Below are 144,179 nucleotides of genomic sequence, written 5' to 3' on the forward strand. Positions count from 1 at the left end.
CTTTGAGGTAGCAGTGCTAACCACTGTGCCACTGCGCCACCCTAATCAATTGATTAAGTTCTTATTTATAGAATCATAGAATAATAGAATCTCTACAGAACCAAAGGAGGCCATTCGGCTCATCTGTACCAAACCACAATTCCACCCAGGCCCTATTCCCATAACCCTCATTCACCCTGCTATTGCCCCTGATACTAAAGTCAATTTAGCAAGGCCAATCAACCCAACCCTGCACATTTTTGGACTGTGGGATTGCATAATAGTCTTCACACACCTGAAAGCAGCAGATATAGATCACATCCGCCTCCACAATATTCCCCCTCTGCAGCCCTGCCTCTGACCGGATTTGCCCCAATTCCTTGTAGATGCTACCATTATCCATGTTAGTTACCAACTATTTAATTGGGCTCATATTCAGTCTAGAACTCCTTGAATGTGCATTAGACAGGTATGGCAATAGATGCTACCAGGCGGGAAGATCAAGAATTAGAGTCAGTCAGAGAACAAAGAAAAGAACAAATGAAAGATGAAATTAAGATGGCTGTAGATATAGTTCCAGTCCCACAGTAGGAAGGAAAGTCACAGATTGGTAGGTAATGTTGCAGATGTCTGGAACTTTTAGTTAGGCCACATTTGGAATATTGTGTACATTTTTACCAGAAGGATGTGGAGGTATTGGAGAGGGTACAGAAAAGGTTTACCAGGATGTTACCTGGTTTGGAGGCTATTAGCTATGAGGGGAGGTTGGACAAACTTGGTTTGTTTTCACTTGAATGTCAGAGGCTGAGGGGTGACTTGATAGAAGTTTACAAAATTAGGAGTGGCATGGATAGAATGGAGAGTCTTTTCCCCAGGGTAGAGATGTCAGTTACTGTGGGACATAGGTTTAAGGTAAAAGAGGGAAAGTTTAAGGGCGATATGAGAGGCAGTTTTTTTTTATAAAGAGGATGGTGAATGCTTAGAGTGCGCTGCCAAAGGAGGCAGTGGTAACAGATACAATAGCAATGTTTAAGAAGCACCTTGATAGACACATGAATAGGTGGGGAACAGAAGGACATGGACCATGTAAAGGCAACAGGTCCTTAGGTTAGAGAGGTGTCGTGTGTCAGCACAAGCTTAGTGGGCCAAAGAGCCTGTTCCTGTTCTTTGTTCTTAGCATTCACAACTTACTGCCACCAATGATACTGCTGTAATCTTGGAAGTTTCTAGATCACATTACCTTCCACAAAATAGTTACTCAAATATCCTGTGTTAGATTTTGAGGCCATGCTGAGATGAATTACATTCAGAAACTATGATAGAATTCACTATATATTTAAATAAATCTCATTGATAAAAATCCATTCAACACATTTAAATCCATTTGACTACTTAAGTCCTTATGAAACAAACAATTACTTTCATAGCTCTGTATCAAGGCATCTGATCACTTTATAACTGCTTGGAGCTGTCAATCAAATTGTGAGCTTACAATCCCCTCGCTATAATAATGATAGGTTGTGGAAAGAGTCATGCAGAAATAATACCATAATGATAAGCACTCAGGCTTATGTCAATAATTATTGATTGAAATTCAACACTTTCATTTTGTTTTCAACTGTAGGCTAACTGTTTTCTAATTTAAAGGGCAGGTAATTTAAATGACTTGGCAGATTGACAGATCCGCTGACCTTATCAATCTTATGTCTACATTCATGCCTACTCTAACATCTCTAAAAGGATACCTGAACTCTCTAAAAGAGTAGCTATTTCTCCAAAAGCTAACATGACATCTCCAAAAGGGTGGCCTCTCTGTAATGTTATCTAACCTCTCAAAAAGGCTGAATCACACTTGACCTTCTGAAAATGTACCTGATCTCTTGAAAACGGTATATGACCTTTCCAAAGCGTATGTGCTCTCTCAAAAAGGGTACATTACCTCTCCAAAATGGTACCTGTTCTCCCCACAAGGGTGTACGACACCTCTAAAGCTCCAGTTTCCTCCCACAGTCCAAAGGTGTGCGGGTTAGGTGGATTGGTTATGCAAAGTTGACCCTAGCGTCAGGGGGATTAGCAGGATAAATGAGGGTTACGGGGATAGAGTTTGGGTGAGATTGTTATCAGAGCAGACTCAATGGGTCAAATGGTTTCCTTCTGCATTATAGGGATTCTATTCTATTCTATGAAGAGATAGCCAGGCAGAAAGCTAATGAAAACACCTAGGGAAGGGAGAAGAAAGAAGTTATTTTCAAATTTCTTGTCAAGTGATGATATTTTTGTTAAAGACATACTGGCATTAAGAAAAATCTTCCTTCCTTTCACATGTAGATTAATCTGCTTGTATCAATAATATGTTTCATTAGAATTAAACTAAAAACAAGTGTGCAATCCAAACTGGTCTTTTTTGTTTATTCGTTTTGTGGGACACGGGTGTTGCTGGCTGGCCAGCATTTATTGTCCATTCCTCGTTGCCCGAGGGCAGTTGAGAGTCAATCACATTACAGTGGCTCTGGAACCATGTGTAGGCCAGACCAGGTAAGGATAGCAGATTTCCTTCCTAAAGGACGTTAGTGAGCCAGATGGGTTTTTAACAACAATTGACCATGGTTTCATGGTCATCATTTGACTTTTAATTCTAATTTTTTTAATTGAATTCAGATTTCCCCATTTGCTGAGGTGGGGTCCGAACCCAGGTCTCCAGGGCATTATCCTGGGCCTTTGGATCAAACAGTTGAGTGACAATACCACTACACTACTATCTCCCCTGCTGAAGGGCCATCCAGGCTCAAAGTGTTGACTCTATTCTCTCTCCACAGAAGCTGCCAGACCTGTTGAGATTTTCCAGCATTCTCTGTTTTTGTTTCAGGTTCCAGCAATTTGCCTTTATCTTGGTGTTAAATATCATGTATTGTTGATATTGGGTTAGTCATGATATACGTATACTATGTTTCATCTTCATGTGTACATTGTTTTTTTAAGTGGGGAGGGATTGTAGTATATTATAAGAACTGCCCTATATGTTCTGTTGGGGAGGTTCCTGTAGTTGGGTGTGTGTTAGTCTTAGTGCAGTACACTAAATGGAAGTATCAAACACAAGGAATTGCTTCATAGAATCCCTATAATGCAAAAGGAGGCCATTTGGCCCATCACAACTGCACTGACTACAATCCCACCCAGGCCCTATCCCTGTAACTCCACACATTTACCAAAGCTAGTCCCCCCTGACACTAAGGGGCAATTTAAGGGACATCAATCCACCTAACCCACCCATCTTTGGGCTGTAGGAGGAAACCCACGCAAGGTACATGGAGAACGTGCAAACTCCACACAGACAGTGACACAAGCCAGGAATCGAACCTGGGTCCCTGGCACTGAGAGACAGCAGTGCTAACCACTGTGCCAACCTTCAGTTACCCAATATCAACAGTATCATAAAACACGTGTTAAATAAAGCACAAGGAAAATCCAAAGACAATAAGATAATGGCAGTGAACATGAAACCCTTTTATTAATTACTGATGACCTAATCCATATATGATCCCTAACTGTGTCATTACAACTGCACAGATCACGTTTAAAAAAGTTTATATCTTACAAGTACAAAAGGAATTCCGCAAAATACAAATAGATTAAAGCAGATTTTTTTTTTAATCTCACACATGGTCCGAAAAGTAACTTGTGTTGTACATTTCTTTATTTCACCCTCTAGGCCCATAGCACCAGTACAAGATTACTTTAAAGTAACTTTTATTTACATTCAAAATGGCTACTTGATGATCATAACACAGTTTGTACATTAAGAGAGAAAGTTGAATGGGTTAGGTCTCAGCAGCATCCAAAGCATTCTCCTAGAATCATTCCCTACCAGAGAACATCCACCAAGGATCCATCCCTTATCCTCATTGTACAGAAATATTAAATAATCCACCGAGTGGCACTTTGGGCAGACTTTCCTACCCGCTGTGCTAATCGAATAACCTAGCAGGGTGGAAAATATGCTCCTGATAGTGCCGGACCTGTTCTGCCAGCGTAATCAGGGGCTGGTTTAAATATTAATAAGCTAACTTTTATGTTATCAGTGAACCTGGGATGTAATAGTCCAGGGATCGGGAGTTGGGTTGCCGGTCAAGAGGCCAGTGATTCAGTGGCCGGCAATCGGGGGGATCCATGGGAGGAATGGGCAGTGGGGGTGCAGGGAATTTGACAGTTCTCTCAGTATAATGTGTACACTTGCACACAATATGCTGGGAGATCAGGGTGCATGTGCAATAGCACCCCTGGCAGCCTGCAGACAGCTTCCCACCATATATAGGCTTCCCCCTCCTCCCCACCCTTACTGGCGGGAATCAGATTACTGCCTCTGTATTGCACAGAGTGCCGTAAACCCACGTAACTTATCTCACTGGAAAAAACGGGGACGAAAACGGGAAGTTTTCTCGCCCATTCAATGCTTAGAATCTTCCTGAGAAAATTCCACCCTTTCTCTCTTCCTGCGGAGGCATTTTCAATTATGATCTTCCACAGCAAAATTCAGCAAGGCAGGGACTGTGAGGAAAAGGTCATGTGCATAGTCCACGTGCTATGCCATACTGATCATTGTACCTGTTTTATGAAGCAATGATGGCAAGCTCAGTCTAACCTTTAGTTCTAAATCATATTAACACAAGAACATTTAGGATGTGTTGTTGGACCCAACACGCCTGTTCCCCTTTCTGTAAATTAACACCAACTCACCTCCTTCACATCATATACTTTAATCCTATCTCCAGTCAGAAGGACAACCAATTGTCTTTTGACTCCCATTTATAACACGTCCAATTTTCCCTTGACCTTGTTCACATCTGTCTGTACTAACAGTCTCCCTCGGTGCCTATTCCACATCTGGACATAGACACCAGTTCATTATTGCAAATAAACAAAGCAGAAGCAATTTGTTTCTCTCAAATATTTATTTCCAATTCATTATCAACAGGAATAATTCTAGGAGAATGATCTGAACCGCACTTTGTACTGCCTCTGGGTACTGACATTTTAAACATTTGGGTGGACTATAAACAATTCAATGTTTAATGGCAAAATGTCCTTCCAACTCCCCAATTCAAAGCTTTTGAGTTCTGCAGCTAGCAAGGCACAATTAGCCTCAAGGTCACGTGGCCTGTATCTGTGAGTCATGTGACCCGCACTCAAAGGCTGCTGGAAGGCTTGAAGTGTCAACAGCCTGACAGGCAGGCAGAGGCTTGGGCTGAATCTGACAGACATTTTAGGGCAACATTTTCAACCAGCATTGTGTCGCAAGGTTGCAGTATAATGCAGATCCGCAGTAACAGTTGAGATGCTCATTTAATTATCACAGATATCAGTGCAATGCTTTCCCGTCCATGCTGTCAGTTAACCGTTGACTATAGTAGAAGCAATTGCTAGAATGAATTCACTCCAACTGTTAAGATATGCACAGAATATATTACTGAGAGAGTACGGGGCCCATGAGACCTTCCGGAGGAATAAGGCTTTCTGTGGAGTCCCCCTTCTTTCAGTTCACATTCTACAAACATTGTAACAGCAGCCAAGGATGAAATAATCTTCCTAAAAGTTGTGGCTGTGTCCAGCAAGCCTACAATGTGGTTCACGTCCACTCAACAAGGGCACAAGGATCCTTTAGAGACCGAATTGAGGCATGGGAGGAATAGTGCATGCAACTAGGAGGCTCCAAGGCCTTAGGCCAGTTAGACCTCAAGAGGCTGTTTGCCAGTGTGTAGGCCAAAGGCCTCATCAGCAGCTACCCTTGGGAAAGCACAGAAGTGGGGGTGGGATTATGACGTTGGGGGGTGGAGGTGGGATTATGGGGTTAGGGGTGGGCGGTGCTGCCAATGTTGACCAGCAAGGAATGCTGTGAATTTAGCCTTTTGCAATGGCCATTTATTAGGGTAGAGTTGTATCCGGAAAGCTGGAACCCAGCAGGCCCAGTCAAAAAGGCTCCCGTTTCTCAAGAGGGTTGTGAAACAGGCCTCAGGCCACTCGCTGGCACGTGCAGGCAGCTGGATGCCTCATTTAGTTCCCAGGTGCCAAAAATTCAGCCAACGTGGCATTTTCTAGGCCTTCAAAGTGGACTGCAAAATTGGCCTGTTTACCCCTAGAAAAGGGATGAGGCCCAGAAAGTTTAGGCCCAGAAAATGGGCATAACATTGGACTATTTCTTTCCCTGTGGTTATTTCCAAGTAATACAAAGATAGCTCCTTTGGTTACTAAGCGGAACATTCAAAGGAAACCGAGACACAACTTAGCTTCGGGGAAAATATGCCTCTGTGGCTGTGCATGGAGCAGTAATGAGAAGGAAAGGTCTACCAAATTCCCAATCAGGAGAAGTACGAAGCCTGTAAGAGTAGGAGGCATACACCTGGGTGGAAATTGAATGAAAGGGGGTCAGTGGCAGGGGTGTAGAGTTCAAGGAAGCAAATTCTCTTTGCAAAGTAAATATAAATTCTATGAAAGCAAATTCCCAAAGATAGTAACCACCTTATCAAAATGCATAAAATAGAGGAGCTTAGAGGGCTTAAGGATTTCTTCATTGTTAATTCAGCGACATTTCCTTGCTAACCGTTTGGTAAAATACACCTTTCAAAAGAGTGGGGTAGTCCTTCACTCGGAAGAGATGGCGAGCACCGTAATCGATATCATAGTCAGTGGCCCTGCCTGATACCAAAGCCCGCAGATTGTTCTCATGAACCTGATCACCCACAGCAATGACAAACATTTCGATGTTCGCTGCCTTCGCTGCTTGTGCCTGTTGCTCTATTTTAAGCACTAGATCTCCCTGGGATCTGCCATCGCTGAACAAGAGGACCTTCCTGTTGGCGTTGCGCCTGTTGTCCCGGTAGTTGGTAATCGCACGGCTCAGGGTAGCTCCAACATCTGTTGCATCGTTCATGAACTCCATTTGCTCGATCCTCTCTGCAGCCTCTGTGTAGTTATCGGAAAACGGCACCTCGAGCTTTTGGTTTTTGCTGTACTGCATCACCGCCAGGCGCACCGAGCTGCCAGCTTTGACCTTGGCGTCCAGGAAGCGCTCTGCCAGCCGCTTGACGAAGACCTTGGTGGTTTCAAAGTTCTTACTCCCTACACTGGTGGAACTGTCAACGAGGAAGGTGATGTCTGCTGACGTGTTGAAGTAGACTGCGGAGAAAACAGTGTTATTGCTCTCAGCAATGGACAGAACAATCCTGTAGTCATTCAACATCAATACTAGAAGCAGGAGGCCGCCATTCGGCCCTTCGAGCCTGCTCTGCCATTCACTTTGATCATGGCTGATCATCAAATTCAATATCCTGAACCCCCCACCCCATCCCTCCTTATCTTGATAGCAACATAGAAACTAGAAGCAGGAGACAGCCATTGGCAACTGTTGAATTTTTGGATGCCCGCGTTACTGCCTCAAGTCCTGTCAATCTGATCTACAAATCTGATGGCACCATGGTGTTCTATCTAGTTTTCTCTGTTTGTGCCAAGGCCTATTCACTCTTCACCTTGGTGCTCACTGATCTATGGTTTCAATGCCCACTCAAGGGCCTCAATTGGTTTAGTGGCAGCGCTGGTCTCTGGAAGCCACTGGTATAATTGCAGTGGGTGGAGGGATGGCGCAGGAGTGGATGACAGGCTGCCTGCTGGATTCCACCCCCCCACCTTCAAACCCTTTAGCATGGGAGCATTAAATCCAGCCCCATGTCTCCAAAGTATTTGGATGACGAGTCCAGAGTTACATTACCACTGTGTTACTGTCACTGTAAGAGATTATATAACAGAACTTTATGCCAATACTCAGGTAGAATGTCAATAACCCATTGAAGAATGGCCTCATTATATTCAAAAGTAATCACTCAACTAAACCACAGTCATTGAGGATTGTGCACTCACTGGATGAGGGGCAACTAATCAGTTCCCGAGACAGCCAGAGGGTTTCAGATCAGCAAAGTGAAGCCATTGAAATAGCTCAGGTCAATGTCTGCAATGGACAACATGGCTGAATCTGACCATCACTACAAAGGTTCCAGTGGGTTATATAGAAGTCTGCTTGCCACCTCGATTGTACCTTGTGGAAAGAGTCCCAGACAGCGACACACCCTGATTTGAATACTGAGCGGCTGGAGACATCCCCCCCAGTGTAAACCACAACAGCCATCACAAGGCAGGTCTGATCAGGTGAGGCCAAGGTAAGTTTCTTAACAAATCGACTTGTGAGAGAACTCATGGGCCAAGAGGGGCAGAAGTGTTCTCTCCACCCCCCCCCCCCCCCCCCCCCCTCAGCCAAGGCTCCATGAGGAGTTTGTGGTTGCTCCCAACTCCAGCCTCCCCCAGATTGACATGAAAATGTCAAAGTGCCTCCTCAAAACAGCCGAAAATCCCCACAATCAACACTAGATTCTTCCCTGGTTTTTCATTGATAAAATTCTCTGTGCCCACATGGGTGTTGCTGGCTAGACCAGCGTTTGTTGCCCCTCCCTAATTGCCCCTTGCAAAGGTGGTGCCGAACACTGTTCCTGAACTGCTGCAATCCAGTGGCAGTAAAGGAATGGCCGATGTATTTCCAAGTCAGGATGGTGAATGGCTTGCAGTGAAATTTATGGATGATGCCATTCCCCTGCATCTGCTGTCCCTGTCCTTCTAGATAGTAGAAGTGGTGGGTTTGCAAAGTTCTTTCAAAGGACATCCTGTAAATGGTGCACGTTGCTGTCACTGTGGGTCGGTGGTAGAGGGAGTGGATGTTCGTAAACGTGGTACCAATAAGTGGGGCTGCTTTGTCTTGGATGGTGTCAAACTTCGAGTATTCTTGCAGCTGCACTCATGCAAGTAAGTGAGCAGTACACCACCATACCCCTGACTTGTGCAATGTAGATGGTTGATAGGTTTTGGGAAGTGCGTTGCTCACTACAGAATATCCAGTGACTAATCTGCTCTTGTAGCCACAGTGTTTACAGGGCAACCCATTGCACAGGTCTCTGGCTGTGAAAAACTGGCACTCCTGCTCCAACAGGAGCTAGGCTCAGCATCGTTAATGCTTCCACGTCCCCGACTCTCTGGTTGGACTGAAATCACTCCTCACTTGAGAATCATAGCCTTTGCCCTTACTTGATAAGGATGCACATTCAAAGTATACTTACTGGGGCAAGAATAGTCTGGACACTTCTTTTCTGTAAGAACAAACACAAAATGTTAATGGAAAGACAAGATATATGTTAACAATTGCAGAAAAATGAGGCCATAAAGTCAGTTTCTTTGGGACACGCGAGGGGCCCTTGCACAACCCCACAACATACCTTTGCAGATGAACTGAGTTACATTCTCAAGGAAGACATCCTCAAGCAACTCCATGAAGTTGTCTCGCTGTAAGCTGAGCCCGGGCTTTGAAGACGACTCACAAGCAATCTGCCTGAGGCTTTCCGAAGCTGGGACGTTGCGGAAAATGTCACTCACACCAACTGAGACCACCTGGAATGCAGCAAGGGATAAATGAGTGACCTGAGCGAGAATACAAAGTGGCTTTAGGAAGGGCAGTCTACACTGGGGAGCACAGTCTGCAAAGACAGTTAAACCAGGTGGGTGGTGGGGGATTACAGCACAGGAGGCGGCCATTTGGCCCATCTTGTTCATGCCAGTCTGAGGACACCCAGGTGTCCTTTCAAATCCCACCTTCCTGTTGAGTGTAGGGTTGGAGAAGGATGCAGAAGTACAGCCAAGATAGGATTTCTACACCAAAAACAATTTCACTTGTACTTTATGTAGTAAAAACTCCCAAGGAGCTATGGGACTGAGCCACTGAGGGATAGAGTTTTGGTCTGGTTGAAGAGGCAGGACTTAAGGGGCACCTTAAAAGAGATGAGTGAGGTGGAGAAGTTTAGGCCTGGACAATTGAACACAGTCTCAAAAGAAAAGGCAAAGAGGTATAGAGTTGGGGAAGTGCAGAGATCCCTGGGGATTGTAGGACTAGATTTTAAGATCAAGGCATTGCCAGATTTGGGGCGGGGTGGGGGAGGGGGGTGAAATGGGGGTGGGGGAGGGTGATGGGGGTCTCCAGGACCTCATGCGTGTAAGGAAACAGACAGGAGCGTTTGAATGAAGGGAGGTTTATGGTGGCTGGGAGATGGCAACCCGACCGAGAGAACTTCCAAATCATGGATCTCCGAAGTAGGAGCAAAGGTACAAAGGATTGTTAAAGCAAAATATTGGGAGGCATGGAGCCCAGAGATAGAGGAGTGCATGGGGCTGGTAGCTGAGCAGGAGACAGGATTGCAGATGGCAGAGTTTTAGCTGCAGATAGGAATTCAGGAGGGTAACGAGGAGGAGCATTGGAGAGTTATGGAGGGGAAACCACATTGAGGCCAGCCTTGTTGTGCAGGTCGAGGTAAGACAGAAAATGATGGACTGGATAGAAGGGGTTTGGAAGCTCAAATAGTCATTGCCTAGAGTCAGGCAGCCTAGTGGGGGACTTGCACCTGTCTGCATCAATGGGGATGAAGTAGTAATGGCCAAGTGCTTCAAGTTTTTGTGTGTCCAGATCACCTAAAACAACCTGTCCTGGTCCCCCTGTGCTGATACTACAGTTAAAAAAGCTCACCAACGCCTTGACTTTCTCAGGAGACTAAGGAAATTTGGTATGTCAGCTCCGACACTCAGCAACTTTTACAGATGCACCATAGAAAGCATTCTTTCTGGTTGTATCACAGTTTGGTATGGCTCCTGCTCTGCCCAAGACAGCAAGGATCCACAAAAGATCATGAACGAAGCCCAGTCCGTTACTCAAACCAGCCTCCCATCCATTGACTCTGTCTACACTTCCCGCTGCCTCGGAAAAGCAGCTAGCATAATTAAGGACCCTATACACATATTCTCCTCCACCTTCTTCCATCAGGAAAATGATACAAAATTCTAAGGTCATGTACCAACCAACTCAAGAACAGCTTCTTCCCTATTACCATCATTCTTTTCAATGGACATAACTCACATTAAGTTGATCTTTCTCTACACCCTAGCTATGACTGTATCACTACACTCTACACTCTCTCCTTTCCTTCTCTACGAATGGTATGCTTTGTCTGTATAGCATGCAAGAAACAATACCTTTCACTGTATGCTAATACATGACAATAATAAACCAAATCAAAGCTCAGCTTGTGGTCAAATCACAATGTACAATTTTCTTCAAGCCCCCTGTTCTGATTGTGCAGGCTGTCTCCACGCTCTGGAGTGAGCCTTCCTCAGTTATGAGTTTAGATGGTGAGTGGGGGGGAGCTATTCAGCTGTGGAGTGCATTAAATGACTGTGGCGACATTAATGAATGGAGTGAATGGGGAAGCTGTTTGTCTGCTACTCCCTTCTCCACTAGTGTAATGGAATGGAGATACTGACATTGGATTGGGGTGGACACAGTAAAAAGTCTCACAACACCAGGTTAAAGTCCAACAGATCCAATACTCACATGATGAAGGTGCGGCACTCCAAAGGCTCATGATTCCAGATAAAGTTGTACATTAACTTGGTGTTGTGAGATTTCTTACTAGTTTGATGGAAGTTTTGTGTGATTTCTTTTAAATGGGTAGTGACTAGTTACAATAATAGATCAAATTAAACTTGGATTGGCTAGTCCAGGTCTCTCCTACTCTCTAAATGGGGGCCTTTGTTGCATGTTGAGGTCAGGTGACCAAAGGGGTTTGGCCAAAGAGGTTGCTTTTAAGGGATGTATTAGAGTCAGAGAATGGGGTGAAGGGGCAGAGAGGTTTAAGGAAGGAATTCCAGAGCTGAGAGCTTTAACAAGGCCAGTGATGAGGAAAGAGAACATTAGAAACCTCTGACACCAGAACTGTGGGCATAGTGAGATCCTGGAGCTTTGCCTGGGTGGAGGAGCTATGGATAGCTGGGGCTGGGTTATACTGGACCTCTGGAGACAGGGAGGCTGGTAGAATGGAGCAGCTAGGATTGGGATGGCATGCTCAACTTCTTCCTACTAGCAAGCTGTTTAACCAGAGGCACATGGACCACCTGCCAGGAGCCCAATCGAGCTACATCAGTGGCTAATGAATGACCTCTTCCTGTCTCTCCTGGGCATTTTGTCCTCATTTGGGGTGTGTGTGGGCGGGGGGGGGGGCTTTAACATCACATGGGGAAAACCACCTGACAGACACGTAAAGGTCTTAAGGGTGGGCTCTCCATTGTGGGCTCTGTCAAGCCAGTGAGAGGGAGTTTCCCTGCTTCTAACACACACCAAACATGAAAGAGGGAAATCTGTCCATTGTCCCTGCACCATCATTTAAAGGAGCTATCCAATTATTCCCAATTCCTTGCTCTCTCAGCTTGATACAATGAATTTCTGTTCCAAATACTTAAGCATTTGAAAGTTGGTATATATTTAAGTGGTTGCATGATTGCTTTAAGAGCTGATCTCATGATTTGATGGTGATGTCATTGGGATGTTTTGGTGTCAATTTTCCATTCTACTCCTTCAATAAATCTCTTGTTAGTTTGAATCCAAGTGTGTAAACCACATCTTTTCTTGTTTAAAACCTGCAACCTGACATGAGTTAGGACACTATAAAGGTCGAACTTGCTACTAGCACTCCTCCAGGCCATGCATTACAGCACTTTAAAACTCACCACGTTAAACAGAAATTCTCATCTCCTGCGGTTACTGGCCTTCCTCCAGTGAAAACAGTTTGCCTCTATTTATGCCATCAAAACCCTTCATGGTTTAGTACATTTATTATGAAATCTCCCCGTAACCTCCTCAGCTCCAAGGAGAACAATCTTCAACTTCTCCAGCACATACACATAATGGATATCATAGAATTCCTACATTGCAGAAAGAAGCCATCTGACCCCTCAAGTCTGCACTGACTCTCCAAAAGAACATCTTACCCAGGGCCTCTCCTTTGCCCTTTCCCCATTACCCTGCGCATTTAGCATGGCCAATCCACCCAACCTACACATCTTTGGATTCTAAGGGGGCAATTTAGCTTGGCCAATTCACCTAACCTGCACATTTTGGAGAGTGGGAGGAAACCTGAGCACCAGGAGGAAGCCCACACAGACATGGGGAAAATGTGCAAACTTCACAGACAGTGAACCAAGGCTGGATTTGAACCTGGGTCTCTTGCATGGTGAGGCAGCAATGCTATCCATATTGACAATAATATGTGGGAATGAAGGAAAGAAACCGTACATTAGCTTCATTACAGAGCGAAGACAGCGACTTGGGGTCTCTCAACAGGTCTGTCCGCCCATCGGTGAGAACCAGAACAACCCGTGCTTGGTTAAGTGATCCTCTGAAGGCTGTCTTTGACCAGTCCAGCGCCGTGCCGGTGAATGTTCCTCCAGCAATCCATTTGAGGTTCTTGATTGCACTAAGAATTAAAAAGAGATTTCCGCTTTTGTTACTACAGGCTTTCTTCAAACAATTTACACATTTACTCATCCCATGACCCGTGTCCTCCTGAAAGTCAGAGTTCACGGACACAAGCTGCCCTTCAGTGTCGTAACCAACTGGCCATTTGTTAATGCCCGAGGTTTGACATTGGTGGCTGGTATCAAACCCATTCGCAAAGGACTTTACACAACCCTGATTTCACCAAGGCCCCATTCACTCACTAACCCAGCTCAAGTCCCTGGGCAGACATTAGGCACTGGGACCATCACTAATCTACCTTCCCTTGCCCTGTCCTGTAGCCCAGGCAGACACAGAACTCAGCTTCTGAATTTTCCAAAGAGTTGGGATGGGGGCAGTGTGGTCTGCTTGTCCAGCGCCTCCTGCCCACCCACTCTGGAAGAAAAGATGGCTGGGTGCCGGCAGGCCTGGAAGTATATCGAACCCTGCAGCCATAACAAACTGCAGGAGGGCCAGAATGGACATGCCTTCCTCAGGGGCGAGGGGGGCCGGGGGGGGGGGGGGGGGGGGGGGGGAACATCCCACTCTTGGGAACTGACAGCCAATCTGATTGGTCAGCACCTCTAGTGGACTCAGCAGTGCCAGAGCTCAGTAGTGGCAGAGACTGGGACTGCAGAGAGGAGGAACAGGGAGTGTGCTGGCTGCCACAGGAGGTTAAGTCCTGGGCTTTAAGGGTGTGGAGGAATGTTTGAACCAGGAAGGGGGAGAGGGGGCTGGCAGGGCAAAAGGAAGGGAAGGCAAGGCAGGGACGTGCTCCTCATCCAGAGGGCATTCCCAAATTATGTAGCCCTTTTCCTACTCACCTTTTAACATGGAGGTCACAGGCTGCCCACTGCGAATAGCCTGACCCTATCAAACAGGTTATGGCATGGGCAGCAGGCATTGCATTTCAAAACGCTTCTCCACAAGGCAATAAGATATTAAAATAATTATTAACACATGGTAGGCAAGAGGGAAATTAGGATGAAAAACAAGGAGAGCTTGACAAGGGCAGTACGAGAGGGAGCAGGTGGGTCATGGAAGAGCCATTTTTAATCTCCCCATCATCCACCCAGGTTGAAACATGGCTGGGAGGAGACATATGAAATCCAGCCCATGGACACTGTTCCTGATGGGCACCTACACTGTGTAAATAGACACTGTCCACTATATTAACCTGTCCTGTTCAGAGAGACACTGTCCACTATATTAACCTGTCCTGTTCAGAGAGACAATGTCCAATATATTAACCTGCCCTGTTCAGAGAGACACTGTCCAATATATTAACCTGCCCTGTTCAGGGAGACACTGTCCAATATATTAACTTGTCCTGTTCAGAGAGACACTGTCCACTATATTAACCTGTCCTGTTCAGAGAGACACTGTCCACTATATTAACCTGCCCTGTTCAGAGAGACACTGTCCAATATATTAACCTGTCCTGTTCAGGGAGACAATGTCCAATATATTAACCTGCCCTGTTCAGGGAGACACTGTCCAATATATTAACCTGTCCTGTTCAGAGACACACAGTCAATATATTAACCTTTTCTCTTCAGAGATCCACTGCGCAATATATTAACCTGTCCTGTTCAGAGACACACAGTCAATATATTTTCTCTTCAGAGATCCACTGCGCAATTTATTAACTGTCCTGTGTGGAGAGACACTGTCCTATAAATGATCCTGTTCTGTGTCGAGACATACTACCCAACATATTCACCTGTCCTGTTCAGACAGACACTGTCCAATACAGTAACTTGTCCTGTGTGGAGAGACACTGCAGAATATATTAACCTGTCCTTTTTGGAGGGAAACTCTCCAATATATTAACCTGTCCTGTGTGAAGAGATGCCATCTAATATATTAACCTGTCATTTTCAGAGGGATACTCTCCCAAATATTATCCTGTCCTGCGTGGAGAGACACTGTCTAATATATGGTTCTGTTCAGAGACATTGTCCAAGATATATTCTGTCCTGTATGGCGAGACATTGAAAAATATATTAACCTGTCCTTTTCGGACAAACACCGTCGAATATATTAACTCGTACTTTTTCAGCTTTTAGTCTGGCGGTTGCATCTCTGTCGTTTTCACCACTGCAACATTACTCTCAGGCGTTGTTTGCAATGAGTATCCCTCTTGCTCACAGTCTCTGCTAAATCGTCATCTCCCTGCTGCAATATGTATATCTCTCCACATTTTAGGAATTGTATCATGCCCCCTGCAACGGGTCATGCTGCGTCTCCATTTGTAACTCATCATCTAGACTGTTGTACTTGCTATTTCCCCTGGTTCCTGAAGCCTTTCTAATGCACCTACATCTTTTGGTGGCAAAGATATAGATCACACCAACTTTAGCAAGAAGGGCAAGTTAACCAAGGAACCATCAGCTGTGAGGTGTGATACGTACACTTTGAGTTCAGGTAGAGAATTAATATTGGGATCCATCATTGAGACCAATTCTTCAGTTCCTGCATGGCTGTACTGAACCACTCCAACGTTGGACTCTTTGCCGTCAAACTACAAAGGTCAGTAAAATAGAGACCAGTGAGTACAAACATGGCAATCCACTTAAAACAGGTTTAAGATGAATAAGGTTCATACAAGATCAAGTGCAATGAGGCCAAGTGTGAGGTCCCCCACATTGAATTGAAGATGATGCTTTGAAATGATGAGGAACAAAGAACAGAATAGCACAAGAACAGGCCCTTCGGCCCTCTAAGCCAGCACTAATTACATTGTCCTGTCTAGACCAACCTCTTATATCCCTCTGTTCGCTGTTTGTTCATATGCCTATCAAGGTAAGTCTTAAATGTGACAAACGTGTCTGTCTGAACCACCTTGCTTGGCAGTGCATTCCAGGCCCCGACCACCCTACGTGTAAAAAAAACTTCCCCTAGCAAGATACTGTCGAGAAACAAAGAGGTTAGAAATCCCAGTACACAAATCATTATGGACCAGGAGATGAGTGCTAAAATCAACAGAAAGACCAATTGGCCTTTACTTAAAGGGTCTGATATACAGAGGGTAAGGTCATTTTGCTTCACTTGTATAGAGTCTTGCTTAGACCCCACCAGCCATTTTACCTTCAGTTCTGGGCATCACACCTCAGGAAAAAGAGGGAGTGCAGCACAGATTATCCCGAATGATACTGGGATAGGGAGGGTTAAATCTGAAGACAAATTTATGTCCTTTGAATAATGTAGATTCAGTGTTTAAGGACAGCACGGTGGCACAGTGGAGGGGTGGCACGATGGCACAGTGGTCAGCAATACTACCTCACAGTGCCAGAGACCCAGGTTTGATTTCCAGCTTGGATCACTGTCTGCAGTGGAGTCTGCACGTTCCCTCCAACTCTGCATGGGTTTTCTCCATGTGGTCCGGTTTCCGCCCACAGTCCGAAAGACGTGTCAGTTAGGTACATTGGCCGTGCTAAATTCTCCCTCAGTGTAACCCGAACAGGCACCTGAGTGTGGTGACTAGGGGATTTTCACAGTAACCTCACTGCTGATGTAAGCAGACTGTGACACGAATTAATAAACTTTAAACATACAAAGGCTAATGAAGACCTGGTAACACTTACCCAAGGTGGGTAAGTGTCGGTGAAGTCCAGAACAGCAAGGATCTAATTGATTCAGGTTCAAGGGACTGCTTATGTGTTCCTAATGTTACACTTATTAAAACTAAATTGGTTTGAAATAAACTCTCGCTGTGTCCAAGCTTTGGATTAACATTAGTGTGAAGTCTAGCCAAAATGCAATGGTGCATTTTCTAATTGTCAATGATGAGTTATTTCTTGACAGTAAGGGACAGCATTTCCAAACCTGAGCATTATCATTGAGGGTTTGTCTCCTATTGAAAAATATTAATAAATTACATAAAGTCAGCAAATAGTAAAAGTTTGAATTTTATTCTGCGCAGTTCTGCACTCCATGTAGCATTGCTCTGTTTTGTATTTAACCAAGGCATGTAGAAGCTTGTCAACAACCAGAGTTTAACACTCCCGGAACATCCTTACAGCAACATTACTGGTGCATTGGACATTCCAGTTACCAACTCCACCCTGTGATCAGAGTAAATCCAACTGGTGCGCTTTCATTTAACTTAAAATCATTGCTACACGTGATACAGTCCACAGAAGTATGAAAACCTGATTTAACTCGACGTTTTCTACAATTTCTAACCTAAATCTAGCCTCACTAAGGTGACCATTTTCTAGATTTCTGCTTGTTTGCCCTCACTGCTCTCGAAAACAAATTAAGTCCGAGATCGCGCTCCATAAATATTTGCCTATCTGTGGTCTGTTCTGGATGGAACATCATGCCAAAATTTTATTTTCCTTCAGTACTGGCCTAGAATCATCAAATTTCTCAGAAGACTAATGACATTTGGCAAGTCCACTATAACTCTCACCAATTTTTACAGATGTACCTTGGAAAGCACCCTTTCTGGATGTACCACAGCTTGGTCTGGCTCCTGCTCTGCCCAAGACTGCAAGAAGCAACAAAGGGTCGTGGACGTAGCCCAGTCCATCACACAAACCATCTTCCCACCCCTTGACTCTGTCTACACTTCCTGCTGCTTTGGAAAAGCAACCAGCAAATCATACTCTCTTCCACCTTCTTCCATCGGAAAAAGGATACAAAAGTCTGAAAACACGTACTAACAGACTCTTCCATATTCTTTCAGACCTTTGAACAGTCCTAGCATATATTAAGTTGACCTTTCTCTACACATCAGCTACAACTGTAACACGACACCCTCTCCCTTCCTTCTCCCCTACGTACTTTATGAACAATATGCTTTGTCCGTATAGCGCACAAGAAACAAATGTTTTTCACTATATCTCAATAAATGTGACAACAATAAATCAAATCAAATATTTGATCATTCATTTGTCTTAAATTTGATGATTTGGACAGAGAAAAGGGATGTTTACTATACCATTTGATTCTTCATCTCAGAGTGCTTGACACAACTTTAAAGTCCTTAAGCCTCATTTATGTGTGCAAAAGGAATTCATAGTCTTTTGAAACATCAAGCTGGATAGAAGACACTCTGGAATGATTTAGAAACATGAAAACTATGTGAAGCAATGCCACATCAATGATTCAGCACCGTAAGAAGTCACACAACATCAAGTTAAAGTCCAACAGGTTTATTTGCAATCGCGAGCTTTCGGAGCACTGCTCCTTTCATCACATCTCTCACCTGATGAAGGAGGAGTGCTCCAAAAGCTCGTGCTACCAAATAAGCCCGTCAGACTTTATCTGGTGTTCTGAGACTTCTTGCTGTTCCTACCCCAGTCCAATGCCGACATCTCCACCTCAGATCAAAGATCGAAACGTCGACGTTGGAATGTATGATATTGAGACTGAAGAAATGCAGTCAGTCTGTTGTGTTGGGAGGACTCAGAAGATTTGCTCTCACCCTGATTTTCTCATCCCTGCTCAGCCTTTCGATCACCGTGATTATAAACTGCTTAGCCAGAGCGAAGTTCTGGTCGCCGATACTCTCTGAGCTGTCCACTATAAACAGGAGGTCGATGGGTCCACACTTGCACTCTGCAAAGGAGAGAATCGGTCAGTTATCCTCAGTATATTCCCTCCAAGGTGACTGTCCAGCATCATCAACATTCTTACTTCTCCTTGTCCCACCTCAGTCTTGTTAATACTCTGTATTTCTTTGACGAGCTTCAGTTCAGTAGAGGGCTTTCCCTACTGCTGGGTATGCAACCAGGTAAATGGAATGAAAATACATGGCCACCATGATAAAACTGAATTTTGGGCCAAGCCAGAGGGGCTGAATGGCCGCTCCTGCCTCTGTGTTCTGATGACAATGCCAGTTGGCCCGTACATTAAGTCATGTATCCACAAAATGTCTGATTCCCTACATCCAGCACTTCTTTTAAAACCATAAATCTCCCTTCTAATATTTCCCTGATGTTGAGACGTCTGGGAGAAACAGGAAATACGCTCTTTCATGTCAGCTACATTCCTTCTTTAATTGACTCTTTCAGTCTATTATCTCCCACGTATTAGAAATGCTTTAAAAAGGATTTAGCTGTCCTGGGTCATTGACCTTACTAGGAGAGACGCTGTCTGCAGTTTGTGTTCAAATGCACTTGAAAGTGAGGGAGTAACCGTGTAAAAATGTGAAACCTTATTGACGGCAGCCTCTCCACCTCTTGTTAACAGATCCCAGAGTACTGTCTGAAACTATCAGGTTCATACTGACTGGCTCAGACTAGGATAGAGACTGATTGGGAAGGGAACATCTCAAAATTGCAACCAAAAGGAGATGAAGCACTGACTGAAGTAAGGGAACGTCTTCAAATACACATATCGAAGTCATAGAATCCCTACAGTGCCCAAGGAGGCCATTTGGCCCATCAAGCCTGCACTGACAACAATCCCACCCAGACCCTATCCCTGTAACCCCAAATATTTACCCTGTTGACCCTCCCTCACACTAACAGGCAATTTAGCACGGCCAATCCAGCTTACCTATGCATCTTTGGACTGTGGGAGGAAACTGGAGCACCCGGAAGAAACCCACACAGACACAGGGAGAATGTGTAAACTCCACACAGGCAGTGACCCCAGGCCAGAATCAAACCCGGGTCCCTTGGCACTGTGAGGCAGCAGTGCTAACCACTGTGCCACCACACCACCCTGAATTCCTGTATTAAATGATTCAGTCTACTCACCACAGCAAGCTGTGAAAAAGAAGAGGAAGGAAAATTAGTAAAATTATCTCAATAACTGTTCACTAAACTGTTAACAAGTTACACATTTTGCTTGATGCTGCATCCAGTCATTTGGTCATCTCATGTTATATCTGGCTGTTGGTCCTGCATTACTTTGTGACATCAGAGTGCAGGCCCGAGAGGGGCATCGCTGCCATTTCTGCTTATTTAACACAAAGTCTTCAAGGGCCAATTGTCTCCAACATTTGCTCTCTCGACAACCACTGTTTCCCTCGCAGGAGGGCAAGTTGGAAATTTGGGCATGGAACGCGTAGGCTTTTCCCAGGAGATCATGCATGATACGTGGCTGAATTTAAGATAAATCCTCCCACTGGACAAGGTCCATCGAGCCTGCACTGACAATAATCCCACCCAGGCCCACTAACCTCAAGTATTTACCCAGTTAACCCTCTCTTACACTAAGAGGCAATTTAGCTGCAAAATTGCCACCTTGTTTTTCTGTCTCGTGATTGTATCAGTAATGGATGTGCCATCTGTGGCATAGCTTTACCCAGTGATGCCATCCAATGAACCCAAGGTTGCCTTGCCGAGGACAGTACGGGGCGCTGACAGGCATTTCCTATACAGTGCAGTGCCAACCAGCAGGGGAATAAGGAAAGCTAAAGCAATTTTGAAAGCTACTTGGGATATCGTGCACAGTTTTAGTCACCCTGTTACAAGAAGGGCATCGATAAACTGGAAAGAGTGGGGAGAAGATTTACAAGAATGTGGCTGGGACTAGTGAGCCTGAGTTATAGGGAGAGGCTGGCCAGATTAGGCCTTTATCCCTTGGAACATAGGAGAATGAGGGGTAACCTTATTGAAGTGTTTAAAATCATGAGGGCCATAGATAAGATGAATGCACACAGTCTTTTTCCCTAGGGAAGGGGTAATTGAAAGCTAGAGGGCAAAGGTTTAACGTGAGAGGGGAAATATTTAAAATGGACTTTCTTTACGCAGAAGGTGGTGTGTGTATGGAATGAGCTGCCAGAGAAAGTGGTTGAGGCAGATACAATAGTAACATTTAAAAAGCATTTGGATAAGTACATGGATGGGAGAGGATTAGGGGGTCAGGGGTCAAACGTAGGCAATTGGGACTAGCTGGGAGGACACCATGGTTGGGCCGAAGGGCCTGTTTCCATGCTGTATTGCTCTATGACTCTATTATCGAGTTCTTACTGCAGCAGCCAATGTTTAATAGTGAACAGAAATCGGAGTCTCAGCTGATCTTCCTTGGCCCAAGAAGGTTTAGTTATGGTCTTATACGTTGGATCAACAGCCTTTACTGCTGCTCAGTTACAACCAAAGAATTCAAACCTAGGAGCTACACGATCCCAACAAGTCTAAAGTTTATTAGTGTCACAAGTCGGCCTACGTTTACACTGCAGTGAAGTTACTGTGAAATTCCCCTAATCGCCACACTTTGGCGCCATTCGGGTACTCTGAGGGAGAATTTAGCATGGCTAATGCACCTAATCTGCACTTCTTTTACCCCTTAACACTAAGGGGCAATTTAGCATGGCCAATCAAACTAACCCACGTCTTTGCACTGTGGGTGGAAACCAGAGCACAATGAACCCCACGCAGACGTGGGGAGAATGTGCAAACTCCACACAGACAGTGACGCAAGCCGGGAATCGAACCCAGGTCCCTGGTGCTGTGAGGCAGCAATGCTAACCATTGTGCTACGGTGCCACCCAGTAGTCAGTAGCACGATAGGGCCATAAACTTTCTAGCTAAGCTTTAGGATAGGAAGTTAATACCTCAGCACTTTTTACTGATTCTGTTACTGACCCAGACACCCAAATTCTTGGAGTGTAAAAGACTGTCTACTTACAGCACATACGCTTAATGATATCCAATATTTCACACTCCTGGAAAAAAGAGAGGACGATTAGGAATCTTAGGTGACACTTATTCCACTCTAACCCTTCCCTGACTTTATTCAATGATTTGAAGCTGTATTAATATATCTCTGTCTGTATTAACATGCCAAAGGAGTTCACCCAATACGTACAAAAGGTCCTGGTGGTCCTGAAGGCCCGGGAGGTCCCTGGTAATAAAGCAGAAGAAATGAGAAAGATTGTTACTACTCATTCCGTGGAGATTATTCTGTTGGTTCTGTGTTTGCACAGCTATACATAATTTTATACTTCATATAGATTTATAGAATCCCTACAGTACAGAAGGAGGCCATTCGGCCCATTGAGTCTGTACTGATCACAATCCCACCCAGGCCCTATTCTCTAACCCTCATTTACCCTGCTAATCTCCCTGACACTGAGGCACAACTTAGCATGGCCAATCAACGTAACATACATATCTTTGGAATGTGAGGGGAAACCAGAGCGCCTGGATGAAACCCACACAGACATGAGGAGTACATGCAGACTTCACACAGATAGTGATCCGAGGCCGGAATCGAACCCGGGAGGCAGTGCTAACCACTGTGCCACCAAGCTGCCCTCCCATCAAAAGGCTGGAACATCCCAACTGGGACCAAATGATGAAATAGAGTCTGCACGTCACAAAAATAAGAGTCATTACACACCACGATTCCTATTTAAGTAAAAATCCAACCAGCTGGTAAGTTGTTAACCTCCTGCCTCAGACTCCCATCCCAATGGCTGGTTATTTTCCAGGGTGCTCAGACATGCCCATTCCCCAGACTCATGGGACCTGGTTCAATGCCAAGATTGTTTACACTCGGAACTTCAATTGCATCTGATGACACTTTCACCCGTGTTATGAACACTGGGATGGCCTTGCCTCCTACCACTGCTCTTTTGCTTTGCATCTCCAGGGTGCAATGAAAGAATAAATAATGCAGTTCGACAAGAGTTCACAGCCTGAACTGAATGTCTAGATATGGAACAACATCTGGCACAAGGGGAAATCACAGAAACCCTACACTGCAGTAGCAGGTCATTTGGCCCATCGAGTCTGCACTGACTCTCCAATGGAGCATCCCACCCTTTCCCCATTTATTTACCCCATCAACCCCCCCTAACTTACACATCTTTGGACACTAATTTAGAATCGTAGAATAAAACCCCTACAGTGCAGGAAGAGGTCATTTGGCCCATTGAGTCTGCACCGACAACAATCCCACCCAGTCCCTATCTCTGTAACTCCACATGTTTACCTCACCAATCCCTCCAAGCTACACATCCTGGGACATTAAGGGGCAATTTAGCATGGCCAATATACCCAAGCCCAACATCTTGGGCCGTGGGAGGAAACCAGACCACCCGGAGGAAACCCAGGCAGACACAGGGAGAACACGCAGACTCTGCACAGACGGTGACTCAAGGCCGGAATTGAACCCAGGTCCCTCGCACTGTGAGGCAGCAGTGCTAACCACTGTGCCACTGTTTTGTCCTCTGAGCATCAATCTTAAATAGCCTTTGAAGGGGCTTAAAGTAATCAGATAGACAAGGCACCACAGAGGAATGAGTGATGCAGAATAAAATAGTTTTGCAAAATGGATTCCAAGGACAGTCTTCCTTGACACATCAATGTTGGAAAAGTACCATTCATGCCTCCCTTGTGGTGAACTTGCCTTCCTTCAAGTAATAACATTGTATCTTCAGATCTTGACACTAGAAAGTATCTTTCAATATTGGGCTTTGTTTTACATGGCAAGAGATCCCTCTAAAGAACCATGCATAGTTGGGAAGCTGAAGTGAAACCTAGCTCTAGCGATGTCCATTGGTTGAACACTTGTTTATATGACTGGATAGCTTAACCAAAGAGAGGGCAAGTGAATGAGAACTGTGTTCAAACATTACTGATGCCAACCTACAACATCTACCCTTTAAATTCTGACCTGGCTCGATCTGTACCAACTTATTCCCAGCCAATTTCATGCGCCAACACCTTGGAACACATTGTGTCCTGGCGCGTGTGCCTTTATTTATTTTCCTTGACTTCTTCCCCCAGCCTTCTTCGAGCTGTACTGATGACAGAGAGGCTCGGAAGTGGCAGTCAAGGAGGTGCCAAGGACTAACCACAGTTTGTATCAGAAGGGAACTGCAGAGTGGTGGAAAACTACCACGCAGGTGGGTCCACCTTGGGCTGCCTTATTAAAGTCGGGCCTTCCAAAGCCACACGAGCTGGTCAAAGGGCAGGAGTGGTAGACTGGCAGCAGTGAACTTGTGATAATTTTAACCAACAGCAGTCATTTTCAGGGCAAAGTAGACGTTGATGTCTAAGCCAATCTTCGAAGCTTTGAAAAATCCCACCAAAAACGGGGTTGATTTATACGCTGGGTATAAACCTGAACCATCGGTCTGGGTGGTGGCCATTTTGAAATGTTGCCAGCATCTGATACAAAGGGCGGGATGTTTTGGCTCTGCTTGTCCCAAGGTCGGAAAATCCTGCCCGAGGTCAATGGATCTTTGCATTCCCATGGCGGGCGCGATGGAAAAATTCTGCCCAAAGTCTAGGCACATCTTAAACTCCTGCACATCTTCATGACATAGTCCATACAGGCTGCTTGATCCCTTGTGACGGAAAGTAGTGTTAAGTGAAAATTGCATTTGTCGGGTGAATAATTGAGGCTGACTACTTAATGCGAGAATAACAAGTCTCTGCTGAAAGGGCGGGTTGACATCTTATATGCTGAGTATATAAAAAACACATGACTTTTGGGGCTGGGAAAATGCTGTTACCTTATACTCGAGGTTGGCGTATATGCTCCAATTTACAATACATATTTCATTCTTTCCTCCACGAGTTTATTTTTGCAAAGCTCCAGTTGGTCTCCCTCGAGTCCTTACCTAACATTCATTACCCTGTTTGTGGTCGACCCTATTGGATTCAGCTGCTTCACATTGCCAATGAGACAGATTTCCTTCAATGTTTTCTGTCTCACTTAAATTGAGGATTCAAGCCAACTCTTGGTTTGGTTGTCATTGTTGTTGGGCAGTGGGTACTGCTTGGTAAGTCTTAATGAAGTCTTTGTAGTTTTATGTAGGTTAACTGTATGGATTTATTAACTACATGTACATATCTACAATAAAAGGTTGAAGCTAGGATCTGTCTCTATGCTTGTTGTACACATGGCTTTGTCCAACACTAGGCGTCACAGTGTAGGTGATACTGTACTCAGTCTCATGTTAACCCTATATGTACCTTCCCAAGCCTCTATCCAATGTATTTCAAGATATTCTAGTTCACCCCATGTATTTACATCATTATTACCACCTCATCAGCACCCCCCCACCCCTCAAGTCTCTGGGTTCATAGTTCAGTTGGTCTGGTAGATATTTAACCCTTCCGTATCTTTTTGGGACTATTGTCGGTGGTGGTAACTTTTGTTTTTACAGGTAAACTTCTGTTCTGGCAGCTGGGTATCTTTTCATCCTCCTGAACCACTCTTTCTCAACTTGGCAATTGTAATGATGGGTGGCTGTTGTTCCATGCCATTTCCTCACTGAATCACAGAACTGTTATGGCACAGGAGGAGGCCATTCAAACCATTGTGTCTGCATCAGTTCCCCAGTGAGCAATTTGGCTTAGTGCCATTCCCCTGCCTTTTCCCCGCTAGACCCCTGCAGGTTATTTCTATTCAAATTATCTCCTAATGCTCTCTTGAATGCCTCGACTGAACCCAGCTCCCTCTGCTCCTGCACCTCATTAAGAACTTTATATTGTCTCTCCATGTCCTTCCTGCCAAAATGCATCACCTCTCTGCGTTGAAGTTCATCTACCACCTATCTGCCCAGTCCACCAACCTGTGTATATACATTTGATATTCTACACTGTCCCCTTCACAGTTTACAATGCTTCCAAGTTTTATATTTTTGCAAGTGTTGCATGCCTAGATCTAGATCATTACAATATATCAGGGAAATAAAGCATCCCAATACCAACCCCTTGGAGAACACCACTACAAATCTTCCTCTGGCCCAAAAAATACCCATTGACCATTACTCTGTTTCCTGTTATTCAGCTCGTTTTGTGTCCACATTGCTACTGCCCCTTTCTTGAGGAGTAGACAGATGTTGTACTTGTCCCCATGTAGTATAGGGACAAGTACAACATCAGTCATCAGATGGATTCTTTCATCAGGTGGATCATTGCGATATCCTGTGTGATGGAAGATGGCCATTCCTACTAAGAGGATGTGGGTTTTCAACAAGTCCACTTTTGTGATTGGCTGTGCAGTGGGCTCTCAGCTGTTGCTTGGCTCCAGTATTGGCTGGGGCCCTGACACGCTGGCTCAAAGTTGCAGACTTTGCTCAGTGGTCGCAATGTTGACTTCATCAAGAGCCCGGTGTTGAGCATCTCCTGATTGGTAGTCACTGTCTTGTCGAACCGCCACTGGTGGAATTCATGGTAACCATCTAGGGGGACGCAATGGCCGAGTGGTATCATCGCTAGACTATTAATTCAGAACCCCAGCTAATGTTCTGGGGACCTGGGTTTGAATCCCACTACGGCAGATTATGGAATTTGAATTCAGTAGAAAATACCTGGAATTAAGAATCTACTGATGACCATGAAACCATTGTCAGAAAAACCCATCTGGTTCACTAATGTCCTTCAGGGAAGGAAATCTGCTGTCCTTACCCGGTCTGGCCTATGTGTGATTCCAGAGCCACAGCAATGTGGTTGACTCTTAACTGTCCTCTGAACAAGGGTAACTGGGGATGGGCAATAAATGCTGGCCAGCCAGCAACACCCACGTACCACAAATGAATTTAAAAATAAGGTGGCTGGCTGGTCTGACCACTGAGGGCTTTCTGGAAGCTGTAATGACAATGGAAAAACAACTCTGCAAAGAGAGAAGACAGTTCAAAGCTGAAATCCAGACAGGATATTCTTACTTGTTGGAATTCTCAGGAACTTGCAGTTCTGTATTATTTACGATATTAGCTGTCATGACATTTTCTGCCATTTTGAGGAGATTCAGCACTACATCTTTGCTCAAGAGAGATAAAGACTGATTACAGATGATGAACGTCAACTCCATGATCTGTTTCTGCCATACCTTCATGGTTCTGGAATCATGCCTATGGCCAGAAGTCAGATTCCCCTGGGCCCACAGAGTGGAGTGTCAGCTGTTTGAAACCAGAGGTTTCCTGGCCACAGTTCTTTGACCGGTGGGATTGTAACACTGACTCCCATAGTCATTAACTGAAACATCTGCATTCCGGACAAAAATCCAGATCATTGACCTCACCCAAAAAGTATGGCTGTGTATCCTCTTGGATGAGCTGCCTCAAGCTCATGAATCATCTTTGGGTCTTCAATATGATTAAATGTTTTACTTTGCACAGTTTGCCAAAGTGTCCAATTCTGTCACATTGAAAGCATTGGGCTGAAAGTGCAGAACATTGTTCATGCCTGTGGGGGCGCTTTGCTCCACAGCGCTGCCGTACTCTCACTGCTAGTTGCTTAGGATATTGCTTCCCTTGGCCTGGAATGTCCTGTTTCTGTGCTGTTTAACTAAGTGCGTCGTGACATCTCCTTTGTACCACAGATTACTTTCTCTGCTGAAAATGGATGCGTGCTACACACAGAGTTCTGTCTGTTTAACAACCTGGATAGCTTTCACAAGAATTGGCTCTCGCTTTGCTCATGGCGTGATTGACAGTATGTTTCCACTGCTCACAACTATTGTATCCCTGATAGGTTCGTAACTCTGCATTCCCACTCTTTAGCCATTCTGTGAATGTCATTAATGAATGAGTTCATACAGTGCAGAAGAGGACCTTCTGCCCATCGAATCTACACCAACACATTAGAAATACCTGACCTCCCATCTAATCCCATTTGCCAGCACTTGACCCATAGCCCTGAACGTGCCAAGTGTGCATCCAGATGCTTTTTAAAGGATGTAGGGCAACCCACCACCACCCCACCCCAGGCAGTGCATTCCAGACCATCACCACCCTCTGGGTAAAAAAGTTTTTCCTCATATCCTCCCAAAACTCCCTGCCCCTCACCTTGAACTTATGTACTCTCGTGACTGACCCTTGAACTAAGGGGAATAGTTGCTCCTTATCCACCCTGCCACGTCCTTCATGATCTTGTATGCCTCGATCAGGTCACCCCCTCAGTCTTCTCTGCTCCAGAGAAAACAACCCAAGCCTATCCAACCTCTCTTCATAATTTAAATGTACCATCCCAGGCAGCACCTTGGTGAATCTCCTCTGCACCCCTTCCAGTGCAACCACATGCTTCTGATAATGTGGTGACCACTGGTTCTGGCCGGTTCTTCTGGTTGCTAGACATACTTGTTAAATATAGCACTTCTGAGGATTTTGTTACTTCTTAGGTTAGACTAAGCATCAAATCATTTTAGCGCTTCTTCAACTTCAGCAGACAATTCATTGATTCCTTGTCCAGCAATAATATAGCAATAAAGCAGCTTGCCAACTTGCTCAACCTTTGTCTTTTTACACACGTCTGCAGCAAGTCGTGTAGCTAAGGAATCCTTTTCTTCAAGGTCTCCAGTTGAGAGATTCATCTGGACCTTGGATCAGTCCAAGTTGATCTGGAAGCGTGGATTTCTGATCCATAGTTCAGTTTATTTTGAAGTGTAGGCTCAGCTTTAAGAGCTTGGAGATGAAGGTGAAGATGGAGCCATCATTCATTTGTAGACAAAGGATTTTCCCGTGCTTGTTGCTTTTTGAAGGAGCTCCCACTGCAATGTCGTGCAAACTCTGTTTCAGTGCTAAGTTTTAGGGTCACAGAAGACTTGAATCCTGCCCTTTGCTGAACTTTAGAGCTGATTCTTTAGTCATGATTCCTGCAAATTAATTAATATTTCAGATGCCGCACGTTCAGGCAGTGACTTGGGAATTTGCTTTATCCCACAGAGTTTTTAAAATGGCAATATTTGACCACTTAAACAATTTGAAAATTTCTTTGAACTTGCAATATCTTGGAATTCAAAGGCTTTAGTTTGCCCCTGCTGGGTCTGTTGACTCTGCACTCTGGAAATTGAAGTTGGACTTCCACGGGTTCTAATGGAGTTTTTCTGCTGCAGGAAGGGATTTTAAATTTCTGCCTTCAGCTTCCAAGCCTTTCTTTGGAGCTTTTCCCTGGCAATTTATCTCCGGATGAATGCTTCGAGTTTTTCTTCAGTTCAGAATGCTTCTTCAAAATTTTCTTTAGTCTTGCAGGATTTAACTTTTCCTCTGCATTTGTTGCAAGGTTCTAGGTCTTTCCATTCACTGCCACCATGTTGAAGGGAATTAGAAACTGTCTGGTAGGTCTTAATGTAGCCAAAGAGCCCAAACTACAAGCTTTCTCCATGCTCACTTGTACAACAACTCTGTTTAATAGTAGACAGATGCCTAGGTTTGGGCCATGCTGTATAACTAGGTGGGCAGTACTGTACTCAGTCCCACATTAACCCTCTATGTTCCATGCCCTTATACAACAGTGTCAGGCTGTTTGCACTGTTAATGGCACTCCCCAAGTTCTGGATCAAAAGGATTACATGAAGATTCCCGTTGGATTGTGATTGGGCTCTTAAGATTCAGAATTCCTGATAATCCCAAGTGACCTTGGAGTGATATTTTCCAAAAAAAAAGGGACACAGCCAGAAGGTGCTGACGAGACGGTTCCAGAGTTGATGGTAGCCACATCTGCTACCCTGCCATGTCCTGTTATTCCTGACACATTGATCCCATTCAGAATGAAGGTGACTGGGGGGGGGGGGGGGGGGGGGGGGGGGGGCGCGGTGGGGGAGTGAGAAGGTCAAACTTCACGTGTTGCACTTGGGACTGTTTGCTGCCCACCTTCCATGTTAAAAGTGCATTACATTGCATGTTGCTAATGCACTAAACAGGATGCAAGTCAGCACCAACCAACATTGACTTTTCAAGACAATTACTGATTGCAATAAATGCAATGCAATGTCCTGCTCAAAGAATTAAGGCATTAGAACCTGTGGGATTGCACAGTGACCACCAGTCATCCTCCAAATATTTGGATACAGGTGATCCTGTTTAAGCAAATGGGTAACAAAGAACTACCTGCAGTTTTTCAGGTTAGAAAAGAAAGGCATCTTAGTGAGATTTGGGTCAGAGTAGGTTGTAACATGAAGAGTGCGCAGGCGCTGATTTGACTTTGGCTGACTGGATACAGGGGTTTTGAGAACACCAGGAGAGAGATGCAAGTCCTGTCTGACCTGAGACTGGGGGCTCCTGATCACAGCAACCACTGCCAGTGTCATACACACCCAGAGGGGCCTCACTAGACCCTGTGGACTAGCACAGCTCTCAGCTGGTACTGGGCACAGCACATCCTGTGCAGAGTCAGCTTGCCAGCCACACTTTACATTTTCTTTCCCCTGTGTTCTGCCATGCAAGAGATTGGCATCTGCCATGGGCAACGTTCCGCTGAGTTGATGATGGTTATGGTCGCTGGGCAGAAGGGAACCTGAAATCACCAACACCCTGTCCTGGTTCCCCCATGCTGACGCGATAGTTAAGAAAGCCCAACAACGCCTCTAAGTAAATTCGGCATGCCCACTACGACGCTCACCAACTTTTACAGAGGCACCATAGAAAGCATCTTTTTCAGATGTATCACTGTTTGGTGTAGCTTCTACTCTGACAAGACTGCAAGAAACTGCAAAGGGTCATGAACATAGCCCAATCCATCATGCAAACTAGCCTCCAATCCATTGACTCTGTCTACACTACCCACTGTCTCAGAAAAGCAGTCAGCATAATTAAGGACCCCACGCACCCTGGATAATCTCTCTTCCATCTTTTTCCATCAGGAAAGAGGTACAAGAGTCTGAGATCACATACCAACTGACTCAAGAATAGCTTCTTTCCTGCTGCTATCAGATTTTTGAATGGACTTACCTTGCATTAAGTTGATCTTTCTCTATCCCTAGCTATAACTGTAACACTACATCCTGCAATCTCTCCTTTCCTCTCTGCTATGCACTCTATGAATGGTATGCTTTGTCTGCATAACACGCAAGAAGCAATGCCTTTCACTGTATGCTAATACACGTGACAATAATTAATAAATCAAATTGCAGAATTGGGCAGCAACATGGTTGCAGTTGCTCTGTCTAGAAGGGATGGGGAGGGAGTGCAGGCAGATTGGCAGAATGAGGCATTGAGCATGTGCCCTTCATGCCAGCGTGTTGGCTCCATCGCGCTCCTTTCCTGCTGGGTACGCAAGTCTGGTGCATTCCACAATGGTGAGATCTTCAAGGCTGGCTGTGACACGGGGGAGTAGAAATGGCTCTGCTCTTCATGGCCCATTCCACTTACAGGTAACACTGTGAGACCTGGCAAAGCAGGGGCTGATAGCATCAGACAACTGGGGTAAAGCAGAACATAGTTCCAAGTCAAATGGAGTGCTAAATGGGAGTGTTTTTGTGGTCCAAATTCAGACTCATGTTTTGTGCAGACAATTATCCACTAATGTTCCTCACTTTAATTCATATCGCCCTTTCGTGGGCTTCCCAGGAGCAAGCAAACCCTCCATGGTTAACAAGGTGCATAACTCCTTACCGGCTCCCCCTCGGGTCCTCTGTAACCTTTGGCCCCTTTGCGACCTTTTTCACCTGGAACATCATTCTGTGAAAGAAACAGAGAGAGGAGTTGGCTTGATCAGTAATGTATAATTCTAATATGGAAACAAAAACTACTGGAGGATCAATCCTCTCTGCCTTTTTAACCATGAGCAGCAAATCTGTCTTCAAGAGGCAAAAAGAAATTGCTTTACTCCCTCTGACTTGAATTGAGTTGAACAGTTTAGGCCGAGACTCTCTGGAATTCAGAAGAATGAGGGGAGATCAAATTGAGATAGACAAGATGATAAAAGGTATGGATAAAGTAGATGTGGAGCGGATGCTTCCTCTTGTGGGACATTCTAAGATGAGAGGTCCTAGTCTTAGGATAAGGGGCAGCAAATTTAAAACAGAGTTGAGGAGAAACTGCTTCTCCCAAAGGGTTGTGAATCTGTGGAATTCGCTGCCCCAAAGTGCGGTGGATGCTGGGACAGTGAGTACATTTAAGGAGGAGTTAGACAGATTTTTAATTGGCAATGGGTTAAAAGGTTTTGGGGAGAAGACAGGAAAGCGGGGATGAGGAACATATCAGCCATGATCGAATGGCGGAGCGGGCTCGATGGGCCAAATGGCCTAATTCTGCTTCTATATCTCATGAACTTATGTTCTCTGGTATTTAGCATAAGTATTCTATGCTTTTGATTCCTGCTGAAGGAATGCTATTGTTCTTGTGCTGTGGTTTAGTGGGTAACACACTCCCCTCTGAGTTACAATAGTGTGGGTTCAAATCCCTCTCCAAGGACTTAATCACAAAATCTATGTTAACACACCCAGAGCAATACTGAGGGAGTGCTGCACCGTCATGGGCGCTCTCGTTTGGATGAGTCATGTCTGTTTTGCCCTCTCAAGTATTGAAAAGAAAACCATTTCCCATGGCACTACGTTGAAGAAAGGAATGGGGACGAGTGGTATTGTCACTGGACTGCTCCAGCACCATACTGTAGGGACCCTAGTTCAAATCCCACCACAGCAAATGATGAAATTTGAACTCACTAAAAATCTGGAATAATAACAAGTCTAATAATAACCATGTAACAATTATAAAAAACTCCATTCACTAATGTCCTTTAGGGAAGGAAATCTGCCATCCTTACCTGGTCTGGCCTGCAAGTGACTGCAAACACACATCAACAATAGAGTCATAGATTCCCTGAAGTGCAGAAAGAGACTATTCAGTCCTTTGAGTGTGCATCCACCCAGGCCTGTAACCCCATATATTTGCCCCACTAATCACCCCACACATCTGTCAGACTGCGGGAGGAAACTAGAGCACCTGGAGGAAGCCCACCCACACAGGCACAGGGAGAACGTGCAAACCCCGCACAGGCAGTATTCTGAGGCTAGAACCAAACCTAGGTTCCTGACACTGTGCCACCGTGCAATGTGATTGGCTCTTGCTGTCTAAGGGCAATTAGGGATGGGCAACAAATGCTGGCCTTGCCGGTGATACTCCGATCCCATGAAAGAATATTAAAAAAAAAAGAGCTTTTTCCTCAGTAATATTTATTGCTCAACTAAGATCACTAAAAGCAAGCATTATCTCCTTGTTTGTGGAGACTTGCTGTGCACACAAAGGCTGCCATGATTCCTACATTACGACAAATAGGCTATAAAGTAGTGTGGGTGCTGTAGAATTGCAAGTCTTTATTGAAATTCTCTGGGGCAAAATACGACGACGCCTAAATTCTTGTCTCCTTGTGTGAGTCCTTGAACAGAGAATGCTTATTGCCTTACTGGACAGGAACATGCTGCTGAACTTCTGACCCCCATCAATATTCAGTGCTGCCAGACTAACATGTCCAAACAGGGCTTATATTGGCATTTAGTGTTCATTATGAGTGGAAGCTGTTTAAAAATGCAGGGCAGATAGTTTACAAAGTTGTCACTGGCAGCGTATGCAGTTTGATGGTATGTAATGCATAAGGAATCATTTGCAGTTTGTTGATCCGTAAGCATAGAATATGCTCAGCAGTATCACGCCTAACGTTCCAACAGAATCTCGGGCTGAATTCGCCCCTGGATTAATATCCCTTATTGTCATCAATTGGCTAGCAAATTGGAGTTAAATGGGTTCTTAAAAGCCTCAAACCATTGCTAAAAAAAAATCTGGGGCAATCAAGTAGGAAGGACAATTTGATTTAGGAATGAACACCCAGTAACCAGGATTACCAACTACAAAGATGTGCGTGTTAGGCGGATCAGCCATGCTAAGTTGACCCTTAGTGTCAGAGGGATTAGCAGGATAAATTCATGGAATTGTGGGGATAGAGTCTGGAGGGATTATTGTTGGTGCAGGCTCAATGGGCTGAATAGCCTCCTTCTGCACTGTAGGGATTCTATGATTCTATGAACTCCCCAGGATTGTTGTAGAGTTGCCAGGAGTTAAAGATTAATCTCCAGCACAATTAGTCATGGACATTGCAAGAACAAATGTATGTATTTTTTTTAAATTCATTTTTGTTCAACACTTCTGTTTGCTAATTATAAAAACATTAAAGTTGGGGAGAAAGGACAGAGTCAAGATTCACCCATGGGATAATGCAGATTGGCTGGGAAGACAGGGCATCGTGAAATTTCATACACTGCGCCATCAATGGCAGGACTGAGAAGGTGGGGCAGTTGACAGCAGGAGGTCATTAATGAGATTTCCATGAATACATCTGACCAGATTTGATAATCCAACTCGCTGATATTATTAATGGCTCCCTCTCCTAAGGTTGTGCCCACTTTCCTTCAAATCTGCCATTATTATTCTCTCCCTGCAAGAAAACATTTGACCTCTATGTCGTGGCAGACCATCATCCCAGCTGCCTATCATCTCCAATATCCTTGAACATGTTTGATGCAGATTAGGATGGATTGGCCATGCTAAATTACCCAAGTGTCCTAAGATGTGTAGGTTATGTGCATTGGGAAACATATAGTGTTACAGGGATAGGGCAGGGGAAAGAGCCTGGATAACATACTCTGTCACAGAGCCAGTACAGACTCGATGGGCCCAATGGCCTCTTCTGCATGGGAGAGATTCTTTGATTCTGTGTCGTCATTTCCTGAATCTGTGTCCGTATTTCTCACAATTCCATGTTGCTCCTCTCCAATCAGATTACCGCCCAGGCCATGCTATGGAAACAGCCTAATCAAAGTCACAAATGGCATCCTATGTGACTGCAACCATGGTAACCATTTGTCTTCTTCCTCCTCGACTTAACTCCAGCCTTTGACACTGTTGGCCTGCTGAGTGGGATTGTCATTCTCTACTTCCATTCCTGGCTGTCCAATCCTTATGAGATAATTATCTGCAATGGCTTCTCACAATGCTCTGATACGTTAGCTCAGGAGTTGCCAAGCAGTGGGGAGGCGATGGCCTAGTGGCACAGTATTATTGCTAGATCCACAAACTCAGCTAATGTTCTGGGAACCTGAGTTTGAATTCCACCATGGCAGATGGTGAAATTTGAATTCAATAAAAGATATGACCATGGAACCATTGTCGGAAAAACCTACCTAGTTTACTAATGTCCTTTAGGGAAGGAAACCTACTGTCCTTACCCAGTCTGGCCTACATGTACTTCCGGGACTTGATGGTTTCAGTTATAAGGAGAGGCTGGATAGACTGGGAATTTTTTCACTGGAGTGTAGGAGACTTAGGGGTGATCTTATAGGGGTCTATGAAATAACGAGGGATATAGATCAACTAGATAGTCAACATCTTTTCCCAAAGGTAGGGGAGTCTAAAACTAGACAGCATAGGTTTGAGGTGAGAGGGGAGAGATACAAAAGTGTCCAGAGGGGCATTCAGAGGGAGATGAGGTCTGGAAAGAGCTGCCAGAGGTAGTAGTAGAAGTGGTACAATTTTGCCTTTTCAAAAGCGTTTAGACAGTTACATGGGTAAGATGGATATAGAGGGATGTGGGCCAAACGCCAGCAACTGGGACTAGCTTAGGGGTTAAAAAAAAGGGGTGGCATTGGACAAGTTGGGCTGAAGAGCCTGTTTCCATGCTGCAAACCTTTATGACTCTGTGACTCCAGAGCCACAGCAATGTGTTTGACTCTCAACTGCATTCAGGCAACGAGGGATAGGCAATTATTTATGTCCCACAAATCAATTTTTAAAAAAAGTATCCTTGGTTTCCTCCAATTTCTTATCTGCATTGTGTCATTGGCAATATTATTTTAAATGCCGCATATACACTAGATGCTAAGCTCTGGAATTCTTTCCCTCAATTTCTCCGTCCTCCATCTCTCTCCCTTTCTTTTAAGTTTCTTCTCAAGCATTGGGTCACCTAACCTGGTATCTTCTTATGTGTCAAACTTTGTGATAACGTTGCTGCAAGGGGTGTTATACTGTGTTAAGTGCATTATATGGATGCATGTTGTTGAGTGAGGAAACCTTATTTTTAAATGCCAGGAGTCTAGTTTAAGAAAGATTGGGGATCTTCAACAATGGGGTCGTAGCCTTCCCTTGGAAGCTCAGCCCATGAACCCCATGCAATGGCCATGGCCTGAGATGGACTTAGTATTGAGCACCATGGGTCAGGTTCCTGGGACCAGGTGTAATCACTCACTTACACTTCGAAATATGGAATGTAGAAAGGAGAATGCCAATCATCTTACACTTCCATTACAAAAAAAAATCCCAAGGCAACATAAAAGGGAGCCTAATTGATGGATTAGGTGCTTGTAGTTTGACTAGGGCTTTATATCAGCGATCTGCTTAACCTTTGCCAGAAAAAGGATAAAACATTCAAGAGGAATGAGCAGAAACAGCTAGTCTGTTGGTTCTGGACAAATTACTCTGTTGGCCCTGGAAAACCATGTACATCTGGAGCACACTGTATACACTTTAGAATAGTGAAATTAAGTGTGAGAGCAGTGATCACAAAGTCAGGTTGCTAGACATGAAAGATTGTCTTGGCAGCCTGGAGAATGAAGGATTCATCTCCTGGGAGGGGCTGCGAGTGCTCTCAGGCAGATGTGAAGGACCTTACAGCTTTCTATGAGCGGCATGGTGGCACAGTGGTTAGCACTGCTGTCTCAGTGCCAGGGACCCGGATTCGATTCCCACCTTGGATCACTGCCTGTGTGCAGTTTGCACATTCTCCCTGTGTCTGTGTGGGTTTCCTCCGGTGCTCCAATTTCCTCCCACTGTCCAAAGATGTGCAGGTAGGAGGATTGGCCATGATACATTGCCCCTTAGTGTCAGGGGAACTAGCTAGGGAAAATGCATGGAGTTATGGTGTTAGGACTTGGGTGGGATTGTAGCGCAAACTTGATGGGCCGAATGACTTCCTTCTGCACTGTAAGGATTCTATGATTATTCAAGGAAGAGCAGGGAAGTTGCATAGAACTTTGGTGAGGCCACAGCTGGAGTACTGTGTGCAGTTCTGGTCGCCACATTATAGGAAGGATGTGATTGCACTGGAAGGGGGTGCAGAGGAGATTCACTGGCTAGGATGGAACATTTAAGTTAAGAAGAAAGGTTGTGTAGACTTGGGTTGTTTTCATTGGAGCAGAGAAGACGGAGGGCCAACCTGATTGAGGTATACAAGATTATGAGGGGCAGGGACAGGGTGGATAGGAAGCAGCTGTTCCCCTTAGTTGAAGGGTCAGTCATGAGGGGACATACATTCAAGATGAGGGGCAGGAGGTTTAGAGGGAATTTGAGGAAATACTTTTTTACCCAGAGGGTGGTGACAGTCTGGAATGCACTGCCTGGGACGGTGGTAGAGGCAAGTTGCCTCACATCCTTTAAAAAGTATTTAGATGAGCACTTGGCAAGCCATAACATTCAAGGCCATGGGTCAAGTGCTGGTAAATGGGATTAGATGGGAGGTCAGGTGCTTCTCACGAGTTAGTGCAGACTCAATGGGCCAAAGGGCCTCTTCAGCACATTGAAATTCTGTAATTCTGTGATTCAGAGTTCCATCTATTGTCATAATGAATGGCCGAGTAGGCTCAAAGAGCCTAATGGCCTACTCCTGCTCCTACTTTCTAATTACCAATGTTTTAATTGCTTGGCTGTACAGAACTCACTGAAAAGAGAGACATGTTGCTGAAATTTTTCATGTTGTACTTGTCAGGGTAACAAGGTAAAAGAATGATCATCTGAAATTTGGCATTCCTGTGTTTGTCCTAATGAGTGCAAGATGGAAAACCTCAACAAAATGGCTGTCTTTAGTTCAGCCTGGTCTTGGCCAACATTTATTGCTCAACCATCATCACTGAAGCAGAAAATCTGGTCATTTATCTAACCTTTGTTATGCACATATTGGCTTTTTTGGATTCCCTATAATACATTCCCAATGATACAAACAGGACTACTGTCCAACAGCTGTGAAGCACTCTGGGACATCCTGAGACAGATGCAATAAGACTGCAAGCATCTTCTCTCCCTGCTCCCTCCCTTCCTGTCCCACAGGCTGTTGACTGACACTGACTCTGTGGGTTCAGCCAGTGTTCTGGGATCTCAGCCACATGCTTGTTTCTCATGTGCAAGTTTCAGGAGTTGACTTGAACTAAAACAGAAAATGACCCTTCTTCAGAGTCAGGTGGACATTCTCTTTCCACAGCTGCTTGCAGACCTGCTGAGTTTTTCCAGCATTTTGTTATTATTTCAGATTTCCAGCATCCGCAGTGTCTTGAGTTAATTTTATTAAAGAGGTAACTGCCAGACAGGTTATTCCAACATATTGGCATGGGTGGCACAGTGGTTAGCACTGCTGCCTCACCACACCAGGGACCTGGGTTCAATTCCAACCTTGGGCGAGAGTCAGTGTGGAGCTTGCACATTCTCCCCGTGCCTGTGTCCTCCGGGCTAGAAGTAAGCGCTGTTTCTAACTCTGCGATTATTGAAAAAGTCAATGCCAAGGTCTCTTCTGGTTCCGTTCCTCCTGGTCACATTTTAAGCTTTGCACTATTGTTTCCCATCTCAAAGCAATTTGGAGAAGGCCATCGTTGCCAAGAAAGTAAGGAAGAAATTGTACTTCTCAGAATCTGGAATCCTGGAGCCAAGGCAGAGAAGTCAGTTCAGGTCACCTCAGCTGCTTCATAATTATCCTTTATTGCAACTCGTATTAAAAAAAAGGGCAGAAACACGTTTCTGGGTCCCTTTGCCATTACCCTGCTCCCCGTTTCCTAACGGATAGCAGCACCAGCCAGTAAACTACTGAGTCACACATGGACTGCAACGGTTTGAGGAGGCAGCTCGCCACCACCTTCTGAAGGGCAGTTAGGGGTGAGCAATAAATACTGGGCTAGCCAGCGATGCCCACAACCCATAAAAATCCATTTTAAAAAATGTTGAGGTACAGATCAGCCATGATCGGTTGAATGGCAGAATAGCCAGATGGGATGAATGGCCTCCTCCTGTTCCTGCCACCCTAGGGTCTTTTGCTCTTTCTTGACTTGTGACAGAGTGAGGGGCTGTTGCATTGACTTATGGGAGCTCAGTATGCCATATTTTGTTTGATTGGAAATCGCCCCATTTTACAATTAAAAGGGCAAGTGAGGTTATGGGATAGGGCCTGGGTGAGATTATGATTGGTGCAAACTCGATGGGCTAAATGGCCTCTTTCTGCATTGTAGAGGTTCTATTCTCAGTATGCCACAAATCATACTTTAAAACACGTAAATACAGTTATGTGAATCTCATCAAAATAGACCAAGGTACAAGACTTTTCATCACCATCCTTCCTAAAACCAATTCTGACTGGATGCTTTCTTGGAGATTTTATCACATCCTGTCCCCAACCACTCCCATCAAGAATGATTTTCAGGCTAATGCATATTAATCAATGACAAGACCCCACGCATCAATTTTACTTCAATTATCTTTGCACAAGGCCAGTCATTAGGGCCTATATTGCAGTTTTTCAGGAATTACACAGTTGATGAAGGTTATGGAATCCTGGCAGGGAGCCACAGAAACGAAACCTCAGCAAATTTGTAGACCACATTCAGGATGCATTTACTCAACAGCGATGGACCACTTCCCCCCCTTTCCACCCCTCATCTGCCCTCCCCCCAACCTCCCTCTCCCCTGCCCCCTCCTCCCAGCAATCAGCAATTCACACCCCACCCACCACCATTGGGTGACTTTGATAGGCCAAGTTATATTGGGATCAGGTTCTCATTCCAATGATATTGGGACAGGATCCCTTCCATCTCAAACCGAGTCAGGAAACATCCTGTAAATCAGCAAACGTCTCTCCATTCCGCCTCTCTTGACAGAGCATTACTTACATCAGCTCCAGGGTCTCCAGGTTCTCCATCATCGCCTTTTGGCCCTGGGAAGCCGCTGGTTCCCTACACGAGAGAGAGAGAGAGAGAGAGAGGGAGAGAGGGAGAGACATGAGAAAGGACACTTCCAGCTCTGCTTTGGCCCTCAGTGAAGAGTTTCAGAATTCCTCACTTCATAGTTCAAAGAGGACATAATGAACAACTCATGTGCAGCGAGGAAATAAGTTCCTTTAACAAAATGAATCAGGCTTCTGGGCATCTGGAGAAGTTTCTCAAAAGCTCCTAATCATAGGCATCTGTTGGTTCGAATTGTGTCAAGTTCAAATGATAACTTGCCAATGCTAAACACTTTTTACCAAACATCCTTTCTGGCTTCAGTATATTGTTTTCACAACAGGAGTGACAGCCCCTGTGCCCTGTCCTTACCTTCTCAGACTCTGAGTTAGAGTGCTTGCTACATGCAACCACACCACCCCCCCCCACACCCATCCTCCTCTCTGCTGTGACTCTCCTCATGACAGCAGGGAGTGGGATGGGGGGGATCCCTGAACAGTGACAGCCTACGTTATTTCTCAAGGGGCCATGGAGCTATTCTCCTGCTTCTTCAACATTTTACAAAATGATTTGAGGCTTGCCACTGGCAAGGTCCCTTCTCTCCTGTTGACTTGTGAATGGGCCAAGCTTCCAGCCATTCCAACCTAAACTGGCAACCGGGACCCTTTTTACCTCGTAGGCCCCAACTTCTATATTACCAGGTGATTGCTCACCTCAAACCAGACAGGGCTTTGGACATCCAGGTAAGGGCCCAGTCTGTAATAATGAGAGACATTCTGAAGCAGTTCCTGATCATTATTTTCTTTGACAAGGGGCACTTAGCCCAATTTCACACTCAAAGGCCCACAATTCCAGGGCTCTGCCAACCATTGGCTCCTTGCAGGGATTGGTGGGATAGTCTGGTTTTGCTGTTAGCCTCTCCCTCGCCTCTCTTTGGCATGTCCACTACAATTCTCACCAACTTCTACAGATGCAGCAGAGAAAGTATCCTTTCCGGATGTATCACAGCTTGATATGGCTCTTGCTCTGTCCAAGACCACAAGAAACTACAAAGAGTCATGAATGAAACCCAATCCATTACGCAAACCAGCCTCCCATCCATTGACTCTGTCTACAATTCCCGCTACCTCAGAAAAGAGCCAGCATAATTAAAGGCCCCACGTACCCTGGACATTCTATCTTCCACCTTCTTCCATTGGGAAAAAGATACAAAAGTCTGAAGTCACGTATCAACCAACTCAAGAACAGCTCCTTCCCTGCTGCCGTCAGACTTATGAATGGACCTACCTCGCATTAAGCTGATCTTTCCCTACACCCTAGCTATGATTGTAACACTATACACTGCACCCTCTCCTTTCCTTCTCTATGAATGGTATGCTTTGTCTGTAAAGCGTGCAAGAAGCAATACTTTTCACTGAATACATGTGACAATAATAAATCAAATCAAATCTCTTTTCTAGTAGTCAAAGCCCCTTCACTAACATAACTAGGATGGTGTGGCGGTAATGTCACAAATAGTAATCCCGAGGCTGATCCCAATGTTCTTGGGTTGAATTCCGAAATTAAGATTCAATCAGCAAACTCTGGCTAATTTCAATAATGGTGGCCATGAAGCTGTTGTCAATTGTCAGAATATCCCATCTGGTTCATTATATCCATTAGGGAAGGAAATCTGCCGTCCTTAACCAGTCTGGCCTATGGGAGTCCGGATCCATAGCAATGCGATTGGCTCTTAACTGCCCTCTGCAATGGCCTGGCAAAGCCACTCTGCTCATATACAGTCAAGGCTGCCAGTGATGCCCACATCCCATGCAGAGTAAATTTTAAAAATTGTGATTGGTGTTGAATAAACTTGTATACTCCCTGCCCAAACGTTGAGTATAATATAGAACACAACCTCTGGTGGCTTAGGAATTAGTAAACCAACTCACATTCAATCCTGGTTTTCCTGGTATACCTTGAATACCCTATTGGGAAGAGGAGCAAAAACATTTATCAGATTTATCACTTCATATTTGAATCTATCGGCACAGAAAAAGTGTGCAACTACCACAGCTAGCACTCTAGCAGAGAATTAAAGTGTTTCCATTCTGCCTGCAACATTACAATCATTTAAAGACAGACTTGCATTTATTTAGCATTTGTTATGACTACCAGGTCTCAAAGCCAAGGAAATAAAGAGTAATGTAGAATACATAACATCCAATTTGCACGTAGCACCAAGGCTTCATGAATGCGTATGTGATTCTTAGTTCCACTATCCCAGAGTCTTCAGAAACTATTATGGACAAAATCGTTAACCCCACTTAACAACTCCCCTCACTCCCATCTCCCGTACACCCACAGTGCTTATTAACTTCTCCTACCTCCTTCTCTCTGACCTCCTCTCCCTCCCCCCAACCTTCTTACCCCCATAAACAATTCTGTACCCTGCCCACCGCTTTCAACCTGGGTTGGGACCAATATTCAAGTATTAAAATAGAGTCAGAAATATTGTGGAAAATGGGGTGGCACAGTGGTTAGCACTGCTGCCTCAGTGCCAGGGCCCTGGGTTCAATTCCAGGCTTGGGTCACTGTCTGTGTGGAGTTTACATGTTCTCCCTGTGTCTGAGTGGGTTTCCTCTGGGTGCTCTGATTTCCTCCCACGGTCCAAAGATGTGTGGGTTGGATTGATTGGCCATGCTAAATTGCCCCTTAGTGTCCAAAGATGTGTTGGTTAAATGGATTAGCCATATAACCTACACGTGGTAGGTATAGGTTAGATTATCCATTCTAAAATGTGTGGGGTTAAGGGGACAGGGCAGGAGAGAAGGTCTGGGTAAGTTACCCTGTCAGAGAGTCAGTGCAAACTCGATGGGTCGAATGGCCTCTTCTGTACTGTAGGGATTTTATGATTTTGTGAGGAGTCACAGAATGACAAGGACTGGGAAGCACCGAGTCGGAACACGTAACAACATCAGAAGCTTGTGTCTATATTTGCATAAATAGGTAACCTATATGTTAAAGGTTCATGCTTGCTTCTGACCCAAGATCTTGTTGGTTTAAGTCCTACTGCAAGACTTGAGCACCAACTCAGCGCATTACTGAGCAGACGTTGCACTGTCAGAAGTGCTGCTTGTTGCATAAGATGTTAAGCTGAGGTCCACCCAGGTGGATGTGTAAGATAAGTTTAAAGGGCAGCATGGCAACCCAGTAATTAGCACTGTTGTCTCTCAGCCCCAGGGACCTGGGTTCAATTCTGGCCTCAGGTCACTGTGTGGAGTTTGCATGTTCTCCCAGTGTCTGCGTGGGCTTCCTCCAAAGACGTGCTGGTTAGGTTGATTTGGCCATGATAAAATTGCCACTTAGTGTCAAGGAGGATTAGCAGAGGTAAATATATGGGGTTACGGGGATAGGGCCTGGGTGGGATTATTGTCAGTGCAGGCTTGATGGGCCAAATGGCCTCTTCTGAACTGTAGGGATTCTATCTTGTATTTTCCAAATCCACTTTGGATGGTTGGTGACGTTCTAATGTACTTTGGATTGCAGTGAAAACAGGGGAGGAAACAGCGGTATGCTGTGTAGTGTCTCATTTCGTCCATTGCCATAAGCTTAAGCTGAGAGACCTGCAACTTCAGGGGAACATCACTGCAGTCTCTGAGACCCAGCACTCCTTTTGAAGAACAGAAGGGGGGAATCTCTCTGGCACTCAGCATACTATATATCCCTCAACCCACAACTCTAAAGTTAATGATCTGACCACTATCAAACTGCTGTATATGGGAGCTTGCTGTGCACAAATGGCTGCTGTGTTTCCTGCATAGCAGCAGTGACCATACTTTAGAAGTTCTTCATTGGTTGTGAGGTCCTTTGGCACATCCTGAGGTTGTGAAAACTGCTGTAAAATATTTCATTTTGACAACTTTATGAAAGACAATAGTGTGTGCGGCGAGAGGTCATGGCTAAGTAATGGAATGAAAGTAGTACTAATCACTTACGGGCAATCCGGGTGGGCCCCTGGTCCCGTTGCCTGGGCTACCAGTTTCTCCCTGTCATCAATAAGAAAAGGTGTGTTAGAAAAAGAGGAGAAAATCATTCGAGTAAAACAAAAGGATCAAGTGAAATTTCATTTAGTCTACAGGATAAAAGCAAATTATTGCAGATGCTGGAATCTGAATCCTACCCACCTCCCCCCTCATCTTCATCTATCGCAACTTACCCCGATTTCAGCTTCTCTACCGTTTGGCCATTCACATCTTCTATTCTCTCTATAGACTGCCATTAGCAGCCTTTCCCCTGGTTTCTGTAGCTATGACTCATCTTTCATTCCCTCCCCTTATCTCCCACTTTCTATGTCTTTTAGCTTTGACAAAGGGTCACCTGGACTCAAAACATCAGCTCTTTTCTCTCCTTACGGATGCTGCCAGACCCGCTGAGATTTTCCAGTGTTTTCTCTTTTGGTTTTATGAGTCTAGATGAGGAACTAATTTTTCAATCTCTTACTGAACATTAAACTCAAACATTCAGCCCATTAAATTCTTCACTCATGCTTCCCTCCACTTGAGCCACTTATTCTAACTCCGTACTTCTGCTCACTCTCCATCTACCCTTCAATATTTCCAGAAAGGATCAAATTCTCTTTTCAAAGTGCTCCAACAATGTTTGGTTAATGGAGATTTCTGAATTCTAAGCACACTCTGCAGGAGGAAAGGTTTTCTCTCAAAGTGGGGGTGACCGCACCACCAGAGTTAATGGGGCAATAAAATGACCAACCCCATTTTGAGACTGCCCTGCTAATGCTGAATGGCCACACTCAAAATGGCCACCATCCAGTGTGTTTGGACTTGCACGCAAGCCAGATCCCCTACCCTGCAGGGTGTTTATGAGTTGAGTCAAAAATAATGCTGACTGACCAGGAGAAGTTCATCTTGCCTAGTGAACACCCTTCGTTTGGAGATGAAGTCTAATTCCCACTGCAGGGGGTGCGAGTGGCGAGGAAGATTCCCTGGGTGCTGGGCTTTTAATGAGCTTTCAGAAATGGAGTCCCCAACACAGATCTGCCAAAAACTCACCCCATTTTTAAGCCACCATGAAAGTTGAGAGCAGAAGACTCCAAACTAATTTTGGACCACTGGGAAACTGATTTTTAGCCTCCTACCAAATCTTGCCTGCCACAGTTACCATTGCTAATGGGAGTGGAAAATTCTGCCCCTGATGGGGGCTCCTCCTTCTGAGGAAGACCAATTTGATGGGGTGTGAGAGTAGAAGGTTGGACTTGAGTCTTACTGTAGAGCAGAACTCACATCCCCAGTGAAGGGGAGAATTTCAATCCAAAATTGGACGTCAGGGGTGTGTTGGAATACTTCCTACTTTCCTGGATGAGTGTAGCTGCAACATTTCCTAATTAGAAGCTCAATATCATCCAGGAAAAACAGTCCTCCTCATCAGTAGGCCATCCACTGCCTTAAACATTCAAGCTTTCCGCCAGTCTGATTGCAGTGTGTACCATGACAAGGTGCCAAGGCTTCTTGGCAAGCACCTTCCAAACCCGTAATCTCCACTCTCTAGATGGCAAAGGCAGCTGACCCATGACAAACATTCAAATTCCGCTCCGGGTTACACGCCATCCCAACTTTGAAATATATCACCATTCCTTCAACATCCAAGCTAACAGAGCTGCTGGAATACCTTCTTCATATGGACCGTAGCGACTCTACAGCAACTCCACCACTACCTTCTGAAGGGCAACAAGGGACGGGCAAGAAATACTGGCATTGCCCACTGTGCCCAAGCCCAGGAATGAATGTGATTAATGCTAGAGTTTAGGGTTCAGGATCTTTAATAGGTGACTGCAGTCCAAAAGCCTCTATGTGAGAGATTAATCTGACTTTTCCCTTGCTTAATGGGTATAAATGGCTCACCATATCTGGTGATTGTGCATTTTCTTACCATCTCACCCATTGAGCCTGGATCACCTGGGTAGCCCTTTGGACCTCTGGGCCCTCTGCTTCCCTGTAGGATGAACGAAATGTCAGTTAGTCCTTCACGAATTCTCAGTTACAAATTCAGAATAGACTGTGTACCAGAAAGCAAATGGAGCGAGCCCGAGATGCTGGGAATTGAATTTTCGAGGAGGTGGTTGCTGTGATTCCTGTTCCACGTTACAGACACCAATTCGAAGCAACTATTTGGGTAATATTCCCTGTGAATGAAGTGCCTCAGCACATGAGTGAGCCACACTTTGGTTTGCAATGCTTCTTTTGCTCACATTAGTGGCAAAATGGGGAGTAATTTGAGTTTGTTGCGTAACAATGACTGGAATTCTCTGGCCGTTCATACTGGCAGGATTCACCAGTCCTGCCGGCAGCGCAACTTCACCTGCGGGTTTTCTGTTGGTGTGGACTGACGTCACCAGGAGCTTCCATTGACAGCAGCGGGACTGGAGAATCCTGCCACTAGTAGATAACGCTCTACCTTAGCAAGGCCTTTGAGAAGGTGTCGCATGGTAGGTTGTTGCATAAGGTTAAATCTCACGGGATCCAGGAGGAAGTAGCCAAATGGATACAAAATTGGCTGGAGACAGAGTGTGGTAGTAGAGGGTTGTTTTTCAAACTGGAGGCCTGTGACGAGCGGTGTGCCTCAGGGATTGGTGCTGGGTCCATTGTCATTTGTCATTTATATTAATGATTTGGATGAGAATTGAGGAGGCATGATTAGTAAGTTTGCAGATAACACCAAGATTGGTGGCATAGTGGACAGTGAAGACGGTTATTTAGGATTGCAACGGGATCTTGATCAATTGGGCTAATGGGCTGACGAATGGCAGATGGAGTTTAATTTAGATAAATGCCAGGTGACGCATTTTGGTAGATTGAACCAGGACAGGACTTACTCAGTTAATGGTAGGGCACTGGGGAGAGTTATAGAACAAAGAGCTAGGGGTATGTGTTCATAGCTCCTTGAAAGTGGAGTCACAGGTGGACAGAGTGGTGAAAAAGGCATTCAGCATGCTTGGTTTCATTGATCAGAACATTGAATACAGGAGTTGGGATATCTTGTTGAAGTTGTACAAGACATTGGCAAGGCCACACTTGGAATACTGTGTGTAGTTCTGATCACCCTATTATAGAAAGGATATTATTAAACTAGAAAAAGAACGCAGAACCGATTTACTAGGATGCTACCGGGACTTGATGGTTTGAGTTATAAGGAGAGACTGGATAGACTGGGACTTTTTTTCCTCTGGAGCATAGGAGGCTATGGGGTGATCTTATAGAAGTGTTTCAAATAATGAGGGACACAGATCAGCTAGATAATCAACATATTTTCCCAAAGGTAGGGGAATCTAAAACTAGAGGGCATAGGTTTAAGGTGAGAGGGGAGAGATACAAAAGGGTCCAGAGGGGCAATTTCTTCACACAGAGGGTGGTGACTATCTGGAACAAGCTGCCAGAGTTCGTATTAGAGGTGGGTACAGTTTTGTCTTTTAAAAAGCGTTTGGACAGTTACATGGGTAAGATGGATATAGAGGGATATGGGCCAAATGTGGGCAATTGGGGTTAAACAATGGGGCGCCATGGACAAGTTGGGCCAAAGGGCCTGTATCCATGCTGTAAACCTCTAATGATTCCCACTGCGGGAAACACATGGCTGAGAGGCTGGAGAATCTCACCCAAAATGCACCAGGCACAAACTGAGGTTCAGGTTTTTATTTTAAAGGAGTGAATTCTCATCGTGACTGCATCCTCATTGTGACAAAGGGGTAGGCCGATGACATTAAAAAGAGGAGAGGTTCTGGCGCTGCAGAACACAACAACAACAACCCATATTTGGAAAGCACCTTTAATATGATGAAACCTCCCAGGACACTGACAAGGGGTCATCCAGCCTTGAAACGTTGGCTCTATTCTATCCCCACAGATGCTGTCAGACTTGCTGACATTTTCCAGCATTTTTGTTCCCAGGACACTTCTTAGGGGCATTATTGAACCAAGATTTTCAGGTCAGGTGACGGAAGCTTAACGGACGAGGGAAGCTTTAAGGAATCTATTTTAGGAGCAAAGAGAGGAAGGAAGCGAAGAGGCAATTCCAAAACTCGGGGCCTAGATAACTGACAGCACAGCCTCTCTAAAGGTGTGATTACATTTACAGATCATCAAGTGGCCAGAATTAGAGGAGTGCAGATATCTTAGAGGATCGTAGGGCTGGAGGAGATTACAGAAATGGGGGGCGGCAGCAGGGGATCGGGGTGGGGAGAGCAGCTAGGGGATTTGAAACCACAGAAGAGAATTTTAATATCCAGATGTTGTTTGACCAGGTGCCAGGCAGTGATCACAAGGGAGATAGGGCAACAGAAGATGGTGAAAGTTATTTATTTGATTTATTATTGTCACATGTATTGGTATACAGTGAAAAGATTTGTTTCTCGTGCGCTTATGCAGACAAGAATATACTGTTCATAGAGTTATCACAGGCAGCTGAGTTTTGGACGACTCCAGGTTTACGAAGGGAATCGTCCACAACCAAGAACCACCAAGATGGGCATTATCCACGGTGATCTGGGACAATGGGGCATCCATTATTGGCTTGAAGGGCACCCCAATGCAGCCTGGCAACTCTCAGCTGGTCTGTGAGGTGGAGATGCCAGCTTTGGACTGGGGTGGGCACTATAAGAAGTCTCACACCAGATTACAGTCCAACAGGTTTATTTGGAATCACAAGCTTTTGGAGCGCTGCTCCTTCATCAGGTGAGTGGACGTAGATTCACAAACACAGTATATATCGTGTCTTTGCAGTGAAGGAGCAGCGCTCAGAAAGCTCGTGATTCCAAATAAACCTGTTGGACTTTAAGCTGGTGTTGTGAGAATTCTTACAGTACCTGATCTAGATGGAGGTACGCGAGTGAGTTAGAGGAGATGGAGGCTCGAGGTGTTGTACTGTAGGAGAAAGAGGTACCAGACCATGCATATCCCAGGCTTGGTCACAGGAGTATGGGAGAGAATAACTACACTTCTCAATCCCACAATAATGAAAGGATCTTAACCTTTGGAACCCATTTCCAACACGCATTACCTGGTTTTGGGCAACCCAAAAATGGCAATCATGAGTGTGATATATATGTTGGGATCCTGATTTGTATTTTAAATGGCAATAATTGTCAGACCCACAGCCTGTCAGGCTGTCCAGTGGACAGGAGGTATAGGGGGAGAGCTACTGACCTCCATATGGGAAAGGCTGATGGCCCGATGAATCACCTCGGAATGTCTGTAGAGGAGCATTTGACAACTTGCTCAGGATGGGGAGTGAGGCCATTATCACTGAGGCTTTTGTACCCCAATTCCCATCACAGGACAAGTGGGTGTGGTTGCTGAGCTTGGACATGGCCTGTAGGGGGAGCAGCAAAGAAGACTGACCAAACCTCCACTGTTCGAGTAAATGGTACGAACCTCTTGTCCTGGGCGTCCCATGTCGCCTTTAAATCCCCGGGGTCCTGGTCGGCCAGGGTCTCCCTGAGGAAGGAGAGCAAAGTGGTTAGGAGTCACAGCAGAAGGAATGCACATCGAGACAAATGGATGACCATACCACCCGTAACAAAAATACTATATCAATGCTTCATTACCATCCTCCTCGAGGGTAAATAGAGGTGGCCAATAGATTGCCAGCAATGCTTAAATCCTGGGAATAAATAATGTGTTGATCAAGAGCTGAGACCATGGTTGAATTTTGCTTCACTGTCCATTAAATTACGCTGCGGTACTTCAAACTCCCACCTTCAGCTATCATAGACTCCCCACAGTGCAGGGGGAGGCCATTCTGTCCATCAGGCCTGTACCAACAACAATCCCACCGAGGTCTATCCCTGTAACCCTATGTATTTACCCAGCTAATCCCCCTGACGCTAAGGGGCAATTTAGCATGGTCAATCCACCTAACTTGCATATCTTTAGAGTGTGGGAGGGAACCAGAGCGCACGGACGAAACCCATGCAGACAAGGGGAGAATGTGCAAACTCCACACAGACAGTGACACGAGGAAGGAATTGTACCCGGGCCCTTGGCACTGTGAGAAAGTTGTGTGCCACTGTGCAGCCCATCTGCATACAGACCTGAGCGTGCTCAGATCCCTACAGGGACAAAACTGCCTCCCAAACATTAGAGGTGTAAAGATTTAACACTTGAGGACAGGTCAATTTCTGCTCGATTCGGGGTGAAATACAGCACAGTAGTTAGCACTGCTGCCTCACAACACCAGGAACCTGGGTTCAATTCCCAGCTTGGGTCGCTGTCTGTGTGGAGTTTGCACATTTTCTCCATGTCTGCATGGGTTTCCTCTGGGTGCTCTGGTTTCCTCCCACAGTCTGAAAGACATGCTGGTTATGTGCGTTGGCCAAGCTAAATTCTCCCTCAGTGCACCCGAACAGACAACGGAGTGTGGGAATTAGGGGATTTTCACAGCAACTTCAGTGCGGTGTTAATGTAAGCCTTCTTGTGACACTAATAAATAAACTTTAAACATTTAAATGGAGGTTGAAGAGTGAGCCTGACCTGTTTGATGACACATTGGGTTTATGTAGCACATGGTGTCATACTAAAGTGATGTGAGGTGACAGAATAATGCTGGATCACAGCATCTGCAGTGCCAGCTCCAAGTTGGTGGGAAGCAGGATTGACTGGCACAGAATCACTGGCACAGTAATCTCAAATTTGCTTACGCTACTCCCATGGCGTTTCTGGTTTATGGCAGGGGCTCAGACAACAGATTCACCTGCAAACTCCATAATTATAGATAGGGTGGGGGAGGATTTACCATCCCTGTTAGTTGCTGGCGGGAATCCTGACCTCCTGCTGAATGGGGCGTCAGGCTGAAAACAGGATTCCCGTTAGATCCATCTAACCCATCCCACCACGTGGGTTCCTGTCCAGAGTGGGTCAGAACTTGATAATTACATAAAACCAATAATTTAACATGGTTAGCAAGCTGAGCGACCAATCCAGAGTCCTCCTGTCATGCACCCACCTCCCTGGCAGGAAATACACCAGGTGGGTTTTGGTGTCCACGGGCAAGCTGGATCTGCTGTGTTGGACCTAAAGCGGGGGCAGGTGTCAAGGAGGTAGGTCCAGTGTCCATGAACCCCTTTGCCACTTCCAGAATGCTGAGGGATGGTCCCCAAGGGGTCCTGGATGTTGGGTGAACTCACATTGGGAGCAAGGGGTTAACCTTAGCACTCTCCCCTCGGACTGGGGGGTGTCTGGTGACTGGAGTGCCCCTTCTAGCCCTGGAAAAGTTGTTGTTCAGTTTCAGGATGGTGAGTTCAGACTCCATCCTGGGGTAAAATACTCAGTATTGCCTCTGCCCACTAAAACCTTTGAAGTTCCCCAGTCACTTTAATCTCCTTGCTCCCCTGGGTAGCTGGAAGGCTTGCAAATCACGGCAGGCCTCCATTCAGAAGGTATTCCCCTTTCTCCATCTGGGAAGCTGCAGGTGTGAGAAGATCCCTTTCAAGTCCTCTAACTGACAGCTGTTCCTCAACCTCGCTGTTTTAAGAGTGTTTATTTCAAGTCTTAGCCTTCATCGACAGCTCAAAACCTTTGACATATCTTCAAACCCTTTGAAAACCTTTGATTTCGTTCCATCTCACAGGCCACTCCTTTGAAGTAGCTTTTGATTGACAGCTTAATGGTATTTACTTGACATGCAGTCAGCTGTGTTTGTTTACCTTTCCCTTCACATCTGAAGTACCCCCCCCACCATTACTCCTAACCATCCTTGTTCTGAGTGACAGCTGTGGCTACTTCAAAGAACACATGTACTCTGGAAAAGAGGAAGTGAAAACTTTGACGCTCTTTAGGTGATGGGGGTCTGAGGGCGAAGAGAGGCTGAAAAGGGGTTTGGGTTGTGTCACCATCATACCTGTTTGGTATTGGGGGTGGGGGGGTGGTGCAGGGCAGTATGACCCATACTTCAGTGTAGGGGAGAGGATGCCCCTCTTTGCTGAGGGGTTGATAGTGCGCCCCTTATCACTGGGGCAGGGGGAGAGGGGTCATCACTCCTGTTTTTGGGGAAAGGGGGACTGTCTGCAATGGTGGAGATTTCTGAAAAGCCAGACTAGCTGACGTGTTTCCCATAATGCCAACATCTACATCACTCAAGTGGGCAAGTCCCATCTGACAGGCTCTGCCTACTGAGGGCACTTTGAGAGCAAACAGAACGAGAGGGAGCCACTTCCTGCTATTTATTTCCACTTTGAGAGACATAGTTGACTCTTAAAATAACTTTCCTGAATTTCTGTTAGCTGCACTGCTCTGAGCTTTGGCAGGCACATACGCACTTGGATAGTTTTGTGCATCTGGTATATGTTTTGCTGTTGAAAATTCCAGAATGGTTTGGTTACCATGGTTTTCTGGCCTTTATTAGTCTCCAACACTGCAAATCATATTAAAACCCGACAGACTTCTACTCCTACTGGGCCACAAAAGTTGTGTTAACCCCCCCGGGGCAAAATAATTGATTCTGGTCTCTTTTATGGTTATGTGAGCATTCAACCCTCCCTCTCCCCCCCAGGAGGTGTGAAGCCTATCTGAAACTGGGCCTCATTTGAATCATTAAGACAGGCCTTCAGGTGCAGCCTGCCCATTGCCAGAGTTCAGATCTAGACCAACAGGGGCCTTTGGTTACTCCCTCAAGAGGGTCAGAGGGTTGGAGAAGAATGGCAAGGAAGGACTGCATTGGGCCAACAGTGGTCCTCAGATGCACTGGAGAGCTGAGAGGAGCATCGTACCTGGCTCCCTACCAAGCTTCCAAATATAAACTGTCTGGTGTCAGCTGCTAATAGGTCACATCTGGAACAGGAAGAGCCAAATGGAGTAGGCCCAACACTGACTCTGCTCAAGGAAGCCCCATTTCCCATAGGGCTCCTCAAGGAGGATACTAAGACGTGCAAGGGGCCTCAGGCTTGCCATAGGGGGCCACCAAAAAAGTACACTGACTCATAGCTCAGGCGGCATTGTGGCACAGTGGTTAGCACTGCTGCCTCACAGCACCAGAGATCCAGGTTCAATTCCGGGCTCAGGTCACTGTCTGTGTGGAGTTTGCACATCCTCCAGGTGCTCTGGTTTCTTCCCATACTCCAAAGATGTGCGGGTTAGATGGATTGGGCATGCTAAATTGCCCCTTAGTTTCAGGGGGATTAGCTAGGGTAAATATGTGGGATTGTTGTCTGTGCAGACTTGATGGGTGTAAAGGGCTCCTTCTTCAGTGAGGGGATTCTATGATTCATAGATCGGATCATACGACCTCACTAGGATGAGGCTTGTAAAATTCCAGAATTAGGGCAGGCGAGGTGGTAAAATTCTGACAATAGAGTGGATTTTTTTGGTCCACAACTGAGGCCTAAGAAACAGCACCTAGAAATGGGTTCAATCAACACATTTTAGGCCCAAGAAACAACTCCTTTACCCTCCTGCCCTGGTTTAAGGTGAAGTAGTGTTACGATGTTTGTCCTGTTTATTTGCCCTCAGATATAGAATATTGAAGAGTGATCCAACTGGGGCATTATAGATGCTTTGGAGGAGTTGATGGTCAGAGAGAAACTATTCGCTATGGTAGAGGAGCCCAAAACAAGGGCGTCAGGAAAAGTTAATTCACATAAAACTTGGAACTTTCTCTCCCTGCTAAAGTCGGTGGGGCTGGAAATGAACGGGAACTTTCCAGACTGAGGAGAATAGACTTGTGTTGGGTAAGAGTATGAAGGACTGCTATGGTGGCCATGAAGGACATTTGACATCATTAATGGATCTCTCTGTGAGCTTCAGGGAGTTTTCCTATTGAGCAAGCTGGAGCTCTCCAAATGAGAATCAAGTGGCAGACGTTTAAAACCTGCACTCTCAGCCTGGACCATGGGTTACGTAGATCCAGAACACAGCCTTTGTTTTAACAAAGCAATGTTATGCCAGAGGACAGGTCTCAGCAATGTTATTATAAGGACTATGAATCAAAGACAAGCAAATGAAGCTGAAATACAGATCTGTAATGACCCAATTAAATGAAGGAACAGGAGGGAGGGGCTGAATGGCCCCCTCCTGTTTCTACATTCTCCCCTGAGATCTGCCACAGACTCAATGCATTCACTTTAATCATATGGTAATTTGTTTCAAGTGCATAGTTCGCTTGTGAAATATATATAAATGTACAATAACAGTAAAAGAAAATTGCCTTCTCACAAAAGATTGAACTTTAATTAAATATGCTTTCAAAATGACCAGTGAGTCCCACTAAGTGCGCATATCCTCATCTGCACATCAAACTCCTGTTAGAAGTGCTTATCGAGGTAGGCACACAGAATCAAATGGGGCAGGGGGCTAGGGGAGTGTGGGGTGGGTGGGACAGAGATTGGGGATGACATTGAGCAACAGCGAGATGGGTCACCTACATAGCATTTGACATTGTTGAGACTTCAGAAACTTAAGGCAGAATTTTCCGGCTGTACGCACCCCAAAACTGGAATATTCCACACAAGGTTGACAAATGCATGGTTTTCCACCACCCCCAACCCACCTGTCTGCTATGATTCCCATGGCGGCAGGATGGAAAAACCCCACCCTTGGTCTTGAAACAAAGTGACATTCGGCAATGTAGGAATGTCGGCCCCTTCAAAGCATTTCCACATGGGAGTGTGTCAACATCTGTCTCATAGCGGAAAGGCTGGAACACGTGTGTTGCAGACATTAACAAGCCCTTGTTGAGTTGCCCAATTCAATAAGAATGGGAGGGACTCACCCCGATGGGCACAGTTTGAGGGGAACATGGGCAGCACGGTGGCACAGCGGTTAGCACTGCTGCTTCACAGCACCAGGCACCCAGATTCAATTTCTGGCTTGGGTCACTGTCTGAAATTTGCATGTCCTCTCGGCATCTGTGTGGGTTTCCTCCGGGTGCTCCAGTTTCCTCCCAGTCTGAAAGACGTGCTGGTTAGGTGCAGTGACCCTAACAGGCACTGGTATGTGCTGACTAGGGGAATTTCACAGTAACTTCATTGCAGTGTTAATGTAAGCCTTACTTGTGACTAATAAAAAACTTTAACTTAACTTTAACTTTAGTTGTGTACAGTGAAGCATACCCATTTCACTTTCCTCAACACATGTTCACACCGAGAGAGAACCCTCATGCTAATTAGTAACAGTCGATGGACTAAGATCCACTGGTGAATGAGTGAAGCTTCAGATTACTCTTCCATTTCAATTAAGAGGTATCAGTTAAGAATATATTTACCGGGTCTCCACTAACTCCAGGGGGGCCTTCATGTCCCGGTTGACCTTCAGGGCCGGCGTCTCCCTGTGGAGAAAAGTAATAAGAAATGTGTGTGGCATTGCTGCGATTTAAATTCAGTTAATAAATCTGGAGTATAAAGCTAGCCTTGGGAGTGTAAACTATCTCTGTTGCACAAATCCATCTGGTTCATGAGGGAAGGAAATCTGCCATTCATCTCCTATGTCTTATGGTCTATTCTACATGTGACTCCAGGCCCACAGCAATGTGGTTGATTCTTAACTCCCCTTTGCTATGGCCTAGCAAAGCCACTCAGTTGAAGGGCAGTTAGGGATGAGTAATAAATGCTGGCCTCACCAGCTACACTCATATCCCTTGATAGAATAACAAACTCAATGTTGATCGTTTTATCTACTCTCTGCTATCTCCTCAGATACTGGAGGTGAGACAAGATGGAAAACATTACATCCAAGGCATGCCTACTCCCAAAAAGAGGACAGGATGTTTAAAGAGCAAGTATTCAAAAAAGCTCATATCATTTCATTTAAATAGGCCGTACACTCTTCAAGAATATTTATGTCTATTCCAGCACAATCACCAGCCATTCTTTCAATGATACATCAACTATTGATTGCACTGGCCTTTGGAGGCTGGACAAGATACGTTCCTTGTGACTCCAAGAACGTGAACTCCATTTGATCCACTTTAGTGGGTTCATTGAGTATGGAGAGTTACCGGGAGACCCGTTTGAAGTGATTGAGATGATTATAGAATTGAGAGTCATTTACAAAATTACACATGGTATTTTTTTTCTAACCTACATCAGATGGGCTGTCAATCAAAGCAGTCCAGCAGAGGGATTCTTTAACATTTACTCATAGCTTCAGCCTTTTTTTCATGTTTAAAGAGCAAGTATTCAAAAAAGTTCATATCATTTCATTTAAATGGGCCTTACACTCTTCAAGAATGTTTACGTCTATTCCAGCAACCTGTCACTCCCAAACTGTGGGGTAATGTCCATGGAACAGCAAAACAGGGGCCGTTTGATCTCAGAACTAAATTCAAATGACCCTGCTAAATTTGGGTTTCGTCCTTGCATGATTAACGCCGCCCCCACCCTCCACCCACAACTGCCAACAAAAATTAGATTTCAGACTCATAGTCATAGAGGTTTACAGCATGGAAACAGGCCCTTCGGCTCAACTTGTCCATGCCTCCCAGTTTTTAACCCCTATGCAAGTCCCAATTGCCCGCGTTTGGCCCATATCCCTCTATACCCTTCTTACCCATGTAACTGTCTAAATGCTTTTTAAAAGACAAAATTGTACCCGTCTCTACTTCCACCTCTGGCAGCTCATTTCAGACACTCACCACCCTCCGAAAAAAAATTGCCCCTCTGGACCCTCTTGTATCTCTCCCCTCTCATCTTAAACCTATGCCCTCTCATTTTAGGCTCCTCTACCTTTGGGAAAAGATATTGACTATCTAGCTGATTTGTGCCCATCATTATTTTATAACCTCTATAAGATCACCCCTCAGCCTCCTACGCTCCAGCAAAAAAAGTTCCAGTCTATCCAGTCTCTCCTTATAACTCAATCCATCAAGTCTCAGTTGCATTCTAGTAAATCTTATCTGCACTCTTTCTAGTTCAATAATAATAATAATTTGATTGGGAAGGAGAGAAGCTATTTTCTCTGGCGTGGAGTCCTTAACAAGAGGGTTAGGCTGTTCAGAGGTGATGGGAGGAAGCACTGCTTCACACACACAGGGGAGTCAAAATAAGAAACCTACTCTCACACAAAAGCTGTTGTGGCTGGATGGGTGTTGGGAGGTCAATTGTAAATTTTGGAATTAATGTTGACAGATTTTTGTTGGCTAAGGGTGAGGTTACAGTGTCAAGACAGGTCAATAGAGTTAAGACACACATTAATCATGATCTGATTGAATGGCAGAATAGCCCTGAGGGGCTGAATGGCCGTCTCTCATTCCTACATTCTTTACCATCAATTCTTTTGAATCTTACCTTAGGTCCCCTAACTCCTCTTGGACCTGGAGGTCCAGGCAGCCCAGATTCACCAGGAGGTCCCTCGAGAAGAGCAGATGGAAGTTACAACATTATTCAGGCAAACATCTGGATGACATTGTGATTATGTGGCATTGTACAGATGTGTGCTAGTAACATTAATGCTCAGAGATTTAGCATAGTGTTTTCTCACCCCCCCCTTCATCACATCTCAATGTTAAGCAGGTGCGGGACGTGTGGCCCAGTTGGGGTACTTGGGTTGCCTCGGGCAACGGCCCTGTGCCCAGCCCTTGGCCATTCAGACATTGGGACTTTTGGCTTGACAAAGGAAGATCCTGATTGGATTTTAACATTCTAGCAGACGCTGGAAGATGTGAGGTAACCTCATTTTTATTCTCCTACCTATCACCGAGAAAACCCTTCAGGAACTGATCAAAGTCCACTTGGGGCTTTTACAGAGTCCATTATGGGGCCCAACCCTCAGCAGGCATTGAGTTCACTGATCTATTCAAAGGGTGTGGTGAATGGGATGGAATTCATGGGGCAGCTTGGGAGGTCACTGAGACATGCCACCATTCCACCTACTCCCCCCACCCCACCTCACCTGCATGACCTGGGGATTGCAGGGGGAAGATAGAAGAGCTACCCTGACTCCTGCCCCACCCCAGCCTCCCCTCCCATTGGAGTTTATCAGGCAAATGGAGTGGTGCTCCAACAGACCCAATGTTAAAGACCCAATCTAAATTCATGGTTCAGAGAGTGGAGTTTTCTCATCCCACCCACCATAGGAACCATAGCGGGCAGGGCAGGACCATGCCCAGGCCCGTTGACCTTGGGTGGTCTTGGGGCGAGTGTGGCCAGAAAATCCCACCCTCTGTGTTCATTTTAAACAGACAGCTCAGGGAGTAATTGTAAAGCCATATGCTATTGGAGAGGATCCTTTATCCCCAGTGGAGTTTCTATGTGCATGTTTTCTGTAGCAACAGTTAAAATTGCTCTTGGTTGCTTTAAAGAATGTGGCCATTAATCCTTTTTCAAATGAACAAGCAGAGGCCTGTGTCAAACAGCACACTGAAGGATTAGTTTCTGCTCTACTTTACAACAGTTGTTTCCGATCACTTATATAAATGCATTAACCAAAGTGATCCCAAAGGAAATTAAACTCCTTAGGTTATGTGTAATAAATACATTTCCTTCATGTTTTCATCCATCTCTTTGGAGGAAGATATTAGATAGTTTCTCATGTCGATTAAGGGATTTCCAGGGAGTCTCTGCTGACTAATACAAGCCACACATACGCAGCACATGTGTCCAATTTGGTCTTGAGTTATGCGAGGGGCTTGACTTGCAAAGAAAAATGAATCACATTTGCGGATGGAAAGTGTGTGGTACTCTCGGTTGCCTAACTCAAATATACCAGAAATTGATTGAATTGATCCTTTAAGCAAAGGCTCCTAGTTATACATCCAAAATCATCCCAATTACCTGCCCGCCAGTTTCACCGTCATTTCCTGGAGCACCCTGTGCAGAAAAACAAAGATCAAAGTTAGAAAGAAAACTCACTTTTTTTTTTTAAAGTGTGAGGGAAGACTAGGTAACTCATTATTAGTTAGCCCCAGTGAAGGCTGGTATCCTTATCAGGTACTCCTCCCTCCAAGGACAGCAGGAAGTACTCACAGGCTGATTAACAGTCTGATAGTCCACTCCACCGTTACTCCCTCCAGGGTTGTATACTAACCAATAGGTTAATTAGGCGGCATGGTGGCACAGTGCTGTCTCACAGCACCAAGGACCCAGTTTCAATTCCAGCCTTAGGCCACTGTCTGTGCAGAGTCTGCACATTCTCCCCATGTCTGCATGGGTTTCCTCCCACTGTCTGAAGATATGCAGGTTATGTTGATTGGCCATGCTAAATTGTCCCTTAGAGTCAGGGGGATTAGCAGGGCAAAATGAGAGTTATGGGAATAGGGCCTAGGTGGGATTGTGGTCAGAACAGACTCAATGGGCTGAATGGCCTCTTTCTACACTATAGGGATTCTGTGATTCTAGTCCTACACCATTCCCACCACCCTCACAATAGATAGTTAGAGAGGATATGGAGACTTGAGAGGATGCAGATGAGGTTTACCAGGATGCTGCCTGGATTAGAAGGTATGAGCTATAAGGAGAGGCTGGGCATAGTAGGGTTGTTTTCTCTGGAGTGGAGGAGGCTGAGGGGTGACCTGATAGAAGTCTATAAAATGACAAGAAGCATGGATAGGGTTGATAGTGTGACATTAGTGTAGCTTTAAGAGATGCTTTTTCTACATTATGTTTTTTGCAGGGGTAAGCAGGCCTTTCTGGCCTCAGTTGTTTCTTTAAATTATGGCATCGGCTTGTCCTCTTATTGCTGCTTAAACAGGGATGGGGAAGAGGCAGGGTGGGGGTTGCTTATTTTTATTGTGGGGGTCTTTTATGGCTCTGCATTGTTTGGAGAAAAACTGGTTGGCAAGTCAGGTGACAGGAACTGTTGCGTTTTCAGTTTTGAGCTGCTGTTTAGTTTAGTTTTAGAGGGGACATTAAGCTGGAGAGAAGTGTCTCCTTCTCCCTGGTTTTGGAAATTCTGCTAGTTAGCTGAAAGCAATGCTAGAGTCAAAAATCTACTACTGGTGGCTTGACCAGAGACTCTCGTTGCTATTCCGGGCAGCTGTTCTGACTCCAAACTGGATCAAGAGAACTGCAGCGTTCATCCAAAGGACTCGGTTCCAGTATCAAGTGAGCATTAGTTTTTGCTGTGTTAAACCTGTAAAAAGGTCGTGTTTATGGGATTGGTTTGATTGGAATATATTTGATAAATTTTTTAAGGCTGAAAATTTATAATTGTGTTTGTTTTCTGTTGTTGGTAATTGAAAGAAGTTATTGCTAATATGCTTACTATACATGTTAACTATATTCTTAAATAAACTTGTTGATAAAAGCGCCCTAGTGGGTCATTTGAATCATATCTGAAGTGAAACATATCATGCTTATCCTAGCCAAATTCACAATACAACACTTATGATGAAGGTAGGTTTCACATTAGAGTTCTGACTTGAACCATAACAACAGTTAGAATTGTTTCCCCAGAGTTGAAATGTCTAATCTTAAGGGGCATGCACTTAAGATGAGAGGCAGAAAGTTCAAAGATGATGTGAGGGGCAAGGTTTTTTTCCCCACATAGGAAGTGGTAAGTGCCTGGAACGTGCTGCCAGGAGTAGTAGTGGAGGCAGATAGGATAGGGCTTTTAGATAAGCACAGGAAGGTGCAAGGAACAGGGGGACATGGACCAAGGGTAGGCAGAAGGATTAGTTAAATTTGGTGTCATGTTCAGCACAACATTGTGGGTTGAAGGGCCTATTCCTGTGCTGTACTGTACTGTTCTGTTCTGTGGATATTAGAGCCAGCACTCAGATGTTAGACCACAGCCTGAGCTAAGATACCTGCAGTGCCATCCGGCACAAAAGAGGTAAGAATGTTATTATTATGTCAAAGCCTCACTCTCACTAAAAATGGCACATGTGGATTTTTTTTACATTGTTACCTCTTATTCCAGTCACGCCAGTTACATGTTAGGCCTAAACTATACTGGTGAGACTGGTTCTCAACGCTTGCAGATATATTTCTAATTTCAGGAATCCTTCCTCCTGAAGATACTGACTTTTGTTTCATGTATTCATTCAGAGGCTTCAACAGATGCTCCCATCTTTAGTGCCTAAGCTTGAACAATGGTGATCAATACAATTACAAATGGCAGGTTAAATTGTAGGGCGGCACAGTAGTTAGCACTGCTGCCTCTCAGCATTAGGACCAGGTTCGATCCCAGCCTTGGGTCACTGTCTGTGTGGAGTTTGCACATTCTCATGTCTGCATGGGTTTCCTCTGAGTGCTCTGGTTTCCTCCCACACTCCAAAGATGTGCAGGTTATATTGACTGACCATGCTAAATTGACCCTTAGTGTCAGGGGGATTAGCAAGGTAAATATTTGGGGTTATGGAGATAGGACCTGGGTGGGGGTTGTGGTCAGTGCAGACTCGATGGGCCGAATAGTCTCCTCCAGCACAGTAGATTCTATGATTCTAAAAAATAGGTAATACTAGTCCTGTAGCACTGTGCAGCAAAGTAAAACACTAAGACAAAACCAGAATTCTCCTGTCCATTGCTATTCGGTGGGCTGGAAAGAAACAGGTCGCAGAGAAAGTTACTTACATCATCGCCTCTCTCCCCAGGATCTCCATTACTTCCTCTGGGGCCAGGATTTCCCTATTCACATGAAATACAAATGCCATATCTCAGTTTTGACAACAATTCAAGGCAAGAACATCTCTCATCACAACCTCAGCACTATTGCAAACATATTGTTGAAGATTCCCCACAAGCTCAGTTGTGTTCGTGAAGTGATAAAAGAAGAAAAGAATTACAATGGTATGGAGGCTATATACTCCTCCTTGTTAGCTTCTTATTCCCACCTGGCCTGAGATCTTGGCCAAGCTCAAATACCCATCAGTCTTTGACATGCTGCTAAAACCGCTGGGGGGACAACAGTTTGGGCCTCAGACCGCTCAGTTCTGGCCAAGCAACACAGTGAATGAGCGATGATTGTTCCTCATGCTCTTCATATCACCTTACTATCAAACTGACTACCAGAGCAACAGGGGAATGAATCATCCATCTTGGGGTGAATTTTGTACTGGACAAGGTGGGTTAATAGCAGGAATTCAGCAGCAAAATTAACCTCCAATAGGATTTGGCCAAGACAAGTGGAGAATGCAGCTCCATCTACACTGCCTACCCGTTTTATTTTCTGTGGATGGGATTTTCCGGCTGCACTTGCCCCAAATCCCGTTCAAGGTCAACGGACCTTTGTATAGTCCGTGTCCCGCCCGCTACAATTCCTGTGGTAGGCAGGATGGGAAAATTCTGCCCCACGTTTCTATGCTTCTACTCTCTCAAAAAGGAGATTGCCGATTTGGTATCGAATAACTTCACATTGGGGCACTCTAGTGTCATGGGCATCTCCTTCAAGTACAAAGCAAATACACTGGCCTGGGGTTTACACTGTATTAACTCATGTTGTCAGAGCAGCACATATTTCAACTTTGATGCAAAAATCCAGGGGCAGATTTCAAAGAACTCAGATCTCTCTGAAACAAAAGATCAGCCACTCGAATTAACCGCAAGAACAGACCTTATCTCCTGGTCTCCCAACAGGCCCAGGACGTCCTGCTTCTCCATCTAGGCCGGATTCACCCTGAAGAGAGAATCAAACACTCAGTTATTCCATCAGACAAATTCTTGTGTAAATGTTGACTAATGTTTTTGCATATTTAGCATATGTGCGAACAGGTTTGCCTCACACACCTGATCAACGTACGTCAATTTGCTGAATTCCTTCAATAGTGATCAACCCGTCATCGACTGAGGTGGAGATGACCTCAGACAGGAGGTAAGGACCTAGTTATATTCTCTATTCAGACAGAGGGAGAGGAATCTTCCAGATTCTATTTCCATTAGTCGTTCTTGGGTTTTTAAAGATCGTTCTTCACCTCACACAGAGGATCCACACACAGTTTCGGATTGCAATGCGCAAGCCATCCCTGTTATGTGGATCAGAAGCAGATGGACAGTGGGTCTTGTTTTATCCACCATTATCGCCATCATTGTAAATAATAAATAGGCAAACCGGATGTGAAGGCATGAACTAAGGCCAGTGTGAAGTAAACAGAACACTTGATTACACCTTGATGCATTATACTCATAGAACCCCTACAATGCAGGCCCATCGAGCCTGCACCACCAACAATCCCACCCATGCATTTACTCTGCTAATCCCCCTGACACCAAGGGACAATTTATCATGGTCAATCTAACCCACACGTTTTTCTGTGGGAGGAAACTGGAGCACGCGGAGGAAACTCATGCAGATACAGGGAGAACATACAGACTCCACACAGATAGTGACCCGAGGCCAGAATTGAATCTGGGTCCCTGGTGCTATGAGGCAGCAGTGCTAACCCCTGTGCCACCATGCCGCGTGTCTAACCAGTTCGTAAGTTCTACTACATTCAGAAACCTCACATCACCAACACTGCCTCCACCGCAACCCTTACCCCATTTCCCCCCTGCACTCCTTTGCCCCCTCATTCTCAGAGTATTTTCATTTGTCTATCTATTCCCTATCTTCACATTAAGTCACTTCCATTCAACCTCTCTCAGTTGGACGGAGGTCCAAATGGTGGGCACTGTGACTGGGGAGGGTGAATTGATGGATTCATTAATTAGGACCATGGATGCAACACTGGGATACCTGCACACAATGACCTCAACCATGAGCTTTGTTGCAATGTGAAACTAGTCACTGTTATAACTGTCCGCACTCAACGAGTTCATGCTTAAACAATTTACAGATCCTGCAATTTGTGGAGCTGGTGTATCAGGTGGACTTTATAGATGTTATTATTGTTTGGAGAGCTTAAACAGACCCTGGCAATTTGTGCACTTGTGTGATCACTGATCCATTGTAATTTGGAACCAGTGGACAGAACATGTGGCACACTGGTAATGTAGGATGGCACGGTGACACCATGGTAAGCACTGCTGCCTCACAGCAATAGGCACTGCTGCCTTACAGCGCCAGACCCTCAGGTTCAATTCTGGCCACGGGTAACTGTGTGCAGAGTTTGCACATTCTCCCCATGTCTGTGTGGGTTTCCTTTGGGTACTGCAGTTTTCTCCCACACTCCAAAAGGTGCGAGGGTTTGGGTGATTAGCCATGGTAAAATTGTTGCTTAGTGTCCCAAGATGTATAGGTTCGGGGGATTAGCCATAGGAAGTGTGTGAGCTTATGGGGATGGGCAGGGGAAAGGGCTTGGGCTCTGTCAGAGGGTTGGTGCAGATACAATGGGCCGAATGGCCTCCCTCTACACTATAGGGATTCTATGAAATGGTCACTTTGGCCGTATTTGGGTGGGGTCTCCAATCTATTTGTTTTGTGATAACACGTTGCCTGTGATTTGATTTCATTCCAAGATGTACCATTTAATATAAACCATTGAAGCTATCTATGCTTCAGAGTGTCAAATGGTTGTGGCACAAACAATGGAAATTTCCAGAGCTCTTTGATTGTGTTCTGAGCTCCCACGGCAAGGAAATATAGTGTATTTAACTGCTGTTAATATGAGGCCTGCTTCATTCTTGTGCAACCGAAGCCTATGTCTCGTTAACTAAATTCTTTGCTAATGCATTGTAAAAACTTCAGTTCTGCTAGATGGTTTCCAAAGCCCCAGAGGCCTTTTAAACATTTAGGAAAATAAAGAAAATGCACTCAGGCCTAGATCATGAGTGGAATGCCCTTTTAACAAAGGTAAACACAGTTTGGGCCAGGTGTGGTGAGCCTGGAAGACTCTGCGGACATTTAAAAATAGTGGGCTGGACCCAGATGTGGAAGTCCTGCCCCCAATTCCAGTGGCATAGTAGACAGTGAAGAAGGCTTTCTCCGATTGCAACAGGATCTTGATCAATTGGGCCAGTGGGCTGATAAATGGCAGATGGAGTTTAGTTTAGATAAATGCAAGGTGATGCATTTTGATAGATCGATTCAGGGCAGTTATTCAATTAATGGTAGGGCACTGGGGAGAGTTATAGAACAAAGATAGCTCCATGCTCCTTCAAAGTGAAGAAGACATTCAGCATGCTTGGTTTCATTGGTCAGAACATTGAATACAGGAGTTGGGATGTCTTTTTGAAGTTGTATAAGACATTGGTAAGATAACACTTGGAAAACTGTGTACAGTTCTGGTCACCCTATTATAGAAAGAATATTATTAAACTAGAAAGAGCACAGAAAAGATTTACTAGGATGCTATCCGGACTTGATGGATTGAGTTATAAGGAGAGGCTGAATAGACTGGGACTTTTATCCTCGGAGCGTAGGAGGCTGAGGGGCAATCTTATAAAAGTCTATCAAGTAATGAGGGGCATTGATCAACTAGATAGTCAACATATTTTCCCAAAGGTAGGGGAGTATAAAACTAGAGGGCATAGGTTTAAAGTGAGGGGGAAAGATACAAAAGCGTCCAGAGGGGCATTTTTTTCACACAGAGTGTCTGGAACAAGCTGCCAGGAGGTAGTAGTAGAGGTGGGAACAATTTTGTCTTTTAAAAAGCACTTAGACAATTACATGGGTAAAATGGGTATAGAGGGATATGGGCTAAACGCGGGCAATTGGACTAGTTTAATGATAAAAACTGGGCAGCATAGATAAATTGGGCTGGAGGGTCTATTTCCATGCTGGAAGCCTCTATGAATCAATAAATCTAAATCCAATTTTTGTCAGCAGGAGAGGGAGGGGTGTTAATCACACAGGAGTAAAACCCAAATTTAGCAGGGTCATTTGAACTTAGTTCTGAGGTTAAACAGCCCCTATTTTTGCTGTTCCATAGGCATTACCCTATAGCTTGGGAGTGACAAATTGCTGGAATAGACATAAATATTGTTGAAGAGTGTAGGTGTTTTAAGTGTAATGATCTAAAATATCTGGAATACCCGCATTTTAAACAAAAAAAAGACTGAAGCTGTCAGTAAAAGTTTAAAAATCCTTCTAATGGACTGATAGAAAAAAATTACATTTGTTTGTGTAATTTAAATAGAGACTTTATTGGCATTCCCCAAGGGCTATCATTATGCTATCTCAGCAGTGGTTTCTGATTAATAGTTTAGAGAGGCTATTAAAGGATTAGCGGTCATTGATGTGGGTTTGAATAGAACTTTATTTGTTTTCATAAGAGGTTAACCATATGAGATTTAAAGGGTTTGATTGTGTTTCATAAATGAGAGCATTTTTCACTGCCACATGTGCATGAATGAGAAATGAATTAGATCATTAAAAATTTCTTTTCATATCCACATTGCCCCCAAGGCTGTCAATGGTGGATATAGGAGGTGGATGGCTATGGAGGTTGTGTGCAAGGTATAACAGAGCACAGGGGTTATAGGGAGACATGGGTTGCTCTGAAGGGACCATGGAGCAGGAGGGGGCATGGCGGGGGGTGAGAGGGGTGAGAGAAATGTGAGGGCCAGAGAGCCGAACAGCTTCTAAAACTTCTAGGTCAAAATCCTAAAGAACCAAGTCAAAACTTCTAACTAGTCCATCCGCCCTTGTAGCTACCTAGGATCTGCTTGTGCGTATAGTGGGCTCAACTTGCTCTCATTCCTGCCTCCCTGGAGTGAGAACTGGATTGAACGGGCCTGCTGGAGTTAGAGTTGGGAAATTGCCCAGCTTGTGCTAGGGAGTGAAAATCCAGCCAAAGAACTCCTTAAAATGTCCCTTGCTCATTGATGTGATGGTGTCTTGTGGTCCATCCAAAGTCAGCATTGAATCACATTGCCTATGAGATCCTCCTCAGCATCGGTCTTGTATTAACATCAATAAATATGTCCTACAATAGTTCTCCTTACTCAGTGAGAATACAGATTAGCTCAGTGCTGTCCTGGTTATAACTCAAGGGAGGGATGTATTTTCAATTTCTTTGGCTTTGCAGGAACCCATGGAGACTAATTGAGGAATCACAAAGCATTTACAGTGCTGTGCAGCACACATTGATGGTGTATGAGGGAGTGAAGCCACAACTCCTTTTTGGTTACAGTAACAGTCAACTGTTCAAAGATGGCAGCTGGAATCTTACCGCTATTCACTGCAGTGGGATGGGGAAAATTTCGCCAAACTCTCCAACCTTGCTGGAGTGAGAGCTTGGTGACAACGGCAGGTAAAATTGCGCCCGCTGCCTTTCTTGTGAAGGTATACTTGAGATAACTTGATGGTGAAAATGGCTTACAATGGCTTTTACCTGCCTCTGAGGAATCATTTAGTTTGGTTGGCTGGATGGTTAATTAGCGATGCAAGGTGACACAGGTTCAATTCCCGTTACAGCTGAGGTTGTTCATGAAGGTCCTGCTTTCTCAACCTTGCCTGAGGTACAGTGAACTTCAGGTTAAAATCAGCACCAGTCAGCCTGTGGTCAACTGGACCTTTATCTCCAAGGCCTCAGCGCTGATACATTGCAGCCTACCTTTCCCAGGGTAATAGCAGCAGCCTTCCTCAACCAGCCTGTGTTCATAACCCTATTGCCTAGTATAACAGTGTAAATCAGTTAACTTTTACTCTTGGATCAACGACTTGCTTTGTGGCACTCAGTCTCTTGTTTTAAAGACAAAAGCACAATATAAAATGGCGTGCTCACTTCTGTCAACCCAGTTGACCATGAGGAATGGCTGGATAATTGAAAGGTGGCCAGTTGGTCCAGGGGCATCTCGGTTCCTCCAGGAATAACCAATTAGCCAGGGGTAACAGAGGAGGTGATGGCTTAGTGGTTTTATTGCTAGACTATTAATCCAGAAACTCAGCTAATGTTCTGGGGACCTGGGTTCAAATACCGCCACAACAGATGGTGGAATTTTAATTCAATAAAAAACATCTGGAATTAAGAATCTACTGATGACTCTGAAACCATTATCAATGGTCAAAAAAACCCATCTGGTTCATTAACGTCCTTCAGGGAAGGAAATCTGCCGTCCTTGCCCAGCTTGACCTACACGTGACTCTAGAACAACAGCAATGTGTTTGACTCTTAATTCCCTCGGGCAACTAGAATGGGCAATAAATGTTGGCCCAGCCAGTGATGCCCATGTCCCATGAATGAATAAAAAAAAAGTTAACTCAAGGGTGACCAGTGACTCAACAACAACGAATTTTACCTTCAGGTTATCTCTGCGTTTACCAACAAGTTGAGGGGTACCTGGTATGTTGGTTTGACCACGATGACAACGAGACAGTGGCCCTGGGATCTATCCCTGCACTGATCATATCCTCCGATTAATGGTGATTTGGTAAAGACATCATAGATCACAAGATCTGTATGATATTGAGGGCATTAGCTGTGAATGGCTTTCAGGCATGAGCTCCCCTATCGATGCATTTGGCTAACGTTGGGACACCACAAGACATTTTCCTCTGCTGTGGTATCCCCAGGGCAGACCCGTGTCAAGCGGGTAGAATACCAGCCAGCCTCCGTACCGGGGATCTCTCATCACGTGGCTTTGGCAGCACATGAGGTTGGCATCGTGCTGCCAACCTCTTCTCATGCACTGAGGCCAAACAGGTGGGAGAATGAGACTGTGCACATGACCACACACCACCATGTGGCAGCCCAATCCTTCACTATGGCATCAAACTGAGAAAGGAGTCAGAATTAAAGAGGTGCTACGCGCTATGGCATTATTTAAGGATTGATTGGTGGAGAGACCTTAATTGTTTTAAGCTGACAAACCCCTCTTCCCAATAAAGCCATACCTTTTGTCCTTTATTTCCAAATGGACCTGGATCACCTTTGAGGCCCTGAAGTCCCGGTGGACCCTATGAGGGAAAAAGAATTCAAAAAAAAAGGTTAGCGGTCAATCTCTCTTTTGCTTTTAAATAACTGAAAACCCAGAGCTACACTCCAATCCTCAGTCACTAAGACCAGCTGGAAACAAGGTATTTGATACAGGACACAGGTGATGATACTACTCAGGTACTCCAGCCACATATCAAATAGGGTTGTAAATTCATAGAATCATACAGCGCAGAATAGGACCTTCAGCCCATCAAGTTCATGCTGACACATTAGAGACACCTCAACTCCCTCCTAATCTCATCTGCCAGCACTTGGCCCATGGACCTGAATGTTGCTAAGTGCTCATCCAGATACTTTTTAAAGGCTGTGAGGCAACCTGACTCTACCACTCTCCCAGGCAGCACATTCCAGATCATCACCACCTTCTGAATAAGAACGTTTTTCCTCAACTTCCCCCTAAACCTCCTTCCCCCCTCCTTCAACCTTGTGACTGACCCTTCAACCAAGGGGAACAGCTGCTCCCCCCAGTCCTGTCCATATCCCTCATACCCTCTCCTTACACCTTTCACCCCACACACCCATCATTGGTCACCTGGCACATCATGGTGCACCATCTTCCCACCCAATCAGAAAATGAGCTCACCCTTGGTTAGCCAATGGGATGACTCCTGACTGGTGGCCAGGCAGACATTTCTCGTCATCTCCAATACTTACAAGCGGCAGGAGAAAAGATCCACACAAATTTGAAACACCCTGATGATTTTTCTTACAATCGATGTCCTGGAGATTAATCTTTAATTCCTGGAGACACCCTGGAAGGTTGGCAATTCTAATGTTAACTGGTCGTGCGTGTTTGCCATATATCTAAGCTCCTTTCCAGCTCCAGATTCAAAGGCTTTCAGGTGTTTCTGGTTGATGGTATGAAACATGAGTTTCAGGATTTGGCAAGGTGGCACAGTGGTTAGCAATGCTGCCTCGCAGCTCCAAGGACTCAGGTTCAATTCCGGACTCAGGTCACTGTCTGTGTGGGGTTTGCACATTGCCCCCATGTCTGCATGGTTTCCTCCAGTTGCTCTGGTTTCCTCCCACAGTACAAAGATGTGTGGGTTAGGCGAATTGGCCGTGCTAAATTGCCCCTGAGCATGAGGGGGACTAGGAGGGCAAATATATGGGTTATGGGGATAGGATCTGGCTGGGATTGTCGTCAGTGCAGGCTCAACGGGCCAAATGGCCTCCATCTGCACTGTAAGTTCTGTAGGATGGTCCTGAGAGATCTATCCGAGCGGTGGCTTCCCAATCCATCACACAGAGGAGAACATGCCTTCTCTGCGGACAGTTGAAGCAGGTCCAGTCAATTCTGGTTAATGTCTTATATTCAATGGACGTCGGTCTCTCCTTTTGCTCAAGTATATTTGACAGGACCTCGGATTATGAAGAGATATGGAGAAATATGGCAAATCCCTTTCATTCGTCCAGAAATGGGGGTCACAGCCCTGCTCTGTGTGGGGAAACAAAAGCCCCCACCCCCCCCCCCTACTGATTTCCCTGAATTGGTCAATTAATGGTGAGAAAGGCTGGCTCATAGAGACCTCCAATTGAGGCACCCTCTCTGCCCATGTTAAAAGTATTAGATTGAAAAACAATCTCAGGTACAGGGATGCCATCTTAGAGGAAGCCGCTGAGGCCAAGGAGGGGAAGGCCTCAAAGCCCTCCTGGAGTCTTGACCCCTCTCAGACTGCCACCAGGCAGTTGGCCAGGCCCCAAATGCCTTGGGGCAGGGGTGAGGAGGGGGGGGGCAGGCTGACTGAAAAATTCCAGTCGGCCTCTCGGTATAATGGGTTGTGGCCTCTATTTGATCCTGACAACAGGGCCCTAACCCAATAGGCATAAACCTGCCTTCCGAGTCCAAATTGTTCTTGGCAGGTTGAGAATTCAGTTCATAATAAAAAGCTGGCACCCATGGTTGACTCTTGTGCTCCTTTATTGACTACTTCATGTGGTGAGCCCTGCCAACCCCCATCTCTCCCCCTTGAAAGTTGCCTGGAATGGGTTGGGACCGGCAACATGCCAACCAGTGGTACAGTCTTGGCTGCCCAAGATCCCTAATCACCCCTACTTTGGGGCATAAATCCAGTCTACGTTCTCTGGATTATTAGTCCAGACCAGTTGTCATTCCACAAATGCAGGGCATGGCATCCCCCTTTCTGGGTCCAGTTGTTCTTCCGGTACCTGGATGTCAAAAGCAGACCCAGACCACACAACATGCAGTTCAGCCCTTGAGTCACAGACTTAGGCTGGAATTTTATTGGCATGCCCGGCCCGATTCCAGGGGCAGGCGAAGCTTGGAGGATGGCATTCTCCGTTGGCCTTGGGCAGGATCATACGGACCTTGGGCAGACGTGTCAGTACTTCACCTACAGTGCAGTTGTTGCTCCCCAACTATCGAATGAATATTTCTATCAGTTGGGTGGGGAGCGGGCGGGGTCAGTGACATTGTAGATTGGAACAACAAGCATTCACCAAATATTGGGAAATGTTTTCACAAGCAAACAAAACAGAGCTCAATACTTACAGGAGGTCCTGGAGATCCGATGCAGCCTGGGAGACCGGAATACCCAGCCTCACCCTGACAAAAGAAAAGGCAGAAAGAGGATTGAACTCTGCATCACAGTAATAAGACCATAAGATATAGGAGCAAATTAGGCCATTCGGCCCATCAAGTCTGTTCCATCATTCGATCGTAACTGATAAGTTTTTCAACCCCAATCTCCTGCCTTTTCCCCGTAACCTCTAACTGCCCCCTGCTTGCCGATCAAAAACCTATCACTGCTTTATATACACTCAGTGACCTGGCCTCCGCCACCCTCTGTGGAAATGAATTCCACAGATTCACCACCCTCTGGCTGAAGAAATTCCTCCTTATCTCGGTTCTAAAGGGTCGTCCCTTTACTCTGAGGCTGTGCCTTCAGATCCTAGTCTCTCCGACCAATGGGAACATCTTCCCCATGTCCACTCTATCCAGGCCTTTCAGTATTCTGTAAGTTTCAATGAGATATGTAAAAAATGAATATGCGTTGCCCATTCTTTGTTGCCTGGAAAAGGTGGTAATGACTTTTTAGACCACCTTGGAGGCAGTCAGTGAACCCGTTGCATTTTCGTGACAATTTGGGAATTTCAGAATGAATGATGGACACAACAAAAATCTAATTTTCTAATGTTGAATTCAAATTTCCAAACCCTGGGATTGGAACTTTCATTCCCCTGGATTATTCTTCCGAATTTCTAATCCAGTAACGTAACCGCTACTGGACCAAATTTCACAGGTTACACAGCAGGATCCAAAAACAGAAGTGAGCTGAATGGCTGGTTACATTAGGTGGATCTTTTTGTTTGTTTCTTTGAGAAGAGCCACAGGACTCCTTAATCTGCAACTCAGCTAGCCGGCAGGACCTCAGCGCAGCATCTCATCCTAGAAAGGATGTTTCCTCGAGCAATGGAGGGCTCAGTCAGTGGAGGCCACATTTGCTTCAGACTTGGAGTGTAGTATAGAACCAGCAATGTCCCAGCTCCAAGGCTAGTGTGCCAATGACTGACCCAATCCTCACTTTATAACCTCTGCACAAGTGTATCTTTCACAGTGATGGGTTAAACAGTACAAGAACTGGGGGTTGGATGCCACAAGCACGAAGCATGATTTTAACCCATTGGAAAATAAATGGAAGACAATGGACTGTAAGATTGGTGGAAGGATTGAATGTTGTAGGTGTGGTGCCAATCAAGCGAGGCTGCTTTGTCCTGGATGGTGTTGAGCTTCTTAAGTGTTGTTGGCGCTGCACCCATTCAGGCAAGTGGGGAGTATTCCAAGGCACTCCTGACTTGCACCTTGTAGATGGTGGACAGGCTTTGGGGAGTCACAAGGTGAGTTCCTAGCCTCTGGCCTGCTCTTGTAGCCACTGTGTGGCCATATGGTGAGTCCAGTTGAGTTTCTGGTCAATGGTAACCCCAAAGATGTTGACAGTGGGGAATTCAATGATCGTTACACCAAATGAGCATGAAGGTCAGCGGTTAGAATGTCTCTTATTGGTGATGGTCATTGCCTGGCATTTGTATGATGCAAATGTTACTTGCCACTTGTCAGCCCAAGCCTGGATATTGATCAGATCTTCTGGCATTTGAACATGGATTGCTGTTACATAACACATATTGGAGAGTGTGTCTGAATCCTGCCATGGCAAGTGATGACCATGAAACCATTGTCAATTGTGGAAAAAACCCATGTGGTTCACTAATGTTCTTTAGGGAAGGAAATTAGGCTATTGATTAGGCTACTGAGTTGGATGATCATCCATGATCATAATAAATGGCGGACAGGCTTGAGGGCCAAATGGCCTCCTCCTGCTCCTATCTTCGATGTTTCTATTAACTGCCATCCTTACCCGGTCTGACCTGCATGTGACTCCTGAGCCACAGCAATGTGATTGACCCTTAACTACCCTTCAAGGGTAACTAGGGATGGGCAATAAATGATAGCAACACCCACATCCCATGAATGAATAAAATTAAATATTGAGGGAACACATACATTATCCTATTTGAGTAGGGACTAGTGATTGCTGTTCAAGACAGCGTGAGTGGGATACCTTTATCAAATACATACGTTGGGGAAATAAAAACTAGATATCACATGGCAATAATACAAATCCTATAATCTGGAATGCTTTTTTAATCAATACATCCACCCAATCTAAATCAGATTCTTCAGGACTTTATTTAACCAGCAGTCTTGTACTGGCTATACCTGATCAACATTCTGTGGTTTTTCTCAGAATGAGAAATGCTTAAAGCCATCTTCCACCCTGTGTTACTCCGTCTCTCTTACCTTCTGTCCATCTGTGCCGTCTCTTCCAGGGAATCCCTTTGCACCCTGAAATCAGCAGGCAGAACATAGCGAGACATCGGTTAGTACAGAGAGGGACAGGAGTGAGACTTTGCAATGCTTTACACTGACAAGACAACAACATCATTATAATTCTGAAATGATCCAACTCGCTCTCACCTTTACTCCTTTGTGTCCTCGATCACCCTGAAAAAGAAAAGACACAGTTTAGCGAGTACATCCTCTGCACACTTGTTTGCCATTTTATTTTGTATCTCAATGTGATGAATGTAACTCTGAGTTACAGACAGACAGCCCCCTCCCCGGGAATCCTGGGTGGAACCTCCCCCCACTCCCCCCTTGTCACCCATGGAGATACTGGATTCCCCCCTCTCTTGGTCATACTGGGGCAGCACAGTGGCACAGTGGTTAGCACTGCTGCCTCACAGCGCCAGGGACCCAGGTTCTATTCCAGCCTCAGATCACTGTCTGTGTGGAATCTGCACACTCTCCTCCTGTCTGTGTGGGTTTTTTTCCGGGTGCTCCAGTTTCCTCCCACAGCCCAAAAGGTGTGCGGGTTAGGTGGATTGGCCACACTACATTGCCCCTTAATATCCAAAGATGTGTAGGTTAAATGGATTAGCAGGGTAAATACGTGGGGTTACGGGGATACGGCCTGGGTAAGATTAAAAAGGTGGGTTGGTGCAGAATCGATGAGTTGAATGGCTTCCTTTTGCACTGTAGATATTCTATGATTTCCCCTTGGTTATTGATACTGGAAACACCGCTCCATCCCTACCCTCTCTTATGATATTGGATTCCCCTTCTGCTGGTAGTCCGGGATTTTCCCCTCTCTTGTTGACATTGGCTTCCTGCCCCTTGTGGTTCTAGATTAACCCCCTCCTGCGGTGTGTATGTAAGTGTTACATGTTAATACATGTTCTACAAAATCTAGGATGACATGAGAATGGATAGCAGAAATTAACTGGTCATTTTGTGATCAAATTAATTGACAGCCTTACCTTGGGACCCCGATCTCCTTTGTCGCCCTGTTGGCAAAAAGCAAAGATACAGTTGGTGAAAGAAAGGTTCAAAAGAGTCAAACTGTGAACAAGACATTAGATCAATGTGGTGATGTGGCAATAATCCCTCCCTCAATGTCAGTAAAATGAAGGAGGTAGTCATCAATTTCAGGAAGTTGAGCGGAGGACATGCCTCTGTCTACACCAATGTTGGTGAAGTGGGAATGGTCAAGAACTTCAATTTTCTACATGTCCAGATCACCAACAACCTGTCCTGTACCCTCCACCCTGATGCTGTAGTTAAGAAAGCCCACAGTCTCTACTTTCTCAGGAAGCTAAGGAAATTTGGCACGTCTGCTACAACTCTCACCAACTTTTACAGATACAGTATAGAAAGCATTCTTTCCAGATGCATCACAACTTGGTATGGCTCCTGCTCTGCTAAAGACTGCAAGAAACTGCAAAGGGTCATGAATGTAGCCCAATCCATCACGTAAACCAGCCTTCCATCCACTGACTCTGTCTATACTTCCTGCTGCCTTGGAAAAGCAGCCAGCATAATCAAGGACCCTATGCACCCCGGACATTCTCGCTTCCACCTTCTTCCTTTGGGAAAAAGATTCGAAAGTCTGAGATCACGTACCAACCGACTCAAGAACAGCTTCTTCCCTGCTGCTGTCAGACTTTTGAATAGACCTATCTTATATTAAGCTGATCTTACTCCACACCCTTGTAGTGACTGTAATAATATATTCTGCACTCTCACCTTTCCTTCTCCCCTCTATACCCTATGCTATGTACTCTATAAACTGAATGCTTTGTCTGTATTGCACACAAGAAACCATATTTGCACTGTATCTCAGTACATGTGGCAACGATAAAACAACTTAAATCATGATGCAGTTCAGATAGTTACCTTCATACCCGGATGGCCTGCTGGTCCAACATCACCAGGTCTACCCTGCAATAGAGACACAAGTTTGTCAGTCGTAAGAGAAGTCAAACAAATAGTCATCAGAATTGAAAAGCAAGAAGGTTAAGTCTCCTGGTCATGTTTGCTGGAGATTACTATTACAGCTACCATTCCATATTTGCCCATTTAAAATAAGCAGATTTATAATTTCTCCTGGAGTAACGAACAGGGATGTTGTGAGAGTGCTTCTGCTGGTAGTATTGTCTCCAGCTGTCCCCACAGTGGGGAAGGGGGAATGGGGAATGGAATCAGATCAGGCAAAACAATAAAAAAGGGGTATGCATGGGGGCATTAGAAGGGATTACAAAAGAAAAAGGGAGAATGTTGAGTTAGAAGACAATAAGGGAAAAGGAGGGTGGGGTGCAGCAGGGTGGAAACAGGATATTGAATTCAATGATCAGCCATGATCAAAATGAATGGCGGAGCAGGCTCGAAGGGCCAAATGGCCTAATCCTGCTCCAGTTTCTAAAAAGAAGACAATGCATAGGGCAGATGTGAGATTGTGGGTTTGCGCTTTTCTGAGCTGATTAAGCATCACTTAATTTAATGGTGGAACAGGCTTGAGGGGTTGAATAGCCTCTTCCTTCTCCTACAATTCACTGTCCTATATTATCAGTGTGAACCCTCATTCCCTGTCAATGTGAGGAAGGATATATTCAGATGCGAGGACGAGTTAAAGTTACCCATTTGCAGCTGCGTTTACGTTAAGTTTAAACTTGTGCAATGTTCACTCACATTGTGTTCACTGCTCTTCTTTGAGCTTACACCAGCTATAAACCGGCTGTGCTATGCTATATATGGTAATAATTTTACATTCCCCATTGGAATGCCAGGAAAACATGCCGACTGAATGCACAATTTGCAGTGCGCACAGCTATCACAATTCAGTCTGCCACACTGAATTTATCCAATTTCAAAACACTGAGGAGTGGGAAGGCCATTCAGCCCATCTGCTTGAATCCTTCTTGACTTATTTGAATGTAACCCCAGTTTGACATGTCAGACAATGGACAGTGTCTCTGACAGGCGCCTCAGCCCTGAAGGCTCAACATAGCCGGACACTACCAGCTAGTTCCTCAGGCTGGAACTAGCTGAGGAACTAGTTGTTCCTCAGACCTCACTGACCTCAGGCAGAAACTCTACCCTGAATTTCACCGAGGGAAGGCCTGAGCGAGGCCTTAAAATCCCACCCAATGAGTTTAAGGGCCGAACAATGCATTTTCCTGAGCCAAGCATGAATGTACACACAACGTGGGGAAGTGGGAGGCTATGGTAATGTCACTGGACTAGCAATCTAGAGGCTCAGGCTAATGCTCTGAGGACATTGGGTTCAAATCTCACCAAGGCATTTGGAAATTAAATTCAATTAATAAATCTAGAATATAAAACTATCTCAGTGATGGTGACCATGTATGTATTATCTTCTGTTGTTTAAAAAAAACCCATCAGGTTCGCTAATGTCCTTCAGGGGAGGAAATCTGCTGTCCTTACCCAGCCAGGCCTACATGTGTCTCCTGACCTCTGAATTGGCCTAGAAACCCAAGGGCAATTAGGGATGGGCAACAAACACTGGCCTTGCCAGAGATAGCCAAATCTCAAAAATAAAACAAAAGCTCAAACCACAGTTCCTCCGTGTGTTGAGCAAGACAGTATCTAAATGGTTCAGGGAACCCAATAGCGAGAGAACACAGAAATGTTTGAGTTGCCGAAGGATCAGGAATGTCAAATTTTAACATGTGCCAATATCTATGTGAAAATAGAACAAGTCAGAACGTCACCTGAGAGGGTGATAACTGCAGGATGGGAGGACTAGATAATTGAACTGTAAAGGAAAATGGGGAAATTCTTGCAAGGCCACAAGGACTAAGAATGCACAGGGAAAGAAGTCATTGGAACTCTACAGAAGCATGTCTGTTACTAGGATAGTGCAAAATAATACTCATTGCAATAAATAGTGTAAGGTATAATTGTTGAATTGGAGTACGAATACCTTAAAACATTATAACATCCAAAGATATGCAAGTTACATTGATTGGCCATGCTAAATTGACCCTTTGTGTTTTAGGTAGTGCCAGGGCAGCACAGTGTGACAGTGGTTAGCACTGCAGCCTCACAGCTCCAGGGACCCAGGTTCAATTCCAACCTTGGGTCATTGTCTGTGTGGAGTTTGCACATTCTCCACATATCTGCAAGGGTTTCTTCCGGATGCTCCAGTTTCCTCCCACAGTCCAAAGATGTGTGGGTTAGGTTAATTGGCTGTGCTAAGTTGTCCTTTAGTGTAAGGGGGATTAGCAGGATAAATACATGGGGTTAAGGTGTTAGGGCCTGTGTGGGATTGATGTTGGCGCAGGTTTGATGGGCTGACTGGCCTTCTTCTGCACTGTAGGGATCCTGAGTCAATGATTAGTTAGGTTAGGGGGGATTAGCGGGGTAAATACATGGGGTTACAGGGTCAGGGTCTGAGTGGGATGCTCTGTTGGAGAGTCGGTGCAGACCTGATGGGCCAAATGGCCTGCTTCTGTACTGTGGGCATTCTGTGATTAAGAACAAGCTTTCTAATTCAGGCTTATTGGACACATTATTGTAATGTTACAGGAGAAGCAATAGTGAATGGGAAAACAGGTTCTGTACTTACCGGAGGTCCAGGTAAGCCCATAGGGCCATGAGGGCCTCGCCGTCCATCTGAACCCTGTTAGGAAACAACACATTGTTCATTTTAACTTTGAGATATGACTAGTGCAAAGCGCAATGCAATGAAGATTGATATCTTACACTACACAAGTGCTAATGGTCCAAATAAACTTTGATGTCATAAAATCACTCCAGCTAGTTAAGAAAATGGGAGGACTCTCATGACAGTATGATGCTGGCAATTTGAATTCAATTGATGATAAAGGCTATATTGTGAAGTTTCTACATTGGATATTTCCAATATGGATCAAATATGAGAAGTTTTATTTGCATTCTGTGGCACTTGGTGTTTTTTTGGAAGGAACTGTTTAAATGCAGACAATAAAATTATAACAAAGCTGACTCCAACCTATAAATCAAAGAAAGGGTTTCATAATGAAACTTCATTACTCCAGACTTGGGGCCCCATCCTAGGCCACCCCAAGTTCCCCACTGTTCCCAACAGGTTCTTATTTATAGTGAATCAGCTGACCATCACATCATTCTTCAATTGATTCCATTACTGGGTTAGCTGACTCTTCCAGCTTGTTACCATTGGTCACATTACAAAGTTGTCACCGGTTACATCTAACACTTGTGATGATTCAATAATTCTCAAAGTGAGGGGCAGACTTTACACAACCAATGTTGTAACTTGTAGCTGTATTCAACATTACCCCCCCCCACCTTTATTCTATACACATCATTTATAACATGAGATACTAACCTTTTCTCCGGGATCCCCAGGTCTTCCTGGCAATCCTCTCCGTGCCTGAAAGAGACAGAAACCAGACGGGTTTGTGTAAATAGGTCCCAGTAAAACAACACTGTAAAAAGCCAATTTTCATATTGCAAAGAAATGAAGCTAACGTACCTGGCACTCGAAGGAGCAACACTGCAGGCCAAAGGGAAAATTAAATGAGTGTCAATATGCAAATATATGCTACTAAATCTTTCAAATAATTTGAAATCAAATTTGAGTTGATGCAACATACCACTGGTTCCACTTCATCATACTGCAAGTGAGAAAGAGAAGAGATTAGATCTATTTGAATATATGGATAAAAAAAGTTACAATAGGTTGTACAAAGGCAATTGGTGATCATGTTTAGGTTTGGGTTCAGGCCAAAAATCCAACATCATTAAATGTTTATGTTATCCATTCTGACCACTGGAATCCATCAGTAATTGGAGTCAGTAACATCATGGACACAGTGATGGCCCAGTGGTACTATCGCTAGACTATTAATATAGAAGCTCAGCTAATGGTCTGGGAACCCAGGTTCAAATCCCACCATGGCAGATGGTGGGATCTTAATCCAAAGAAAATGTCTATGAAGATAGACAATATAGCTCCAGGGGCTCAAGGGGGGGCGGGGGGAGAAATCAGGATGCTGAATTTGATGATCAGAATGAATAGTGGAGCAGGCTTGGAAGGCCGAATGGCCTACTCCTGCTTCTAGTTTCTACATCTAACAATGACTATGAAGCCATTGTTGATTGTTGAAAAAACCTATCTGGTTCACTAATGTCCTTTAGGGAAGGAAATCTGCCATCCTTATCCAGTTTGGCCTACATGTGACTCCAGAGCCACAGCAATATGGTTCACTCTCAACTGCCCTCGGGATACTCAGGATTGAAAATAAATGATGACCACCCAGCGACGCCCATGTCATTTTTTACAATTCCAATTTCTTGTGAAATAATCAGTCTTTTCCTCTTTTAAAACTATTGAGCATAGGAACAGCCAAACAGTCAATAAAGAGATTAATCATTAGGAATCACTCTGTATAGAAATGAATGAATATAATGGTCAATGACAATTAAGAACTTGCAAACAGAGGGAAATGTTTTAATGGAGCCTTGAAATGGCTGCCCATGATAACAATGCACTTGTGTTTAAAACATTAATTAAAAAAATCTTCTTTCTGCTATTTTAATGCAGGCAAGTTATTATACACAGGCTAATATCTCTGTTAAAGACTGGGCAGTGGAATGCCCCATTAAGAATTAACGGAGCTATTCTAGCTCCCAGAGACTGAAAGCTATGTCCTATTATGGAGTCTACAACCCTAATTGGGATATTATCAATGATAAATATATAAAATTATACATTTTTTCTGTCTCAAATATTATCAACACTTGAAAGATAATTTAGCTTGAGAGTAGACTGAACATAGGCAATTTAGAAGATGCTCTTACCTAAATATTTGTCATAGTAACACTACAATTTCATACATAAACCTCCCCTGACATTGTAAAGTCAGAGTTTTTTTTTAGTCAGCCAACTAAAGGTGATTTGGGTTCTTCTTTTATTGGGAGTTTAATACTGATAAAAGTGAGGGATGTCAGTACTCAAGCCCCCAATGTGAGTACCGCAGGTATAGCACAGTTAGGTTCAGGGTGGCAATCCTTCGAGTTAACCTCAAGGATTTGCAGTGAGTCACCCCACTCCTGAATGAGGCATGGCAACATTCCTCCAAGTGTTGTATGAACCAGCTTGTATTCTCTGGAAGGGAGAAGGGAAGTTGCCAATTCAAGGCGGATTTCTTTGGTTACACCACTTAGGAGTTGGATTGCGACTGACCTGTGTGTTGAGGTGTAGCACCATAAAGGGAATGGGTCATTATATAGAAAGTAAAAAGAGTTAATATATTCACTAGCTAACTCAGCAACACACATGCTACGGGATTCAAAGTTTGGGATGCAGCCATGGTATGCACCATATGATAATAAGTAGGGCAGCACAGTGGTCAGCACTACTGCCAAATAGCAACATGGACCCAAATTCAATTCCGGCCTTGGGTCACTGCCTGTGTGGAGTTTCTACCCGTGTCTTTATGGGTTTCCTCCGGGTGCTCTGGTTTCCTCCCTCGGCCCAAATACGTGTGGGTTAGGTGGATTGGCCGTGCTAAATTGACCCTAGTGTCAGGGGGATTAGCAGGGTAAATATGCAGGGTTACGGGAGAGGGGCCTGGATAGGATTGTTGTTGGTGCAGACTCAATGGGCCAAATGACTTCCTTCTGCACTGTAGGAATTCTATAAATACCAGTGTAATCACAGGCCAGGTTAATCTGCTTGCATTTCTCTTGTACATTGTTTTCCAAATATACCAAGTCTCACACAGAAGTTGTTTGTGCTACACTGTAAAAGGAGGAGCTTCGATCTGAGTAAGTTGGACTTTACTTCAGACCGGGATCACGAATGGTCCCAGGACCACTCGAGCTCCAGACCAGCTGTCATTACCAGGGTCCCTGATGGGCAGAAGGCAGTAAGACTTATTGCTTGTTTTCATTCCTCTTGTATTACTTTTTTTCAATAAACCATTATAATAGTTTAGAGATTATAATTTTAGACTGTCGTCTCTTATCTAATATTCTCCCAGTTTGTTAAATGAACAAAACAGAACAGTCATGTGACCTGGCTGTTGGGTGAGTTGGCCGGAACCGCCCCGAGAGGGCAGTTATTGTTTGGAGTGTGGAGTGAGTAGACCGAATAAAGATATATTAACTCTACTTTCTATACAATGATCCATTCCCTCAAAGGGGTTCCTCCCCAACACACAGGTCAGCATCAATCCAGCTCTGAGGAGGACTAACCAAAGAAATCCATGTTGAATCGGCAACTTCCCTTCTCCCTTCCGGAGAACTCAAGCTGGCTCATGTAGATTTGGAGGAATGTCATCATGCCTCATTCAGGAGTGAGGAGACTTGATATACATCCTTGAGGTTGACTCGAGGGATTGCCATCCTGAGCCTAACTGTACTATATCTGCAGTACTCACATTGGCAGCTTCGATCATCCCCTGATGCCTGGCTGTGGGGGACCTCACAGCACAAAGGAGTTTAATATGACCTAAGCCATTTTGCTTTGGGGATAATGTGCAGTCTAGGCTTATTTCATCTACAACACTCAATGCAGATCTCGATCAGCTGTGATTCAATCTCTGGAAGGCCAAGTCTAGCTTTGTAACCAGTGGATGAGGTACATCCAACCACATTGGTACAGCAGTGTTGATTTTATAAATGGCTACAGACAGGAATCCCAATGGAAGACTGGCACTCCCTGCTGGAAGTGCCCATTCATAAGGTCAGACCTGAAACACCCTTGTAAAATACATTCTCGAAGAGCGTACAAGATGGGATACTCACGATAGTTTGGAGAATATCATCAATTGTCCTGTTTAATTCCACCTCATTGCGAGGAGTTGCTGTGTAATTCCGTCGATACCTGACATCAGTGGCGATCAGATTCAATCTTGCTTCCTAAAGCAAAATCACATTTGTATAAGAACATTAGAACATAAGACTAGGAGAGACCAGTTGGCCCCTTGAGCCTGCTCCGTCATTCAATAGATTCGCAGCTGAACGGATCAAAATCTTAACTCCACTTCACCCGCCTGCCCCCCGCCGCACCTCTCTCCCCCTCGCTGCACCTCTCCCCCCCCCCCCCCCCCCCCCAACCCCCCCGCCGCCCACACACAATCCTCGAGTCCCTTGTCGATCAAAGGAAATGAAAGGGAAAAAAACGGAGTGAGGAAATCAAAACAATCCTGATCACTGGAGAAAAAGTATCAGGAAAACTAATGGGAATAAAGTCCTGTGGACCGGATGGCCTGCATCTTGAGGTCTAGAGATGTAGCATCTCTAGTTTAAAAAGGGGGGAGACGGAAAGCAGAATTGGGAAAATGCTGGAATCCATTGTTAAGGAGGAGGTAATAGAACATTTAGTAAATCATAATACATTCAGACAGAGTCAACGTTGTTTTGAGGAAGGAAATTTTTAATTGGTAAATTTCTTACAGTTTTTTGAGGATGTAACAAGCCGGGTTGATGGTGGGGGGTGGGGGGGCGGGGGGGTGCCCCCTGTAGCATAGTTAGATTTTCAAAAGGCATTCAATAATCTGCCACAAAATAGTTTACTGCATAAGATTAAGAGCTCATGATGTTGGGGGTTATATTTTAGCACAGATAGAGGATTGACTAACTAACAGGAAAACAGAGCAAGGGAATAAATGGATATCTTTCAGGTTAGCAAACTGTAGCTAGAGGAGTGTCACAGGGATCAGTGCTGAGAATTCAATTATTTACAATCTGGATTAATGACTTGAATAAAGAAACTAAGTGTATTGTGGCCAAATTTGCTGAAGACGCAAAGAGGGTAGGAAAGCAAGTTGTGAGGAGGACACTAAGAATCTGCAAAGGGATATAAATACTGAGTGGGCAAAGAATTGGCAGATGGAGCATAATGTGCGTAAATAACAGGTGGTCCACGTGTTGGGAAAAATAAAGAACTATGATTTAAATGGAGCGAGACTGCAGAATGCTGCAGTATAGAGCGATCTGGCTATCCTCGTACATTAATCACAAAAGTCAGTATGCAGGTATAGCAAGTGATTGAGGCAGCAAATGAAATGTTGGCTTTTATTGCAAGGGGAATGGAGTATAAAAGTAGAGGGGTCTTGCTACAACTGTACAGAGCTTGGGTGAGACCACACCTAGAGTACTATGTTCAATTTCACTCTCCTTACTTAGGGAGGGCTGAATGGGCAGCATGGTGGCACAGTGGTTAGCACTGCTGCCTCATAGTGCCAGGGACTCAGGTTCGATCCCTGGCTTGGGTCACTGTCTGTATGGAGTCTGCACGTTCTCCCCGTGTCTGTGTGGGTTTCCTCCAGGTACTCCGGTTTCGTCCCATAGTCTGAAAGATGTGCTAATTAGGTGAATTGGCCATGCTAAATTCGCCCTTAATGTACTCGAATAGGCGCCGGAATGTGGTAACTAGGGAAATTTCGCAGTAACTTCATTGCAGTGTTAATGTAAGCCTACTGGCGACACTAAAGAATTAACTTTAAGTTAAATTATTGGGAAAATGCATCACATTATTTACATTGGAAGCCATTCAGTGAAGGTTCAATTGTCTAACTCCTGGGCTGAAGTAGTTCTCTTATAAGGAAAAGCTAAGCAGTTAGACCTACATTCAGTGGAGTTTAGAAGAACGAGAGGTGATTTTACTGAAACATACGATATCTTGAGGGGCTTGACAGAGCCGATATTGAGAGGATGATTCCCCTTGTGGGGAAAAACAAACGGGTCTCCCATCTACGCTGAAGTGAGGAGGAACTCTTTCTCTCAGATATATTAATCCTTTGGAATTCCCTGCTCCAGACAGCAATGAAGATTGAGGAGAAACATGGAAAAGATCTCAAACAGTTTAATCTCGCAAGTCACGTTAGTTCGTCTTTCACCACTCTTCAATGCAAACTTGCATCCTCTTCTTGTTTTTGTCTATAACTCAACAGCAGGAACAGCTTTGAGATGTTGTACCTCAGGCTGGTCAACATAGTACTGCATCTGAGTCCAATTTGCAGCCAAACAAGAGTTCCTGATCGGCCTAGGCTGACTACAGAATAAGAAACTATGGTGTTCCCATTTAGATAAGTCAGCTTTCTCCTCACAGTGTCAAAACCAAGGTTTGAAGCACAGTACTTATAGTCATAGAGGTTTACAGCATGGAAACAAGCCCTTCAGCTGACTTGTCCATGCCGCCCTTTTATTTTAAAGTACTAAGCTAGTCCCAATTGTCCACATTTGGCCCATATCCCTCCATACCCATCTTACCCATGTAACTGTCTAAACGCTTTTTAAAAGACAAAATTGTACCCATCTCTACTACTACCTCTGACAGCTTGTTCCAGACACTCACCACCCTGTGTGAAAAAATTGCCCCTCTGGACACTTTTATGTCTCTCCCCATCACCTTAAACCTATGCCCTCTAGCTATAGATTCCCCTACCTTTGGGAAAAGATGTTGACTATCTAGCTGATCTATGCCCCTCATTCTTTTAATGACCTCTATAAGATCATCCCCAAGTCTCCTACACTGCAGGGAAAAAAGTCCCAATCTATCCAGCCTCTCCTTATAACTCAAACATTGAATTCATTCCTTTGACCACCTGGAACTCCTTAGCCAGATCACCCCTTCTGTCTCTGAACATATTGAGTGAAAATGTCCTGATACACCTCATCTTTGCTTCCACCATTTTCAAACTCATTGGCATCCTGTACATTGGATCTCATCTGGGCAGTAGCACAGTTGTCTACTGTTTCTGACTACTGCGAACCATCTGACCTCTCTTTAGGGTTTCTCACTGGGATGGAATGGGGCAGCACAGTGGTTAGTACTGTGACTTCACAGCACCAGGGACCTGCGTTCGATTCCGGCCTTGGGTGACTGTCCTTGTCTGCATGTTTTTCCCGAGTCTGCATGGGTTTCCTCCGGGTGCTCCAGTTTCCTCCCACAGTCCAAAGATGTTCAGGTTAGGTTGATTGGCTGTGCTTAACTGACCATTATTGTCAAGGGATTAACAAAGGTAAATACTTGGAGTTACGGGAATCGGGCCAGGGTGGGATTGTGGTCGGTACAGACTCAATGGGCCAAATAGTCTCCTTCTGCACAGCAGGGATTCTATGAATCATCAAATCTACAGTGCAGAAGGAGGTCATTTGGCTCATTGAGTCTGCACTGACCACAATCCCACCTAGGTCCTATCCTCATAATATCATTCATTTTACCCTAGTTAGTTTCCCCTTGACATTAAGGGGCAATTTATCATGGCAATCCATCTAAACTCACACAGAAATTGCAAACTCCATACAGACAGTGACCCAAGCCAGGAACCCGGGTCCCTGGTGCTGTGAGGCAGCAGTGCTAACCACTGTGCCACCATGCTGCCCAATGATTGTATGATTCTCTATTCCTTGTCATGTGCCTTTGTTGGATTCCCAACCTCCAGCAAGGGAAGGCAGGTGAGTGACCTGCTCCTGGCTTCTCCTGGTACTGCCCACTGAGGGGTACATGAAGAGTTATAGGGCATGATTCTTCCCTTTTCCATTCCATGGCAGACTACTGAAGAGCCGAATTGGAGAAAACGTGTCACAGTGCATCAATACACCTCACCAATCACTTCGATTTTCTCTCCTGTTCCTTCTCCAGCCAACCCAAAGTTCATTATACCATTACTGCTTTCCCAGGAATGTGAAGCCCCTTTTCTTCCCCAGTCTTCCCTTCCCTGGACAATTTAAAGACTTTTGAGACGTCTTTGACAACACCTAATCATGATGACTGAATCATATTTGCATTTTTCAGGTCTCAGTGGTGAGTTATAAATGGGTTTTATTACTTGCTATCTCAAGCCCAAGCTCCATCGTTCATGATGGGCCCACTTCCTGCTGCCAGGAAGGGCAGTTTACCTTCTCGGCCTGGCTGCCATCACAACTCCATGATTCTCACAAATTCAAAAGGTTGAGGGGTGATCTGATAGAGGTCTACAAAATATTATAGGGAAGGACAGGGTGGACAAGAATAAATTGTTTCCACTAGCTGAAGGCTCTGGAACCAGGGGCCATAATCTAAACGTTAGGGCCAAGGCATTAAGGAGAGATGTTAGAAAATGCTTCTACATGTAGAGAGTGGTGGAGGCTTGGAAATCTCCCCTCAAAGGTGTTGGATACTGGTTCGATTGTTAGATTTAAGTCTGAGGTAGACACTTTTTTTTTATTGAACAGGGGTATCAAGAGATATGGGCTTCGGGCAGGTACATGGAGGAGGCCACAGATCAGGTATGACTTTACTGAGTGCATTCGAGGGACTGAGTAATCTACTCCTGTTCCTATGCTACTACGTTGCTATAGTCAGCAGTCCATTCGGCCCATCGAGCCTGCACCTACAATAAACTCATCTATCATCATAGTTGGTCCCAATATTTGCTTCTCGACTCAAAGTGCTTCACTTCACACAACCTGCAAATTATCAAAACTTGTTTTCCAACAGCTGCCTACAGGCCAGATCACGTCAAACCCATATCTCCCAAATACTCCACACTAAAATCTGACTGTAACTGTTACTAACATAGATGCAAGTACTGGCAAAGAGTTGCATGAGTTTTTCCAATGCCATCATCAAAGATTTTAATTTTAGATACAGGGCAGGCTAATTTCCCACTGTTCTGGCTCAACTTTAGAACGGTGCTTCTTGTTTGAGCCAATGTGGATTCCTTAGGCTTCTCTGAGTTGAGTTACAATTTCCCCATGAACTCATGTGGCATTGGAATCACATGCAAGCCAGACTGAGTAAAGCTGGCAGGGCCCTGGGTTTTAAACACCAGTCAGATAGCTTACAAGGTCTGCTCGCTATCTGGTGCCAGCCAGAAATCACCAGGTTTGTGGAATTCATAAACTAGAATCCCTACAGTGCAGAAGGAGGCCACTCAGCCTATCAAGTCTGTACCTAGAACAATCCCACCCAGGCCCTATCCCCTGCTTATCCCCATGACACTAAGGGACAATTCAACATGGCCAATCAATCTAACTCACACATTTTTGGACTGTGGGAGGAAACTGGAGCAGCAGGAGGAAACCCACGCAGACACAGGGAGAACGTGCAGACTCCACACAGACGGTGACCTGAGGCTGGAATTGAACCCGGATCCCTGGCACTGTAAGGCAGCAGTGCTAACCACTGTGCTACCGTGCTGTCCTAATTCAATTTGGGGGCATGAATTCTGGATTGTTCATCCAAGAGCATAAGCACTAGTTTCGCACCTTGTTGGGCAAGCTAAAGTTAGGCTTACATTTGCTTTGAGATTTAGTATTCCCTTCCTGTTTTATTACATTTATTCGCTTTATTGAATTCTACTCACTACTATTACAAGTAAGCACATTTACAATGGTGTTAAGATTTACATGGGTGATACCAGGACTGAAGGGATCTATCCATCAACAATTGGATAGGCTGGGGTTGAAAAGAAAAGGGCAAGGGGCTAGTAAACGGAGGTCTTTAGGATAGACATATAAACAAGTGCTTCCACTTGCAGAGAGATCAAAGCTATGGGTCATAAATAAAAGATAAATCACTAATAAATCTGACAGGGAATTCAAGAGAAACTTCTTTACCCAGGGAGTGGTGAGGATGTGATACTCGCTCCCACATGAAGTAGTTGAGGGGAATAGCACTGCAGGAAGCTTGATACAAAAAGCTTGAGGGAGAAAGGAATGGAAGGAAATGCTCATAAGGAGAAATGAAGGTTAGGCAGAAGAAAGATTAACACCAGAATAAATCTGGCTGATTAACTCATTCAAAATTCCATCCAATATGACATAAAATGCTTCAGTTAAAGTCCCTGAAGTGAACAGAGAAGGAAAGATTGTATCATTGTAGACGTACTAAGTGATCTGGTGTGATGGCCACTGAAAATATCTTTATCCCCTGGTTCTTTGCATCGGACGCTGCACTCTCCAATCCTCCACAAGGCTCCTTGTACCCTTCGATGGGATGTCCGTCAGTCACCACAACCATGTACTTGTTCTCCCGGTGGTGGGAGCCACTGGAATGAGAGCAATGATATATCACTTACATAACTATTTGTTTCTATGTGAGCACTAACATACAGCAAATCCCATACAGCCTTACTTCAGTTGGCCGGTAATGTCACCCTCCACCAGAACTCATGAACAAAAGACAGGGGGGCTGGAATTTTATCATCTCGCCTGCCCTGGAATTGGAGTGGACGAGGCTCACAGGAAGGAGTTTCCCACTAGACAGAGATTTTACGAGCCTTACTCGAGAGAGGTCATAAAATCACGCCCAGGGCATTCGAACATTGAAACAGATGGGGATTAGGTGAAACATTGATAGCCCCCAACTGGGAGATAATGCTGGGGGGTGTGGGTGGAGGTTGGTGGGAATATTCCCACTGCGATGGTAGATAAACAATCTCTCATGCTGTCTTCAATACATGTCTCCTTCCTCACGAAGGAGGGGTATTAATTGGACCGAATCTCAGACTCTCCTGAAAAGTGCCAAAAGTGACCCGAGAGCAACTGGAAAAACATGGGCTTCTCTGCGCAATTAATTATCTTATTTTTACAAATGGGAGCAGTGCACTTGTCAATTTGGGTGAAGTACAATCGTTCAGGAGCAACAGCAACAGCTGAGCCCTTACAAAAGTCAGAACTATATACGTCATACACAAAACTCGTGTAACCATTTACAAGGGCGTTGAAGGAATAAGAGGAGTGAGGATGGAACCACTGTCTCAATGCCCATAGGCTCAACCCACACTGGGCTTTTCAGAGGAATTTGATTACAAGTTGGCAGAAGCTATTTTGTCTTGCCGTAATCCATTGACAAGATCCTGCATGAAACGTTCGATCTTATTTTGAGATGTAAAATGGATAACTTTTTATTCATTCATTCGTGGGACACGGGTGTCGCTGGCTGGCCAGCATGTAGCGCCCATCCCTAGGTACCCTCAAAAAGCTGGTGGTGAGCCATCTTCTTGAATCGCTGCAGTCCACAATGTCGTTTGGAGTGGAATTCCAGGATTTTGACCCAGAAGGAACAGCGACATATTTCCAAGTCAGCATGGTGAGTGGTTTGGAGGGGGACTTGCAGGTGATGGTGTTCCCATGTATCTGCTGCCCTTGTCCTTCTAGATGGAAGCAATCATAGGTTTGGGCTTGTCTAAGGATCTTTAGTGAATTTCTGCAATGCATCTTGTAGATAGTACACACTGCTGCTACTGAACGTCAGTGGTGGAGGGAGTGAATATTTGTGGATGTGGTACCAATTAAGTGGGCAATGAGCAGTTGAAGCTACCTTATTGAATGTTTTTAAGGCAAAGTAGATAAATTTTTGAACAGTAAAGGAATTAAGGGTTATGATGAGTGGGCGGGTAAGTGGAGCTGAGTCCATGGAAAGATCAGCCATGATCTTATTGAATGGCGGAGCAGGCTTGAGGGGCCACATGGCCTACTCCAGCTTCTAGTTCTTATGCTCTTATTGTCCTGGATAGTGTCAAGCCTCTTGAGTGTTGGAGGAGTTGTGGGGCAACTAGAGAATTTTCACAGTAACTTCATTACAGTGTTAATGTAAGCCTACTTGTGACACTAATAAATAAGCAGTAAACTGTAAACAGTTCATATCACTCCACTTCATCTCCCACCTTTCCTCATCTTAAATTGATTGGAGTGAAGAGTATGCCATCATACTCCTGACTAGTGCCTTGTAGATGGTGGACAGACTTTGGGGTGTCATTGCTGCATTGAAGATGGCTCAGAGAAGGGTGGCAATGTTAATTCTGAAGTTCAAGACTGTGGAAGGATGAATCCAGGCTGAGATGTTTGAACTTGTACTCATTTTGAGAAAAATCGTGCTAAAATGGGGCATGATCCAGGTGGCAATAGGATTAATTCAGGGATTTACATACAATGCAATGGTTGTTCAATGAAGGTTGTTCAACTCTTCTCCTTAAAGAAGAGTTGGGAGATATTTGGTAGGGAATGGAATGAAGGTTATAGAGTCGGTGGCTATATGGAGGGGTTAGATAGATTGGAGAAACAGAACAGAATTTAGCTCTATCATCAAGAGCTCAACTGATGACAGCACTGATCTGATAGTGATTGCTAATATTGATATAGCCCGAGAGCAACTCATCATCACTAATGGTACATCTCCCTGGTAAAGCAACTGTCCGTTCTCCTAGGCCACAACTTGCTATGGCACCGGTACAAATATCTCTCAAAAAAAAAAAAGGGCTATACAATTCTGATGTAAACTTGCCATGACATCATTATTAGTTCAACGTTAGAGATACTCTTGGGCTGCCCTGAGCCTTGGGCCCAAGGAGACGCACACGAAGTTATCAATGAGTTTCCCCGCTTTGGTTCCTGGATGCTACAATTCTTAGGGTGCTCTTACCCCAGCAGAAGATGCTCAGCTCCATCCCGAATGGCACAATCGGTGAATGTGCCTTTGCCGATGTAAGTCAGCCGATTGATGTTGTTAATCATTGCTGCCTTTTCCTGTGAGCTCATGAAGGTGAGGGGGTGGATGTCCTTCACAATGTCACTGTAGTGTAGAGCCCCAGCGTTCCACTCCAGTGTCTGGTCACATCTGTAATACCTGAAACAGACAGATTCCTCACTTCAGCTGGATTTAGAAACTTCTCTTGCCCCATCATTGGCCGACCAAGAAGTTCCTTTGGGAAGGCAGTTGCACTTAAGAGCAGTCAGTGGGAATAACAATAGTGAGAGAGAAAGATGCATAACAGGTTACTGATTCGCTATCATCAGTTTTACACTCTTACTCAGAGTCAACATTACTCTCACAAACAGATCCAGAAACTGCTGGAAAATCTCAGCAGGTCTGACAGCATCTGTGGAGAGAGAACAGAGCCAATATTTCATTAATTTCAGTACACAGCGAGGGTTATAACTTCCACTTGTGCCGATGCAGTAAAATGGCTGATGACCATGGATCACTACAGTGCAGAAGGAGGCAATTTGGCCCATTGAGCCTGCAACATCTCTTACCCAGGCTTAGCACATAGCCCTGCATATTTATAAAATGAAATTATACTGTGGATGATGGAATCTGAAACCAAAAGAGAAAATGGTGGAAAATCTCAGCAGGTCTGGCAGCATCTGTAAGGAGAGAAAAGAGCCCTGCATATTTACCCTGCTAATCCCATTGACCTATATTATATATCTTGGCACACTAAAGGACAACCTGCAGTTGAGGTGGATTGGCTGTGCTGAATTGTCCCTTAGTGTCAGGGGGATTAGCAGGGTATATGTGTGAGGTTACAGGGAATGATCTCCTTCTGCACTGTAGGGATTCCATAATCTTTGGACTGTGGGAGGAAACCGGAGCATCCAGAGGGAAAACACGCAGAAACTGGGAGAATGTACAAACTCACACAGACAGTGACCCAATGCTGGCAGTGCTAAATATTGGGCCACCGTGACAAGCTATGAATTGTCTTAACGTAGTTGCACCCCAATGAGGAGTCTGAAATAGATGATGGGACATGCGAGAGATTATTAGCGACAACTCAGACCACTTAATGAATAGAGAACACCTTTCAACAAGGAGTTTCATTTCATCAGCTGAACCACAGTCATAGAGGTTTACAGCATGGAAACAGGACCTTCAGCCCAACTTGTCCATGCCATCCAGTTTTTACCACTAAGCTAGTCCCAATTACCTGCATTTGGCCCATGTCTCTCTATACCCATCTTACCATCTTACATATAACTGTCTAAATGCTTTTTAAAAGACAAAACTGTACCTGCCTCTACTATCATCTCTGGCAGCTCATTCCAGGCAGTCACCACCCTATTTGTGAAAACATTGCTCCTCTGGACCCTTTTGTATCTCGCCCCTTTCACCTTAAACCTACACCCTCTATTTTAGTGTCCCCTATCTTTGGGAAAAGATATTGACTATCTATCTAATCTATGCCCCTCATTATTTAATAGACCTCTATAAAGATCACTCCTCAGCCTCCAACGCTCCAGGGAAAAAAAGTCTCAGTCTATCCAACCTCTCCTTATAACTCAAACTATCAAGCCCCAGTAGAATCCTAGCAAATCTTCACTGGATTAAAGTGAGTGATTAATTGCCTTCAAATTCATCTGTGCAAATGCAGCAAGGAATGCAGCTACTTAAGGCTACATTGTGTTCAAAACTTCATCGGTATTGATGAGGCAGCGAAGATCATTCCTTTGTGGGATAGGGGCAAAGGGCAGTTGCGTGGCCATGATCCTTGCTTATTCCCAGAAAATTTCTCTGCAGGAAAATCCTAACCATGTCAAAGGATCTTTGGCTAGAGCAGACCCAAATGAGTTCCACTGCCTCGCTTGCTCCCTGTATTTATTCAAAGATTCAGACTATTTTTCTGTAAGAGATACAACGGTCTCTGCCTCAATTGGTCTTTTGGTAAAAGTCATCTCACGTTTTAGAAACATAGAAGACAGGAGCAGGAGGAGGACATTCAGGCCTTCCAGCCTGCTCCACCATTCATCACGATCATGGCTGATCATCCAACTCAATAGCCTGATCCTGCTTTCTCCCCATAACCTTTGATCCCATTCACCCCAAGTGCTATATCCAGCTGCCATTTGAATACATTCAATGTTTTGGCATTGGACAGCCTTTCGGCCTAAAGATATTTCTCTTCCTCTTTCTCCTCAATCACATTTCATCTTATTTTAAGCTGCTTTAATACTTCGTTGTCGTTGACACCCCAACCATAGGAAAGCTTTTCCTTATTTGCTCCATCAAACCTAATTAGTGGTTAGCACTGCTGCCTCACAGCACCAGGGACCCGGGTTCAATTCCAGCCTCATGTCACTGTCTGTGTGGAGTCTGCACGTTTTCTCCATGTCTGCGTGGGTTTCCTTGGATGCTCCTGTTTCCTCCCACAGTCCACAGATGTCCTGGTTAGGTAGACTGGACATGCTAAATTGACCCATGTCAGGGGGATTAGCAGGTAAATGTGTGGGGTTATGGAAATAGGGCCTGGGAAGGATGTGGTTGGTACAGACTCGATGGGCCAAATGGCTTCCTTCTGTACTGTAGGGATTCTATGATTCTATCATAGGAACAGGAGTAGACCATCCAGCTCCTTGAGCCCACTCTGTCATTCAATAAGATTGTGGCTAATTTGTGATTCCTTCGCCTCTTAATTCCTTTGGCTAACAAAAATGTATCCATTTTCAATTGGCCGCTCCCACCTCAATCCCCCAGAAACACATGGGGATAAGATTCTGGATTTCCACTACTCTGTGTTTTGGAATACCTCCTTCAAGTGGTCCACCTTTCATTTTAAAGTTGCACTCCCTTGTTTTGGACATGTCCACCCAAGGAAATGTTATAAAGTCCTGAATCTTTCCTCATCATTGTCCCTTTTTTTCACTCTTGGTACAATCCTGGTAAATCTGCACTGTATTCATTAATGACCTTTCTAGAATGTCTTGTTTGCGACGGATACCATCCTCAATGGAACGGGCCATCCCAATTTGGAACCAGCTAGTTCCATGGATTTGTCTAAGGATATTTATCCAAAAAAGCTGGAGCCATGTATATGCCAGGCCAGCTATGGGTGGCGGATTTCCTTCCCTGAAGGGGCATTAGTGAACCAGGTGGGTCTTTACAACAAGCAATAGTGGTTCCATCAGCACCATGACTGAGATTAGTTTTAAATTCCAAGCTTCATTCATTGAATTGAACTTGCACAGCTTGTGGTGGGATTTGAACCCATGTTCCTAAAGCATTCACCTGAGAGTGCATGACTAGTCCAGAGATATTATCACTACATCCCCATCTCCTCTGAGATAAGAGGCCTCTCAACAGATATATGAATAGACGGGGAATAGAGGGATATGGACTGGATAGAGGCAAAAGGTCTTCAGTTTAGAGAAGCTTCATGTGATTGGTGGAGGCTTGGTGGGCTGAAGGGCCTGTTTCTGTGCTGTACTGTTCTTCATTCTTTGGCGTCAGTAATGGCAGAGGTCTGGGTGTTGTTTCATTCTGTTCTGCGTACTGATTTGAGGGCAGCCGTGTGCCAAAGCTGTGGTGATGCACTGGCAGTACAAGACAATGGTAGGGATTTTATGGGACTCCTGTGACTCTCAACTCCTGCCCCCTGATGGGTAAAAAAAGGTCTCCCCGCTGTCTTTGGTCATGACAGCTGTCCTACGGCAATTTACCACTGCAAGCAGTGTGTTGACTCTTAAATGCCCCCAGGGATGGGCAATAAATACTGGCCCAGCTAGCAACGCCCACATCCCATGAATAAAAAAAGTAATTGCTTTGAGACAAGGCTTATTGAAATCACTTTATAGAAGTATAGTGCAGAAGGAGGCCATTCAGCCTGCACCGACCACAATCCCACCCAGGCCCTATTTCCGGAACCCTACATATTACCCTGCTAATCCCCCTGACACTGAAGTCAATCTAGCATGGCCAATGAACCTATCCTGCACATCCTTGGAGTGTGGGAGGAAACCGGAGCACCCAGAGGAAACCCACACTGACACGGGGAGAACGTGCAAACTCCACACAGACAGTCACCCAAGCTGGGAATCGAACCTGGGTCCCTGGCACTGTGAGGCAGCAGTGCTAAGAATTGTGCCACTGAGCCGTACCCTTTTCCCAGCAGGAAGTCCCGCTTAGAGAGCTGCCAGACAATTGGATGGCCGGTGGCTCTGTAGGTCCAACAGCGCCAGGTGGGAGTGGTGGCCATCGCTGGGATTAAACGAAATAGATTTCTGGAGGTGGAAAGGCAGGTAAATAGGGTGGTGAAAAAGGCATGTGACACACTCACCCTTAATCGATCAGGGTATAGATTACAAAAACAGAGAGGTCATGATAGAGTTGTATAGAACTTTGGTGAGGCCATAGCTGGAGTACTGCGTGCAGTTCTGGTTGCTACATTACAGGAAAGACGTGGATATGTTGGAGAGGATGCAGAAGGGATTTACCAGGATGCTGCCTGGGGTGGAACTGTTAAGTTATGAAGAGAGGTTGGATAAGCTTGGGACATGGACAGGGTGGATAGGGACCAGCTGTTCCCCTTAGTTGAAGGGTCAGTTACGAGGGGACATAACAGAAAAGTGAGGAGTGGGAGGTTTGTGGAAAAACTTTTTTTACTCAGATGGTGGTGACGGCCTGGAATGTGCTGCCTGGGAGGATGGTGGAGGTGGGATGTCTCACATCCTTTAAAAGGTATCTGGATGGGTACTTGGCACGCCATAATATTCAAGGCAATAGGCCAAGTGCTGGCAAGTGGGATTAGGTGGGCAGGTCAGGGCATTTCATGCATTGGTGTAGCCTCGATGGGCTGAAGGGCCTCTTCTGCACTAGTAGTATTCTGTGATTTTGTACTGCATAATTATATGATTACAACAGTGATCCCATTATTTTTTTTAAAAGTACATTGTTGGCTGCATGGGGCATCCTGAGATCATTGGGTGGGGGTGGGGGTGGGGGTGGGGTACTGTCTAAATGTCAGTCCTTTTGACCCTGTATTTTATAATATTATCATGTCTATCATGACAAACATTGAAATTTTTCCACAGGGCAGTTTACAGAAGCAACACGTCTTTCTGGACTGATAAAGCAATAAGAGAATAGGCCACGTGATTTGTTAACCCCTTGCACACGTGGATTTTCATTCCCCTGAGGGTGGTAGCCATGTCTCCAGCTGTCCGTGCCCTGTGCACAGTATTTCCCTGCTGAACCCATTCCATCGGGCACTTAGCTTGAAAGTGGCATCACAGGTAGATGGTGAAGAAGGCGCTTGCCTATATCAGTCAGAGCATTGAGTGCAGGGCTTGGGACAGTACAAGACATTGGTGGAGTACTGTGTACAATTCTGGCCGCCCCACTACAGGCAGAATGCTATTAAACTGGAAAGGCTGCAAAGAAGATTTACAAGGACATTACCAGGGTTGGAAAGTTCAAATTATAAAAGGAGAGGCTGGATGGACTGGGACTTCTTGCCCAAAGCATAGGAGGATGAAGGGGTGACCTTATAGAGGTTTATAAAATCATGAGGGCAGTGGATAAGGTGAATAGTTAAGGGTTTCTGGCACCACCCCCCCCCCCCCCCCCAGGGGAGTCCAAAACTAGAGGGTATAGTTTGAAGGTGAGAGGGGAAAGATTTAAAAGGGAATTGAAGGGCAACTTTTTCACATAGTGGGTGGTGTGCGTATGGAATGAGCTGCCAAAGGACGTGGCAGAGGCAGGCACAATTACAACATTTAAAAGACATTTGGGCAGGTACATGGATAGGAAACATTTCGAGGGACATGGGCCAAGCACGGGCAAACAGGACTAGTTCAGTTTGGAAAGCTGGTCAGTACAGAGGAGATGGGCCAAAGGGCCTGTTTCCCTGCTGTAACTCTATTTCTCTGCTTTGAGACCCTGATGTGTATGTGCCGGCGTTGGACTGGGGTAAACAGTAAAAAGTCTGACAACACCAGGTTTTAGTCCAACCGATTTATTTAATAGTAAACTCACTAGCTTTCGAGGGGACTCCCTCTTCGTCAGGTGAATGGAGCATTCCATTCAACTCTCCGTTCACCTGACGAAGAGGGAGTCCCCTCGAAAGCTTGTGAGTTTACTATTAAATAAAATCGGTTGGACTAAAACCTGGTGTTGTCAGACTTTTTACTGTTGAGACCCTGGCCCCAAATTGTGCTGCTTACGTTGGAGGCAGAAACCTGCAGAGTTTGGTCGCAATAGCCCAAGCCATCAGCCCTGCTTGAGCCATTACAATGACCAGTTGATCTTATTGGCAGCCAACACCAACCCCCTCTCTTGACCAAGCCATTAGCCACATTAGGAGGACAGCAACGCAAAGGTGAGAGATCGCAAAGAGGGTGTATGCAGATTTTTTAAGCAGAATGGAAATATCTGGAGGAAGCCGGTTTAAATGAAATTAGCCTTTCCAGCTCAACCTACAGCGCCGCCCTCAGACGAAAAGAGAATTAGAAGCGAACAAGATTGCAAGAGAATTTCTTTACACTTAAAAATTGCAGCTCTGTATAGTGAAAGGGTAGAACAGCGAGAATTACCAGTTTTGGAGCTTGTCGACAAAATTTATGGTGAACTTCTTAACCAGATCAACCAGGGAGCCATAAGGCTGGAGTCGCAAGGCCACACTTTCGGAAGTGTCCAGCACAAAATATAGATCAACAGGGCAATCTGTGGAGAGAGGAGAATGATAGGAACACTTGGTGCTAGGAATGATTCAAAAATAGGTTTAAAAGCTGTCTCCCAATCAGCAAAAGTGCTTTGTTAACAGTTACAAATTGAAGTCAACCTCCGCCCCCCCCACCTTAAAGAGACAAGCAATGACTTTCACCTTCTAGTATAACTTGCAGATATGATTGTTTTTGCTTAACCCTGTAACAGTGTGAAGACATGCAACAGCAGAAAGACACAAGATCTCAACACCATGCTTTACTTTTTACTGCATACACCTGAACTCCACATTGGAATTTATGAGTTGTATTTTTTAACAGAAGGATGCTGCACAGAGTAAATGCCATAATGGTTTGATTAAAAGTTGATTTCAATCAGGTCAGCCCGTATTAAATTGCAAAAGCCTAAGCGAGCCTGTCATTTCTAAAGAACTTCCTTGCAAACGATTCAAGAGTTTTTCTTCGACAAGCGCTCTAAGTACCCACCTGGATGATACCCACTGTCCCGTTGCGCCAGGAGAACGGTCCATGTGGAGCAAAGCACAAAGAGGATCTTCAGAGCCATGGCTCCCACCGCACGGCAGCGAGGCTTGTGTGCCGAGCACACGGAGACGGTGGGAGAAGCTAGACACAGAGAGCAGCCGGGCGGTGGGAGAGGCAGAGGGAGGCTGTGGGGAGCGGAGTTGGAGCCTGCGTCTCTGTCTCTGACAGAGATCAAATGTGAAGGAGGCTGGCCCTAAGCAGCCAGCCAGGAATTAGGAGAAGAAGTATGTGGTCTCCATACAGCTGTGTGAACTATCCAGCTGCCAAAAGCCTTACTCCGATAATCAAGCTGAATTACAACGTGCCAGTTTACAAGTTCGCATATTGCCAATACATTTGAAATGCGTGTTTCTTTATTTTTGCTTTAAAAAAAGAGAAAATTTAATTTTTAATTTCTGACAATTCAATGTCGAGAACCCCCTTCTGCCCCCACCCCTTCAGTGTCACGCCCATCACCGCTGGCAGTTTTTAACTCCCTCTGCTCTTATCAGTGTGTGCGTGTGGATCTATAGTTAAACAGGCTATTGTGTTGTACATAGATTTTAATGGACTTCATCATTAGCCATACTCAATGCAGATTAGATACAGAAACTGTGTTCACAGGGAAGGTCTGTAATCGGAGGATACACAGATTTGAGTAAAGTAGTTGCGCCATGTGTTGCTGTGCTCTGGAACACAATACCCAAAACCAGATTTAACAAGGACTTTCAAAAAGGTATTGAATATATGAGGGTACGGGGCAGCTCGGTGGCACAGCTGTCTCACAGCACTGGGGACCTGCATTGGATTCCTGGCTTGGGGCACTGTTTGCGTGGAGTTTGCACGTTCTCCCTGTGTCTACATGGGTTTCTTCTGGGCACTCCAGTTTCCTCCCACAGTCCAAAGATGTGCTGGTTAGGTTGATTGGCTATGCTAAATTGACCCTATCGTCAGAGGGATTAGCTAAGTTAATGAAGGTTATGAGGAAGGCTATGGCCTCCTTCTGTACTGTAGAGATTCTATGACTCTATGATATATTGAAAGAGGGGAGTGTCATGGGGGAATGAGATGGGAAGTGGGAACTAATTATGTGGCACTTTCAGAGAGGCATGATGGGCCGAAGGGACTTCCTCAGGTGACATTGGGATTCTGCGACTTTTGACAATTTTCTTATCGCGAGTGGGGGTTCCATTTTTCTGAGAGAATGTGACTGAGCATAGAACCCTTAGTTCAATATTGCAATCCCACTCTCTTCCTGATGGGACCAAGGCAACAAGCAGTGTTGATGGAAAATGGGGATGGCATTTTACCTTCCTGACGCTCTCTGGCCCATTATCACCAACCCTAAATTCTGCTTATAAAGAATCATGTAGAACGTACTACACAGGGACAGGCCACTCAGCCTGACTAGCCCACGCGGTGCTTCTGCTCCTCATAGGCCCATTGATCAATCCCAACCAGCATAATAGGTGACACAGTGGTTAGCACTGCTGCCTCACAGCACCAGGGACCCGGGTTCGATTCCTGGCTTGAGTCACAGTCTGTGTGGAGTTTGCACATTCTCCCTGTGTCTGCGTGGGTTTTCCTCTGAGTGCTCCGGTTTCGTCCCACACTCCGAAAGACATGCAGGTTAGGTGCATCGGCTACATTAAATTTTCCCTCAGTGTACCCGAACAGGTGCCAGAGTATGGCAACCAGGGGATTTTCACAGTAAGTTCTTTGCAGTGTTAATGTAAACCTACCTATGACACTAATAATTAAACTTTAAAGCTTGTAGCCGTTTCCCCCTCATGTACTTACCTAGTAGCCATTCTCACCCCTGTGTCAGAAGATTCTCATTTCAAGTCTCATTCCGCGAGTTGAGTACACACTGCTGACACTCCAGTGCCCTACTGAGGGAGTGCTGCAGTGTTGGAGGAACTGTCTTTCAGATGAGTGCTAAAGTCTAAGGCTCTGTCTGATTTGTCAGGTCACAATTTTGTTGAAGAGTGTGTTGGAGAGTTTCTCCTGAATTCCCTATTGGATTTATTAGCAACTGTAAGACCATAAGACAGAGGCAGAAATAGGCCATTGAGACTGTCTCCACCATTCAATTAAATCATGACTGATCTGATATGATAATCCCCAACTCCACTTTCCCCCCTTATCCCCATGACCCTTACTGATTAAAAGTCTATCTCTCAGCCTGGAGCATACTTAACACCCCAGCCTCTACCGTAAAGAATTCCACAGATTCACTACCCACTGAGAGAAGAAATTCCTCCTCATCTCTGTTTTAAATGGATGACCCCTCACTCTGAGACAATGTCCTCTAGTCCCAGACTCTTCGACAAGAGGAAACAACCTCTCAGCGTCTACCCTGTCAACCCCGAGAATCCAAATGTCTCGAAGTCGCCTCTCATTCTTCTCAACTCCAATGAGTAAAGGCCCAACCTACTCAATCTCCCTTCATAAGAAAATCCCTCCGTACCAGGGGATCAACATAGTCTGGAGAAGGTTCACTGTCTCCAATGCCAATATATGTTTCCTTAGATAAGGGGACCAAAAATATTCATGGTATTCTATATATTCATCCCTATATTTTGTCTCCTCTACATGTGGAAATATCTTCTCTATACCTACCTGATCAATTCTTACTACCTTAAGTGTAGAGATTCTATGAAATACCTGAATTAGATCAGTTAGGATCATAGAATCCTATAGTGCAGAAGGAGGCCATTCAGCCCATTGAGTCAGCACTGACCACAATTCCACCCAGGTTCTATTCCCATCACCCCATGCATTCACCCTAGCTAGTCCGCCTAACACTAAGGGGCAATTTGGCATGACCAATTCACCTAACCTGCACATTTTTGGAGTGTGGGTGAAACAGGAGCACCCAGAGGAAACCCACGCAGACACAGGGAGAATGCGCAAGCTGCACACGGACAGTGACGCAAGCCTGGAATCAAACCCGAGTCCCTAGCGCTGACCACTGTGCCATCCTTGAAACTAGAAGTTGGGAAAGGTGTGATTTCTAATCAGTTTGCTGGAAGTATTAATGAAATACTATGACCATTGAGGCTGGTTTTGGACTAGCGATGTGGTGCTGTCTTCAATGCTTGTGCCAGCTGTGACTCAGTGGGTAACACTGGGACTGAAGGTTGTGGGTTCACCCCACCCTGCCTCTTCCCCCACCACCCAAACCCAGCAACCTGGGCTGACACTCCTGTGCCCACTGAGGGGGCACTGCATTGTCTGAGGTGCCAATGCAGTCCTTAATTCCCTGCCTGCTTGGAGTGGGTGCGGAAAATTCCCAGGCCACTGTTTGATGAAAGGAAGAGAAGTTTTTCCAAGTGACCAGGCCAATATTTATCCTTCAACCAACATCGGTGGAAACAGATGATCTGATTATTTATCTCTCTGTGGGAATCTTGCTATCCACACTTGGGCAGCTGTGTTTCCCACATGATAAGTGTTGGCCAGCCAGTCACGTCCATGTCCCACGGATGAATTTTTTAAAGAATACACTTTGGGAAATCCTGAAAGGTGCAACGCAATTTTAAAGTAAAGTAAAAAAGTTTATTTATTAATCACAAGTAAAGCTTACATTAACACTGCAATGAAGTTACTGTGTAGTTCCCCTAGCCGCCACAGTCTGGATCAATGCACCTAACCAGCACATCTTTCAGACGGTGGGAGGACACCAGAGCACCCAGAGGAAACCCACGCAGACATGGGGAGAATGTGCAAACTCCACACAGACAAGTTTGGAATTGAACCCAAGTCCCTGGCGCTGTGAGGCAGCAGTGCTAACAACTGTGCCGCCGTGTCACCCTGTCTTCATTGCTGCTTCTAAAGGGGTAGCGGCTGGGGGAGGCGGGTGGTAGTTGTCAGTTAAACTCCCCTCACTAAGCACCGAGCAATGTTACATTCTCATTCAGTGTGGGAGTACTGCGGGGGTCCTCAGTGGAACACTGCCCTCAAGTCTTGTTCAATTCGCAATCCAGATGGGATGGGTTTGAATGCCAAACAACTACTGAGCAAACAGTAACTGGGATGGTGTCCATGAGTGTAGGCTGCAAGAAAGCAGCCAGTTCTATTAAACTTACTCATTGAATTCTTTGGAAACAGGACATGACCATGAAACATCCTTCAATGCCAAATTGCATTTCGACAACAACTCATTCTGATCCTCCAGCTTCATTCTGTTCTGCCATTTCCTACTTTCTGTCAAGATGTTCCTTCACAGTTATTTGCAGCTGGCTACTAAACTGGTGAACTCTCCGTTGCTCGATGCTTATAGACAATTTTTTTCTTGCAAGTCTTTCAGCTGTAGACCTGTCGACTCTCATCCTTATTGAGAATTCCTCCCAGTTTCATCTGCATGTCCATCTCAATAAATATCCTTCTGCGTGTTTATTATCTCCAGAAGTTAATGCTCAGCTGGAGTTAGTAAGGATTTAATAAGTGCCCGTAAGCTTGTGCCAAAGGAAACTGGGCCAAGCAATTAAATTCTAAAGAACTAGTAACTGATTTTAAATAAAAGGTTGTCATTAATACCATGGGGCGGTACAGTGGCTAGCACTGCTGCCTCACAGCACCAGGGACCCGGGTTCGATTCCCAGGCTCCAACCACTATCTGTGTGGAAGCTGCACATTCCCTCCGTGTCTGCGTGGGCTTCCTCCGGTTTCCTCCCGTAGTCCAAAACGTGGAAGTTGGGTTGATTGGCCATGTTAAATTGACTTTCGTGTCAGGTGATTAGCGGGGTAAACGCGTGAGGTTATAGGAACAAGACCTGGGTGAGATTGTGGTCAGTGCAGACTCGATGGGCCGAATGGCCATCTTCTGTAGAGATTCTATGGACATGAGTGAACTAGACGGTTTTCCAACAATGGTTTCATGGTCATCTTAATTCCAGATTTTAAAAAAATTGAATTCATAATGCACCATCTGCCATGGCAGGATTCAAACCCAGGCCCCCGAACATTAGCTGAGTTTCTGGATTAATAGTCCAGTAATCATACCACTAGACTATCGACTCTAAGCAGCACAGGTGGCTCGGGTTTTGTGGTTTATGGACAACTAGACAATTGCACACTGCCACATCCACAAAGGGATGGTTCTGTCTCAAAACACTCCTGCTCTGAGTCATCGAGCTGAAGTCTGAGCGATGGGTACTCCATCTCTAAATGGAGCTGGAGGGGGATTACTAGTTAAGTTATTCCAAGGTGCAGTCACACACCAGAGGTAGGTTCAAGTGTAGGAAGAGGAGAACATGACTGTCAGGAACGCTACTTAAAAGGCTCCTCCAGTGCATATGGCTTAGTCATTTATTCATTCCACGAAACTGCGGCACCCAAAAGAAAAAAGGACGACTGCAGGCAATAATACTTAGCAAGGAACCAGATGTAACAGGATTAACTGAAACATGTCTTAATAAAGAACAGGAACAGCAGTTAGATTGTGCACGATATAACATATTTGAAGGCGATAGGAGAGGAAGATGGAGGTGGCGTAGTTGTACTAATTAGAGACAACACAATGCCAGCAGGAAAGAAAGGGACATAATTAACATTAAGATAGACAGAATCCACAAAAATTGGGATAACAGATCAGAAAGGATTCATCACATGAATTGCATTAATTTACAGATCATCTAATAGTGGAAAGGAAGTAAAGGAAAAAGTACGTCGGGAAGTTAATGAAATAATTAGAAGACATTGAATAACTATCTTGGGGGATTTCAACTACCCTCAAGTATACTAATGTCAAGAGATAGGAAAAGGAGGCATGCTCCTTTCTCACCCAGTCCATAAGAAGCCCAACAAGAGAGGAGTCAGTACTCAGTCTAGTGATGGGAAATGAATGATGTTAATCAGGAGAATGATGGAATACTCAATTGTCTGGATGGGTGTGCCTGCAACACTCAGAAGGTTTGCAATCATCACAACAAAACAGGGTTAATGAATGATACCTCTTAGCCATTCACTCCTCCACCACCGATGCATAGCGGCAGCAATGTGTACCATCTACAAGATGCACTGCAGCAAATTGCTGAGCTTTTTTCTACCACACCTTCCAAATCAGCAAGCTCTACCATCTAGAAGGGCACTGCCAGCTGCAGGTTCCCTGCCAAGTCAAACACCATGCTGGAAATACATCACTGTTCTTTCACAGTCTGAAACCTGGAACTCTCTACTTGGGAGTGGTGTAAGTATATCTACACCATATGGACTGCAGCAGTTCAAGAAGGTGGGTCACTATCTGTTTCTCAAGAGCAACTATGGATGTGCAATTCATGGTTTTTCCTGGCCAGCAGTGTTCATACTCATGATTGAATCAAAGGAGAATGAACCACAGCAGGTAAAAAGGAGGACAGGGGAACATCTGAGCAATAGTGATCATAACAGTAGGATGAAAACAATTATTGGGGAAGATAAATATAAGGTATAAACCAAATGAATAGATTGGAAAGAAGGTAAATTTGAGGGATAAGAATGAAACTAGGGAAGGTAACAGGGAAAAGATGGAACAGTAGTGGAAAACATTTAAAATATTGATCAACAGACCCCTAATGTCCCCCCTATCATGACCCCCGACATGATTCACCTCTACATGGCCCCCTCACACGGCTCCCCCCATCATAGCCTCCCTGCATAACCATCTTGTCATAGCCCCCACCCTGACCTACCCCCTTGGCACTGCTGATGGCACATTGATGGTGCCCAACTGGCATTCCAGACCAATCCTCTCTGACACCCACGGCCCATCTTCTACTTCGAATCATAGAATCGTACAGTGCAGAAGGAGGCCATTCAGCCTATTGAGTCTGTACCGAACATAATCCTACCCTGGACCCTATCCCCATAACCTTATTTACCCTAGCTAATCCCCCTGACAGCAAGGGACCCGGCTCACTGATTTCCCTCTGCAGCAAGGCCTGGGCAACATTCCAGCTCGTGCTGACAAGCAGCAAGTTACAGGATCAAGGCAGGATCCAGATTTAGGTGACTGCTGATGGAGAGAGGGTCATGGGATGGAGGGTGGGATGAGGGGCAGGATAGGTCAGTAGACCCCTCCAATTGTAACCTGGTTCCTTAACCAGCCCTTCATGGGCGGATTTGTCCTATTTCCATGGCCAGATTCCCATCTGCCGTTGGATTCGAGCCAGTGGTGGTCGGATGAGGTCTTTAAATGAAAGTTAATTTCCTACTTAAGGGCCTCAATTGGCAATGGGGCAGGAGGAGGCCATCCATAGGCTTTCCCACCACAGACTTAATCAGGCTGGGAAGGTGGCCAATCCCCACATCCTCCCGCTCAATTGAATGACTCCTGGAAAACTTGCCATTGGGTGAGTGGGAAGCACGGTGGCACAGTGGTTAGCACTGCTGCTTCACAACACCAGGGACCCAGGTTCGATTCGCCAGCTTGGGTCACTGTCTATGTGGAGTTTGCTCATTCTCTCCGTGTCCACATGGGTTTCCTCCGGGTGCTCCAGTTTCTTCCCACAGTCCAAAGACGTGTGGATTAGAATGATTGGCCATGCTAAATTGCCCCCGAGTGTCAGGGAGACTAGTTAGGGTAAATGCATAAGGGGATAGGACCTGGGTGAGACTGCAGTCAGTGCAGACTCAATGGACCAAAATTAATGGCCTCCTTCTGCACTGTAGGGATTCTATGACAAGATTCTGCCTTTGGTTTATTGTGCTTGAAATTAAATGTGACAGTTTAACAGTGTTGAACGAGTAAAGTTTATTTATTAGTCACAAGTCGGCTTACATTAACACTGCAATAACGTTACTGCGAAATTCCCATTGTTGCCACACTCCAGCCAACGTTCGGGTCAATGCGCCCAATCAGCACGTCTTTCAGATTGGGGGCGGCGGGGGGGGGGGGGGGCACTGGAGCACCTGGAGGAAACCCATGCAGACATGGGGAGAACGTGCAGACTCTGCACAGACAATGACCCAAGCTGGGAATCGGGTCCCTGGCGCGACCAGGCAGCTGTGCGAACCACTGTGCCACTCTGCTGCCCAGAATGGCAACTGGTGGATTTTCACAGTAACTTCATTGTAAATGTAAGTCTATTTGTGACAATAATATATAAATTATACTAAACTGATTATCCTTTGTACAATGATGCATCATTTCTCTTTCTTTTCCAATAAATTCAACATGGTTCTCCCCTGTGTCTTCAGAGGCAGGCTGCTGGTTCCCTGGCTTTGATTACTCAAACACATGTGGGCGGTGTCTTCTGGAGCTCAGGAAGGCCACGGACCACCACATCCATCCAGGGGAAGCCTCAGCCTTCGAGATAGGAGGTAGCAGTTAGGGTTCTGACAGAGTACAGGGGGTGCTAGAGGCTCAGTGTGTGAAGCAGTAGGGGCGCTTTGAGTTCCTCTTTCCATATTGCTATCTTCATCTTTGTCCTCATTTGATTTTGATTTAGATTTATTATTGTCACGTGTAATAATACAGTGAAAAATATTGTTTCTTGCGCACTATACAAAGTATACCATTCATAGAGAAGGGGAGAATGCAGAATGTAATATTACAGCTATAGCTAGGGTGGAGAGAAAGAGCAACTTAATGCAAGGTTGGCATCTGTTTTCTTAACCATTACTCCATAGTATGGCTTTTCTTCCAGACAGAAACATAGAAACTAGAATCAGGGGTAGGCCATTTGGCCCTTTGAATCTGCTCCACCATTCATCTTGATCATGGCTGATCATCAAGTTCAACATCCAGATCCCCCCTTCCTCCCATATCCGTTGCTAATTACAGTTAACAAAGGAAGCTAGAGAAATGAAGAGAAGTTTCTATGAAGTCTGGAATTAATGAACAGAAGAAATTGGAAACCAGAACAGATTACAAATGAAACCAATTTTCTCTGGAATCTAGACGGTTAAGGGGCGATCTGATCAATCTTGAAGATACCAATGGGAAAAGATAGACTAGATAAAGATAATTCAAAAGTCTGATTTCTACTTGGAAGAAGCTGTTCTTTTGTCGGTTGGTATGAGATCTCAGACTTCTGTATCCTGGTCCATCCACATTTTGCTGCTAACCAAGCGATGGCGGGGGGTGCATTTTGCTGCACGTACTTGAGGGACTGAATGACAAAAGGCGAATCTTATTTAATATGACAGACTGAGTGTGTAGGCCTTTGGTGAGGGCTGGCAGGCAGTTGGTTGCCTGCCACCTCTGATGGTCCATCCAGGTGACCACTCTTTCCATGGAGTTGGGCATTGGTGCAAGGGCCTGAGACATCTCAGCGCTCAAGGCAAAGAAAGATTCTTCCGGTCTCTCACTAATTGTGTGTAGTGCCTCGGAAAATGCTGACAGAATGTCAGATATCTTCTGCCTCAGAGTAATCCTCTTCATCTGCCAACCCAGGCTTTGTGTTGTTCGGAAAATAAAGCGTTAAGGGATTTATATTTGCATTGGTAAACATTAGAAATAAGTGGGTTTAATTTAAGGCTTCCATGCCTGGAATGGTAAAACCTGTGGTTAGGTTAATGCTGGACAAAGGTGTGTGTGGGTTGGTTTTACTTTCAATGTGATCCTATTGTGCTGAGAGACGGCTACAGCATAAAGAGTAAATAAATCAGCAATGGTTGCTTAGCAACTGGGACCTTGTAAGATTGAGCAGCTTATAAGTTTTAGCTTAGCTAATTTGACTGCAGTTGAAGATAGGTTGTAAGAGAAGGCAGCTCTGTTAGAAACAGTTGGTTTTAGAAGGCTAATGAAGGAACATCTTTGATTAATTTCAGTAAAGGGATAGGGATGTTTTGCTGCAAGTGTATTGGGCATTGGTGAGACCACACCTGGAGTATTGTGTGCAATTTTGGTGTCCTTACCTGAAGAAAGATGTCCTTGCTGTAGTGGGAGTACAGCAGAGGTTATTGAGGCTGATTCCTGGGATGGCAGGTCTGTCATATGAGCAGAGACTAAGTCAGTTAGGATTATATTCACTGGAGTTTAGAAGAAAGAAAGGGAATCTCATAGAAACTTATAAAATTCTAACAGGGTTAGTCTGGTTAGAGTCAGAAAGATTGTTCCCAATGGCGGGGGAGCCCAGAACTAGGAGTCATAGTTGAGGATAAAGGGTAAACTTTTAGAACTGAGGTGAGGAGAAATTTCTTCACCCAGAGAGTGGTGAATCTGTGGGAGTGAATTCCACACAATGTAGTTGAGGATAAAATATTGTGTGATTTCAAGAAGAAATTAGATATAGCTCTTGGGCCTAAAGGGATCAAAGAACATGGGAGGAAACGGGGAGTCAATCAGTATAGATTACAAAAACAGAGAGGTCGTGATGGAGCTGTACAGACTTTGGTGAGGCCACAGCTGGAGTACTGTGTGCAGTTCTGGTCGCCACATTACAGGAAGGACGTGAACGCACTGGTGGGATGCAGAGGAGATTCACCAGGATGCCGCCTGGGATGGAACATTTTAGTTATAAAGAGAGGTTGGATAGGCTTGGGTTGTTTTCTCTGGAGCAGAGAAGACTGATGGGGCAACCTTTTCAAGGTGTCCAAGATTATGAAGGACATAGACAGGGTGGATAGGGAGCAGCTGTTTCCTTTAGTTGAAGGGTCAATTATGAGGGGACACAAGTTATAAGTGAGAGGTAGGAGGTTTAAGGGGGACTTGAGGAAAAATGTTTTTACTCAGAAGCTGGTGATAGTCTGGAATGCACTGCCTGGGAGGGGGGTGGAGGCGGGACGCCTCACATCCTTTAAGTACAACTTTCAAGGCAATGGGCCAAGTGCTGATAAGTGGGATTAGGTGGGCAGGTCAGGGCCTTTCATGCGTAGTGCAGACTCGATGAGCTGAAGGGCTTCTTTTACACTGTAGTATTCAGCGATTCTGTGTGATTCTACGATCAAGCTATTGGGCCAGATTTCACCAATTGGAGGCTAAGTGCCGGTTCCGGACATAAAACGGACCCAAGCACGGAGTCCTTTTTCCAGCGCGCCCATAAGCTTTTTGACGGCTCCGGTCTGGTCCACGCTGTGGGGCGGGGCTTAGCGCTGCCGGAACGATCGGAGCTCTGAACTGAGCATGTGCAGTTCGAAAAAAAGACTGAAACAGCGTGTCCAGGTGCGAGAAACAAAACAGGGAGAGCTGTGATCGGACCACCCTGGGAGGCAGAACCCCCTCCCCTCGGGAGGCAGCCCCCCACCCTGCAATCAGACCCCCCGGGGGGCAGACCCCCGGCAGAGCCCCCCCTCCATGGTCAGACCCCTTGGAAGGCAGGCCCCCCACCTGCCATCAAACCCGCCCCCCACCCGCCCCCAGGAGGCAGGCCCCCCCTTGGCAGAGCACACCCCCCCCCCCCCACCAAATCTACCAGGATTGCTGCTGTTCCCCCACCATCCTTCTGACCTGCACTCGTTGACGTGGAGATGCCGGTGTTGGACTGGGGTAAACACAGTAGGAAGTCTCAACACCAGGTTAAAGTCCTGTTGGACTGGTGTGGTGAGACTTCTTACTGCACTCACTGGACATCCTGCAGCACCTTCTGGCCTTCAGCTGGTATCTGCTGGAGGACAGGGGGGCGCAGGCTCAGATGGATCTCTGATTCGGGTGGGTGGGGGAGGATGGACTTGGGAGAATCTCCACCACCCCCACCAACCAGAGAGCCATCTGAGCCTGTGCCCCCTTCCTCCAGCAGACACCAGCGGAAGGCCAGGAAGGTGCTGCAGGCTGTCCAACGAGTGCAGTAAGAAGTCTCACCACAGCAGTCCAACAGGACTTTAACCTGGTGTTGTGAGACTTCCTACTGTGTTTACCCCAGTCCAACACCAGCATCTCTACATCAACGAGTGCAGGTCAGAAGGATGGTGGGGGGACAGCAGCAATCCAGGTAGATTTTGGGGGTGTGCTCTGCCAAGGGGGTGGCCCTGCCTCCTGTGGGGTGTCTGATTGTTGGGGGCGGGGGCTGCCTCCCATGGGGGGTTTTATTCAGTGAAGGTATTAAGGGAGTGTGGGCCAAAGGCAGGTATATGGAATTAGGTCACAGTTCAGCTATGATCTCATTAAACAGGTTTTATGGGCTGAGTGGTGTATTCCTGTTTCTATGTTCCTATTATTGTTCAGTAAAGTCACAGAGTTGAAAAGATCAGATCATGATTGTGAGAGTCCAGAAATGGGTAGTAGTGCCCAAGGTTCATGAGAAATTAGCACACATTGGGAGACTGGGGATGATTCTCCCCAAAAAATTCTAAGTGTTGAATTGGGAATAATGGTGTAAATCATGATTCAGTGGGAGCTCAGACTCAAATCTCTCACACTCTGTGCAATGCAGAGGTCACAGTCAGGAATCTCATTAAAAGCTCGATTGCTGGCCAGCCCAGGACCCCCACAGTGCTGCCCCTCTAACCCCTCCCTGGCCCAATACAGCTCCCACAAGTATTCCCGACCCACCCCTGATCCCACCCCAATACCGCCCCCATCCAGGAGTGCCTCAATCTCCAGCACCCCCACCTCCCCAGCAGTAATGATTCCCCCCACCATGGCAGACCCTGCCCCCCCCCCCCCCCCGAAAAGGGAGGCAGACCACCCAGCAGACTGCTCCTCCCTGCTGCCCAGATTGCTGGCCTTCCTCCAGTCCACACAGAATCCAAATGGCAGAGCGGCAGGGGGACCCCCCACCAATCGCCCCTAGACCTCCCTCCTAGAACCCACCCCCCCAGTAGGCCCCATCCCCTTGGCACTGCCCAATGCCTGGTGGGCAGTGCAAAGGTGCCCCCTAAACGTGGGCACTTTGCCCCTTAGGCAGTACCAAGGGGCTCAGGCTGGCACTGCCAGGATGCCTGTCCCCAGGGGGTACCACCTCACTGCCCGAATCCCTGGGGGACCCTGACTGGCCCCTTTCACTCCAGCAGGGCCTCCCACTAGTTCCCCAAAAACGTGAAACTACTCTAAACTCTGCCAGAGAAAATTTGTACTGGAGATGCTATCGGGCTCGGAGAATTCAGTCCCGGGCCTGATGATCACATGCAAATAACATTAAAAATAGACTTAAAGTACTTGCTTGGTCTTCCTGCTAGTTTCCTGCGTGATCCCGACTGCGCCTGCTCTCCAGGGGTGGGAGACACGCCTGTGGTGGGAATGTATGTGCGAATCCTGTGACTCAGCACACGTGCGCATCTCCCGACCCAACCCAGCAAAAAATTAGCGGGCTGGAATGGGAGAATCACCCCCATTATTTTTAAATAATTGTGGAAATTGATGGCTGAACCTCAGAGTTTGCATGAAAGACAAAGGAAACCTGAAGAGAGGTATAAAAACTACAAGCAAAAGTCGGGAATCTCATTAAAAGCTTGATCGTTGGCTAGCCCGGGACCCCCACAGTGCTGTCCCTCTAACCCCTCCCTGGCCCAAATATGGCTCCCACAAGTATTCCCGACCCAGCCCTGATCCCACCCCAATACCGCCCCCATCCAGGAGTGCCCCAATCTCCAACACCACCCCCGCCCCCCCAGCAGCAATGATTCCCCCCACCATGGCAGACCCTGCCTGCCCCCACCTGGGCAGATGCCACCACCCCCCCCCCCCCCCCAAAAAGGGAGGCAGACCACCCAGCAGACTGCTCCCCCTCACTGCCCAGCGGAGGGAAAGCATAATTTAAAAGCAGATTTGAAAGAGTGACTTTTGAAGGTCTAATTTGAAATGACTCGTACGGAAGCTGGAGTTCAATGAGAGTAAAATGGCTCACGGTATAAGAATCACATGGGTGGATTTTGAGAAGAAATCTACAGACATTGACTTGGGTTCAAAGAAGAGTGTGTCTGACCAGAGACATCCTGTGTGCTTAAAGGGACTTTGTATGTTAATGAGACCATTGTAATTTAAGATGTGCTTTTTAATCTGTTAGTCTTAAAATCTGTGTGTAATTGTTAAAATAATGAGGTTTAAAGGAGTACTGTATCATAATTTTTTTTCTGTTTAATTAGTTTATTTTCTTGTTTTTAAAACTAATTAGCGATCTTTTGACTCTATTCCTCTGTATTTTATAAAGAAAAGTAAGTTACACACCGGAGTTTTACTGTAAACTCTACACAGACAATGACTGAGGTTGGAATTGACCCTCGGTCCCTGGCGCTGTGAGGCAGCGGTGTTAACCACTGTTCCACCCCTAAACAGACACTGCCACCACACTGTCATGGAACTCGACAGCTTCCCATCAGGGAATTGAACCCTGATCTCCCACGTGACAGGCAGGGATACTAACAAGAACAACAGAATCAATAGAATATTGATCACACGTTGTTAAAGAGAGGGAAAGTCTTCCAGGACGACAAAGCCAGTACCTCTGGACTACTTTACCAGTTAAATTGAGAGCTTCATTCATAACAGCCATTAGATATTTTAGGCTGTGGGAGCACCAGCCAAGCCAGGTGATTTTCTCTACCACACAGGATTACCAAAGGGCCTTCCCCTGAGGTCAAGTATGCATAACTATTATCACAAGTTCACACATTCTTCATTTTCAAATGTACTTTCAACTACACACCACGGTGGCACAGTGGTTAGCACTGTTGCCTCATCAGCGCCAGGGACCTGGGTTCAATTCCCAACTAGGTCACTGTCTGTGTGGAGTCTGCACATTCTCCCTGTGTCTGTGTGGGTTTCCTTCCAAAGATGTGCAAGTTAGGTGGATGACCTTAATGTCAGGGGAGTTAGCAGGGTAAATGCATGGGGTTATGGGGAGAGGGCCTGGGTGGGATTGTTATCGGTGCAAATTTGATGGGCCAAATGGCTTCCTTCTGCACCGTAGGGATTCTATGGGCAGGATTTTATGGCCTCACTTGTCCCAAAACTGTAAAATCCCACCCGAACACAATGGATCTTCCCATTATCCGTCCCTCACTCGCTCTGATTCCTGTGGCGAGCAGGGCGGTAGAATTCTGGCAAATGATTCTAATTAATCTAGTCAACTTTCCAGCTTTGACAAAGGGTGATCTGGACTCGAAACGTCAGGTCTTTTGTCTCGTCACAGATGCTGCCAGACCTGCTGAGATTTTGCAGCATTTTCTCTTTTGGTTTCAGATTCCAGCATCCGCAGTAATTTACTTTTATTCTAACTAATCTACCCTGAGTATACAGGGAATTCAAAAATGGGCAGCAATTGATGTCAATCTGTGTGTCCTTGGGAAAAAAAGCTTTCCCTGATTGCTTCAACAGATCAGAGACAGAGACAATCTCTCTCTCAAAATGTGTCTGATTGCTGCGTGCATTCTTTAATTTAGGGCTGGGAAAATCTAGCCACTGAGGAGTTAACAATCTGAATACACTGCAACAAACATATTCCCTCGTGGGCTGGAAAATTATGTTTTGCTTTGAAAGGATGATATGCGTTCTGTAAGTATAACAGGCAAAATGGCTTTGCGCATCTTTGGGCTACTAATAAATGTTGATTGGTTTTAGTAAACTGATCCACAAAGGCTGCATGTACAAACATATCTGGCCCACTGTGCTTTTCCAAGGACCTAGAATTATTTGTTTTCACTGACAGGAAACTTGGAATTGTTCCCAGTCATAACAATTGCTAATTTAATGAAACAAGGGAATTGCAATGACTCCAGTTTCAACTGCAGGGAGAGAGGGAATTGAGATAATTGAAGGGAAGGATTTGCTGGTAAGCCTATCAAACAGCAATCAAGGCTCGCTAGCTAACAAGTAAGGCTTGCAGTGGGCGCACAATGGCATAGGAGGTCACATGTGTTCAGAGGTTCAGGTACATGTGCAGAGCCATGGGAAAGCTAAAAGGCCCAGCAAATGTCCACGTGCAGACACTCAATCATGTGCACATACCACAATACCCAACAATATACACAGTAATCAGTAAGGCGTCAGGGTAGCATTCTGAGTGTGTCTAATCGCATTCCAGAATGCTCTCAGCATGAAAGCTAGTGTAATGACTTTAGTCAGGCCATTGAGGTTGGCCTATTGGAGTATGAACGTCCTGATTAAGGATCTAATTGATGGGCCACTCAGGAAGTCTTTTCTTTGTATTTAACCGGGAGTGTCTGTTCCTCTGGCACTCCCGAAGGTAGGCTGCTGACTGATAGTGTTCTGTGCACTGCTGTTGGACCTGTAAATAAAGGGATTTTGGAGAAGGGATTTCTGCCTCTGAGGACTTGTTGCAGCTAGGCAGACATTCCAATGCTACATTGGAGCCTTGCAGATGAGATGGTTGGTTTAACACCCCACCTTCTTTCTGATAGGGGTGTGGTGGTACTACCAAGCTACTCTTGGTGGTGGACATTGGTGCCCCCCCACCCGGAGTACATTCTGGATCCTTGCCACCCTCAGTGTTTCCTCCAAGTGGTGTTTGACATGAAGGAATATTGATTCATCAGCTGAGGGAAGACGCTATAAGGTAAGTAGCGGGAGGTACCCCTACTCCTGTTTGACCATGATACTACATGGGGGTCCAAAGTCAGGACTTCACTGGCTGCTACTCTGACTGGGACTGCTCGCCTGATGACACAGAACATATCCAGAGATAGTGACAGTGGTATCTGGGATTTTTTTAAATTCATTCATGAGACATAGGCATCGCCCAAGGGCAGTTGAGAGTCAGCCACATTGCTGTGGCTCTGGAATCACATGTAGGCCAGACCATTTAAGGATGGCAGATTTCCTTCCCTAAAGCACATTAGTGAACCAGGGTTTTTTCCGATAATCGACAATGGTTTCATGGTCATCAGTACATTCTTAATCCCAGATTTTTTTTTGCTGAATTCAAATTCCACCCTCTGCTTCTCACTATATGGAGCGACAGCAGAAGCATTTCACTTGTCCCCAGTGCAGTTCAAGTGACAGCTCAAATCACTTTACACTTTACAATATTGAAAGGACAAGAACATAATGTTGCAGGATTTACTGGAGGGAGGGATCTCAACCATCGGGTACACTTTCAGCTTCTAAGGGTGGCATAGTGGTTAGCACTGCTGCCTCATAGTGCCAGGGACTGGGTTCAATTCCGGCCTTGGGTGACTGCCTGTTCTCCCTATACCTGTGTGCGTTTCCTCCCACAGTCCAAAGATGTACATGTTAGGTGATTGGCCATGGGAAATATGTAGGGTTACAGGGATAGGGTGGGGGAGAGGGCCTGGGTAAGATTTGCTCTCAGACGATTGTTGCAGACTTGATGGACAGAATAGCCTCCTTCTGCACTGCAGGGATTTTATGATTCCATAATTTTTGTACCATGAGATGTGTGAGTGGATAATGGTACAGCGAGGACAAAGTGGGAAGCTGGAACCTCACTGATGTTGGGTCCAATGATCTTTCATCTTAAATCAAAGAAAAGTTGAGATGGAGATTGAAAAAGCAGCAAATGATGAGAAGGAAGCGGGGGAGAATTAGAATCAAATGAGAGAGACAAAGAAACATTGGATTAAAGGAAAGAGAACAAGAAAGTGCAGAATGTGTTTTATTAACTGGGGCAGTCAGATGGCACACTGTCATTATTGTGTTTCTGGGGCTTTGTTAACCTGAAAGTTCTTCTGAGTTTCTGTCTGAACATAATTGTGGAATAACTATTGAATACAAAGCTGTGTGAAATTGAGTTGATTGACATATGCCAAGATAGTTCTTCTTCACATTTGGCATCCAATGAAGAAAAGCATTTCAGCAGTGCCCACTATTCTGTTTAAAACACATGGGATTTGGCAGCAATTGTTGGCAGGTCAGGAAACACTGAAGGAAAAGGGGCCATCACAGGATGCTGATCTATAAACAGTGGTGAGAAACTACAACTGAGCTAGTGAGCCCCTTGGGGGATTGAAGGGGTGAGGAAGAGCTGACCTCAATGCCCCTGGGGGAAGACATGGAATAGGGGGAGAAGGAATCGCCCCGGAATTCCTGCTGCAAGCTGGAAGACAATTTGATGTTCCTGTTGTCAGGCTTTGCCTGCCTCAAGGGGGCAACATTGGAATGAGTTCTATCTTCAGGAGGAAAGAAAGGAAGGATCCCACTTCCTGACTGTCTAGTAGAGGGCGCACAATAGTGCATGTTCTCAGAGGGAGGGGAGGTGCCCAGTCTCCTGGTGGTGATATGTGCCCTTGGTCACCCTGCTGCTAGTCATCAACAAGCTTTTAAAAACTCTGGGTTTAGCTTTGGCACATCACTCTACACGAGCCAAATTCTGAACACACATTCCTTCTTCCTTATACATTGACATCTATCTGTATGACGACAGTCTATAAACTGTGGAAGCCACCAGGCACAGAAGAATCCTTCTCACAAACGGCTGAGATCATCCTAGCCTCCCTCCCTGTGGAAATAGTTACCGGACTGCTGCAGAGTTGGCACTGAAAGGGAAACAGAAGAATCTTCTTCTCTGGATGACAAGTCCCTGTAAGGCATTAAAACCTCACAGCCTGCCCTCTGTGTAAATACTGAGTGTGCTGGCAACAGCATGGTAGAGATGAATGGAACAACTTAGATGAAGCTATATGTTAAAAGGGTGGTATGGAAATAATGACGGTTTTGGTTGCAGTCCAACCCAGAGTGAACAGTTCCACTGTGTGGGAATTCCGAAATCCATTCCCTCTTCTCATTTATCCCTACTTTGCTGAACAAAATGGACATTTCACGGAGCACCGAGTTTCCTGCTGCCTCAATACCCATGTGATCTGGACATCAAACTTAAGGGGACTCAAAGGTTGGCGGAGATTTGTACTTGACTGAGTTATCTCACAACTACAATATTCTCCAAGTTTTCCCAGTGCATCCAATAGACCCTTTGCCCAAGCACGGTTTTGCCCATAACACCGGCCATCTCCCTAGAAACATAGAATATAGGAGCAGAAGTAAATAGGCCATTCTGCTCTGCCATTCAACATGTTGGCACAGTGGTTGGTACTGCTGCCTCACAGCGCCAGGGACCTGGGTTCAATTCCTGCCTGTGTGGAGCCTGCACATTCTCCCCTTGGGTTTCCTCCTGGTGCTCTGGTTTCCTCCCACACTTCCAGAGATGTGGGGGTTAGGTTGATTGGCCATGCTAAATTCACCCTAGTGTCATGGGGCATAGCAAGGTAAACATGGGGGGTTATGGAAATAGGGCTTGGGTGAGATTGTGATTGGTGCAGATTCAATGGGCTGAATGGCCTTCTTCTGCAGTTTAAGATTCTATGATTGTGTCCAAGCAGCAAAACATGAGTTGACAACAACTATTTGTGGGCCAGACAGATGGAGTTGTGGCGTGTGCTGAGGCAGCGGGTATGTCTATTGCACTGCATCCGGATCCTCAGAAACCCAGGCATATGGTCACCCATAGTTATGAGAGTCCACTTTGGACCAGCGGCAAATTGAAACCTCAAGTCTACCCCACTGTTGTGGGTGTCATGCAGTTTGCAAAGGCGGCGAAATGAAGCTCTTTCCCAGGCATTGCTACGTATCTTTCTGCTGCTGGAGGAATAGAGGGAGCAGGCGCAGGAGAGAAAGAGAAATCAGAAGACTTGAGACAGACATCCAATGCTGAAAAAAAAATGAAGCACCATTGGATAAGACTGCAAACCACTCACAGGAACACTGCCCACAGTGGGTACCGACTTCCAATGAGATGCCAACAACTTGTATAGGCTGTTATCAGAGTAAAATACCTGAGGGACATCATAGGAGCGTTGTCAAAGCAGATTAACACTGAGGTACGCAATGAGATGGTAGGAAAGGTGCCCTAAACCTTCAAGAGGCTTTAAGGAACAACTTGCAGGGATAATGAGAGGTAGAGGGGTTTAGGAAGAAATCCCAGAGTTTAGCCTCTTGACAGCTGAAGACACTCCAATAGTGGAGTGATGAAGACTGGGTGGGGTGCTCAGGAGGCCAGAGTTAGATGAGCACATATAAATAGCAAGGGGGCGGGTGGAGGTTGGCTGGAAAAGATTACAGGGATAGGTACAGGCGAAGAGGACCTGAAGCAATTTGAAAACAAGGATGAGAATTTTTAAATGGAGATGTAGTTAGATCTATTGCCTGCATTCGGCTGTGAGCCCGTCTCTGTGACACTGAAGGCCTGAACAGGCTGTGTGAACTGATGCAAATTAATCTGATACCTCAGACTGCAGAGTCCTCACAATGGAGATGGAGGTAACCATGGCTCAGTGTCAGAAGGTCAGTCTGGGCATTGACAAGGGTCCAGTGCCCAGTCAGTCAAGGGGCAGCGAGCAGCTATACTCAGTGGCTGGTTTGGCACTAGGTTCCATCGGGTTAAAGAGTTCATAGAACCTGAGTCATCGCTGGTGAAGCGGAGACTGAGGGCAGAGGCATTCTATCAGAATGCTGCTTCCACCACTGCCCCCCCCACTGCCCCCGCCCGAGGTATACCATGCGAAAGGTAGCGAGGAAAGCACACGTTGAAAATGAGCAAGAGACATAGAAACTAGAAACAGGAGGGGGCCATTCGGCCCTTCGAGTCTGCTCTGCCATTCATTTTGATCACCCCTTCCCCCATGATCCCTTTAGCCCCAAAAACTATATTGAATTTCTTCTTGAAATCACACAATGTTTTGGCCCCAACTACATTCTGTGGTAGTGAATTCCTCACATTCACCACCCTCTGGGTGAAGAAATTTCTCCTCACCTGAGGATTTGTCCCTTTTCCTCAATTATGACCCCTAATCCTAGACTCCCCCACCATCAGGAACATTCTTTCTGAATCCACCCTGTCTAACACTGTTAGAATTTTGTAAGTTTCTATGTACAAGAAGGTAGGAACAAGGAGGCCATTGAATCCCTTGAGGCTGTTATACCATTCAATTAGATTGTATCTGTAGTTTATCCTTTATTCCCCTTACCTCTCAATAACAAAAGCTGAGGTATCAGCCTCAGATTGGAAATGTTTTATTAATCTCCAGGCTCGATAGGAGATAGTTTTAGATTTCCACCAGCTTTTGTGTGAAGGAGCACTTGCTGACATCACCCCTCAACAGCCTGCCTCAAACTTGAAGGTTATGCCTCACGTTCTGGACTCTCCACACCCGAGGAGACAGCTTCTCTCTATCAATTTCTTTACTCACCTTGAACACCTCAGTCAGATCAACCTTAATCTTCAATATACAAAGGAATACAAGCTCTACAACCCTTCCAGACCCAGGATCATTACATTGTACCTGAGGAGTGCACACTCCAAGGTCAGTATCAGCTTCCAGGGTTACTGTGGTAGAAGTCTAACTAGAGCTTTGTATTGTGAAGTTGAGTTTGTAAAGATATAAATAATTTTTTAAAAGATATAAAAGAATTGTAAAAATGTTAGAGGGAAAGAAAACAGCTTTAAAAGCTGTTTTTGAGTTCTGTGCTAAAATGCAGAGTACACACAGACTGCAAGTTGCAACATTTGTTTTAAAAGGACCAAAAACATGAAGGCTGCCTTGGTAATTGGCTCTGCACGTTTTTGCATTTTTGTTAGCCTATGAGTTTAAAAAAAGGCATTTAACTATTAACACCCAATCAGATTTGAATTTGAAAGTGTTGACAGCCTCAAACCAATCTTGATTAAAAAAAAATTGTGAGGTCATAACAGGTATAAAGGCCAAAGCAACAACCATTTGGATGAAGGTCTCCAGAGGCCAGGGCAGCTAGTCAAATAGCCAGCACTCCACTTTGTCAGTTGAAATATCTCTTAAGAGAATTATCCAGCTATCTAACAGAAGGAAACTCAGTCGGAAAGGCCTTACAGAGAGCAGACAACTACCGAAGAACTTCAAAAATATCCGAACACTATCAGACCTGGCTATATGTTGTTTTTGAGAGTGACTAAACTTCCATTACTACTGTTTTGGTAATGAATGTTCCTTGTATTATTTGAACAGCATTTCAGTCAAAACTTACCTCAGTTAATATGTTACTTGTTTAAAGTTCCTGGTTATTTAAGTAAAATACCTTGTTAATTATTCACTTAAAGCGAGTGAAATAACTCCACAGAGGTGAAGGTTTCTTTACTTACAACAGAATACTATAGAACAGAGCTCTTGTTCTCTTTCAGTTGCTTCCTGCTTCACCAGGCAAAGCGACTGACGCACCTGCTTTAAATAGGTAACATGAGGCTCCCTGAGTGGGCTATCAATTAGGACTCATCAGGGAGCACTTTTCACAGTCCACTTTTTGCTTAGGACTCATCAGGGAGTCATTCTCAGGCCAACCTCATTAGCCCGATAGATGTCATCATAGCAAATGTCATGCTTTTATATTAATGAACATCTCACCATTCATTAAGGACAGTTAACATCTTCCCAAATAATTGTAGTAGATTACAACATGATGTAAGTGGGATTAACCTCTGTGTCGTAACATCTGTAAAACTTCAAAATCACTCGCACCCATTTATACTCCAGCTCCTTTGGGACACTTGCTTTTATCAGATATGGTATAGAGTATAAGTGCAAGGAGTTAATGTTGGAGTTGTACAGAGCATTGGTTAGGCCACAGCTGGAGCACTGTGTGCAGTTCTGGTCACCTCACTATAGGAAGGAAGTGATTGCAGTAGCGGGGATACAGAGGAGGTTTATCAGGGTGCTACCTGGGTTGGAGCATTTGAGCTATTAGGAGAGATTAGATAGGTTTGGACTGTTTGCTTTAGTAAGAAGTCTCACAACACCAGGTTAAAGTCCAACAGGTTTATTTGGTAGTAAAAGCCACTAGCTTTCAGGCTTCTGACCCTTCGTCAGCTGAGTGGAGAGTTCTGACCACGAAGGGTCAGAGGCCTGAAAGCTAGTGGCTTTTGCTACCAAATAAACCTGTAGGACTTTAACCTGGTGTTGTGAGACTTCTTACTGTGTTTACCCCAGTCCAATGCCGACATCTCCACATCATTGTTTCCTTTAGAGCAGAGGAGGCTGAGGGGGGACATAAGTGAGGTGTATAAGATTATGAGGAGTGTGGACAGGGAGAGTAGGCAGCAGCTGTTCCTCTTGGTTGAGGGGGTCAGTCACGAGGGGGCATAGTTTTAGGGTGAGGGGTGGGAGATTCAGAGGGGATTTGAGAAAAATAAATCACTCAGGGTTGTGAGAATCAGGAATGCACAGCCTGGGAAGGTGGTGGAGGGTGGAAACCTTTCAACCTTTAAAAAATATTTCGATAAGCCCTTGAAATATCAAAACAATGATATGGGACAAGTGCAGGAAAATGGAAAGGACAGCCTTGCTGAAACATAGCTCAGATCTGATTTCATCTTTGGGTTTAGATGGAGATTTAGTTGCAATTTTACCTTGGCCTGAAGGGAGCATTTTGGGGTGAATTTCTTGATGACAACCATTGATGAGGAAACTCAAAATTCCCTGAAAAACTAATTCAGAGGGTGGCTCAGTCACCTCAGATTCAGTAACTCACACGGATGCAGGCCCCACTTTAGAGGCTTGAGGAGAAAACCTATTAAGGGAGTGCTGCACTACCGAAGAAGTAGTCTGAGATGTTAAACTGAGGTCATATCTGCTCTCTTAGATGCCTATAAAAGATGCTACAGAAGAAGGGTGGCATAGTGGCAAGTACCACTGCCTCGCAGCGCCATGGATCCCGGTTTGATTCCAGCCTTGGATGAGCGGCTGTATGGAGATTGCACATTCTGTCCGTGTCCATGTGGGTTTCTTCCAGGTACTCCAGTTTCATCCCACACTCCAAAGATGTGCAGATTAGGTGGCTTGGCACTGCTAAATTGCCCCTTAGTGTCCCAAGGTGTGTAGGTTAGGGGATTAGTCGAGTAAATATCTGGGGTTATCTGGATAGGTTGGGGGGAGGGCCTGGTAAGATACTTTATCAGAGAGTCAATGCAGATATGATGGGCCAAAAGGCCTCCTCCTGTACTGTAAATAGTCTATGAAGATAATCTGGTTGCTTTCTTCAGTGCTGTTTATGGGATCTTGCTGTGTAAAAAGTTGGCTTTCACCTTTCTTGACATTACATTTGAAATGTATTTCATTGGTTATGAGTGTCTGAACATTTTGATGATGTGCGTGGTACTATGCAAAGGTAAATCTTTTTTCCTCCCCTCCTGCTTCAATACCTGAACTATACTGATGGCTCATTCACCATTAATCATGTGAGATTGAGTATCAGCAAGCTCCTGAGAAGTGTAAGGTGTGTCTCACTTCAACCCAATCCTCTCTTCCCATTATTGCTACATACATGCTCCTAAAACAGGGAGTTACCGGATCCAATAGCAACCTTCTTTGTCAGCACACCCCAGCCAAAGGAGATAGTTATCGACTTCAGGAATCATAGAGGAGAACATGTCTACATCAATGGGGACTAAGTAGGAATGGTCAGAGCTTCAGGTTTTTAGGTGTCCAGATCATCAACAATCTATCGTGGTTCCCTCATGCCAACACAGGAGACTAAGGAAATTTGGTATGTCCACTACGACTCTCACCAACTTCTACAGATGCACCATAGAAAGCATTCTTTCTGGTTATATCACAGCTTGGTATAGCTCCTGTCCTGTCCAAGACTGCAAGAAATGACAAAGGATTATAAATATAGCCAGTCCATCATGCAAACCAGCCTCACATCCATTGACTTTGCCTACATTTCCTGCTGCCTCGGAAAAGTAGCCAGCACAATCAAGAATTCCACACAGCCTGAATATTCTCTCTTCCACCTTCTTCCATTGGAAAAAATATTCAAAAATCTGAGGTCACATACTGACCAACTCAAGAACAGATTCTTCCCTGCTGCCATCAGATGTTTGAATGGACCTATCTCATATTAAATTGGTCTTTCTCTACACCCTAGCTATGACTGTAATATTACATTCTGCACTCTCTCCTTTCCTTCCCTAGGAACGGAATGTGTTATTTGTATAGCGTGCAAGAAACAATACTTTTCACTGTATATCAATAAGTGACAATAATAAATCAAATCAAAGACCCACAATCTCTACCACCTCGAAGTACAAGGGCAGCAGATGCATGTGAACACCACCATTTGCAAGTTGCTGTCCAAGTCACCCACAATCTTGACTTGGAAATACATCATCATCACAGGATCAAAATCCAAGAACTCCCTCCCAAACCGCATGGTGGGTATACCTTCACCACATGGACTGCAGCAGTTCAAGAAGGCAGCCCACTACCATCTTCTTACGGGCAATTAGAGATGGGCAATAGAACTGACCTTTCCAACAACACCCATGTCCCAAGAATGATTTTATTTCGTATCAGGTGGGAAAGATATGCAGGTAAGATGGATTAGCTATGCTAAATTGCTCCTTAGGGTCCAAAGATATGCAGGTTAGGTGGATTGGCCATGTTAAATTGCCCCTTCGTGTCCTTAGACGTGATGGATTGGCCGTGCTAAATTGTCCCTTGGTGTCCAATGGTACGTGGGTTAAGTGTATCAACCATAGTAATTGGTGATATGGTGAAGGGGAGGGCCTGGTGGGTTTGTAGTGGTGCAGACTCAATGGGCTGAATGCTTTCCTTCTACACTGTAGGGATACTACGATTCTACATGGAGGTCAAATGCTGCGTGGACAATTGTTGCATAGATTGGAGATTTGACTCAATCGCCTTTTCCCTTTATAACCACTTTGAAACACTTTTATTGTGGGTTCAGTCTTTTTTGGATGAAACACTTACCGACTTTAGACTTTAACGGGCATAGGTTAGTTTGCCAATGCTTATTGTTTCAATTAGACCCACCACAGCACTGAAACAACTGTTTATTCTGTGGTATTTTTATTTAAACTGGAGTCTCGTGAGAAAAAAATGAACGCAGCATTGGAAAAGTACAAGTTGGTCATTAAAATAATTATTTTACTGAAATCAGGGCCTGTGTTCATGCTGCGTATCCACAGCACTCCCCCACACCATCTGGAAACAGAAGGAGTATATATTTGAATTAACAAAATTTAACTGCAAACACAGCAAAGAATTTTCTTCCTTTTTTTTAAAGAAAATTTTTTTTTAAGAAAAAAGGGATTTCCTGCAATTCTACTTCATAAAAAGCATACAGTTGTGTAAAGCAGTTTTTACAAGAGGGCCATATACTTAAATTTAACCGCCTTGTGGGATTGTAGCGTGGTCCATTAACATTTCATGCCTTGCTCATAAGTCACTGGGTTGCAAAGTCATCCTGACACTTTTATTTAAGTAATTCCCAAGGGAAAACAGCAGCTTGACTCAGTTGCTGGCACTCTCACCCGTAGCAACAGGGAGGTGGCCATTCAACCCCTCGAGCCCTATTCCATCATTCAATCCAACCAAGATTCACTCACTCAAAAACAAAAGTGCTGTGGATGCTGGAAATCGGAAATAAAAACAGAAAATGCTCAGCAGCTCCAGCGAGTGGAACAGAGTTAACATTCCAGGTCAATGATCCATTTTCCCAACTTAGTTCTCTGTCCCCAATACCCTTACTTAGGAAAAACCTATTCCATCCCTCTAGATCTTGAGTCCCAGTGGAGATTGATCACATTAAAAAAGTCAAATTTCCTAGTGACCAACTCAAAGGATCACCATTTCTCATTTTATGACATTCACTGTAACAAACAAACTGAAAGCACCATTGACTAAATAAGAATTAATTTGGCAACTAATACACTAAACTACAGCAACAAACAGAAAATTCTGGAAATATTCAGCAAGTCAGCTATTGTAGCTGTATAACCTCTTCTTTCCTCCCTTCTTATTTGTAACTCTTTCTTCTCTCTTTGCTCATCTAAATGTCCCTTACATGTTCTTTTCATTCTTGCTTGATTTCCTTTGTGTCTTTCATCTCTCAGTCTGTAGGTTGTGGATTCAAATTCTACTCAAGCCCCTAATTTGTGTAATACCCTAGTGCGCTACTAAAGAAATCTGTTGCAGTACTTTGGATGAACCATTGCAAAGGTCCATCAAATGCCAGAGCACAACTCAAAGACCAAGAGTTCTCCCAAGGTCATGCCAATTTTAAAAGCCTCAGCCCCAGGGAATGTGTCTAGTTTCTGCAATCCCTCCTTGTAATTTAACCCTTGGAGTGCAGGTATTATCCTATGCTGCACTGCCACCACAGCCAATAGACACTTCTGTGGTGCCAGAAATGAATATACTATCCCACAACGTGCTCTGAAGAAGAGTCAGATTGGACTCGATGTATTAACTCTGTTTCTCTTCAGATGCTGTCAGATCTGCTGAGTATCTCAGCATTTCATTTCAGCTTTTCCGCATCTGCAATATTTTGTTTCTATTACAGTATTCCCCAAATTGTCTAAGCAGGGCTTTGAATCATCAAAGCATAACTTCTACCTATTTGTATCCTACTCCTCTAAATTTTGTTACAATCCCCATGGAGGTCAATAACTTTAAAAAGAGATACAAATTTCTCTGTGACCCAAGTCAAAGAATCATATAACAATATTTCCACATCTTACAACCTTTACTGTAACAAACAAACTGAAAGCAACATTGTCTAAAAATCACTTAATAGGCAACTGGTGTACACATCTAAAGCAAAAAATGCTGGAAATTTTCAACAAGCCAAGCAGCCTCTGGGGAGGGAGAAACAGAGTGCACTTTTCAGGACTATGACCTCTACTCAAAACTGGGAAACGTTAGATATGTAAAGACTAGATGTGACAATGATGAAAGGAAGGTCTGTGATTGGGTGGAAGACCGGAGAGAACGAATGACTGAAGATAGCGCCGAAGGAATGGTGATGGAGCAAGGCAACAGGCAAAGTTCGTGCCGAGAGAGGTGTGCTGCTGACTGAAAGAAAAAGATGAGAGAAAAATTGATGCAGGCAAAAGAAGTGAAACAAAATATGAGTAAGACATTGTAGTCTGAAACTGCTGGAACTCAATGTTGATTCTGCAAAGTTGTAAAGTGCCTGTTCAAAAGATGAGGCGCTATTCTTCAAGCTTCTGTTGAACTTCACTGGAACAGTACAACAGGCCAAGGATGGAGATATCAGTGTGATATTACTGTGCCCTTAAGAAATGTATTTTAGGCATGTTTCTGTGCAGGATGTTTTGAGCAGCCTCTTCCAATTTATCAGAGTCATTCTGTCTCGACCTAGCAGTATTGTATTATTTCTGCAGCAGCATAAATGATCTTAATTAATACAATGTTTGTTTTGATCTGAACTAATAAAGAGTTCTGTTGTTTTGTGTTTTTCCCTAGGATTTTGCAGAGTTAGACTTGATCCGGTCGATTGAGAGGTAAGGTCATATGACTGGGTACAGCTGGGCTTACACAGAGAACTCAAGTTCTGTCTGCTTTTTGGGAGAAGAAGAAGTGCCTCTCTTTTCCCTCCTCCAAGGTCTAGAGACTGGAATCTGTCAGAGATGAGGTTTAGTTCTCGGTGGTTTTGCTGTTTTGAGGATATACCCTTCTTCGGAAACTGCTGTCTGGCACTCTGACCAGAAGTGTTAAAAAGCTAGAAATCTAGAATACTGTATTCACCTTTGGTTTCTGTGCTAACTTGTTCTACAGAAGGGATTTATGTTGATGGGGTACTGTTTTAAATGAAAACAATTCATGTTTAAGTATTTAATTGGTAAAAGTTATGCTAATTTTCTTAATTTTCTAATTGTGTTCTTAAATAAAGTTTATTTGGATAAAAGCATATTAGTGGGTTACTTGAGTCACGTCTGGAATGAAACACCTTATGTTCACCCTAACGACAAAATTAAATATAAAAGTTAGGGTCCAGGCTAACCTCATAAAACACCTTGGGGTTTCTGGCTTGGGCCTTAATATCAGCATGAGAGCAAGGCGGAGAATTAAAATGCCAGGCCACTGGAAGATCAGGGCCATTTTTGCAGATTGAATACAGGTTTTATGCAAAAGTGGTCACTCAATCTACATTTGGGCTCCCCAGTATAGAGAAGGCCACAAAAGAATGTACCCCCTTCGAAGGTTATTTCTGGAGCTCTGGAGGTTCTGCTGACATACTGTGCAATGTAATCCTACTATGAATACTTGGTTGAGCTCCAAACCCTATTAATGGATTCACTCAGCAGAAGTTATTGTCACTACTGTCAAGGGAACTATAAGCTTTGTTCTGACTGACAGTCTTATGAACCATCAACAGGATTATCTTTAAAGTGGATTTTGAATGGCTATATATACCATTTTATGAGCATCTCCAATACTTATCAATGTTATCATAGGACTCACAGTGGCTTTTGGGTAAGTGGACATGGGGAGAATATTGGGGATATTGGGAAAAATGGGAGGTAAGGGGGTAAGGGCTAGAGTCCCTAACATGGCCAGACACTGGAGGGGAATCATAACATTGAGAAATGGTTTGACTCATGATTCCTACCTTGGAGAGAAAACTCCAGCCCTATGCATACCTCCCTCCAGTCTGAAGAACAACCATTCAGTCTTATTCTCTGCATTCTGCCTCTTAGCTAGTTCCATATCCACACTGCCACTATCTCTGTCGTCCCATGTGCTTCAAATTTACTACAAGTAACAACATTAAGTGCTGCTAATTAAACCTCTTTTGAAAGTCCATATGCAAAACTTCAACCACATGTTCTCATCATTTTAGCTGGATACTTCATCAAAGAACTCAATTAAGGTAGTCAGATGCAATTGGTCTTTAACAAGTCCATGCTGGCTGTCATTCAATAACCTATATTTTTCCAAGTGGAGGATTTTATGCAAACCAGCATAGTTGCAGGCAGGTCAGGAATGTAAAATGGTTGCCCACCCCCAACCTTTTCCTCATATTATGATAGACAAGGTCTGCATTAGACAGCCCAACAACTAGTAGGTTGATTGAGGCCTTTAACTGACAAGTTAATGGCCATTTAAGGGTCTTATTCCACTTCTGCCACATAAGCACAACTGGGGAAGACAGAATGGAGGAGGCCAGATCACTACTGTTGAAAGCCAGGCTAAAATGCAGAAAGGAAAGAGGGTACCTCCTCTGGAGATTCCCTATTGTCCATCAGGGTTATCCCCCACCCACCCCCAATCATACTTTCCCACTGTGCTTAGCCCCTGACGCCCAAAGCCAAACTTGCCCCCTCCACTCCACACCCCTGCTCCTCCAAAACCCCTGGAACTACCTGTAAATCTGGTCTCCATGGATCTTCCTCTGAAGACTACCATGTATATCTGGCAGTGTCCATTGCTGTGTTCTGATATTGCTGAGATTACCCAAAGCAAGTAATGCCTGGTAAGGAGCTTATTCTCCCCACTATGGTATTTAACCAACATCAGGAGAGGGGGATACCACAAGTTTGAACACTGCTGGTTTGTACAGGTTACAGACAGAATCTATTGTACTTTCTTGCAGCCCTTAATCAGTATATTTTAGGTGGAAAGAGGGGTGTCCTTTTCACCTTTGAAATGTGCATTCCAATTAAATAATTCAGCAGTAATCTTTTGTGAGTTTAAAAGAAAGAAGGCTATTTACCTCACACTCTTATCCTGAATTTACGCCACATCACAATCAGGGATGAACATGCACACAAACATGCACACATACATTAAAGTGAAAGGTTAGCAGCAAGTTTTGAGGTTTCGTTTAGGGGGTTGGTTCTCATATGTACTCTGAAACTGGAAGAGGTTAAGTACTTTGACTGCCCAATGACTTATAGATCATTTTAAAGTCTGGTTCTCCGACTGGCTAACAACGGATGGTTCTTAAAGTACAAAGATGGTATAGTCTTTTGATTTCATTTCATTTATTATTGTCACATGTGTTGGGATAAGTATTGTTTTGTGTGCACTATACAGACAAAAACCTTTCTCTACAGTTGTATTTTTGTCAGTGTTCTTCTACAATCTGCCCAGGTCTCTCCTAAGCCTTGGGATAATGAAGGGTTTGAGAATCAGGAACCAGTTTAAGTCAAAGACCATTGCCCTTCCAGAATGGTTTAAAGCTGGAAGGTCACTCATATACAATGGGAGATAGGTGATGGTCATTCATTCTTAACTGGTGGATAACTGGCCTTGTTTCCTTTGTTGACTGAAAACCTGGATGCTAGGGGTCGATTAACTTCTTGTTTTGAATAAGTTTCAAACATTGGCAGGTATGAATGACATTCATCTTGGTGTGTCCAATCTAGGGGAAGCCCCTAGCAGTTATTCAATTCAGAACTTTCCGGAAGCTTGAGAGTCTGTGTTGAATAAAAGATCACCTGATGTCTTGGCAACCACTTTAACAGTTCATCAGTATCTGATTTGAACAAATAAAAGTCAGTTCTAGAAGCTTCCATTTGACCTCATTCCATGAGTAAATTTATGTATATGATATGCTTCCACTGAGCATAAAACAGTGTCTACACTTCAGACAAATGCCTCATTAGCTGTGAAAATGCTTCAGGACAGATCATGGGATATTCTATATAAATGCAGGTCTTTTTTTCCCACAGCTTCTGTCACAGTTAAACAACTGTATACCTGCCATCTTGCCTGTTGAATGCAATAAAAACCAGACAATATCTCATTTAAATGATTTACACTGCTTTACACAGGGAACAGGTTAGTGCTTAAAAAAATGGACTAGCTTTGCGGTTAAAAAAAAAGTGATATGGACAAGTTGGGCTGAAGGGCCTTATTTCAATGCTGTAAATCTCCAAGACTCTAAATACACAGGAAGACAATATTGGTAAGGTACTAATTCACTATTTTTTTTTCTCTGAGGCAGCTATCTGATATGCTGTTGATTTTTACCATGCTGACATGAAAATTCAATTAACTGTTGAAGCTGACCCAGCAACCCCCCTCCCCAACAGCTCCTCCGCCTCCCGTAATGGGACGGACAAACCATGTAAAAGCTCATGGACTTTGTTGGGATTGGAAGATCCCACTAGTGGCCAATGGCTCGCTGCATCTACTCTGGGAAAACCCACTGAGGGGAAGGGGGGGGGGCAGTAAATCTTGGTCACCATTTCAGTTGGGTGCGAAGGATGCACACACTCATTCTCCTATCACCAACCCTCTCCCACCACCCTCTTATAAACATCAGCTCATATAAAACCGAAGCTGCCTTTACCCTAACTCACAACAAGTCCAGTTCGCTCATTGCTTCAATGTTAATATTCTCATCCTTGTCTTCATATTCTTCCCTGGCTTCAATCCTCACAAGCTCTATGGCTTCCCACAGCATTACAGCTCAGTGATATCGGTGCTCTTTTCATCCAAGCCTTCGGCACTTGCTCCACTCCCACTGGTGGTTGTGCTTTCAACTATCTCAGCCCCGAGCTCTGGAATTTCCTCTCCAACTTCCTCTCTTCCTTAAAGACATTCTTTCAAATCCCTTGCTTCGTCTCGACATTCTTCAAAGCATACCTCCTTCACCAATTTAGGTCACCTGACTTTATACCTCTTTCTTTGGCTCAGGGTCAATGTTGGTCAGGTTGTACTCCTGTAACATGTTGGCTTGTGAACTGTGCTGTATAAATGCAAACATTCCCCCTTGCGTGCAATTTGTGTGACAATGACACATCATTACGCATAATTGAGGTCACTTCACACATTCCAAAGCAAAAAGGATTTCAGCCCAATCTTGGAAGGAAAATTCTAGATTCACTAGATCTTCCAATACCTATCGCACCATATTGGCATATTATAAACACCACCTCGTTAAAAGAAATATGCAGCCAGTCGAGGTGGAATTGTCCCGGATGAAACAGCTTCTGTGCTCATTTAAGACCATAAGATATAGGAGTAGAATTAGGCCATTCAGCCCATCGAGTCTGCTCCACCATTCTATCATGGCTGATCTGTTTCTCAACCCCATTCTCCCACCTTTTCCCTGAAATCTTTGACTCCCTTACCAATCAAGAACCTATCTATCTCTGTCTTAAATATACTCAATGGCCAGGCCTCCACAGCTTAGTGTGGCAATGAGTTCCACAGATTCACCACCCCCAGCTGAAGAAATTCCTCCTCATCTCAGTTCTAAAGGTCGTTCCTTTACTCTGAGGCTGTGCCCTAGGATCCTAGTCTTTCCTACAGCTGGAAACATCTTCCCCATGTCCACTCTATCCAGGCCTTTCTGTAAGTTTCAGTGAGATCCTGCTGTCATCCTTCTAAATTCAATTGAGTACAGACTTCAAATGCTCCTCATACATCAAGATTTTTATTCACAGGGTCATTCTTGTGAACCTCCTCTGGACACTGTCCAAGGTCAGCACATCCTTCCTTAGATACAGGGCTCAAAATTGCTCATAATATTCCAAATGTTGTCTGGTCAGAGCCTTACAAAGACTTCAAGACCTAGTCTTCTCAAAATGAATGCTAACATTGCATTTGCCTTCCTAACTACCAACTCAACCTGCAAGTTAACTTAAGAGAATCCTGAACTGAACTCCCAAGTCCCTTTGAGCTTCTGATTTCTGAATTCTCAACCCATTTAGTAAATAGTCTATGCCTGTATTTTTCCTACCAAACTGCATAACCTCACACTTTCCCATGTTGTATTCGTGGAAATAAAGAATAATATTTCAGCACAGAAGGAGTAAGGATAATCAAGTTAAGAAATTAAAACTGTCTACGTCAGAGATATATCCCAAAGCACCATCTGAAATATGAGTAAACACCACATCCCAAATCCTCGTGAGACCAATGAGATAAACTAGTGATTAAACAACATAACAAAGAACAACATGTACCCTGACCCTGAGCTTCCAACTAAGAATGTTAAATCAAAACCAAGGGTGATCCATGAGCTGTGTCCAAACACATGTTCAATGTTAACTAACACCCACCACCCCCACCACCCCATAAAAATGCTGTTTAATTTTTATTTCAACTCTTGCAAAATCTGATTCATTTGATTTATTATTGATACATGTATTAAGGTGCAGTGAAAAGTATTGTTTCTTGTGTGCTATACAGACAAAGCATACTGTTCATAGAGAAGGAAAGGAGAGAGTGCAGAATGTAGTTTTGCAGTCATAGCTAGGGTGTAGAGAAAGATCAACTTAATGCAAGATAAGTCCATTCAAAAGTCTGACACTTCTTCCTCCAGGGAAGAAGCTGATCTTGAGTCGGTTAGTATGTGACCTCAGACTTTTGTACGTTTTTCCTGAAGGAAGAAGGTGGAAGAGAGAATGTCCAGGGTGCGTGGGGTCCTTGATTATACTGGCTGCTTTGCAGAGGCAGTGGGAAATGTAGACAGAGTAAATGGATGGGAGCATGGTTTGCATGATGGATTGGGTCACATTCATGATCTTTTGTAGATCCTTGCGGTCTTGGGCAGAGCAGGAGCCAGACCAAGCTATGATACAACCAGAAAGAATGTTTTCTATGGTGCATCTGTAAAAGTTGGTGAGAGTCATAGCTGAGATGCCAAATTTTCTTAGTCTTCTGAGAAAGTAGAGGCATTGGTGGACTTTCTTAATTATAGTGTCAGCATGGGGGGACCAGGAAGGTTCCTGGTGATCTGGACACCTAAAAACTTGAAGCTCTCGAACCTTTCTACTTCATCCCCATTGATGTAGACAGGGGCATGTTCTCCTTTACGCTTCCAGAAGTTGATGACAATCTCCTTCATTTTGTTGTCGTTGAGGGAGAGATTATTGTTGCTGCACCAGTTCACCAAATTCTCTATCTCATTCCTGTACTCTGTCTCGTCATTATTTGAGATCCGACCCACTACGGTGGTGTCATCAGCAAACTTGAAAATTGAATTGGAGGGGAATTTGGCCAAACAGTTATAGGTGCATAACGAGTATGGTAGGGGCTGAGAACACAGCTTTGTTGAGACTGTTCATGGAGTAGGCGTTGTTGCCTGGCCTTTCTGTGAGTTAGGAAGTTCAGGATCCAGTCGCAGAGGGAGGGCCAAAGCCCAGGCCACGGAGTTTGGGGATGAGTTTCGTGGGAATAATATTATTGAAGGCTGAGCTGTAGACAATAAACAGGAGTCTGACATAGGTGTCCTTGTTATCTAGATGTTCCAGGGTTGAGTGCAGGGCCAGGGAAATGGCGTTGCTGTGGACCCGTTGCAGCAGTAAGCAAAATGTAGTGGATTGAGGTTGTCCGGGAGACTGGAATTGATTCATGCCATGACTAACCTTTCGAAGCACTTCATAATGATGACAATCAGAGCCAGCGGCCAATAGTCATCAAGGCACATACTTGGTTTTCCTTAGGTACCAGGTTGATGGTCATCTTTTTGAAGAAGATAGGGATGTCAGATTGTTGTAAAGAGAGGTTGAAGATGACTGCGATACTCCTGCCAGCTGATCCACACAGGATCTGAGTGCACGTCTGGGTACCCCATCCGGGCCAGTCGCTTTCCATGGGCTGACCTTCGAGAAAGCTGCTCTGACATCTGTAATGGTGACCCCAGATACAGGTTCATCCAGGGCTTCCAAGGTGGAGGTATACTCTGGCTGACCTGTTGCTCAAACTAGCATCAAATGCATTGAGCTAGTCAGGGAGGGGTGCGTTGGAACTGGCATTTTACTTGCCCTCATCTTGTAGCCTGTTATGTCTTGCAGACCTTGCCATAGTCGGCGGGGGTCGATGCGTGGCTAGCCTGGGACTCTAGCTTGGTCCGGTAACGTCTTTTGGCATCATTGATGGATCTCCTTAGATCGTATCTGACTTTCTTACATAGGTCAGGGCCGCCTGACTTGAATGCCACATGCTTTCAAAGTGAAGAACTGATGAGGTATAAATGGCCAATCTCAGTAAGGTCCAAAGAGTGTACCCCACTCACGCCAATCAGTGTCACCCCACTAAAGAGCAGGAAGTGCAAGAATCGACTACTTGTGTGTGGACAGGTAAGATGGAAAGTGATTATTTCGTTAATGGACTGTCACAAGGCTACAGAGAGTGTTTCATATCTTCATGACATCCACAAAGGGCCTCACAGCCAATGAATTGCTACGGAGTGAAGTCACTGTTGTTTTATAAACAGATGTGGGTGCAAGTATGCGCAATAAAATCCCTTGATTAGCGCCATTACTGACAGACACATATTAGGAAAGATACCAGGGAAACTTCCTGCTCGTTTATTAGGTGCAGGAAGTACACAGGGTGGAGGCCCTAACAGCTTTCCCTCAGTACTGGTGGCACGGCGGCACAGCGGTTAGCACTGCTGCCTCACAATGCCAGGGACCTAGGTTCAATTCCGACCTTGGGTGACTCTCTGTCTGGAGTTTGCAAAATTTCTCCCTGTGTCTATGTGGGTTTCCTCCAGGTGCTCTGATTTCCTCCCACAGTCCAAAAAGGTGCAAGTTAGGTTGATTAGCCACGCCAAACTGCCCCTTAGTATCAGGGGAAGTGACAGGGTAAATATGTGGTGTTATGGGGATAGGGACTGGTGGGATTGTTGTCAGTGCAGACTTGAAGGGCTGAATGGCCTCCTTCTGACTGTAGGGATTCTATGATTCTATACTGCACTGAAATGTTGTTCATGGTTTCAGAGGGCAGTTGAGAGTCAACCACACAAGTTTAAGTTTATTTTTTAGTGTAACAAGTAGGGTTATATTAACACTGTAATGAAGTTGCTGTGAAAATCCCCTTGTCACCACATTCTGTCACCTGTTCAGATACACTGAGGGAGAATTTAGCACGACCAGTGCACCTAACCAGCATGTCTTTCAAACTATGGGAGGAAACTGGGGGTACCCGGAGGAAAGCCATGTAGACACAGGGAGAATGTGCAGACTCCACACAGACAGTGATCCAAGGCGGGAATTGAACCCAGGTCCCTGGCGCTGTGAGGCAGCAATGCTAACCACTATGGCTTTGGTATCACATGTCAGCTAGATCGGGTAAGGATAGTAGATTTCCTTCTCTAAGGAACATTAGTGAACCAGACAACGGACAATGGTTTCATGATCATTAATAGATTCTTAATTCCAGGAAATTTGTATTGAATTCAAATTCCACCATCTGCCATGATGGGATTGAGACCTGAGTTCCTAGAACTTTAGTTGTGCTCCTGGATGAATAGTCTAGCGATAATACCACTAGGCCATCACCTCCCACATTTTGAGGCCATGCTTCTGGGCTAACTAGGGACCAATCAGCCAGGATCCCTGCTCCTTACTGCAATCCAAGGGCTTCTGTTGTTGTAAGGTTTTCCTCTGGCAACAATTAGAGAGGGCGACAACACTTCACTAAAATAGCTTGCTGACTTTTACACATGATCAATGTCTTCAGTGAAGTCCTGGATGGCAGCCATGGAGCTGTTTCTTGTCAAGATGAGGGTGAAGAAAACTGAGAGAGTGTGATCCACCACAATTGAAATGTCTTTATATGATTACAACTGGAATCCTAGCTTGCAGCTTAACATTGACACTGAGCCAAATATATTCTCTCCATTACTCAGTTACGATTAGCCCCAACCACTTCAGCTATCTGTAGCCATTTCTTGACAAACCGCCTTTGACATTGTCAATCTGAGCTTTCTTGGGCTACCTCATCTTCTTGCTCCTCGTACATCAGCGTTCAGTGCCCATATTCTCAGTATTTCTATTCCGGCGACATGCCAACAATTGTCTTTTCATGGATAGTTTCATAGCATCATATGGTTTCATACGGGCGGCACAGTAGCACAGTGGTTAGCACTGCTGCTTCACAGCTCCAGGGACCTGGGTTTGATTCCCGGCTTGGGTCACTGTCTGTGTGGAGTTTGCATGTTCTCCTCGTGTCTGTGTGGGTTTCCTCCAGGTGTTCTGGTTTCCCCCCACAGTCCAAAGATGTGTGGGTTAGGTTGATTGGCCATGCTAAAAATTGCTCTTACTGCCCTGAAATGCATAGGTTAGAGGGGTTAGTGGGTAGACATGAGGGTAGGGCCTGGGTGGGATTGTGGTTGGTGCAGACTCGTTGGGCCAAATGGCCTCTTTCTGTACTGTAGGGTTTCTATGATTCTATGGTTTCTATGATCCCTACAGTGCAGAAGGAGGCCATTCGGCTCATTGATTCTACACCAACCACAATCCCACCTAGGCCCTATCCCCACAATCTCATGCATTTATACCCTAGCTAGTTCCACTGATATTAAGGGGCAATTTAGCATGGCCAATCCACCTAACCTGCCCATCTTTAGACTGCCCTTGTCCAAACTCATACCCACTCCTATTCACCCTGATATTTGCTCACTTGGTCTGGCAATGTAAAAATTCTCAGCCTTGAGTTCAAATCTCTCCATGGCCTTGTCCCCTCCTTACTCATTATTATTAACACTGCAGCGAAGTTACTGTGAAAATCCCCTAGTCGCCACACTCTGGCGCCTGTTCAGGTACACTGAGAGAGAATTTAGCATGGCCAATGCACCTAATCAGCATATCTTTCAGACAGCTAGTTCTCTTAGCTTGGGAAATAGTTCTAATAAACTTGTCTTGTTCTTAGTTTAACCTAAAAAAAACTGTCTGAACAATTCTTTACAACCTCAAGGTGTAAATAGTGGGACTCTTACACAATCGGTAAAGCACATTCTGTCTGAATTCTCTGGAAAATCCCTGTTAGAGTCAAATTTGGAATTTTTAAATTTATTTATTAGTATCACAAGTAGACTTACATTAATATTGCAATGAAGTTACTGTGAAAATCCCCTAGTCGTCACAGTTCGGGTACACTGCAGGAGAATTTAGCAACGACAAATGCACCTAACCAGCACACCTTTCAGATTGTGGGAGGAAACTGGAGTATCCAGAGGAAACCCACACAGATAATGTACAAACTCTGCACAGTGACCCATGCCAGGAATGGAACCCGGGTCCTTGGTGTTGTGAGACAGAAATGCTAACCACTGTGCCCCCACGCCACCATGCCATCAATTTCTGTAGCTTTCTTAATCCTATAAGCCTCTGAGATCTCTGCACCTTTCCAATTCAGTGCCTTTCCAGTTTTCAGTATTCCATCATTCATGACTATGCCTTCAGCTCTCTTGGCTGTTGCCCAGGAATTTCCTCCATAAATCTTCTCTCTATCCCTCTCCCTCCTTTAAGAACCTTCTAAAAAAGATGCTGCCTGTCCTAATATTTTCATACATGGCTCAGAGTTAAAGTTTACCTGATGTGAGCATTGCTGACAAGGTTGTATTTATTGTCCATCTCTACTTGCCCATCCCTTCTTGGAAAGCAGTCCATGTGGTGTGATGATGCACACTGCAGACTTTGTCAGGAACACAAAGGGTATTTACTAACAAGGAAATACTGTACAGAGACCACAGCCTCACCGGCTGCCCTGAAACAGTACACTGGTTGCTCCTGTCCCTCCAAGTCTACTACATGGCTTCAGACCATCTTCTGCCAAAGGGAGGACTCTACTCCCCCTGGTGTCATTACCTATTCAGTCCCAATTGATCCCTCAAGCCACATAACCCTCTCCAGCTGTGCTGCCCCTAAAGGGACAATCTCCATGCCCCTCCCCCTTTAATTCTTTCATACAATCTTTAAAACTAAGTTATTCAAGCCCAAATTCTTACTAAACATTCTACACATGAGTTGGACAATTACAAATCAGGAAAGTGGAACTGAGCCACGACAGATCAGCCATGATCTTATTGAATGGCGGGGCAGGCTCGAAGGGCTAGATGGCCTACTCCTGCTTTTATTTCTTATGTTCTTATGTTCTTATGTTTGAGGGGTTTTTTTTCTCTTTCTTGTTGAACTGTGTAATTCTGTTGTCTGAGCTGCCTCACAGTACTATAGGAATCATAGAGTCATAGAGAGTCATTGAGGATTACATCATGGAAATAGGCCATTGTTTTTTGGAATTTGAAATTGAATTTTGGAATTGGAAGTTTGCACATTCTTCCCGTGTCTCCACATTTTCCTGTTTCCTCCCAAAATCCAAAGATGTGCAGTTTAGGCGGAATGGCCACACTAAATTGCCCCTTGGTGTCACAAGATGTGTAGATCAAGGGGATTAGTGGGATAAATGTGTGGGGTTATGGAGATAAGCTGGGCCTAGGTAAGATGCTCTGTTGGAGAGTCAGTGCAACCTCAATGGGTTGAATAGCCTCCTTCTGCACTGTGGGGACTCTATGGAGATGTTTCCACCGGATTGACATTAACAGGAACTATAAATGGCGGGAACTTTGTCTGGCACAGACAGCTCATTACAACATGCTTCTGTGGGGACATCAGCCATGTTGTAACAGATCGATCAGGTACTCCGGTACATCGATGCTTACATCTTCAAAAACATTTCTTGCTGGTTCATTGAGGAGGTCTTGAGGCTTGTGTGATGAGACATAGACTTATAATATAATGTAGATTACAACTGTACAGTTCCAACTATAGTCTTGTGTGGAACTCTTCCATGCATGCTTGTTGCTTTTCCATTCACGTGATTATTTCAGCCATCTTGTTCTGGCATATTATTTCAGTTCTCTCTTTGTTTGAATTGCTGATTCTGCTGCCAAGTTCAATGTTTGTGGTTAATTTTTCATTGCCAATTTTTCCTATTTCAAGCTCTTATTCTCCTGATTCAATTCTTTCCTGGACTTGTTCTGATTATCTTTTTTGTTTCTTTCATGAAGTTCAGTTATTCTTCATTGTCTCATTCGCCTTAACTTCATTTTGTTAATTTTTTAAAAGTTTGCTGTAGGTCATTTCATCTTATTGTTTTAATGTCTTCTCTAGAGCTTTCATTCTCTTTGTGATTCTTCAATAGTTCCTATTTTGGTTTGAAGTCTTTAGTTTCTGCATTTCATCCAAAGTGAGTCCATTATGTTCTTACTGGACATTTAATTTCACAAATGGCATCTTCATTTCTACTTGTTTTGACTTTAGTCTGGTCTGTCTCTGAGAAGTGTTGACTTGTTTCCATACTGCAGTTCTCTTGTTGTCCTACATTTAGTGTCTTTTGTAGGCCTCCTTCAGGGGTCTTCCATCATTGCTCTCTTTTGAGGTCTTTCAGTGCCCTTCTTCCAGGGTCTTGCAGTACCCTCCTCCCAGGGCCTTCCAGTGAAATTGTTCTGGGGTCTTCTGTTGTCTCTTCCCTGTCTTCCTGGGGTCTTTGTTTACTCCTCTGAGATCTTGTGTTGCCTCTTCCTTGAGATCTTTGTTGTTTATAGATCTTTAACACTGTCAGTAGCTACCAAAGTCTCTCTGCCTTTCCCACACTTTTGTAGTTTTGGCACAAACCTTTTAAACGCAGAAACTCTTAAACTTCTCTTCTAACCCTCCCAAATGTCTTCCTCATACTAATAGAAAACTCTCTCAGTGATCTCTGCAATCTTTTCTCTTTTAGCTATCTGGAGAGTCTATGGGGGTGACTCTCCCAGCCCGCTGCACTGCTCTTACAGAGCAATGGGCCAGGAGACATCAGTGGAGGCCATTTCATGGGCTTCTCGCTGGATACCCGTGCCTCCAAGAGTCATCATCAACTCCACGCTAGAAATCCACATGGAGCTGATTCAATATTTACATTTGAATTTCCATCCCATTAGTGGTCCCGGGACTGATATCTCTGGGCCCACTATCGTCTCTCCCTCCCCCGCCAGATGTGGGACCCTCTAGTGGATGGCCCCACGGCAGTGCCAGCCTGGCCCCCTGGCGCTGCCCAAGGGGCAAACCGGCAATGCCCATGGGGCACCTCGGCACTACTCATCAGGCATTGGGGAGTGCCGAGTGGATGGTGCCCATTGGGGGTGGGACCTATTAGGAGCAGGGCAGGGGTATCTGAATTGGGATCGATGGCAGATAGAGGGAAGATGGTGATCGGGCCTAGCCATCCGAGGGGAAGGGGGCTGGGTTTGGTTTGCCGGGGGAGTTGGGGCTGCCGGTGGGGTCGGGGCTGCTGGTGGTGTTGAGACTGTCAAGGATGGGGCTTGGGGGTCGGGACACTTGGGACAGGGGGAGTTGGGATATCAGAACTGGCTGGGGAGGGGGTGTCAGATGATCTAGCCTAGCCAGGTGGGGTGGTGGGGGGGGAATATTGAGGCTGGCCTTTTCTAATTTACCACTAGATCCAGCATTGTCCATTGGGATGATCATTTATAAAATTATTTAACTTATTTTCATTTAAAACTGTTTGGAGGCTTTTCTTTATTCAGATTTCAATTAAAACTGGATACTTAGATTGGCTGCATTATCGTAATCCATCCTATCCTCCTTGTCAGTGTAATGATGTACCTGACAGACTTTGTCAGGAATACAAAGGGTATTTATTAACAAGGAAAAACTGTACAGAGGATCACAGCCTCATTGGCAGCCCTGGAACAACCCACTGGCTGCCCCAATCCCTACATGTCTAGTACACGGCTTCATAGAAACATAGAAAAACTACAGCACAGTACAGGCCTTTCAGCCCACAAAGTTGTGCTGAGTATGTCCCTTCAGACTACCTTCTGCCGAAGAGAGGACTCCACTCCCCCTAGAGTGATAACCCACTATCAGTCCCAAATGGTCCCTCAAACCAGGTGATCCCCTTCCCATCATAGAATCCAGAAGGAGACCATTCAGCCCATCAGGTCTTCACTGACCACAATCCCATCCAGGCCCTATCCCCATAGCCCCATGCTTGTACCCCTGACACTAGGGGACAATTGAGTATGGCCAATCCACCTAACTCATACATCTTTGGACTGTGGGAGGAAACTGGAGCACCCGGAGGAAACCCACACAGATAGGGGGAGAACGTGCAGACTCCACACAGACAGTGACCCGACCGGAAATCGTACCTGGGTCCCTGGCACTGTAAGGCAGCAGTGCTAGCCACTGTGCCACCGTGCCACTGCGCTGCCCTTAAAGACACCATCACCCCAATCACCACCAGGTATATCTGTGCTGTTAGAAAGTGAATTCCAGGATTTTGACCTGGCAACAGTGAAAGAATGGCAATGTAATCCCAAGTTAGGATGGTGTGTGATTGGAAAGTGGTGGTATCCACACACCTACTGCCCTTATCCTTCTGAGAGGTAGAGCTCATAGGTTTGGAAAGTGCTGCTGAAGAAATCATGTTGCAATTCATCTTGTAGATGGCACAGATCTGCCACTCTGCTCTGGTGTTGAAGGTAGTGAATGTTTAAGGTGGTGGATGGGATGCCAATCAAGTGGCCTGCTCTGTCCTTGATGGCTTGTGCTTTTGGAGTGTTGTAGGAACTGCATTCATCCAGTTAAGTGGAGAGTATTCTGTCACATTCCTGACTTGTGTCTTGTGGATGGTGGAAAGGCTTTGGAGGGTCAGGAGTTGAGTCATTCACCACAGAATTCCCAGCCTCTGACTGAGTGTTATAGTCACAGCGTTTACATGGCTAGGTTCAGTTTTTGATCAATGCTAACCCACGGATATTGAAAGTGGGGTTTCAGTGATATTGTGACTAAATGTTCTCTTGTTGGAGATGGTCATTGCCTGACACCTGTACAGCTTGAATGTTACTTGCCATTGTCAGCACAAGCCTGGATGGTATCCATATCTTGCTGAATATGTCCATGGACGACTCTAATAGCTGGGGAATTATGAATGGAACTGAACACCACAATCATCAGCAAACATCCTCAACTTCTGACTTTCTGAAGGAAGGAAGGTCGTTGATGAAGAAATTGAAGATGGTTAGGCTTGGACGCTACACTGAGGAACTCCCGCAGTGGTGTCCTGGGTCTGAAAGGATTGACATAGGCAAATATACCGACTTGATTTGTGCTAGGTATGACTGTAAACAGTGGAGAGCTTGCGTCCTTATTCACATTGACTTCAATTCCAACAGGCTTCCTTGATGCTACACTGAAATGTTACCTTGATACCATAGGCAATCACTCTCTCAACTCACCTTTGGCATACTAATGCTATATCCTGCCATGGTTGAGGATATGCCCATCGATCCATTCTCTGTTAGTTATTTAATTGCTATTTACAATTAGATGTGGCAGGATTACAGAGTTGTGATCTGATCTGTTGGTTGTTGGATCATTTACCTTCCACTGCTTGGCAATAGGCACCTCATTTCCAGTCTTGACTAATGCTGCTCCTTACAAACTTAGTGTCATAGAGTTATACAGTGCAGAGAAGGCCCTTTGGCCCATCAAGTCTGCACCGTCAATAATTACCACTTCATTGAACCAGGTCAGACTGTTGCTGCCTTATGGATACCATTCTTAGCTATTATATTTGTTCCGAATCTATCCCATTTACATCTCACTCAACACAATCGAGTGTTTCCTTATTGTGAAGATGGAACTTAGTTTCCACAAGGATTGTGTAGTGGTCAATCCTACTAATTCTGTATGGACACATTGTATCAGTTACAGAGAGAAGGTCTTGGGAATTTTGCCCTTATGTTGGCTCTTACGCCACCTAGCGTAGGCTCAGACTAGCATATTATGTCCTTCAGGACTCGGACAGTAGTGCTACTGTTTTGAAGCTCCCTATCTGAATGACATTCTGTTCCATTGATATCCTCAGTAATTCTATATGGTGTGGTCTAGTGGTGTGGTCTTATCACTAAACTATTAATCCAGGAACTCAGCTAATTTTCTGGGGACCCAGGTTCGAATCCTGCCATGGCAGATGATGGAATTTGAATTCAATTAAAAATATCTGGAATTAAGAATCTACTGATGACCATGAAATCATTGTCAGAAAAACCCATCTTGTTCACTAAAATCCTCCAGGGAAAGAAATCTGCCATCCTTACCTTGTCTGGCCTACTTGTGACTCCAGGCCAATAGGAATGTGGTTGACTCTCAATTGCCCTCCAAGGGCAACTAGGGATGGGCAATAAATGCTGGCCAACCAGCAGTGCCCATGTCCCATGAATGAATAAAAAAGACATTATTAGTAGGTAGTAGGCGATAATCTGTCTTATTATATTCTTGTTAAAGATGATTGCAGCGTTTGATACAACTGAATAATTTACAAAGCAGTTAAGAATCCACCACCTAAGTATGGGTTTCAAGTCATGTATAGGTCAGACATATAGGCACATACCCTTCTGTACCTGAACATGTTGGGTTTTTAATGACAATTTTGTTGTGTCACAGTCATTATTACTGATTCCAGCTTTCTAAGACAGTTAACAGTTTTGACCTTATTTAAGAAAATATATTATTTCTTTAGAGGCAGTTCAGAGACAGTTTACTGGGAAAATCCCCGGTATACAGGGATTGTCTTATGAGGAAAGGCTAAACAGGTTGGGACTCTACTCATTGGAATTTAGAAGAACGAGATGTGTGCCGGAACTCTACCGCCCTGCCTGCCACAGAAACAGAGCGGGCGAAGGGTGGGCAACAGAAATGTTCATTGGCCTCAGGCAGGATTTTCCAGTCTCACTTAAGCGCGGCTGGAAAATCTCCCCAGATTGTTTCAACAATCCTGTTGAAACATAAAAGATTGTTAAGGGGCTTGACAGGGTGAATGCTGAGAGGATGTTTCCCCTTATGGGAGAGTCTAGGACCAGAGGGCATCGTTTCAGAATAAAGGGGCTCCAATTTAAGACTGAGTTGAGGAGAAATGTCTTTTCTCTCAGAGGGTTGTGAGGCTTTGGAACTCATTGTCACAGAGAGCTGTGGGGGCAGAGTCCATGACTGTGATTTTACCAGCTTGCCCTGCCTGCGAGCTGATGAAATCACATGAGGGCCGAGAAATTAAGTTTGCCTCTCATGATTTTACCAGCATTGGATATCTGGCGCTTTCAACCTCTCGCCCATTGCCAGCGGGAGGCTGAGTAATTTATTTAGAAGATATTTAATTACAATTACAAGTTTTGCTTGTGATTAGTGCGTCCAGGCTCACTTGCCTTTGTGGTCTGGCCGGGAGAAGTTCTCTAAGGCAAGTAAAACACTTGGCCCCAGCAACAGAGAACAGTCATATTGGCCTTGCTGGTAGAACTGGAGGAATTGAGGGCCCCTGGGCATGTCGAGGGCAAGGATGGGGGAGCCCTTTGGGCACTGCCTGCCTGGGCATGCCAGCCTGACAGTGCCAGCATTACACCTTGGTACTACCCACTGGGCACCTTGGCAATGTCCACTGGGCAGTGCCAAGGTGAGGCAGTGCCGGGGCAGGGCCTGCAGGGGGCAGCGCCTAAAGGATCAGTGCCCGCAAGGGGCTGAATGGAGTGTGGCC

General features: G+C 45.0%; 1 protein-coding gene across 1 annotated transcript; it reads right to left on the reverse strand.

Moving 5' to 3' along the window:
- Positions 1–3,462: 3,462 nt before the first annotated feature.
- On the reverse strand, positions 3,463–98,452 carry col6a1 (collagen, type VI, alpha 1). Its single transcript, XM_080198582.1, has 35 exons — positions 98,238–98,452; positions 97,623–97,752; positions 90,958–91,161; positions 88,423–88,582; positions 82,350–82,463; positions 79,193–79,213; positions 79,072–79,092; positions 78,925–78,969; positions 78,163–78,216; positions 75,471–75,515; positions 74,555–74,581; positions 73,713–73,739; positions 73,536–73,580; positions 71,229–71,282; positions 68,614–68,676; positions 62,455–62,517; positions 61,476–61,529; positions 58,737–58,772; positions 57,252–57,314; positions 55,232–55,294; positions 49,411–49,473; positions 45,914–45,976; positions 43,963–44,013; positions 41,917–41,952; positions 39,935–39,997; positions 31,635–31,700; positions 22,154–22,189; positions 21,974–22,010; positions 20,098–20,106; positions 18,819–18,952; positions 15,799–15,908; positions 13,184–13,364; positions 9,288–9,459; positions 9,132–9,161; positions 3,463–7,149 (listed from the first exon to the last, which is right to left on the reverse strand). Exons 1-35 carry the CDS (start codon positions 98,314–98,316, stop codon positions 6,548–6,550), a joined length of 3,021 nt encoding a protein of 1,006 aa, XP_080054708.1. The 5' UTR covers positions 98,317–98,452; the 3' UTR covers positions 3,463–6,547.
- Positions 98,453–144,179: the final 45,727 nt, after the last annotated feature.

The sequence above is a fragment of the Carcharhinus amblyrhynchos genome, chromosome 11, assembly GCF_965287045.1.
Source record: "Carcharhinus amblyrhynchos chromosome 11, sCarAmb.v2.hapA, whole genome shotgun sequence".
In the NCBI taxonomy this organism is placed as follows: Eukaryota; Metazoa; Chordata; class Chondrichthyes; order Carcharhiniformes; family Carcharhinidae; genus Carcharhinus; species Carcharhinus amblyrhynchos.

Bases quoted from the DNA above. Each gene is read 5' to 3' on its own strand.
- col6a1 (XM_080198582.1), bottom strand. From the start codon at position 98,316: ATGGCTCTGAAGATCCTCTTTGTGCTTTGCTCCACATGGACCGTTCTC. The intron at 39,998-41,916 runs GTGAGTTGGTTT...TCTCTCGTGTAG, and splicing joins CAGGAAAACCAGGATTGAAT to GGAACCAGCGGCTTCCCAGG. The intron at 9,460-13,183 runs GTACGGTTTCTT...GCTGCATTCCAG, and splicing joins CGCTCTGTAATGAAGCTAAT to GTGGTCTCAGTTGGTGTGAG.